The 144,179-nt window shown below is 48.9% G+C and overlaps 1 protein-coding gene and 1 long non-coding RNA gene across 2 annotated transcripts; one reads left to right on the forward strand and one right to left on the reverse strand.

The window, feature by feature from the left end:
* Nucleotides 1–26,645: 26,645 nt before the first annotated feature.
* Nucleotides 26,646–113,396, reverse strand: HS3ST2 (heparan sulfate-glucosamine 3-sulfotransferase 2). Its single transcript, XM_032843988.1, has 2 exons — nucleotides 112,538–113,396; nucleotides 26,646–27,544 (listed from the first exon to the last, which is right to left on the reverse strand). The coding sequence occupies exons 1-2, from the start codon at nucleotides 113,029–113,031 to the stop codon at nucleotides 26,926–26,928; spliced, it is 1,113 nt and encodes a 370-aa protein (XP_032699879.1). The 5' UTR covers nucleotides 113,032–113,396; the 3' UTR covers nucleotides 26,646–26,925.
* An 8,234-nt stretch (nucleotides 113,397–121,630) lies between these two features.
* Nucleotides 121,631–122,483, forward strand: LOC116859015. The gene is made up of 3 exons (XR_004381068.1): nucleotides 121,631–121,735; nucleotides 122,113–122,210; nucleotides 122,305–122,483. It is a non-coding gene; the product is annotated as an uncharacterized LOC116859015 (long non-coding RNA).
* Nucleotides 122,484–144,179: the final 21,696 nt, after the last annotated feature.

Below are 144,179 nucleotides of genomic sequence, written 5' to 3' on the forward strand. Positions count from 1 at the left end.
CCTCAGTTTCCCTAAATGAGGATGATCATAATTCACACAGTCATATGAGAAACAGGTGAGCTCATGACACAGAGCTGGCAGAGGGCACGTGCTTAAGGATTGGTGGCCTTGTTGACCTTGGGCAGATGTCTTAGAGGAAGTGGAGATCATGAAACGAGGTTGCTTTTCTAGAGAAAAGAATAATGGTGGAGGAAGAAAGATGATAGAGGTGCTGAGGGAAAGGGCCATTGGTTTAGCTCAGGATACTCAAGGATGCTTCCCAGCAGACGGAGAGTAGAAAATTATTGAAGACTCAAGAAAAGTGAGACAATAGGCAGGATCAAGCCTGGGAAAAACCCAGGCTGGTGTGAAATTCAGGGCTTGGGGACAAAAATTAGATCCAACCCATGAAGTGGGATGTTCTACAGAGGCAGTAGTGAGCCCGAGGACTAGAGTGCAAAGGTGTTCGGGGATCCTGAGGCAGAGAGGCAGAAGCTGAAGGGCCCCTTGGTCTCTGTAAGGGAGAGGACACTTGATGTGGGGTCTCCCACAGCCTGTGGGGTCAACAGTGCCGAGAGACCTATGGGATGATGCTGGGCAGAAATATTCTCTCCTTCCTTAGCTTTTTAAGAAACTGCCTTCTTCCCTGGTCCCCTAAAATTTCATTTAAAAAAAAAAACCTCACATAATTTCTAACCTGAGAAGCACAACTTCTTCTCCCTACCCCCCCCCCCTTTTTTTGCCTCAGGCTTCCTAGGAACCTTTTAAAAGCAGGCAGGCTGTAGCTCTGTCCCCAGGGTGCCTGTGAGGGAGGAGAATCTGGTCAGCTCCCCATCACTCAGCCCTTTGATGACTTGCCATTTGCCTTCTGTTTGAGAAAGGCCAGGAGGGTTAACCTGGCTTACAAGGCTCGTGGTGACCTGCTCTCGCTTCCCCGCCTGCCACACGCACCCCACCTCCCTTTCTCCCCAGAGGTGCTTCAGATTTTCCTATGTAGAAGGCGGGGCACCTGTCTCCAAGCCATACAAGCTTTCACAGTGGCATAAACACTTACAACAGTTTGCCTAAGACTGAGACCACCTCAGTTGTCCAGCTCCCAGAATGGAGAGGTTTTGGTGGGACCAAACTTAGAAGGCACACACTGGCTTCTCTCTCTATGCTGCAGCCCTACGGGACACTTGGCAGGGTTGCTCCAGTAACTAACCGATGAGGGAGGTTTTGGGCTGCGCTGGTGCTCTGCCCTGGGCCTCTGTCCATGCTGTTCCCTCTGCGTGGAACATGTTTCTCCTCCCTTCTTAATCTGCGTAATGTCTGCTCATCCTTCGGACTGTAACTGAATGGTCCCTGCTCCGGCAGCCTTCCTGGCTTCCCACCCCCTTCAACTCTGCATCTATCCTTGTTACAATTGCCTGCTTAAACGTCTGTCTCCTCCACTAGACTGTAGGAATGTTGTGTCCCTGGGCCCGCAGCCCAATTCCGTGCTCCTGGCACAGAGCAGAAATCAATACGTGTCTGCAGAATGACTCACCGAATGAGGGAATAAATGAATGAATTCAGTGGTGCCCCAAAAGAAATCGTGACCGACTCCAACGGCAGGTGGAGGTAGCCCGAGTGGGAAGGGCTCTCAGGAACCCACAGCAGGGAGAAGGAAGCAGCCTGGGATGCTGGTGTGGTTCCTTACTGCCCGAAGCTTTCCATCTTTGTGGCTGGTAAGCCATATTATACTTAACGCAGCTGCCTTTTGAGGCTGAAGTTGATGTAATTTTGGAATGCAGGTGAGGTCCTGAGTTGACAGCCAAGAAAGAAGTCTTAAGACGCCTTTGGTGACAGGACCCATGGGCAGAAAGAGCTTCAGCACCAGGGTTGTGAGGGGTGACTGATTATATACTCAGTTGAAGGAGGCAAGGAGAAGGGAGGTTTTCAAAAGCACTTTCCTATGCTAAAGAGGACCTACAAGATACTGGAGGCCTTGCCATTGTCAAGTTAAGGTTGTTTTTCCTTCTAGTAAATCTTTAACATTAAGATGGAAGTTTGCTTCTGGAAGTGAGGCTTATTGATAAGAATGTTTTTTCCCTTGTAAATCACTAAGTCATTTGTAAATAGAGTGAGACTCCCATCTTGCTGGACTGTTAACCACTTTTTTCCCCCTTCCCTTAGCTTTAGGGCAGCCAGAGGGCCTGGGGAATGTCACACAGATCCCACCTGGGAGTGCGGCAGGGGATTGCAGGATGTCAGCTTGGGCTCTGCTCTCAGCTTGCCTTCTGCTCCCTCATCAGAGTGATGGCTTTTATCAAAATATGGGTGCTGAGCGGTCACCCCATGATTAAACCAAGACCGTCGGCTTCGGAGCTGGACTTTGGGAGCTTAAATCCAGACTTTGCTACTTGATGGCTGTGAGATCTGGAGCAAGTCACTTGGGTTCCCCTGAGCGTCCGGCTTTTCCTCTGACAAACATGCTTTATGATAATAGCACCAAGGCCCTCGCCCTCGAGATGCTCAAAGTGGCAGAAGCGAATGGGATGGGAAGTTTAGAAGTTTAGGGATGATCAGTCTGAGAGGTGGGGGGCTCATAGGGTTTGGGGGCACTGGGCTCCCCTCCAGCTCACGCAGCAGTGTGGGGGCGGCCCTTGGGCAGGGCACACGGGCTCTGAACTCCTATAGCCTCTCCTGAAGGCTGGGAGGGGCAGCAGAGGTTCTGGGGTATCCAGGCCTACTAGGGGCTGGAAAGGAGGCTTGCGGCACGCGCCTCCCCTGCTGCCCTCTTCCTCTGGTGAAAGCAGCGCTGTGGCTTACAAAGTGGCCCTTTAAATGGTTTTTATAGTGGTGTAAAAGCGCCAGCAGGCGGCCCGGCCCCTCCTGTGACCTCGGAGCTGGTGGTAAATTGTCTCTTGGCAGAGGCGCCTGCGGGGGAGCCCCAGGATCAATAGCTAAGCCTGGGCTGTGGAGGGGCAAGCTGGGCGGTGCAGCTCTGGCCTAACTGCTCGCCCTGTGGCGGGGTGTCCAATTGGGGGGATGGGAGGATTGGACAGGCAGGGCTGAAGGCAAGCCACCGCGAGGCCCCGTCCTGCCTGGGAGTTTGGGATCCCTGGGTACTAGAAATCCTGGGGATCAGAGGGAGTGTGTTGGAGGGTGGGGCGGGCAGAGATGGCACTGGATCCTGGGTGTGAAGGGAGGCTCTAGCCCAAGCCCGTGCAGACCCCACTGTCCCCTTCCTGCTGGAGGGCCATGCAGGGGCTGGTGTCAAATTAGGAGACTCTCCTAATAAGATCGTGATTGCAAGCGTCAGGCAACAAGTCTAGGTATGTGATTTCACCTTTGCCTCTATGGCTTGGAGGAAATGACTTCACTTCCAATCTCTCTCCCTTGTCTGCAAAATGGTATGATAATGTAGCTTGGCAAACTGATGTGTTCTCACTGGTGTGGCCCCTACAGTTCCTGTCCAGTCTGCTGTGGTCTGAGTGCATGTGCTCCGCCCCACTCATCTGTTAAGTCTGCCAACAAACACAATGGTATTAGGAGGCGGGGCTTTGGGGAGGGGATGGGTCAGGAGGGAGGAGCCCTCTGGGATGGGATTAGTGCCCTCATGAAAGGCCCCAGAGCATCCCAGCCTGTGAGGACACAGAAAGAAGTAGGCTGTCTGTGAACCGGGAAGAGGGCTCCCACCAGATACCTGTGCCCTGATCGTAAACTTTCCAGCCCTCAGACAGAAACAAATTTCTGTTGTTTATAAGCTCCCCTCATTTATGGTATTTTTGTTACAGCAGCTGAAGGGATGAAGTCACAGTTTAATGGCCATGCAGACATGACTAATCGATGGCTGCCGCCTCCACCTAAGCATGGATAGCCTCAGCCTTTGCTCTAAGAGCCACTGAATCAGAGTTGGGCTGAGGATGAAACCTAGGGTCCATCCCTGACCTTGGACCTTGGCAGACCAAGGGCTTCAAGCTCTATCACAGTGATGCCCTCTTAGCCTTACCTAAGAGTGAATAACCCTGCACTTATTACCCATAAGCTTGTTCCAGCTTTCACTGCGCTAGAGAAGTTTATGTCAGCCAGGATGTTTATGCATAAATGTGCATAACTTCTCAGATGTTATTTAGAGGAAGACAGTGTACCTGAGGACATTTTATGTGCAGAATCTAAGGAGCCTCAGATACTTACTTAAATGGAAACTCTGGTTATCATTTGCCTGTTAGGACCTATCATGATGATGTTAGAGCTCATCAGGTCTTGAAAATTAAATGAGAAAATATACATAAGGTACTTGGCACCATACCTAGAACATGGCATTTGCTCAGTAAAAGTTAGCTAGCTCTGATACTAGGATACCAGGGACTGCAGCTCAGAGGGTGAGAGCGTGTGTCAGTGTTCAGTTAGGCTTAGTCTCTGCTGCATAAGCAGAAACTACTCTGCTTGATGAGGCCATGGCCATGCCTGACCCACAGCCCTTCCAATCCAGCTCTCCTACCCCCGTCCCCCCAACCCACACAGGCTTTTCTTGGGAGCCCAGCTAACGAATGACTCTGATGTGAATCCTTGTCTTGAGGCCCACTTATGGGGAACCCATTCTAGGACCACCACCACTACTCACTGATACAGGGACCAGTCAGATTCTAAACCAGTTCAACTGATCAGAGCTCAGTAGCAATCTTTTCCCTGCTGGTCATGCTCACATCAGTAGTAGCTAACATTCGTGCCAGCCACTACAATAGCTGCTTGACATACATGAACTGATTCCATCTTCACAGTAACTCTATGAAGTGGATACGCCTAATACTCACATTTGCAGGTGAAGAATCTGAGAACAAGAGAGGTCAAGTGATTTGCCCAAGGTCCCACATTTAGTAGTAGTAGAGCCTGAATTTAGACCTAGGCAGTTTGGTTCTAAGAGTTTGGGTCTTAATGGTACACTCTGCAGCCAATCACTACAAGGCACCCAGGAGAAGTCAGGCAGGGGATGTAAGGTAGGGGACTGGAATGTTCAGGATGGCTTCTTCATTCATGCATAGGTACCTGGGCGGGGATGGCTGAAAATCCGGATGCTGGCTGACACCCCGTCTCTCTGTCTCTCTGTCCCTCTTTCTCTTTTCACGTGACCTCTCCTTCTGGCTAGCCTGGGATTCCTCACAGCATGGAAGGTGTACGGTAATCTGACTTCTTACATGGGGGTTGGCTTCCACCCAAGTGTGCAGTCAGGGGCCGTTCTCCCTCGTAAAGGCTAGACCTAGAACTGGCACAGCATCACTTCCGCCAGATTCCATTGATCAAGTCAGTCACGGCCAGCCCAGCTGAAAAGGGAAGGGGAAAAGACCACATCTTTCTGCTGGAGGAGGGGCCAAGAATTTACTTTGCCACAGACTGTGATGAAGGAAGATATAAAGGTTTATTGTTAAGCTACTAGGATGTTGGGGATTGTTTGTTATAGCAGCTGGCTTATACTGACAGATACACCCTCCCATCACTCAAATGTAGGGGCTCCTTCTCTTCTTCCCTCCTGTAGAAAGGAATTCCTTCTACAAGGAGCATATAGTAAATGAAGCAAAATTAAGAGAGAATTGAAGACACTGTACAAGAGATAAGCTCTGGTTCTTTTTTTTTTTTTTAAGATTTTATTTATTTATTTAAAAGAGAGAGAGAGCTTGAGAGGGGAGAAGGTCAGAGGGAGAAGCAGACTCCCCATGGAGCTGGGAGCCTGATGTGGGACTCGATCCTGGGACTCCAGGATCATGACCTGAGCCGAAGGCAGTCACTCAACTAACTGAGCCACCCAGGCACCCCTAAGCTCTGGTTCTTATGAAGACCTTTTTCTGATCTTCCAACTCCTTTTTGCATGAAAGGAAAATAAGTTCAAGCAAGAGATATAGGGACTCATATTTGGTTCAAAGAAAGATTTTATTAAGGAAATTAAACTGCTAGTCGAAATGATCTATAGCTGGACGGGACTGTCTTGGAAGTATTGAGCTTCCCATCACTGAGAGGTGTTTGAGCTGAGGCTGGTGTCACTGAGATATTGGAGGAAGAATCCATTCATTGTTTCTTCCGTCTCCCAGATGAGTCATACCTAAACCCCATGAGATCCCAGTTTGGTGGAAAACTTTCCCACCCCAGAAGACCACCTGGTTAGGAATCTAAGCTCTACAACATACTGAGCAGGCAGCTAAGGAGAACGAATGTTCATCTTTCTAGAAAGTTCCAAGGCCAGGTAATAAGAAATTGGTCCCCAGCATTTGATAGGAGTAATGTATTTTATAAAAGTCTTTCATGGTCTACTGTAAATTTCTCTAGAATAGGAAGAATGCCTTAAACATGCTTTGTTCCTTCCTTCTGCCCTTCACCCCCAACATCCAGCACTTCAACATGACCTGCCATCCCTGTCTCCAAAGTATATCTGGCATGTGTCTGCTTCTTGCATCTCCCCTGCCTCCACCCTGGTGTAGGCCGCCATCATTTCCTTCCTGTAGTACTGTACCAAGCAGCAGACTGGCTTGGTCACATGCTCCTTTCTCCTCCCACAGTCCATTATGTACACTTAAGGCCAAGAGACCATTTTGACATGAACCATGTCCTCTCCTGACTAAAGCTCTGCGGTGGTTTCCCATGGTGCTTAGAATTCCTGCTATGACTAGAGGCTTTACAGGCTGGGACTTCTCATATCTCATTGACTTCATCTCCTACCCCGTTGTTTTCACAACTTAGGCTCGGCCACACTGGCTTTCTTCCGGTTATTCCCACACACCCACACAATCCCACTTGTTTCTCCCTCTGAACAGAATGCTATTCTCTCCCATCGTCTTATTGTCATCCTTATCCCGCTCAAGGTCACCTCATCAGGGGACCTTTCCTGATCAGCCTGTGTACGATAGAGACCCTTGGGGTGTCTAGGTGGCTCAATCATTTGGGCATCCAACTCTGCATTTCAGCTCAGGTCATGATCTCAGTGTTGTGGGATCAAGCCCTATTGGGATCTGCACTCAGCATGGAGTCTGCTTGAGAGTCTCTCTCTCTCTCTCTTTCTCTCTAGTCTCTGTCTCTCTCTATTCTGAGCTTCCACCTGCCTCCTCCCTGGACCACTTCACACACTCCTGCATGAACATCTGATCCAGCAAGGACCTGGTGGGCAAGTCAGTATCTTCGAGACTTGGTTAAAACACCGTCCACACTCTAAGTGTATTGTCGTGCTCCCAAAAGGACAGACTCTCTGGGTAGATGTAACATGTAGTCGAGAATTTCTTAAGTGCTGGCGTTCGGATAATATTGTGAGACAGGAGTTTGTATTTTCTCCCTTTTCCTTTCTCCCATGCAGGCAGGTGGCAGGCTTGGTGTTTGATTGTTTCGGGGGAGGAATGTGTCAGGGCTGAAGGCAGAAGTATCCCCCGAGATTTCTGTTGTTGTTGCTGAAAGCCTAAACATGTTGAGGATAGGTTTGTGGGAGGAGGCAGACTGTCTTGGAAGACTCAGAAAGGAGAGAGACTAAAAAAAAAAAAGAGAGAGAGATCCCCTGGGTTGGGGTAGGGGAGAAAGGCCAGTGGGGCCCCAGAGCAGTGGGAAATAATGGGTACATGATGCATCCATGGACATAGAGCGTAAGGACCTGCCACGTATCCCACGTCCCACCCTGGAGTGGAAGCAGCACAAGCAGACACAGATGGAACAATAGAACTCTCGGGGGTAACTGATGGCTGAAGATCCCGGGCCCCATGTCTTGGCATTAAAACCCTGGATTCTTGACAGCACGGTCTGCGCTGAGCTCAGGGGAGCCCTGGGAAACTGGGGTGGAGGTTCCTGCCAGCGCCACCAGACGTGGAATGGAGAAGTAGGCTGGTTACTGCAAAGAGAGAAAGGTGACCATTTGCACATGCCTGACTTCTGAGGGATTCATATCCGCTCCGTATTTATTATTGATGGGCTGAGAGAGCCGCACGAGAGAGGAAATCATCGGCGAGTGCAGTGACCGCGTTTCTGGGTCACTGAGGGGGTGGCTGAGTCTGTTCTTGGTTTCCAGTGTCACCTTGAGGAGTTCTAGAGCAGCTGCTTCCCCTGGGCTTCTGTGTTCACAGTTAAGGAAGTAATCCATGCCTAATGATGCCATAAGCACCATCACACCTTCTTTGTGTAAATAATGTCTGGTAAAATGAGGTGTGAGCCTGCTGTTGCAAAGAACACTCAGCTGTTAAACGCTTTCCTTTCCACTCCATTGGCTTTTCCCTATTTATAGCGACTCCAGCAGAGCATTTGTCATATTTGTTTCCTGTCAGCTGCTGGTTTCCTCATCTTTGTTCTGCAGCGAAACCCACAGGGACCTCCCCAGGACCACCCGGTCCCCGAGGCACCAGCCTCTGCTTGGGTCAGGTGTCACCAGAGAAAATGCAAGGTAAGGCCTCTTTTCACATTCCCTCTGGGCTTGGCCCAGAAACTTTTTTTCCAACAGAGGCAGTAACAGTTCCCTGACCTGGGTGTCGTTGCTGGCACAGAACCCTGCCGAGTGGAAGGGCATGTCCTGGGGCGGAATGCTGGCAACCCCGAGTGGGAAGAAGCATTTGTGTCTTGAAAAGAGGGTGTATGGGGAGGTACAGCTAACCTAAAGGACTCCAGTGACTCCTGAGGAGGATGGTGAAGCGCCAGTACTGAAAGCAACATTAATACTAATAGTAATACTGGTTGTTAATCTTTATTGAGCTGTTTGCTATGTACTGAGCACTGTCCTAAGAACTTAAATACATTCCCATTTAACCTCATCCCGGCCCCACGAGGAAGGTCTTAAGTAGGCGGTATTGATCAGAGGGGAATCCGCTTACAGGAGGAGATAAGATATTGCGGCTGGTGAGCAGAAGTAAAATGAATTATGTGGTACATTTCGGAGAAACCATAGAGGTCAACTCCAAGTTGTCTGGAGAAAGACAAAAAGCAAGGAACTAGGGCACGAGGAACTGTGGGATGTTTTTTGTTCTGTGACCCCCAGGAATGGATTTTAACCAAGTAGAATTTAGGTCTTGGTGAAGACTGAATCACATAGACACCACTTCTGGTTGCCCCGGTAATAGGACTCTCGCTTTGGGATAATAACACTATAATGAGAAAATGTAAATGAATAAGCCGCAATTAGAGAAAGAGCTGCATGTGGCCCAGTGAGTGCCACCTTGGGGAAGATAGACCACAGATGAGGGCAGGTGGGAAAGCATTTGTGCTAGATACAAAAGTCACCTGGAGAGAAGGGGGCATTGCATGTACCTCTGGTTTCCTCCCACGGACTTTGGTGGAAAATGGAAGGGACGGTAAATTATGCAGCTGCTTGTCTGCATTGGTTTCTTTTTTGTCCATTGGCTTTTCCTATTTATAGCTGCCTGGAGAAGTGTTTTCCTGGGTCGTCCTCATGGTGACCCATGGCTCTGTACTTGGCTTTGGATGCTGGGGTCATGCTGACCTGGGATCTGAGTGGACAGCACAGAGTCAGCTTTTGCCTCGGGTAGGCTCAGGGCCACACCACACAGTGATTCTGATGATCTGCTGTGTAGAATTTTCGTTCTGTCCTTACTACCAGAGGGTTGGCATGCCCCCGTGGAGTAATGGGTATTCGCCAAGGGGTCAGAAGTTCTGGCTACTGACGTTACAGTATAGTTGAGGAGACGGAGGCTCAGAAAGCCCAAGTAATACATGTACCAGAGCTGGGGTGAGAACCCACATGTTTCTGACTCCAGTCCAGGCACATCATTCCCTTCAGCTTCTTATGCCCCTTCTTGAACTTCAAGAGACCCAAGTGGGGCCAAGAGGATATAACGGATTGATGATTTAAAAAAATGGTAACAGTCCTTCCCCTCTCTGAATCCCTTTGCCTCGCAAGATGACCCTGAAGTTCCTCCTATCAAGAGGCACTTGACTCTGGAGACTGGGCTGGCCTGGTTATGCACGATGGACGTGATGGTGTGTCCGCCCTGAGACCAGGCCTCAGGGGGCTCACATAGGCTTCCATTCACCTCTTGGAACCCTATCATTGCCATGCGGAGTAGGGAGGCTGGCGTGCTGGAGGACAAGAAACCCCATGGAGCAGGGCTGAGGACTCCTGTTGACTGCACATGCAGAAGATCGGCCCATGATGGCCCAGAGCATCAGAACAGCTTGGCCAACCCAGGGGCTTGGGAGTCACCTAAGTGTTTCTGTTTGATACCCTCTAAGTTCTGCGATTGTTTGTTACATGGCCCTAATACTGTGGCTGTAGATAATGAACATGGAAGGCTGTGGAGACTCCATATGGAAGGATACCCAGTAGAATACTGGACAGCAGGATGGCCAACTAGATTCGGCGGGTCACAAGGGCTCTAGGCATCTAAAAGCCCACGCACTCAGATATGGATAGGAAAGAAGAGATCTCATGCAGTACCATCCTAAGGGACCCTGCCCTTGGAGGAAGAGAAAGGAAACCAAGATTCTACACCAGGAAGTCTGGGGTCACTGTTCCATTTTGTCCTCATAGCCACCCCCAAGGACGCCAACAGGGGAGAGGGGGCATGCTCAAGGTCACAAGGCTAGGAAGTGGCAGAGTGGGGATTCTTGTGTAAGCCCGATGAACCCCAAAGACCGCCGTCTTCTCCATCAATTCTGTCTTCGCCACTGAGTGACGGAGCACTATTTATTGATTATGCTGGGCCCTGCTCCCAGTTTGGGATTTCCTGGTTGAAGGAAAGATAGTCTCTGCCCTCAGAGAACTGGAAGTCTATGGGAAATAAGGTGTTTCGGTGCCATGAGTCAAGTCTATTCACAGTGTGGTTCCTTCCCAGTAGAGAAATGCTGGATCAGAGGGTTGTGGATTCAGGTAATGATGAATTCAGGATGGTTTCTGAGAATGCCTTGCCTTTGCCTCCCCACCTTATTCTTCATTCCGACATGGGCTTGGGATTTGGACCCTGGTTATGGATTTAAGACAAGGCTGAATGCAGGGCTATTATTTTACTGGGTTCAGGATTTGGCAGGGTTCCAGCATGGGTTATGGAGAAGGCTTTAGGGTTATACTTAGATTAGACTTTGGCTTATGTCCAAACTGCCCTGAGACTTGTTGGGTCCTTGCCTGCCTTTGAACTAAGTTTTGTGTTCCATCAAATTCTGTATTTGGCTTTGGACACTGAGGTCTTGGTTAAGCTGGGATCTTAAATGGATAAGGCAGCTGGCCCTTCTGCCTTATGGATACTTCCTTCCTTCTCTTGCTCAAACAGCCCCTAATATCTCATCTCCTGGGAGGCCTTCTTTGTCCTGCATTCATCATTTTCTGAATCCACAACCCTCTAACCCATACTTTCTTCCCTCACCCAGAAGTGGACATGTCAAGGCATGCTTTGGATGATTCCTTATTTCCTACTTCCCCAAACAACGATACCACTTCCCTGACACTTGCTATCGGTACATCCCCTGTTAATCTATGTCTCAGAATCCAGAGCAGGAGAACTCTAAGGACAGATTCTGACTATAAAATGCCAAGGCAGTCCCTTCCAAGAGCCTGCAGCCACTGGGTTGAAAGACCCAGGTACTCTCTGTGGTCACCTTCTGAATGGGCTGGGGCTGCCAGGCTAAGAGCTGAGCCAACCTGGGGACCTGGGATATTTTCTGGGCTGAGGTTTTTTTTGGGGGAAGGGGGTCTGAACAGAAAAGTTGTTGGTGCCCCAGGCCAGTGGGTGGCCGTCTACCTCTGCTCAGTAAAAATCCATTGGATCAGAAACAGGTTTGTGGGAGTAAAATTCAAGATTCTGGGCAGGAGAAGACAGTACTGACAAAGATGGGGTCACAGCTGGAAGCCGCACTGAGAGAAGATAGAGGAGCAAGGAGATGGGAAATTTAATAATCACATTAAAAAATTAAACACCAGGCCCCAGTAGTTGTCGCTTCCCATCCGCTGAGATTCACAACACTTGACATCCAATTATAATTGTGGGTTCCTATAAAACAGCCCATTAACTGCAACTATAAATTATTATTGCTTATGTGGAGTAGGCTGCTGGCTTAGTAGCTGATACTGAAGATTATGGAAATTATTAACAAGCAACAGTGTCTCTCTGAGTCCTCCTACTCTGCGCGAGATGTATGGAGCAGGAGAACGAAGACAGCTGCCTGCGAGCGTGGAAATGCGCGTTCCGCCACGGCATACAGCTGCCTTTGTATCTGATGGAGGGAGGGCTTTTTCCTCTGTGCTCCTCCAATTTCCATCTGGTCACCTTCCACAGCAAGGAGCTTACGTGGCTGTGCCTGAGGATCTAGAATACAAATAGATGCATGTCTGTACCGCCGCACCCCTGCACCCCCGTACCCCTGCACAACCCCCACTTACATGCGCATGCGCACACAGGTACGCGCGCACCTTGTGTTACTCCCGCCGCCAACTGCTGCATCTGTGAAAGAAGAAATCCAGGAAACACTTGCAAAAGCTCTTTAAGGGCCTATTCCATCCTTTGCTCAAGCCCCGAGTGAGCAATTCTGCTTTCTTCATTTCTCCTCCCTGGGCAGCACTCCCTCCCCGGAGGGGCGCGTGGAAGAGCCAGCGGCCAAGGATTCTTCCCACCCCTAGCAGTGCTGGAGTGAGCAGCTCTGTTGGGAGTTTGCCATCCCTCTGTCTGCGTCCTTTTACATCTTCTGGGAAGTCCCCTGACTTCCTGAGTGTTGGTAGTAGCTTTCCCTCTCTTTCAGGTTACTCAGGTTTTTGCTTTATATTATTGCAGTGGCGTTTGGGGAGAGAATAGAGGTAAACGTAGGCTAAATTCACTCTCTAGAAACCAGAAGCTGTCCACTGGATTTTGAAATTGGCTAAGTTTTTTGTTTGTTTGTTTGTTTGTTTGTTTTTTGTTTTTAAACAGCAAGAAGAGGGGCGCCTGGGTGGCTCAGTGGGTTAAGCCTCTGCCTTTGGCTCAGGTCATGATCTCAGGGTCCTGGAATCGAGCCCTGCATCCGGCTCTCTGCTCTGTGGGGAGTCTGCTTTCCCCTCTCTCTCTGCCCGCCTCTCTGCCTACTTGTGATTTCTCTCTGTCAAATAAATAAAATATAAATTAAAAAAAAACCCAGCAAGAAGAAGATGTAATATTAGTAACTGCTTTTTGCCAAACATTGCATGTATATAATCCCATTAATCTTGAGAATTCTATAGGATAGGGACTATCATTACCAGCCCTGTTTACAGATGAAGAAACTGAGACATCAGAGAGGTGTAGCTCACACAGCTGATACATGGCAGAGCCGAAATTCCAGCAGGGTCATCTAAATCCAAAGCCTGTCCTTTGATCCTAACCCATGCTGTCTTTGGGCTAAAAACAGTATTTCTTAATTACTGTCTTTTTATAAAATGTAGTGTCTTGTCACATCTCAAGAAAAGATGAAATAGGAATCATCATAAAAAGCTTTCTCATTTTTCCTGGCTTAGGTCTAACACAATCTTTATTTAAATTCCTGAATCTTCTCTTAGTGGCGCCCCACCCCCACCCACATCCTTGTGGCCCCTGCCCCTGTCATTTTTCTCTCCTTGGGCATCTTTGCAGAGGGAGAGCTGCCTGTCCAGTCCTGGGTTTTGAAAAAAATAGGTCTGTCAGAGAGCCTAGGGGTCCTTGTTCGATCCTTTTGTCTCAGACAAAAGGGAGATGGGGAAGCTTGTATTTTTGTAGTTATCTTTTGCTGGATTGGGGTTTTGGTTGCCTGCAATGAGTAGGAAGTGAGTTTCCGGGGGAGTCAGCATTGCAGGAGAGAAGTTTCCTGCCGGGCAAAGCAGTTTCCTTTCCGAGTTTATTTTGGCAGCCGAAGTTAGTAAGGCACTGCCCTCCCCTCTAAGTGCCCTCATTAGGAGCTCGCTGCAGAAATGCCTCCCCGTGGCTTGGCATGCTCTCTGGGGTACTCGCCAGGGCCAGCAGCTCCACGGGCCCATGCCTACTGTCCCATATCCTGCCTATGTCCCACGTCCCATGTCTCTCTACGCGGTGGATTCTTTGTGGAAAATAAGCAATAGGATTTCTGCCTGACAGGCTCCTCTGTTTGTCGAGGCTGATGAAAGTCTTTCTACCCTATACCACCTACCCTTTTTATTTATTTTTCTGTGACCATTTCAACTGGGATTTATGAAGGAGAGGAATTAAAAGCACACACTTACATAATTATAATAAAAATGCAAAGTTAGAATTGCCTTTTTAACAAGAAAGGGACTGAATGGATAAATACCCAAAGGTATGTCTGGCTAGTAGAATTATGGGTGATTTTTATCCTTTTCTTTGCAGTTCTTCTTATCTCCGTTGGCTATCTATTGCTTTTACTTAATACTTTTTTTTTGTCTTTTAATTTCAAAATTTCAAACATGTAGGGAATAATGTAGCAGACGTCCAGGTACCCCACCACAGATGTTTAACAAATGTTAGCATTTGCCCTATTGGTTGCAGATTTTTTTCTTTAAAGAGCATCTATTCCTTTTATAATTGAAGGTTTTAATACTCAGAGAAAGTTAATTCAGGGACTCTGTAAAGTCCTTCTGAACATAACTCATTTCTTGACAGTAAAACAGGAAGCTAACACTGTTAGCGGGAGGCAAGTAAGTAAACTGGCTGGCTGCCCAGGGACCCAAATCTGATTTGGGGGCGCTGCTCCCATTGCCACAGCCCTCAGGAGGGAGGCTGGGGGGTGGTGGTGGGGCCATGCACAGCCTGGCCCCTGGGAGCGAATTCCAGAGGCTAGTGACATCCACTCCCTGCCTCTCAGACCCTGAGAGCCTTGCTACTCAAAGTGGGGTCTACAGACTAGTAGGGTCCCTTTGCAGCTTCTTAATCTTTTTCGAGTGGGAGAAGAACATCTTTTAGTACTGTCTTTTTAAAGCAGCTTTATTAAAGTATAATTGTATACAAAACCCACAAACCCTGCTCATGTTCGATGTATACAGTTTGATGAGTTGGGACATGTGCATACACCCTTAATACCATCACCACAATCAAGATGACAGAGCCAACACCTCCCAAAGTTTCCTTGTGTCCCTTTGTGATTAAAATTAAATATAAATATATATATATATATATATATATATATATATACACGACTTAACATGAAATCTACACTCTTAACAACATCTTAAATACACAATGTTATCATTAACCATAGACACTACACAATATAACAGATCTCCAGAGCTTACTCACCCTGCATAACTCCAACTTTGTACTCATCCAACAACAACTGCCCATTTCCCCATCACCACCCCCTCAGCCCCACCCCCAGGCAGATTTTCAGAAACGCAGGGCTGTGTGTGCTTCTCGCTCATTAACACACATCAACGTGCATATGAATCATCCGGGAATCTTGATAAAATGCACATTTTGATCCTATGGAACTGGAGTGGGGCCTGAGAGTCTGCATTTCTGACAAGCTCCCAAAAAGCTGATGGTGCTGGTCTGCAAGAGGCATTCTGGGTAGCAGAGGTTTTTGCACTGTCCCAAGCTGAAGGAGGCCACTCTCGCTGTGTATGGCTGGAATCTGTTCTCGTTGCCCCAGTACAATGTTGTACTGGTTTTTATTTATTTATTTATTTATTTATTTATTTTTATTTATTTGACAGAGATCACAAGTAGGCAGAGAGGCAGGCAGAGAGAGAGGAGGAAGTAGGCTCCCCGCTGAGCAGAGAGCCCGATGTGGGGCTTGATCCCAGGACCCTGGGACCATGACCCGAGCCGAAGGCAGAGGCCTTAACCCACTGAGCCACCCAGGCGCCCCTTGTACTTGTTTTTAAAAAAAAAAATTTTTTTTTGTTACGTTAGTCACCATACAAGTTGTACTGGTTTTTAAATCTTTTGAATATCACCCTGCTCCTGGAGAGAACATTTGAACACTAAAATGCTTTAGACTTTGCTCTCAGTTTTGAATGCCCCAATTATTACAAATTATTATCATTAACTCTTTGCATAGAGTCCATCAGGGTAAACTCAAAGTAGAATCTATTCTAGCAAGAAAAAAAAAAGGATGAATTTCTATAACTTCCCAAATTATTGTCCATTTTTTATGTATTCCAAAGTGGGATGAATGTCTTGTTGCATGAGAGGATTTTAGGTAGTAGATTGATAATTTCTTTAAAATGTCAATTTTGTTGGGATTTGAGGGACAAAATAAGTTTTGGGGGTCCAACCTTGTTTTTTCCATGTGAATTCTGAATCAACTGAGAAAAAAGACAAAAACATAAGGTGGATGGGAGATTACAATGGCATCCTTATGATGATGAAGGCTAGACTCAAGCCTGGTTCCTTAGCCTCACTCATACCCTCCCACATCGCCCCCTAGCGGACACCTTGGGCAGCACACCTGAGGAAAGAGCAAGGAACAGACCTAATGGTGGCAGATTATTGCCTTATTCCAGTCCAGGCGTATAGAGAAGGAGAAGGAGACAAAAACTGGATTTTTTCTTTTTTTTGGTATATTAGCCCTGCCATTCAGGACATTTGGACCAATGACCATGCTCACCAACCAGGTACATTCTCGTCCCCTTTGTCTGGTCAGAGAAAAAATGTTCTATAGGATTCTAGGAATGTTTTGTGAAAATCCAGTCTTCTTAAAACCAGAGGAATGGGGGCAAAGACATTCCCTCATAGTGATAGTTACACTTTTGTGTTTTAATTAATTTGGGCTAATGGGACTGATTTTCCACATATAATAAAAATGTAAGGTTTCCTTTTAGCATAAAAGTAAGCAAGTGAAAAGGCGATGATTAAAACAAAGAGATGAAGGTAATGATAGCACAGGTGGTATGTGGGTATGTCCAAAATTGTAGAGATGGTGCTCAGATGGCGAAATGCTGGTTGAATTAGTATTCCTTGAAATCTCAATGTCACATTTTGTCTTTACAAACTGCAGATCAGGGTCACTTGTTCCAATGTTCTCCATGAGGGACAGGCAGCTTTAGTTCACTCATTTGGCCGTTGATCATGGTTTGATTCTGTTTCACTCAATAGAGAACATTTAGAACGAATAAACTAAGACCCTTGATATATTATTGGCCTTGATTTCATGTATATAAATCATTTATGGTTCAAGTCATATGATCTTAATAGTATCGATCCAAGGCTTTTAATTCCCTCTCTGTTTCTCTCTCTCATTTTTTTCTAAATTCACTAAGAGAATCAGAGTGGTAGGTAGGTTAGCAAGTTGTGTGTGTGTGTGTGTGTGTGTGTTTTAATGGCATACAATAAGACTGTCCTTCAACAATCTGACACAGTTTCTACATGAACTAGAAACATGTCCTCTTGTCCTGGCAAACAGGGAGACCAGTATCCTTTTATCCATTGGATGTCAAGGTTATATTCACAGGTGCCAGGAGACAGCATGAAACAGTCAACCCGGATAGCTAAATGGTGCCAGGTAGAATTAGCTAAATGTGAATTACGCCAAAAAGAAAACCTGCATTTGCCCTCCCCGCAAAAGTCTTGGTATTCAAATGGGAAACACTAAATTACCTACTCAAAAAAAGTTCATTCACTCAGTTACCTGGGGGCCATTTTGCTGCCGAATTTTCCAGAAAGGTTAATAGCTACACACTTGTACTCAAAATTGAAAGTAGTCTCCCAAATATGGTTTGTTATTGTTGTTGTTTTTGGTTTTTTTTAGATTTTATTTATTTATTTGACAGACAGAGATCACAAGCAGGCAGAGAGGCAGGCAGAGAGAGAGGAGGAAGCAGGCTTCCCGCTGAGCAGAGAGCCTGATGTGGGGCTCGATCCGAGGACCATGAGATCATGACCTGAGCTGAAGGAAGAGGCTTAACCCACTGAGCTACCCAGGCGCCCCCAAATATGTTTTTTTTAAAGATTTTATTTATTTATTTGAGAAAGAGAGACAGTGAGAGCATGAGAGGGGAGAAGGTCAGAGGGAGAAGCAGACTCCCTGTGGAGCTGGGAGCCGGATGCGGGACTCCATCCCGGGACTCCAGGATCATGACCTGAGCCGAAGGCAGTTGCTTAAACAACTGAGCCACCCAGGTGCCCCCAAATATGTTTATGTAAGGAATGGCAGCTCCCCCGACTAAAAAACTCCCCCAGAAAAGATAGAGTTGTCTTACATTTGAGTCCTTAGAAAGACTCCTTAGTAAAGGACTGTCTGTAAATTACTTACTTTTGAACTACGGCATATTGCTTGTACATCCTGAAGCAGACTCAGTGCCAATCTGGGATGTATACATAGGTTGCTGGATGGACTTAGTACCAGAGAAAGCAAACAAATTGAACACAGATTTAGTTATCATTCTTTGTGATATGAGTGAGCTCAAGGGCAAGCATCAGATGGAATCAAGCCAACAGAAGGTCACCTTACAGAATGAGATGTTAGGTGGTTATGTTAATGGAATCATGACATCGCCCCTTCCTGACCAATGACCCCAAAAGTCAACTGTCCTAATGTCCTGGGAATGGGTGTAGGGGACGGGGACTCTGGATGTCAGTTTGGTTTCCAGGGGTAGGCTTGGGTCAAATCCACACCCCTCTCTTGCCCTTTTTTGCCCCAGACAAAAACCAGGACTTATGCCCAATTTCCTCCTATTACCTCTGTTTCTCAGGTATTAATATCCTGGCCTTCGAGCATGCTAGCTTAAAGACGACACCTAGCTGTTCCTCATTCCCAGACCTGGCCATTTTTATGGATGTCAAGTATTTTCCAAAAGACAACTTACAGTTTAGTGCTACAGTGCCAAGCCTCTTCCTCATAAAAACAAGGAATTTACAGATTTGAAGTTCCAGATTTGAGCCCTGGCTGGGTGACCTTCGACAATTCGCTTTAAAACATTCCATGGGCCTCCATTTCATCCTTGGCAAATTGGCACTAAAAATCTTGGTTATTACAAAGAGAAAATGCTGTTAAGGATGTGAAACCAGCTTATACATCCTGTCATGGTTATTCAAAGGCAGGAGAAAGACTCAAGCCTTGCTTAATACCTTTGCTTCCCAAATACCTGGACTCCGCTGATTTATCTTTGTGTCTCTGTGTTACCCCACGTCCCCTTGCTCTGTCCCTGCCTAAGTGCTCTGAACAGCCACAGCCTCTGGAGAGACGCCTTGAAAGCCACGGTGAGGGGCCTAGCAGGGGCCCTGAGCCTGGGACCAGGCTTCTCTGGGTCACGTGGACTGCAGGGCCCATGCTGGGCTCTGATCCAGATGTGCGGCATGGAAGGAGGGGCCAGGCCAGGGGCTGAGGAGCAGCTAGGCAGAGCTCTCCGGGCGTCCTTCGCCCCGGGCCTGCAGAGGAACGGAGGCCTTCCTAGAAGCCCGCAGGCAGGACTAAAGGCTCATCAGCTTGTGGCGTGATGACAGCTCCCCCGCAGGGCTGAGCCCCCGCGGTCAGACCGGTTCCCGCAGACGGGCTCCAGGCCGAGGTGTGCTTGCTGGGTGGGCCGCGCCCACAAAGCAGGTGTCAGTCAGCCGTGATCCAATTAGTCATGTGTCGTCAACCACGTTCCAGTCAGACGGGGATCAGCGAGACACACGTCAGTCACACAGACCCCTCTCCAGTCCTTTGAGGCACACACAGGCCCATAGTGCGCGTTTCCACTAAACACTCTGCTGAGCCAGGAAGGGGCGCAAACCGTGCACCCCCAGCGGTGAGCAGGAGGGAGGATGAGGGAGGAATCAAGAAGCTGCTGGAAGGCCTTCTGTCCTCCCCTGCTCTTCTCGTGCCACTTTTCTTCCACGTTCTGGTCCCTTCCTCAGCAGTCTGAGTGTGTGTCCACGGGCGATGCAGGTGCCAAGGGGTGGGGGCACGGGAAGTAGACCGCCACTCACTCGGGGACTGGGTTCTGCAGTCACCGGGCCACGTGACAAAGGCAAAATCACCTTGAGAAAACCCCTCAATCCAACACCACCAGGCTTCCTTCCCATCACTGCTGTGGATTTCTGTTTGTTTACTCAAGCGAGACATCTGAGGAAGGAGTTGGCTTGCGCGTAGGGGCCACGGAGTATGAAAACAATAAGTAGCAGTGGACATTAGAGTCATGGTCGCAGAGCAGCAGGCTCACACTGTGACGGGGAAGTAGGACCGGAGGGGCACCCTCTCAGGGTCATCGTTGTCTATGTTCACGGAGCACAATGGCAGACGAAATTGCTCACCTATTCTCACGCTACTCCCCTTCTCTCGGTGTAGACTAGAATTGAATCGAATGCTTGTATGACGTGACTCCTTGCATCATCAGATGAAACACAGTCGGCCTTGCTGTGGAGGTGTCGGGAAGTAGGCTCGGCCCAGCGCCCAGAGCTCAGGGTCTATCCAGGCACCAGGTCCACACGTGCGTAACAGGACCCCAGGGCCTCGGACTCATTCTCTCAGATGTTTCCTGGCCAGGGAGGCAGGGGGATGAGAGATGAGCCACTGGGCTTGCACAGCTGGCTTTAGAATGGACTCCTGAGTGCCCGATAATGTAGCCTCCAGGGAGAGGGTACTTGAACTCCATAGCATGAAATGGCCTGGGGTGGGTGCCTTCCCACCAGGGAAACTGGCAAAGGATGCAAATCAGATGTCTCCTCCCCCTGCCACTCAGAGATCCAGTTTGGGGTTGAGGGTGGGGAGAAGGTGGTGCTGGGGGGCATGTGTCTTGAGAAGTCAGGTGGAGGTGATGGGAAGATGAATCAGAGATCGCAGACGGGGAGATAACTAGGAGGTTTCGGAGATGGTGGGGAAATATTGGGAAGCTAGGAGACAGCTTTTTCAAACAGCTGGGAGTTTCACTGTAACAGAGATTGTGAATTGTATCCACTCTCCCCCTTAGTATCAAAATCTTGGATTGTCAGGGAGGAGATGTATTCAGCTGAGAGACTACATTTTCTGACTTCCCTTTCAGCTAGAGATGGTGAATGAGATAGAAGTTATTGGTAGAATTTCTGGGCAATCTCCTCGAATAGGGTTGACTTGGTTAAGTAGTTTTTTTCTGACTTCTTTCTTTTCCTCCTCCTTCTAACTAGAACATAGATGCGGTGGCTGGTGCACCAGCATCCATCTTGGGTCTTGAAGACAAAACCAATGGACTAAGGATGATGTGGCAGAAAGAGAGGAGGAACCTAAGTCCTTGATAACAAAATGGAGCTACTGTCCTAGCTCTAGTCTGATCAGCTCCAGATTTCTTTAAATGACCTCTTTGAGTGAAGAAATCCCTAATTTGTTGAAGCAACTGTTGTCACTAAAAAGCAGTTTGGAGTATAATTCCTAAATGACATGTTCATATTTCCATTTCACATTAGAAAATGAAATAAACTTTGTCCTAAGCTTGTTTTGGGAGCTGAGGTATATAATCTTTCTTTCTTTTTTTTTTTTAATGATAAAAGTAATATGTCCCCCTTACTTACCAGGAAGTCAAGTTTATCCAGAGCCACGTTCATTGTCGAGTGGGAGGAGCCCCACTGGAGCACCTATTTACCCATCTGATTTGGTTCTTCAGATTTCCAGTGCTGGGCTCTGGGAGGCAGGGAGAGAGGACAAGGTCACAGATGTTCCCCATAGAAGGACTCTAAGTTAACTAGTGACATCTTGTCTCATCTTATCTGAGAAAAGACTGGATCTGCATTTCTCCTCTCAGTGTCTGGTAGACAGGTGTGAGTTACACTCTGAATTGGTTGAAAAAAAATGAGAGTAGCCATGGAACTAGGGTGGGGCAGGAGTGGGTACAATCCAGGGACCAGAATTTAGCCCGGTCCTCTGATTCCTTGGTCACAGGTTAGTCTGGGAGCTCCACGAGGGGAGCTGAGAGGAAGACTAACACAACTGTGTATCCTCCGTGCCTGGCTCGTCTGCCTAACGCGTTCAGTAAATTAGATGGAGTGAACGAAATCCCATCAATGATTCCTTGTTGCACACTTCATCTAGTAGGGTCTCCACCCAGTCTGAGGAGTGGTCCACATTATACCATTCTTGTTTCCGGAGATGTAACGTGATCATACCCATGGTATCTCATGGAAAAGCTGAACTTTATCTGAGAAGCCATGAGATTGGGCATAAGGGGAGAAGGAGCAGGAGGGAACTCCCTGCCCTTCTTTATAGTCTTTGTGGAACCCACCTTCAGTTCCTGCATTGGCTTCAATGGTTGAACTTGCTTCCTCTCTGAGGCATCTTTTGTGTGAACTGCTCCAGGACAGCATCCAGGCAGTAGCCCTCAAGGAGGTGGCACCCTCACATTCTAGCGATGGGAAACAGAAGCACAAGGAGCATAAAATAGCTTGTCTGAGTTCCCAGAGTAAGAGAGTAGTGAGCTACAGTTACAACTCAGGCTCCTTTTTTTTTTAAGTTTATTTTTTAAATTTAATCTTTATACCCAATGTGGGGCTCGAACCCATGACCAGAGATCAAGAGTACCATGCTCTTCTGACTGAGGCAGCTGGCCGCCCCGGGCAGCCCGTGCTCTTAACCGCCATACCTGCTGTCTTGCATATACTGCACTTTGAAGTCCGACTTGCTTTGAAGGGCCAAGATATGAAAAACACAATGCTGCCACACCAAAAGCACTCCGTAAATGTTGGCTCTCCCTACGCCTTACCCTCCTCTTGCAAACACTCAGTAAGTACTTGTTGAATAGTTTTGAGTGTTAATAAGTATGAGTGAGGATCCAGGAAAGAGACAGACACACACACGAGCACACGTGCCGGAGAGATGACACATCATGGGTGGGCAATCCCGAGGCACCGTGACACCAGCAGGGTTAGAGGAGCCCCTCAAAGATGGGCCAGCAGCCAGCAGAATCAAAAGCATCTTGGATGTCTCAGTGCTAATTCCAGGAGCATTCAGAGCTCGGGAATCCCAAGCTCGGGAGGAATGGTGGTCAGGGCTACCACACATGGTTGTGCCATCTGTGCCCTACACAAAGATGGCAGCTGGGGCTGGGGAGAGCAGGGGCTGAGAGGCAGTCCACGCTGCATTTGTTATATATACTGTGCACCTGAAAGGCTGTGTGCATCCCAAAGGGGCACCCTTTTCTCATTTATTGGCCAAGGGGAGTAACTTTTTCTAAATCTCACAAAGATGCTGTGTAAGTTAATAATGGCAATTAAGGTCCCCAGAGACGGAAGAAATCCAAGGCAGAAGATGGCACTCACGGGAGGTCAAGCAGTAGCCCAAAGGCTGGTGTTTAGGGACAGAGCCCCAGTAGTTCATTTACTCAGTTATTAAGTACCTACTGTATGCTGGACATTCTGCTGAAGAAGACGGATATGGACTGCACGTCCATGGAGCGTTACTGACCCACAGGGGAGACAGACATCAGACAAAGAAACAAATCTATAATGTCAGCTAGAGGTCAAGGTCATAATGGAAGGAAAACAGAATGAAAAGACTGACAGTGACAGAGGAGAAGGAAAGCAATTCTGGGTAGGCGTTTGAGTTGAGAATGCGGTGATGGGAAGGAGCCTGCCATGATATCTTGAAGATCAGCCCCTAGAGAGGAGTGAATGAACTGGTGTTGGGGTTCAGGGTAAGATCCAAATAATAGATAGCAAGTGGTTGGAACCAAAGAACGGCAACCTAGAAGGACTGAGTTCTACCCAAAGGGATGTGAGAGAGGAAGTAGTACTACTATCCTCGCACAAGCCTGGGGAGCCCCACTCACGACACGAGGAAGCCGTGAGGAGGAAGGATGTTGCAGCCTCATATGGAGGAGGCTCGTTCTGCCTGTGCCCCCTCTTCCCCCCCAAGAGACTGAATGTTCAAATGGACAACAGCCCGGCCAGACAGACAGCAGAACTCTGACCCACAGTTTCCGTAGCACAATGATCAGGACCTGTTCAACGCCTGCCAGGACTCGTATTCCGATATCCCCACTTCCACCTCAAGACCAACCAGAAAAAACCACATAGCTCTGCAAGCCAACTACATAGGAGGCCCCACTTGTGGTTCACCCGCCTCCAGCTTCCCCTGGCCAACAGCGTCCAGTCAGGGCAGACCTGAAGGCTTCCTGACACAGGTCCCTTTGCTTCGGCAAGCTCTGTGTCAGCAGGCTCTGTTCTCCCTTGGGAGGGTCTCGGATTTCTAGACCCTCTCTCTGCTGCAGAGTGGGGATGCAGATACGGGGTGAATCGTGAGCACCAGAGTGGAAGAAGCCTGGCGGACTGTGGAACTGCCATACACTCTGGACTGTTAGAAACACACGCACGCAGCCAGAGGAGGCCTTTTGGTCTCAGATCGAATGGTCAGACTTCATCTGTTTAAACTTTACTGATCTGGAACTGGTGCAAGTTTGCCTGGAGTGCCCTGGGCGAGAGGGTGTATTTGCACTGGATTAAAAATGAAGTTTGCCGATCAGATTCAAGTACACACCAGATTTCACTCATTTAAACTGGGATTTTTGAGGAACTTTAGCTTCTTTCACTTGCATACAAGGATTGATATGCTAATTACAATAGACTCTGATCTATTCAATAGTACTTAGAGTGCACTTAGACTGGGCAGCCTGGGAATGCTTAGAATGGAGAGGAATAAAGCCACTCTGAGACCCGCAAAATTCTGAACTCTTGTCACTTTTGACTGTGTGGACGCCCCCAGTCAGGATAAAAAGGAAATGCTACTCTTTCTTGGGTGTTTTGTATCCCCAATGTAAGTCTGTCTCTTTGGACAGCTCTGGCTGCCACGTGGCCCAGGATCACAGGATACCACTTCTGGGGGTGGGGGAGGGTCTTGTAAGGCCAGTTCACTAATGTCCACATACAACCGGTCCCTCTTCTTCTCGGTGGTGACAGCTCCTGCTGGCCTCCATGTCACTTCCCCTGTGCCCACAGGGGAGGCACAGAGGGGGCAGACTCCCAGGACTGGCTCCGTGGTACCATGGTCTCAGCTGATCTCCTGTGAGATGCCTGGCGCAGGAAGATGGGCCAAGACACAGAACTAAGGTCTTAAGCTTTTGTGTCCTCCTGTCTTCTAAGTCAGACTCTCATTTTCAGGAACCTTACACTGCGCCTGACCAAGCAAAGACCAAGTGGCCCCTGGAGGTTTGGCAATCCTTGGCTTACCGGTGAGTGCCGTGGAGCTACCTGGGAATCATGACCAGAAGTGTAGTTCCTTGGAACATTCCTGTCGGTGCCCCCAGGCCCCCAACACCTCTCCACCCATTCACACACTCATTCATCAGTCATTTTGTGTGTGCCTCCTGTAGGACAGCAGATGCAGTCTTGACTCTCGAGGAGCCGTGGTCTATGCTGAGACAGACATTGATACAAATAATGCTAATCTAGCGTGACAAAAACTGTAACTGAGATGTGTGCAAACAAGTGAATGCAGAAGAGTGAGCAGATAACTCAGCGTGGTTAGGGAAGGCTTCTCGAGTATCAAGCAGGTGATGCTGGAGTGGAATCTTACAGAAGCTTCCATTAGCTAGACACCTGGGGTGGGGGAAGAGGGTAGGGAGGGGAGGCAGTCCAGGCAGAAGCGGGAGGACTTAGAGGAGCTAAGAAAGGCCTGTTCTGTGAGGTTGGAACAGAGGACGAGGGAAGGAAGGATCCCAGAAACTGGGGCTGGGGTGGTCTTGGGCACCGTGCTGGAAGGTTTGGGCTTTATTCTGAGGTCACAGTACACACACCCAAAGCAGGGCTGTGAACGCCCATCCCAACAGGGGCCGGGCAGATGATGCCCATCAGTGAGGTGGGCCCGATGGGGCCCCAAAGACCCAGGAGCACAGGCTTCATCCAAAGGCGGCAACTGGGTGTTACCGTGCTAGAGTGCAGGCTCAGTGTCTCACGTTCCCATTAAAAAAAATAATAAATAAATCTGTATTTTTATATGAACACTCCCAAGTTTTAACTGTTGGACATTATTTCAAAACATCATGCTGGCCAAGCAGAAACAACTGATGTCCTATCAGTCCCTGGGCTTCTAGTTTGGCACTCCAGATACAAAGCTTAAGCAGAGAGCTGTCATAGTTAGACTCGTGTTTCAGAGCTGTCCCCACAGATCTCCACATGAGGTTTCTGCAGCAGCCTCTGCCAGCAAGAACCTCTTTTCCTCATCTTCAGCCCCTTGCTCCTTGCCCAAGTGGTTCTGCATCCCTCACTACCCTCTGGACTCCGCCCACCCTCGCTGCCCTTCCCGACCACGCCCACCCCTCAGGGCCCTCCCCGACCACGCCCATCCCACAGCTGTGGGCACCATCCTCAGCACTAACACCCCCCTCATCTTGCACAGGAGGAGCCAGATGAATGAGCCCTGCTCCGGGCCTGACATACAGTGAAGAGCCCAGCATTAAGGACACGAGAGAGCCATATTTATTTCACATGGACAAGCATGATTCCTTCGCATGCTGAACATGAAAGCTCGCGTGAGTCAAGTACCCGTAACAGCAGAATTAATGTGCTTTTGTCCACAGGGAGCAGGGAGGGTCACAAAGTGGTTTCCAAAGACCATGAACCTTCAAGCAGAGTTGAGACCACAGGCTTTGAAATCTCTGGTTTATTTCATCACCGAAGGGTCTGTCTGCTGGGAGTGACTGGGGGTGCTTCCGGCCCTGCAATGTCTCGATGAGCTGCTAAGGTCAGGAGGAAGACGACGGTCTCCTGTCCCACCACCCGGGGCAGCTGGGGAGAGTGAAGCTCAGAGGGGAGGTACATGCCACTAGGAATTAGCAAGTCAGCTCTGGGGCGGACAGTGACAGGGACAGACTGCTGTGTTCACAGCAACAGAACCATCACCACTTATAATATCTAGCGTCATCAGAAGATCCGTTCTTAAAGCCGTTTGCCAAGGCCTCGGAGGGGCTGAAGGGAAATGATTCAGAACTGGCTGGACAAGCCAGAAGTGGGTCAGCTCTGCCTAGACAGACTGGGGAGAGCTAGTGGCAAGGACCCCCTGGTCTCGTGGCCTTAGCTGGTCCTCCCAGTTCCAGGACGATGGAACCCGAGATGGGAAAGGGGGCTGGAGCCTGGGTTGGGTTTGCTCGGGGAAGAGGATCACAGGCTCGAGGGGCCAGCCTCACGGAAGAGACAAGCGGAAGAACCCTTACATCTTGGTGGCTCACTCCCACCTGAAGTCCTGTCCAACTGTTTCATAAAATTTAATATTATAAGGTCTATAAAATTCCCGGAGCTGGTCTATCACTTCTGGATCAATCTGTACATGAGTTCTGCCTTTCGATTTGCCCAGGCACCGAGGCAGGAGGCTCGATTCTGTTTTTCTCAAGCAAGGGAATCCTTTGGTCTTGTTGAAGTAGAAGTGCTTGTCCGTGATGAACCTCTTGATGCCCAGGAAGTCCTGGACGCGGCCCAGCTCGCCCGCCGGGTCGGTGATGAGCCGCTCGCCGCTGACGAAATGGATCTGGGCTAGCGGGAAGTACCGCAGCCAGCTCTCCAGGTGCAGCGCGTACATGCCGATGCGGATGGCGCTCCACGACTCGTCCACCTGGCCCAGCGTGCGGTTGCGGAAGGACAGGCCCTCGAAGGTGGGGATGTCCGGCTTCTTGGAGAGCGTCTGTGTGTAGTCCGAGATGGCCCGGGTCACCGGGTTCCGCACGACCACGATCAGCTTGGTGTCCCGGGACATGTTGAAGATGCGCCGGGGGGCCTCCTGCGTGACGAAGTAGCTGGGCGTCTTCTCCAGCGTGATCTGGCTCTCCAGCGTCCGCGGCATGAGGCTCCTGTGGGGCAGAAGCGGCACACTGTCAGACAGGGTCCCCCTGGGGAAGGGGAGCAGGGAGGTCGTTTCCCTACACCCAGCCCCCCAGGGAGGCCCCCCTCCTCGGTGACATCCGAGCTCCACCTGCATTCACGGGGGCGGGGGGGGGGGGGGGGGGGGGGTGTCCCAACTCATTCTCAGCCAGTACGATGACGCCCAGACTGTGCGTCCTGGGCTACATCCCCCCCCAGCGGTAGAACCCCGGGGAGGGACCCACTTCAACTCATGCTAGTTGCTTAAAACAATCTTTAACGGGTTTGCTTTAAGAGAGGAAACAACCTAAAAGTTCATCAGTATGGCTTAAATAAATGATGGACGAGCCAATGAACAGAAATAGGCATACCTGTTGTGTACAGAAAAGGAATGATTTCCAAGATACAGTGTTGAATGGAAAAAGGCAAGATACAGCACGTTCACCGAAAGGACACGTGACGGGTAAGAAAGGCGCTTCTGGGGAGGGGTCTTGAGGTGGGGGCAGAGTGAGGGGGTCGGGGATAAATGAGAATCACTTTTATTGGATAACCTTTTATGCTGCTTAAAATTGTTAATGTATTTGTTGATTACATATTCAAAAAATACAAAAGCAAGCCACTGAATATTCTTCTGGCAAAAGCTATTTCTCCAAACATATTAAGAAAATCCTTTTTTTTTTTTTTTTTTTTTTTTGCGGGGGATAGGGTGGGGGAGAAGGCTTGTTTTGTAGGAATAGCAAGTGTGTTAGAAACGAGTCCTGATGTCTTTCTCTGCTGCAACACATCGGAAATACATCCTTGGTGTAAGCCTGAAACAGCACGAACTCCAGGCCAGTCAGGACCTCAGCCACAAGCCAGGTAATGCAACCTTCTCCTTAGTTTCCTGGTTCTGCTGGAGACTTTAAGAGACAATGGTGGGAAGCTCTGAAGTCTCCTTCCCCGATGTGTCTCCTTCAGGCCTTGACGGAGGGGAAGATTCCTTGGCTCCCACTTGGTTCTTCTCTCTGAAGGTCACATTTTACACTTTAGACCACCCCAGGAATTTTTTTAAAATGCAGCTGTCCAGGGTCTATCCTAGACCAACCGATTAGAAATATATGGGGCGGGTACTTTTTTAAAAAGCTCCTCAGGTGGTTCCAATGCGGAGGCAGAGCTGAGAACCTCCCCTAGATCATGGTTTCCCCACTGCAACTCATCTACCCCCTAAGCATCCCTCTTCCCCTTCTCTGGAGCACTCCTGCCTCCTAGTCGCCGTCTTCCCAGATCCCATCATGCACTCCATCCAACAGCCCAGCTCCAGAGCTCTTGAACCAAAATCTCCACTTTCTCTTTCCTTTTAGCAACCCCTCCTCATCGCAATACGTTGGGTCTTGTCATTGGAACTGCCCTAATTCTGAAACGGTTCCCCCCTTAAATTCCACTCTAGGACTGTGGAGGGGCCAAATGGTGGCCCTCCAAAAGATATGTCCACTCAGAACCTACGACTGTGACCTTACTTGGAAAAAGGGTCTTTGCAGATCTAAAGTTGAAGATCTCAAGAGATGAACCCAGGCGGACCCTACTCCAATAAGCAGTGAGTAGCCTTATGGGGGGTTAGCGGGGGAGAAGCGACAGTGAAGGTGGCGATGTGAAGGTGAAGGCAGAGCGTCAGGTGACTGACGTACAAGCGAGAAATGCCAAGGACTGCTGGCTACCACCAGGGGTTAGTGGTTTTGTCCCCCCAGTTTGTGGTCATTTGTTATGGGAGCCCCCGGAAATGAATACAGACGATAACCTTCTTTCTTTCCACCTCCATTTAACACAGTCTCAAACTCCTTATACCCGAGCTTCAAATTCATCTATGAATCCCTTGACTTCACGTTCCTCCGTGCCTGCTCTGGACCCACAAACACCCACCACCGTAGCGCCACGGCCATAGTCATGAGCACCCTCCCCCTCATGCATTCCTTGTTTGAGGTGTTCTCCCCATCTCTAGCAATGCATGCTTCCCGTCCCCCGTCTCTTCCATTCTCTCCCTGGACTGACAGCAGCAGAGAGCACGACTTACCCTGACAGCTGGGTCCTGGATATCCTTATTAATTCTGGTTTCAGTGGAACTCTCAGACACTGCTCAGTAATGGTTGGTATTTGTCTTTCCAGAACCCCTTATGGTTCTTCCAAATAAGTGCTCCACATTCTCACCAGGAGCCCCCAACAATACCCCTGTTCCTCTGCCTCCGCACACATCAGCTCCTTCCTCCTTCCCCTCCTCCACCTCCGGACTGTTCTCTGCACCCATCCCGTGTCCCTCCCACTGGCCCTAATGACAAGGTGGGCTCACTGATCCGTCCACCTGTGTGCGCAGATCCCTTCCCCGGCACCTGCAAACCCACTGTGTACCTGACAGATGGACACAACTGCTATCCTGCTTCCAGGCTAGAGGTCTAGGATGGACCCCTGTGAGTTGAAAGTTTAATATTTATTAATACTGAGTAGGCCAATTATTTTTAAAAAATAGTATTATTAGCAATCACAAGTGTACATGAATAGAATTCCTTGGCTGGCTTTCCTCAGAAATGTGGCTATAGCATATTCTGACCCTGGCACACCCTGTAATTAGGCGCTGGCCTTTAGGACAAGAGCGGACGACATTATACCGAGGTGATGGTGTGCTGAAGGTTAAGGACTTTCTATGGGGTTACTGATAGAAAGGTTTTCTCCAACACAAAAGGTTGACTTGACAAGCTACTCAACAAAATTTCTTTGCAATACCCTTTATCACACTAACAAATACCCAAGAGAGAAATGTGTGGTACAGTCTCTTCCCAAGAGACTAAGGAGAGATACTTTTGCCAGGAGCACCAATGAACACCTTTCTGTTACCAGTTTAGGAGAATTCTGACCAATTCCAGTGATCTCCGGAGTACGCCATCATGCCCCGAGCTGTGCACTGAAGGCAAGCCCTGCCCTTCCCATTCCTAACTGGCATCTCAGCTGCAAAACCAAGTTACAGATACTGCGGAGACACTCACACCAGACGGCAAACAACCTCACGCAAGTGTCATCACGCCATGAGCCAAATGGCTCCTGTGCCCGGCGTGCTTTCTCCATCCCTTTCATACCTGCTTCTCCGTAGGTCATCGGGATAGACGGCTGGAGGCCGGTGATGACCATGGGTAAGGAGACCCCACATATTCCTCTTTGCTCTGGGCACGGGGAGGTGTGGGGTGTTGGGGGGGGCAACAGACTTTTCCTCGAGGCTTACTTTCCCTCTTCACATCATTGTTTACATTTTGCTTACCTGTTTCCAGCTGCTAATAGCTGAACTTTTCTCTCTCAGTTCTGGCCTCCTTTCCTTCCTAGGTTGCTCTGCACAAATTATTGGAAGAACCGTCTTACACCCCGCAGTCTGGACTCACGCACCTCCCATCTGTTAGCGTGACCTGCTCGGTGGCAATTTTCCCTACATCTGGCAACCGCCCCCAGATTTCTTGCGGAGGAACTCCCACTCCTGCTTTGGATAAAATCCTGGCAGGCCAAGGGGGTGGGTGCGTGACTGAAGCTAAGACAACCAGTGCCAACTGTGTCATGGAGACTGGAGACTGTGGGACTGAACCCTCCGGGCAGGCACAGGAGCCTGGAAGGGCCTCCGCACCGGCCTCTTCCACCAAGTCCCTCTGTCTGCATTCTCCTCTCCTCTTCTCTATTTATTTATTTTAGAAAGAGTGTGCATGGGGGGAGGGGCAGAGGAAGAGGGAGAGAGCATCTCAAGCAGATTCCACGCTGAGCGTGGAGCCCAAGGCAGGGCTTGATCTCATGACCCTGAGATCATGACCTGAGCAGAAACCAAGAGTCAGACCAGTTTACCCAACTAAGCCGCCTACATGACCTCATTCTTGTCCTTTCTGAGACCTGGTTCTTCCACTTTCCTTTGTCAGTCCCTACATGTCCTTCCAATAGAGTACTACTGGTTTAGTGAGCCTTGCTTTCTGTTGCTTATACCCCGAGAATCCAAATCTTATATTTTTACAACCTGGCTTCCTCGTTATTGAAGCCCTGCTCGCCCCTCTAGATTACCAGCTCCACGAGGACAGGGCAGGGAGCCTTCAGGCAGTAGATCTTCCCAATGGTCTGTGTCCCACTTCCCCTATGCACATGATCTCGCCAGATGACTTCAGTCGTCCCCCAGCCTTTACCCACCACCGAAGAGCCACGGACTCACAAGTCTGTAACAGCAGATCCAACTCGCTCGTGCTCTAGACCGGCGTGCTCAACCAGCTGTGGACTGGACGCCGGCTCTGACTCACTTCTCTCTTTCGCCCATCCTTGTAGATGGTGTCGCCATGAATCCACTCACAAAGCAGAAAACCCTCAGGGTCATTCCTGACTCCTCCTCGCGTCTAAGGTCTTTCATTCCGGTAAGTTCTCAAGGAGCCCCCTCCTCTCCCAGCGTGCTTGCACGGCCCCCGGCTTGTCATCTTTCTCCCTGCCCTCCATGCTTCCTCTCTCTCCTCCCTCTGTCTGTTCTGCATCCTGCGTCCGCCACAGAAACCTTTCTAAAGCGCATCCCGGCTTGTGAGGCATCAACTATTCTTTGGAATGAAGCCCATATTCCTTGACTCAAGGCTCTGCCTTACCTTTCCAGAATGAATCTTTTGCCACTTCCTGGCAACCGGACGCGCCTGTCATGCCGAACACAACATCCGCTCCCTGAACACATCCCGCTCCGACCTGTGTTTCGCTACTTGCTGAGTTCTTTGCTTTTGTTAAGACTCTGGATCGTCTTTCTTGTCTCTCTCACCCTGGAGAACGTTGACTCATCTTTCCACGTCCAAACCAGAAGTCACACCATCTGTGAACCTTTCTTACAATTTCAGGGCACGCGGCGCATCCCACTACCGGCACCCTCACTGCACCCGCATCCCTGCAGACCTCACGCGGGAGGCAGTCACGCAGCGCAGCACCGTTGGCCACGTGGGCAGGCTTCTCGCTCACTTTTGCCTGCCCAGCACAACACCCGGCGCTCCGCAGCTGCGCCACACACGGCTCAACGATCCAGTGTGAAAGGCAAGTACCTACTGACCGGTTACCTTGAGTCCTCAGAACCCAGTGTTCATTCATGAGGTCCAGCCTTTTCTTGGTGTTCTGGCCTTGGGCGGAGGAAGGTTTCAGCAGACCGTCCCGGGGAGGGAGCGGTCATGGCGCTGTTTTTACGATTTTTGTCACGGCTACAGGTGCGCAGGCTCACACGGAGGGAGGTCCAAGCTGGGCCTCAGCCAGACCTCCATATGGAAGAAGGAAAATGGGATGTAAGAAGGAGCACGACGTGTGACCCCTTCTGCCGACTGCACACACTCCTTCGCCCGAGGCTCCCGCGGTGTGGAGGGAGAACCGGGCCGTGGTGGGTCTGCGGTGTGACGGGGTGGGGGCGGGGGTCGTGCTGCCCCCTGAGACCACCTGCAGCACCTCCGGAGGTATTTAAATGGCCGGGCCCCACACCAGACTATTCAAATCGGGAACTCTGAAAGTGGGGCCTGGACTCCTGCAATTTTAAGGCTCCCCAGTCGACCCCAGGGCGTCCCAGGGCCAAGCACCCCTGCTGCAGCCGGCATGTTCCTTCACCCAACGCAGCCTTTATAGAGTCGTTCGGGAGCGTCAGCCGGGGTGAGCCTTAGAGGAAGAGACTCCACGCCCCGGCTCCGGACATGCTCATTCAGTGGGTTTGGAGAGCAGGAATCTCCATTTTTAACAAGCTCCCCCATGATTCTTACCATCAGAAAAATTGGGCAGAGCCACCTTAATCAGATGCCCCCATCAGGAACGTGCGCGCGCTCCCTCCTATCTGATGCACGTTCCTCGGCACGGCCGCGTCTCTGCCCATCCCCGCCTCCGGCCGCAGACGCCAAGTTCCAAGAGCACAGGGTTGGCGTCGGTCTTGCTCTCTAGTCTCGGCACCAAGGAGGACACCGGCTCTTCGCAGGGGAGCAGGAAACGTTTGCCGAAGGGAGAGACGCCGTCAGGGTTTTCATCTGGGAAGAGTGAGGAAGAAGCCATTCGTGTCACCGGACACGTGCGTCTCTTCCGTGCCCCAGCAGCCGGTACGCGACCTCCTGAGGACCCTACCACTAAAAGGAAACAAAATCTAAACACTCTCTTGCCAGCCGGAAGCTCTCCGGAGAGGACATTGTTCTAGCCGCGCGGTGGGGCCGAGGCCGCTCCCGGGGCCCCCCGACACTGTCCACACCGGGGACGTCCTCTGCGTGTCAGCACACGGGAGCCCGTCTGAGCCGGGCCTGAGGATGACCGGTAAGACTCTCTGGAAGGTTTCATTTTCTACGAAATCGATACACTCCACGTATGTGTTCTGGGAGGCCCAGCTGCCTGGGGGACTTTGGTGATTTATTAGTTCCTAACTGTGGTCTCCAGAGGGATAATTAAAAGAAGAGGAGGAAAAAGGCTTTATTGCAAGAAGCTGGTTCTTCCAACGAAAGCTGCTCACCCCGGCATGCCGAGCCAAGTGCAGGCCTGGCCCCTGAAGCCATGTATCCCCGCCTAGTTGAGAGGAGACGCGAGGACCCCTTCCTTCCAAGCCTACACCCCCGATTCCTTACACTCACAGGACCCCCACGAGCAACACGCGAAGTCCCAGCCTGAACTCCATGAACCGCTCCTCGCCGCACACAGGATAAGGCCTTGATGGCTTTATGTGGCTCTTCTTAATCTGGCCCATGGCCACCCCGGGTTCTGGCTAGACCGGACCATTCAGGGTTCTCCCGACAAGACTATATTTCAGGCTAAGGGGCCTTTCACAGGTAGTGAAGCCCTTGGTAGCTTGTCAGGCCGTACTTCAGCTCTTAGCTCATCATCACCTCCACCAGGGAGCCTTCCTTGCTCCCCCTCCCAGAAGAGGTAGGCATTTGCTACCCTTGTGATTCCGTGGTGCCCACTGCAGACAGAGCCCCCATTTTACATACTATCTGTGTCCATCAGAGCCCTAGAGTGTAAGGTCATGGGAGGTGGGGAATCAAACCTATCACACTGCTACATCAACAATGCTCGGCCTATGCCTGCTAGGCACTCATGTAGTCATTCATTAAACAAGCATTCATGAAGCACCTACTGTACGCCAGGGATACAAAGATAAGCAAGGTGTAGCCTCTGTCCACAGGAGTTAACAGTCTTGTGGAAACGGGGGGTGGGTCCCTTATTTCCCAGTGTGAGTGCCAGTACCTGAACCTGGCTTCCTACAAGGGCTGGGGGCTTCTTCCCTCTGGCCAGAGGGGCTAGGCCTGAACCCAGTTTCCCCCCATAGGTCATCAAGGAGCCAGGCAGCTGGCTTTCCCAGATAACTCCTGTGCCCAGCCTGCCTGGTGTCCCAGTACTGTGTTGATTCCCCCAGCTGGCAGGGCCGCTCTCAGCCCGCCACAGAAGGGAAGCCACTGGAAGTGTGGGGGCAGAGTCCCTTCCCTGGAGCGTAAACCCAGTCTGTCCAGGCCCTGGCATGTCCCGCGGGGCGAGGTCAGAAATCAGTTAACCCTGCACCTGCCTCTTCTTATGAGAGCCCCAGGGTGCAAGTTTACCCAGTAAAGCCTACTCCCTCTTCCAAACCTCATGCATTACGGAATTTGTCCCGGGTCCTGCCATGTCACAGAGAGAGACCAGAGAAGGACCCTCCTTATGTGATCCGCCCATACAGAGATGTTTGGGGGACAGTGAACTACTCCCGGGGCTGGTTGTGAGTGTGGGATCTGGAATCAAACCACAGAAATGGGCACCCAGCTTGTTTCCCTGAGCGTAATGTGCCCCAGGTTCACCCCACACTGTCAAAAGGGGCAGGATTTCCTTCTATTTTTTTTAACGGCTGAGAAACATCAGCCAGACACAGAAAGAAAGACAGATACCATACGATTTCACTTAAATGTCGAACTTCTAGAACCAGAGAGTAGAATGGCGGTTGCCAGAGGCGGGAGGGAGGGGCACTGAGGAGGTGTTAGTGAAAGGGTACAAACTTCCAGTTCGAAGATGAGTAAGTCCCCACGGTGACTCTGGCTAACAATCCTCCGTTGTGTACTTGAAATCTGCTGAGAGAACAGATCTGGAGTCTCCGCGCACGTGCGCGCGCACACACAGTAACTACGTGAGGTGACGGATAGGTTAATTAACTTGATTGTGGTTAATCATTTCACGACATATACACATATGAAATCATCATGTTCTAGATTTTTTTTTTTTTAAAGAAAGCGCCACAGGCGCAGCACGCATCCAACGTACACACGGTCTGCGAAGGGCTAAATGTGTATATCCTTCAAATTCATACTTTGAAGCCCTACCCGCTCCCTCACACCCATGTGACCATCTTTGGAGGCAGGGGCTGTGGGAGGCGATGAGGTCACGAGAGCCAAGTCCTCACAGATGGGCTTAGTGCTTTATAAGGAGAAAAAAAGCAAGAGAGAGATCTCCCCCACTCCCCCCACCGCCATGGGAACGATCTGGCAAGAAGGCGGCTGTCGGCAAACCAGGAAGAGAGCTCTCACCAGACACCAAATGGGCCGGCAATCGGATGTTGCACCTCCAGCCTCCAGAAGTGAGAGAAGTAAATGCCTGTTGTGGAAGCCCCCACACCCCTCCGTGGTAGTGCTGCGACAGCAGCCGGAGCCAACAGAGACGCGGTCCCCAATGCCCTGCACATAAGCTAGCGCCTGCTGTACACTGGCCGGGGCGGGGGGCTGCTCTGGGGGGCGAGCCGCCTCCCTCGGTCTCCCCATGAACTCCAGGAGGCCGCCACCCTCCCTCATTTCTGCTCACGGGCGGAGGAAACTGGGGCACTGAGAACGCACGTCATCGCCAAAGCAACGGCAAGTCACAGAATCTGGATTCAAGTGTGACTCTAGCACTAGAAGAAAACGTGAGAATGTAAAATTAATCTTGGCACGAGGACAGCCTTTCTAAGCATGAGACAAAAATCATGAAGGAAGAAACGGAGAAGTCGGACTCTGTGAAAAATGGCAGTCTCCGGCATGGAGGCAGAAGAGAACAACAGAAATAGAAAAGAAAGAAAATGACCCCCTTGGAAACATATTGGCAGCATGTGAGAAACGAAAGGATGACTTGTTTCAGAGTTCCTGCAAATCAGTAAGAAAAAGAGAACGAGCCGGTAGAAGGCAGGCACGCAGGCCATGAAAAAAGCGAACGGTGAAAGAGCTTGAATTGAAATAAATACATGAAAAAGATGCTCCAACTCTCGCAAAGTTAAAGAAATGCAAATTAAAACCATGATGAGAGGACATCCACCTTCAACACTGGAAAAATATATTTTCCAAAAATGCTAACCATTATTGCTGGCTACGGTGTCCTGAACTAAGCACTCTCCAGTGATCGGCAGGGCTGTCGATAGGGTGCAGCAGGACGGCAATGAGAAATTATCCCCCCAAATGGAAAGCACACGCTTTAATCAAGCCATTCCACTTCTGGGGACTTATTTGTCCAGGTGGGGGAAGACCTGTGTGCTGAGTGTCTGTCGCAGCATCTGGGTCAGAGAGGGGGAGGCCCGACCAGACTCCTGTTCCTCCTTCCAGAGTAGAGCTATTTCCAGAGGGCAGCTGCCCAGCCAAAGGGCCACACTTCCCAGCACCCACCGCGTCCACACGGGGCGTTGTGCCTGCGGCTTGCCACAGGGCGGGAAGTAGACTCTCAGTGTTACCCTCCAGCCAAGGTGCTGGCACAGTAGCGGTGACCTCCTCACAGTCCCTTCTGCCCACGGGCTAAATTCAGGGAACTCTGGAGGTTGCAGAAGGGCAGAACGAGACTGGATTTCTACCTTTCTCTTCCTGCACTCAGTGGCTTTTTCTTTGCCATAACTATGTATTCTCTGTAGTTAAAAAAAAAAACCAAAAACAAACAAAAAAAAAAACCTAGCTAATACAAAAAGGGATGGTAAAAAGTCTCCATTGAGAACTGTTTCGGAAGAAGATGGCCTGTCTGGAAGCGGTTTCGTGGAGTGAGGGGGAGGAAGCGTGTTTGGAGGAGCTGAGGTATGGGTGGAAAGCAAGGCATTGGGAGGCCCAGAATGTTCAGCTCCCCCTCTCCAGAAGCCTGGCTTGGAAAGGAGGGACGGTGACCGTGGGTGTCGGGTGAATGGTGTTTGCTGCTGCATGTACAGCTCACCAAGTTTCCAGGCAACTGGACCTCAGTCTCCCAGGCACCATGTGGCTAGCGTGGCCTGACCGTGGGGACAGTCAGGGCGCTTTGTGGGGGGTCACTCGAGGATCCCTCTTTCTCAGTCTGGGCTCAGCTCCTTCCCCACCTGAAGCCTACTCTCCCTTTTCCCTGGGAGTGGGCCCCTTCAATCAGTGCTTTTCATACTTGAATGTGCCTCTGAACCTCCTGAGGGGTGGGGGTGGGGGGGTCTTGCTGGAATGCAGACTCTGACCGGGGAAGTCTAGGGAGGGGGCCTGAGACTCTGCATCTCCGACCAGCTCTGCAGCAAGGCTGACCTGCGGGGCACGGACCACCGCTGCAGTAGCAAGGTCTCACAGGGTCCTGGTGATCGCTGCCCAAACCGCAGACTCAGCGAATGTTCACTGCACTCGGTGGAATTAGCTATTTTTTTTTTTAATTTTGTTAGTTTTATTGAGATGTAACGGACTTATTAGTTTCAAGCGTGCAATGTGATTCACTATATGTATAGATCACAAAATGATCCCAATACGTCTACTTAACCCCCATCACTACACAGTGACATTTTCTTCTCCCGATGAGAACGTCTAAGACCTAGTCTCTTAGCAACTTTCAAACACACCACGTGATGAACCGCGGTCACCCTTCTACAGAGTCTGAGGACTTCTGATTTTTAAGAAGCTAATCTTCCGTCCCTTCTCCCTCTCCTGCCACGGTCCTGCCTATGTCCTTTTCTCCCCCAAGTTCTTGAAATAAAGCTCAGCGGCCCCACTTGCTCTCCTCACATGCATCCCCAACTTGTCCCATCTGCCACCCACCCCGTCACCCCGCGAAGCGGCGCTCTCTGAGGACACCGTCAAACAGCAATCCCAGTTCTGTCCTGGTCTTGTCACACTTCCCCAAGGCAGCAGAAGCGCCCACTCCCTACTTCGTGAGAAATGTGTCTTTTCTTGGCTCTGGGAACATCTTTTGGTCTTCTTCTCTGCACATATTTACATGATTTTCCCTCCACTTACCGCTTCCCTCCTCGTGTCTCAGTTCATGACCCCACCAGCTCCCACATCTAATCCGTGAGCAAGTCCAACTGGTAACCTCCCACCCAGTGCTCACAAGCGGGCACAGCGTCCTCGTCCACGGTCAGAGCTGCAGGGAGCAGCCCAGCGCTTTTCTGGAGCGAGGCACTGGCTTCTAGTATCCGTGCCAAGCCAGCTCGCTCTCGTGTGACCCTCCCCAGGGTCCTTGCCTCCAGGAAGCAAGACAGAACCTGGGGGCCACCAAGTGGGCCCAAGGCTATCAGCGATGATATCAAGGGGTGACTTAGGGGATCTTCACCCCCTTACAGTCCCCCAAAGACAATCTCTGTGAAAGGAGAGAGAGGAAGGGCAGACAGGCAAGGCCAGAGCACCTCTGAAGGACCAGCAAAGCCGGCAGACTGGCTCCCCTACCAATGCCCAACTGCCAACACAAGGGGCCTGGGCACAGCAGGCAAGGCCCAACGCCTTCCAAGCCGCCCTCTGCACGGCCACCCGTTCAGACCTTTTCCACCCTCTGCCAATAAGCAAAGCCTGCTCTTCGTTGCCCATCCGCTGCCACGCTCACATCATACTCCAGAGAGAACCAAAGAAGCCGTTTGGAGGGACTGTCCTCACCATCCCGCTGCCAAACACACAAGCTTTTCCACAGTGACCAACCCCAGGTGGAGGCTGCAGATGTCAGCCCAAGGGCCTTCTGAAGCCAGTGTCCCCATCTCCACCTCTCAGTGTTCCCATTTCCACCTCCCAGTGTTCCCCCGCCTGCAGTGTCCATGGAGGCGCCTCCCTCCACCTGTGCCCAGACCCATTCAAAGGACCTGTCAGGCCCTCCCAGTTCTGAATGCTCCCTGGGCATCTGCAAACCCCCCAGCCAATGAGCGGGTGAGTCAGTGAGTTTATCTTATTATTACTATTTTTTTAACACCAAGCTTTACAATCTCACATTCCGGAGTCCCTGGGGCTACTAAGTTTTGCAGGGAGGAGCTGCAAGCCTGCCCCACTTCCTGCAGCATCACAGTGCCCCCTAGTGGGAGGTGATCCAACTGCAGCTGTGGGCACGAACCCACTCCAGGGAGACATTAGCCCCAGACAGGAGTCCCTTCCATCCTGCCTCCCGCACACGCAAGTGTACCAGGGCACATTAAGCCCCACGGTTGCAAAGGGTTAGCGGGGGCTGGGAAAGCCGTACATAGGGCTCCTGGGAAGTCCACTGCTCACGTATCATCCAGGCCTCTGCTGTGATCCACGCCACATGTATGATTATTGGGTCATTAATACTTCTGCAGGGTCCAAGGCCTGCGCTAACTGTACAAACCTGGATTCTTGTCCGGGCGATGGTGTAGACGGTCCAGCTCTGCATTTCAGATCTGGAAAGCGTTCAGGATGCCCCTGCACCATGAGCTAGCAGACGCTCTTGAATCCCCCAGTCCTACCCTTTCCTGTCTCCAGGCCTTTGCTCTTCTTCCTGCCTGGGACACGTTCTCTGGCCTTCCCATGGCTCAGTCCTTTTCTCCTCCAATCTCTATTTACCTGTCACTACTCTCAGATATCACTCTCTACACCCTGTGGTTTATTTCCTGAAAAGCTCTAAGCAGGATCTGTCATCATCTTGCTTATCTGGTTGTACATCTAATGCCTCTCCCCGCGGTCTCCCCTCACCTCATCAGGAAAGGATGGTGTCGTCCCTGCTGACTGTGGTTCTTTGGTCCTCGTCCCTGTGCCATCCCGTTATAGGCAGCCAAAACCAATGACTCATGCGGGCTCGAATGGAGAACGTGGGAAGGATCAGCGTCCAGATCGAGAAGACCTGAGCTCCCTGAGGAAACCCAGCAGGCCAAGCTCCCCTACAGCCAGGGCTTCCCCAAGTGCAGTCACAGCTCTTCCATCACATGTGAGTGACTCTTGGACGGAGCTTACATTTGTTACAGTTATGTGTTTATTTTAATATATTTTAGGAAACTGAAACTAGGACATCACCTTCACTTCACAGATTTCATTGCTGAGGGTGAGGCCTAACCACATGGCAAACGCAGAGCATGGTGAGCGTTCAGTAGATAAGAGTACGGATGGCACATGAATACAGAAGAACAGCGAGAGATCCTTTGATGATTGAAGTCTGGGAGAGCCTCTGGCTCAAAGCAATGCCGGCCGGGCCAAAGGGAATCCAAGCCAGGGTGATGTGGACCTACACTCATCCGACAAACAATTATTAAGTGCCTACTGTTTGCTAGCCATTGTGCTAGGCACAGAGGCATGGCTCCAAATAAAATGGATGTAGCATGAAGCCTCTAGTCTGGCGGAAGAGACGACAGACAAATCAATGGAGAACTCCAATGTGCGGTGAAAGAAAAGGAGAGCGAGCATAATGAGGGAACGGCATGGCCAGAGAAACCCAGAGGGGACATCTCAGAAGGTCAAGAGGTGGGTATAGGCTTGGGTGAAAAGACCAAGGAAGACAGGAAAAGACAACAGGATAAGAAAAAACCGCGTATGGAAGAGGTAAGATGGTATTGCAGAGGAGCTACAAATGTAGCAGCAGAGGACACTGGTAGCAGGAAAAAGCAGAACTACTGATACAGAAAATTAAAATCGGAACACACCTGAGTCTGATCTTGGGCTTCTCAAGGAAGGGTCTACAAGATTGAACTGGTGAGGGAGGAGGAATCATGGAAGACAGAATTGTCATAGGCAATGCACGTCTGCAATGTTACTGAGGAGGAAATCTGAAATAGGACAGAGTGATGGGCCAAGATTTCATTAAAGAGGTACTTATGAAGATAAAAGATGGTTATGGGGACAGATCAAAGGCCAGCTTAGTCCTAACGAAATAAAACCCACATCCAGGAATCCATCTATCCTCCATCCACCCATCCATCCACCCATGCACCCATCATCTATCTATACAAACACATATCATTGAATTCTATAAATGCAGACCAGGACTTTGCAGCACCAAAGCTAGAAAAACAGAGATTATCATCTATAGAGTTTTGCAGGAAAAAAAGAATTGTGACTTTCAGTACAGAGCCAATTTGCTTGTGAAGGCAAAAGAAAAGCATTACAAGATGTGCAACAGCTTTAAAAGCATTCCACCTCTCTCTCCAAAAAGTTCCCTGAAAATGAAAGCAATGACCTGCCCGATGGTGAGAAAGAATCCGAGAATGAGGAAGTTGTGCATGAAAGGGCCATGACTGGGATCAAACCAGTGGGAAGTCCAGATTACCCACAAACTCTGCTTCTAATGTCATGATTTTCCTTTCAGAAATTCAAAAAATTAATCAACAATAAAGTTAAAAAATTAGTAATTTGATCAATCAACCCCAACATCCCAGATTCAATCAACGAAGAAGTTGGTGACAGAGGAAGGAGGGGAGGGTGGCAGGGTGTGAAAATGTGTGAGTCTCTCTCCCAAAGGACACTGCCTCCTCATTTGCTCTATGGGAGCAGAGTGTAACGAACAATTAAAAACAGGACATGTACCTTCCAAAACACTGGAAAATAAGAAAAGAAAATGCAGTTTGTATAACAAAGGATACAGGAAAGGAAAGCCGGGGTGGGGGGGTGAAACAGCCAAAACTGTAGAGCCAGAGGCCAGAAGTGTATGAGTAGGAATGACTGTGGAAATATTAAAAATTACTGAAAACAGGTGAAACACCTAATTTTTAAAAACGACAACAAAGATTTCTCATTCTAAAGTAAAACCTAGTCATTTTTGTGTTTACAAGACTACCCCAGGACACAAGGACAGGAATATTTTATATGAAAATGGAGAGGTTCAGATACATTAGGATTCATGATATTAATACCAGAAAAAGACGAATCCAAGGCAAAGACACTGAATGAGACAAAGTGGATCATTTAGTATCAGTAAAGGGCCCAAGTCACAGCAGGACTTCATCTGACACGGTGGCTCAAACACAGTGCTCATCTCCACTCCCTCTCGGTTACCACTAAATTGACAGTGAATGGATAAAAAAATATAAAGTCAACACATTAAGAGAAAGGGTAAGGAGTCGCTGGCAGACAATGAAGAGAGACATATTTTTGGAAGAAGGGAGGCTGATGTGTGAGCGTGTTGGAAGAGAGAGCCAAAACCTAAGTGGCTTGGGGAGGGGCGAGGTCACTAATGAGAAGAAAGTGGATTCTTGCTACAGAATTTTCTGGAATTGGAGCCACCAGGGAGCCTGGTGGGGCAAGAGGCACAAGTGAACATATAGTCAGGGCCCAAGATCTCTAGAAGCAACAGCTACGCAGCAAAGCTTGCCCGCAACCCCACAGCCCTACCCAGGCCACTGCTCTGCTCCTGTCAGGGTCAGGGGAGGGGCACGTTATGGTCCACACCTGCTGAGCCGGGCGGCTCCTCGACACCCTCACGGCGGAGTGGGCCCAGACGCCTGCCAGAACACTGACAGGCAGGCCCACCTAGGTCAGGCTGACAAGCAGAAGCTCCCTGACCAGTCAAGATTTCGAGCATTATCTACCAAAAGCATAATTTATTAAAAGAAAAGCTGTCACATCCCATTGAGATCCATTATCATTACATTTAATACAAAATCATAATTCAGCGCAGAAATAGGTCAGAAGAAAAAAAATGATCATCTCAACAGATTCCGGAAAGGCACTTAGTAAATTCAACATCCACTACTAATCAAGAAAAAAATAATCTTAAGAAACCAGGAAGGCTGCCTCTTTAACATTAAAAAAAAAAAAAAGAACATCTATCTCAAACCCACAGGCACCAGCACACTGAAGGATGAAGAAATACCAATGGTTAACATTTACCGAGAGCCATGGGGCATACTTTCCCATGTACTATCTCATTTAAACCCCATCACCCTCTCGCCAGGTAGGTATTTGTATTAGCCTGATTATTCACGTAAAGAAATTTGACGCAGAGACACAACCCGCCCAAGGACCCAAGGTAACCGATCGGTGAAGCCAGGCTATAAACCCAAGCATTTTTGACTCGAGTGACTTCATGCTCATAACCCACAGGCTCCGAGTCTCATTAAAGTTAGGCAAGACAAAGATGCCTCCTGACACAATTAATATTTAATACTGTTCTATAATTTATAGACAGTTCAATTAAACCTTTAATAAATGGAGAGATGGGAAGTCATAACGTTAGAAAGACATCCATTCTTCTCAGATTAATCTATAAATCAAATGTAGTAGCAATCTAAATCCCAAGACGATTTGGAAAATCGAATTTGACATTACAATTACGAAGTTTCTTTTGGATGAATAAATTAAAGATAAGAGCTAATGCATCGTGCTTGAAGGAAGAATCACAGGCAGGAAACTACAATGTTACCCAATATATACTGTGAAGCTGTAGTAATTAAAACAGTGTGGTTCTGGCTTGGGAACAGGCAAATGCATGGGCAGAATCTGAAATCAGAAAGAAGCACAACTATGTGAAAAGCGCACGGTAAAGTGGGCACGTTAAGTCAGCTGGGAAATTACGGCTCATTGGGACTTTGTTGGGGACAATTAGCAAATCATGGGGAGGGGGGAACGGAATCAAGTTTCTTCATTCACCCCTACACCTATGTGAATTCAAAATGAATGAAGTAATTCAAAGTGAAAAAGAAAACAGTGGAGTAAGGGGTTAAAATATCAGTAAATATGTATATATTCTTGAGAACTGCGGAGGCTTTATACTCATAATACCAAAGGAAGAAAGCAAAGAAAAAGATTTTAATAAAAGCACATAAAAATTCTCAAGTTTTGGGTGACCAAAAAAAAAAAAAATCACCATAAGGGGAAATAAAATGCAGAGGAACAAATTGTGCTCTGTATATAATAGATAAATACTTAATATCTGTAATAAATAGAGTTTTACAGATCAGTAAGGAAAATACCCCACCAGAAAATGGAGGAAAAGACAAACACAATTCCCAAAGACATAAAGTTGGAAAGGTATTAAAACTCATCAGGTATCAAAGAAACACAAATTAAATCCAAAGAAGACAGCATTCTGACCTATGACAAAATCGAGAATTACTTAGCGTTATCCGCGGTACACGGAAACCTGCTAGGTTTCGCGTGTAAGTTTAAAGTTTATGGAAGTCAATCTTCAGAAGTTCTTGTGTTGAAATGTGAAGACACTTGCAGATACTTGTATTTTTTTTGTAAAGATTTTATTTATTTATTTGACAGACAGAAATCACAAGTAGGCAGAGAGAGAGGAGGAAGCAGTCTCCCCGCTGAGCAGAGAATCCGATGCGGGGCTCGATCCCAGGACCCTGGGATCATGACCTGAGCCGAAGACAGAGGCTTTAACCCACTTAGCCACCCAGGTGCCCCCAGATACTTGTATTTTAAGGATATGCAACAACCGTTTAAATTGGTAAAAGATAATACTAGAAACAACCTAAATGTCTATGCATTTAATGAACTGCTATGCTGTGATTACAGATAATGTTTCGGAAAATAAGACATGGAGAAAGTGCTGGTTTTCAACTGGTAGGAAAAAAAAAAGTCAGAAACCACTACATGCACATGATAGCTGGTCTCCAGGCGTGCAAGTGTGTTACGTGGATGTCAGAAGGAAGGACACAGCTACCCTGCGATATTCTGGTATCCTTGACCTCTCCCAACCGTGGGTATAAACAGACAACCTGCCGTTCCTGATATTTTCCCTGAAAGGTGTGTGCAACGGCCTGCTCTTTGCTCGATATTCACACAAAACCCTTCTGCACTTGGCTCCCAAAGCATTTACAAATTTTATTTATTTTTTTGGAAGATTTTATTTATTTGACAGAGAGAGAGAGAGATCACGAGCTGGCAGAGAGGCAGGCAGAGAGAGAGGGAGAAGCAGGCTCCCCGCTGAGCAGAGAGCCCGATGCAGGACTCGATCCCAGGACCCTGGGACCATGACTGGAGCTGAAGGCAGAGGCTCAACCCACTGAGTCACCCAGGCGCCCTGCATTTACACATTTTAAATAGGAAAATTCAGTACAGAGAAATAGTCCATTTTAGCCAAATGACCTATAACAGAAACTTCAAAAAGAAAAGAATGTGTAGATGCATCGAATACACTGGATGACACACAAATGTATGAGGCTGGGCCTCCAGGAAAGAAAACCAGAGGACTAAGAGCCGGGAGGAAACTCATTTTCCATGACTTACCCTTTTTGCAGGCTTTGACTTTTTTTTTTTTTTTTTTTTGGTCAAATGCACTTTTTTTTCTTTTCTTTTTTTTTTTAGAGAGAGAAAGTGCACACTTGCAAGCAGGAGGGGCAGAGCAAGAGGGAGATAGAGAATCCTCAGCAGATCACACGCCCAATGTGGGGCTCGATCCCATGACCCTGAGATCATGACCTGAGACGACATCAAGAGTTGGACACTTGACTGACTGAGCCACGCAGGTGCCCCTCAAGTGCATTTTTTCCCCCCAAATGAAGGGTGCAGAAGAGGAAAGATAAAGGATTTAGAGCCAGGCATGTTTAAGTCTGAATCCCTGTTTTGCCACTCCTTCATGTGTAGCATCAGGCAAGTCACTAACCTCTCTCTGAGCCTCAGTTTCCCCATTAAAGGGGGAGAAAAGAGAAGTTAGTCTGCAGGACTGCGGGGAGGATTGATGATGTCTGGAAATTTCCCAGTCTGGTGGCTGGTGCGTAGTAGGTGCTTGTTGGTTGTAGTTCTTATGATTAATCCTGTACCTGCCTGAGACTGTCGGGAGAGCCGGAGCAGAATCTAATTATCCGTGTTGGAACAAAGCCAGGATACCTGAGTCTTGCAAAACACGCTGTTGAATGTTCAATCAAGATATGTAAGTACACATAGCCACAGAACATAGCCAGTGCTTTCCCCCAGGGCTCGGGAAGTAAAATGCATTTTACCATGGCACATCTGCTCGTTTTTTAAAATTCCACAACTAATTAACCAGAATCCTCATCAGCAATCTCCTTGTGGATTAACTAAACATGTCAGCAAACCCTGGCCCTTCTCTGTTAAATACAAGCAATTTCTTCTACCCACTAGCGCCTCCAGCAAGATGCTGAATGCCTGGGAAGTTGAACAGAAAGCAAAATCCAACTTTTACTTAACGTACTGGAAGGAATTTCTCATGCCGGAGGTCAGTGTGATAGCTCTTGAAAATGAGGAAGGCACACATACTTAGCAGTTAAACCCCACAGGCTCTGCAGTCAGTCTAATATGATTTCTAATTGATCACCCCCTCAACTGAAAAGTCACTGGTAAGTTACTTGATTCTCTGGAAGCCTCATTCTTCTTATCTGTGAAATGGGGCCAATGATGGTGCTTTACCCCATAGGATTATTCTAACAGTTAAGGGTCAAGATGGATAAGAATTAAGTGTATACTTTACATCAGTGGTGCTCAGCAAGGCCTCAAAACACACAGACCTATGTGCTTTTTGTAAGAAGATCCAAAGGGAGGATAATGTCCTCATGAGTGCAATGGAGAAAAGGATGTATGATGTACATACAACTTTGTGTAGAGAGATGCGGGACGTACATAGCTGCGCTCTCTTTAAGGAACCCTATAAATGGCCAGAAAAAAGAGTTGCAAAGAACCACCACATTGTCCTCTGCTTATACATGATTTGCTTATTAAGTACCTCCAAGACAAAAAGTAAGGAAAACTGTTTAAAGGTATGATTCCATTATAATCAAAGCAATTTCCTAAAACTAATGTAATAGTCTGTGTCCACTACATTTCAACAGAAAACAAAAACACAAACATTTCAATGGTTTTGAGGCGCAAAAAAATACAGCAATGCTCCTTTAGGAAGAAATTCCCTTTAGAAAACCCCAAAGTCTGATTATTATTGTGATTATCAAATGGGATTTCTCATATATCAACACTATTCAAGGGATGGGCTGTCATATAAATGTGATTAATTATTTAACTCTACACACTTATTTGAAAAGTAATTTTCTAATTAGTTAAGGAGGTCAAAGGAGAGATATCAGAGGCTTTTTTTCCTCTTTCTGATTGTACAGGATTGTCTTGAGGGAGACAAGGGTTTTTCCTTATAGTACCAAGAATCTTGAAATGGAAGAGGGGAGCCACTATTTAACAGCTACACCTTCAAATCAAACCTAAAAATAGCCATTGCTCCAAAGGCAGTTCTTTGTTCTATTTTTTTAAAGAAATATTTTTGTCAAAAGTCCATTATTTTCCAACTGAGAGCCTTTCCCCTAAGGTTAGGTACAAGACAAGGATCTCCACTTTCACCAGGTCTCTCCAGCACAGCCCAGGAAATCCTAGCCACAGCAATCAGACAACAAAAAGAAATAAAAGGTATCCAAATCAGTAAGGGAGGATAAAACTTTTACCATTTGCAGAGGACACGATACTATACAGAGAAAACCCGAAAGACTCCACCAAAAAAAAACAGCTAGAGCTGATAAACGAATTTAGTAAAGTCACAGGCTACAAAATCAATCTACGGACATCTGTTGCATTTCTGTACACCAATACTGAAGCAGGAGAAAGAGAAATAAACAATCCCATTTACAATTGCACTAAAAATAATAACATACCTATGAACAGACCCAACCAAGAAGTGAAAGACCTGAATGATGAAAACAAAAAAAATGCTGATGAAAGAAACTGAAGAGGACACAAAGGAACGGAAAGACATCCCTTCCATGCTCATGGACTGGAAGAACAAATATCGTTAAAATGTCTACACTACCCAAAGCAATCTACACAATTCATGCAGTCCCTATCAAAATACCAACAGCGTTTTTCACAGAACTAGAACAAAAGATCCTAAAATGTGTGCGGAACCACAAAAGACCCTGAAGAGCCAAAGTCATGTTGAAAAAGCAAACCGAAGCTGGAGGCATCATAATTCCAGACTTCAAGTTATACCACAAATCTACAGTAATCAAAACAGCATGGTACTGGCACAAAAACAGACACCTGGATCAACAGAATAGAACAGAAAACCCAGGAATAACCCCGGAATTATACGGTCAATTAACCTTCAACAAAGCAGGAAAGAATATACAATGGGAAGGAGACAGTGTCTTCAACAAACAGTGCTGGGAAAACTGGGTGGGGACACGGAGAAGAATGAAACTGACCACTTTCTTACACCGTACGCAAAAATATACTCAAAACGGATCAAAGACCGTTTCATGTGAGACATGAAACCATAAAAATCCTAGAAGAGCACACAGGCAGTAGTTTCTCTGACATTGACTCTAGCAACATTTTTCTAGGTATGTCTCCTGAGGCAAAGGGAAATAAAAGCAAAAATAAACTATTGGGACTACATTAAAACAAAAAGTGTCTGTACAGCAAAGGTAACAGTCAACAAAACTAAAAAGCAACCTACTGAATGGGAGAGGATATTTGCAAATGACGTATCTGATAAAGGGTAGTATCCAAAATATATGAAGAAATGGTACAGGGGCACCTGGGTGGCTCAGTCAATTAAGTGTCTGACTCTTGTTCAGCTCAGGTCAGGATCTCAGTAAGATGGAGCCCCACGTTGGGGTCCGCACTGGGTGTTGAACCGGCTTAAGATTCTCTCTCTCTCTGCCCCGCCCCTCATGTTAAAACAAACAAACAAACAAAAAAAGATACAACTCAACACCCAAACAACAATCCAATTAAAAATGGGCAGAAGATGGGGTGCCTGGGTGGCTCAGTTGGTTAAGCCTCTGCCTTTGGCTCAGGTCGTGATCCCAGGGTCCTGGGATCGAGCCCTGCATTAGGCTCTCTACTCAGCGGGAGCCTGCTTCTCCCTCTCCCTCTGCTTCTCCCCCTGCTTGTGCTCTCTGGCTCTCTACCTCTCTGTCAAATAAATTAAAACCTTTTAAAAAAATAAAATAAAAATGGGCAGAAGATATGAATAGACATTTCTTCAAAGAAGACATAACAGATGACCAAGAGACACATGAAAAGATGCTTATCAGCCCTTATCATCAGGGACATGCAAATCAAAACCACAATGAAGTATCACCTCACACCTGTCAGAATGACTAGAATCAAAAACTAAAGAAACAGGCAGGGTTGGCGAGGATGTAGAGAAAAAAGAACCGTCTTGCACTGTTGCTGGGAACGCAAACTGGTGCAGCCACTATGGAAGACGGCATGAAGGTGCCTCAAAAAGTTAAAAATAGAACCACCCTCCTATCCGGCAACTGCACTCCTGGGTATCTACTGCCCCCCAATGCAAAAACACTAACTCAAGGGGCACACGCTCCCCATGTTTACAGCGGCATAGTTACAACAGTCATGTTATGGAAGCAGCCCGGTGTCAATCAGAAGATGAATGGATACAGAAGACGTGTTACATATAAACAAAGGAATACGATTCAGCCATAAAAAGAATAAAATCTTGCCATTTGCAGCAACACGGATGGAGCTAGAGTATAATACGAAGTGAAATCAGAGACAAAGACCACATGATTTCACTCATACATGGAATTTGAGAAACAAAACAAATGAGCGAAGGAAAAAGAGAGACAAACCAAGAAACAGATTTTTCCACCCAAGAAACAGACTCTTAACTACAGAGAACAAGAGGATGGTGACCAGAGGGGAGGTGGGTGGGGGGACGGGTGAAACAGACAAAGGGGATTAAGGAAGGCACTTGCTGGCGCAAGCCGGGGTGACCTGTGGATGTGCTGAATCACGACGACACTGGAATGAAAAATAAACACGTAATTTTTTAAAAGTCCGTTATTTCCCAGGAAAAGGTTATAGGCAATTCCCAAACGCCAGGTCTTAACCCCACCTCCTTAGTTATGGTTAAACATGCACACACACAACCCCAAAATAAACCCCGCAAAACCCCCACAAAAAAACAAAAGACCTACTGAATGTGTAAAGCATGATCCCAAGGAGAATGTTTCAATGGCGTAAGCACTCGGGCCTGGGTGGCCGCCCAGTGTCTCCCACTGTGAGGTCAAGGCACACGGAGCAAGCCACGATAGCTCTCAGACTCAGTTTCCACACGTAAGAAATGGAGAAAGTTGTGTACTTCTGAGATGCATAGTTTTATGTGTCAGTTTGCCTGGGGTGTGGGAGGCCCAACTAGTTGGTTAAACAGTATTTCTGGGGGTGTCTGTGAGGGTGCTTCTGGAGGAGGTTAGCATTTGAACACAGAGTAAATCCTGAGTAAAGAGACCCACACCATCTGATCTGGAATAAAAAAAAGAAAGCAAAGGAAGGGTCAATTCTGGAATAAAAAGGCAAAGGAAGGGTCAATTTGTTTTCTGCTCCTGAGCTGAGAGGTCCAGCTTTTCCTGCCTCCCGACCTTGGGGCTCCGGGTCCTCAGGCCTTCAGGCTTGGACTGAATTTATCACCAGCTTCCCTGGTTCTCCATTTTGCAGACAGCAGATTGTGGAACTTGTCAGCCTCCATCACCGCGTGAGCCAATTCCTATAATAAATCTCCTCTTATATATAATCTATATATATCCTATTGGTTCTGTTTCTCTGGAGAACCCTAACAAATACAATTTCTTACAAGGCTTCTGTGAGGATTAAATAAAATGTATATAAAATGTTAGTGCAGTGCTCCTGCATGCAGACGATGTAATAATGTTCTGCTCAGCCTCCCTTCCTACTTGTTATCATTGTAACTGTGTTTGATTTCGGTTGCAGATTTATCACCCAAATTTCTAAGTCAGAACCTTTCATTGTTCTCTACGCTTCCTCCTTTGTCTGTTTTCAGAAATGCACGTGTGCACGTATGTGCGTTTCCAGGTTTTTCTATTCGTGTTACTGTTATTTGTATTTTGTGACCATTTCGTATTTGTATATTGTCTTTGTGTTGTATGTCGGGTAGACACATCTATGTGTTTCTAGAGTGTAAAGGAAGACGGGTCGATCTCCATTTCCAGGATGCAATGGTCATTATAGTTTCAACTCCTTCCTTCAACAGTCACTGAGAAGCCGGATTGGCGGTGGGGTGGGGGGGGGGGGGGGCGCCAGGCGCTGTCCTTGGTGCTGAGAGCAAACACCCGGCCTGAAGGAAGAAAGGCTCGCAATCTGGCGGGGAAGACAAACAGCTACAGAAGGAGGAGAAATGCCGAAGGTGAACACGCGCTTAATGTGCAGTGAGGGCAAGTAAAGGGAGGACGCGTAACTCTACTCCAGAAAGTACAAGAGTCCGAAGACTTCTCATGGAGCAGATGTGGAACTTGAGAAGTAGGAATGTGCCCAATGGGCAAGGGGAGGGAAAGCATCCAGTGCAAGCAGGGCGTGTGAGCAGGCATGCGGCGTTCTAGGGCAAGAGAGCTCAGGGTGGCAAGAATGAAACGGGAGGGGGCCCCTGGGTGGCTCAGTGGGTTAAAGCCTCTGCCTTTGGCTCAGGTCATGATCCCAGGGTCCTGGGATCGAGCCCCATGTCAGGCTCTCTGCTCCATGGGGAGCCTGCTTCCCCTTCTCGCTCTGCCTGCCCCTCTGCCTACTTGTGATCTCTGTCAAATAAATAAATAAAATCTTAAAAAAAGAAAAAAGAAGGAAACGGGAGTATGATGCAGCAGGTGGAAGTCAGGGGGAAAATTCAGGTGGGGGCCAAACACAGGTGTGCCTTTCAGGGCATCCTTTGGAGTCTGACCTCTACATGGTAGTTGACAGGTAGCCATTGTAGAAGTGACAGCACGACTGTGCCACGATCAGATTCACGCTTTAGAATGGGGCCAGACAGACGACATATATGAGAAGCCCAACGAGCTGGTTTTTGGGGAAGTGGAGAGCCTGTGTCCCACCTTAATAAGGCAGCTACTCCTCAGTGGCAGGAACTGCTGCTCTACAGGCTTCAGGGGTGCGGACATGTGAGCTTCATGTGAACAGCTCAGTATTTAGATGCTGACATCTAATGACTTTTAGAAAACCATCATGTAGACCAAAAAAATAATATGCAGAGCGTGGTGATGGTTCAAGACATCCAAAACGCTCAAGACGCCTTGATGGCCCAAGACGTCCCCTGATGGCAGTGTGGATGGGGGAGACGATGGAAGGAAGGAGGCATGTGTGCAGGCTTCATACAGCAGGAATGATGAAGGCTTGAAGTCACCGTGTGGTCGGAGAGGGAGCATGAGGTGTGTGTGTGGAAAGTCGAGTCTAGGTGGCTCTGACTTTTGACTCAAAGGGCAAAGGGAGGAAAACGGACACTCGCCAAGGTAGGGAATATGAGAGGATCAAGAGGGTAAGGGGCAGGCGGAGGGGCTTATCAGCTCAGGCTTTGGATGACAGAGTTTCGGATAAAGAGATCATTTACAGTCGGCACCGGGAAACCCAAGCCAAGAGAGCAGAGGTGATCTGGAAGGTTGGCCCTGAGGGGTGCAGCCTGGAGGAGCTCCTCCAGAAACAGATTGAATGATGAGAGAACCATGGGAAGCACAAGAGCTTGATGGGCCGGCACAGGAAGGCGATCCGGGCAGAGGACTGAGAAAAGAGGAGAACCAGGAACACGTGACTGCCGGTTGCCCCCTAAAGCCTATTACCCCTGCGCCCTCAGGACTAGAGCCTCTGGTTTCAGCTGCATGTGGGCCCGCAAAGGTCAAGACTATACTTCACAGCCTCCCTTGCAGCTCAGTGTGGCTGCTGTGTCTAAACAAGCCAGATGCGAGCAGATGGGACGTGTGTCCACACCGCACCCCCACACACATGCCTGCACCTTGCTTCCTGCTGAGCCACTCTGGACCACGGGGGTAAGAACGATACTCCAAGAGTAGAGGCCCAACAAGCAGAAAGGGTGCAGGTCCCTGGTTGGGGCTGGGGAACAGAGCCTCATGGTGCTGGTCCTGGAGTCTCCCCACACCGATAAGTAAGAGATGCATAAACTTCCGTTTTGGTCCAGCCAGTCAGTGTTAATCTGGCTCTGTCCATAATTTAACTGACCCTCTGGTGAAGTGGAAGCCAAAGGATAATAGTTTCCAAAAGGAGCAAGATGGTCAGTCATGTCTAATGCTATAAACAAGCCAAAGAAGTTCTTGAAAAAGTAGCCCTTGGGGGCGCCTGGGTGGCTCGCTCATTAAGCCTCTGTCTTCGGCTCAGGTCATGATCCCAGGGTCTCGGGACTGAGCCCTGCATCAGGCTCCCTGCTCGGCGAGAAGCCTGCTTCTCCCTCTTCTACTCCCCCGCTTGTGTTCCCTCTCTTGCTGTGTATCTCTGTCAAATAAATAAATTTTTTAAAAATTTTTAATAAAAAAAGAAAAGAAAAAGTAGCCCTTTTGTTTATGAGATCATGGGTGGTCTCAGCAAGAAAGGAGTGTAAGGGCATGGGTCCGCTGGTCAGTTCTAAATGAGAAAGACGACCCGTGACGGTGTTAGGGAGTGTCTGGGTTCGATGTCCACCCCCAGAAAGCGTCATGGAGACAAGGATCTGAGTGCAAGAAAGGTGACACTGAATGCAATAAGGTGATATGAACTTACCGGAAGGTGATATAAGGAGACACCAGAGAACAGGAGAAGGAGGGGAGGACAGAAAGGCCAACAACAGAAGCGTTATCAAGCCAGCTGCGACCGTGGGCAACTGCAGTGCGATCCTGCTGGGAGCTCTGGGAGACGGTAGGGAACACACCCCAGAGCCGTCCCAATGGAAGAACAAGAACAAGAACGCTAGAGCATCTATCCACCGAGCCTCCGTCTGTTGTTGATGGAGTGAGGTCTCCAGGGCTGGAACCCGCCAGCATTATGACCGCCCTCTTGAGGCCATACTTGCCTCTGCCGAACCTCAGCCCAGTGTGTGCGGGCGGTGACCAGACAGGGGCTTCTCCCAGCGCACACACCAGGGAACCAGGTGGGCGGGAGACGGGGGAACTGGGAGGGATCAAGATCAGCAGCTGAAGGACGGACGGCAAAGGTGCGGCAGAGGACTTTCAGCAATGGGGAAGTTCTGAAATGACCCTGGGAGCTGGGTGTGGGGGGCCAGCAGGCGCGCACCAAAATGAATGCTCAGAAATGCCAGGGCCTCTGATGAAGACTGTGACTCAGAATCCCAGAGTGGAATCAATGATCACACCAGCAGCTTTACAATGGGAGTTTACGAAATGGCACAGAAGAGGGGGGCAAAGGTCTCCTTGCGTTCTTCAGTTTGTTTTGTTTTTAAATTCATGAAAACAGAAGCCACTTTGCACCAGGCCCACTACGCTTCATGCTGTGCGAGAGCTTTCCTGCCCAAGGGTGCCCGGCCAGCAGGGAGGAGGGGGTGGGGGGGCGGAAATCCAGGCTCCATCTGGTTCCCCTCACTGCGATCCACCAGATGCAGCCGGGCTCACCAGGAGTGGGGCCTCTGTCTCTACTACAGGAGGCTGGCACCGGCCCTGGACCACTTACAAAGGGACCCGATCCACCAAGGTCAGGGCCGAACGGAGATCTCTAAAGGTGGGTCATCAAGGCCCCATGTCAACAGTGATGCGAGCACCCCCTTACCTCCCTGCATCCCTCCCCAAGTTATACTTGCCAAGAAAGATTTTCTGCCTATTAGTATCGGAGAGAGCAAAGAAAAGCTATATTTCAGTTTGTTTATTGCTCTAAAGCATCTGTTACTTTGCTATGTTTTGCAGGGAAACCTGGCATCTCATACTCATAAACCGGCTGCTTTGGGTTTAATTGTGCAGCTAACTTGAGCTATCAGATGGGATCTGTGGTGGCCTAGAAAGGTTTTTGAGAGAGAAGCAAATGAGCCTCGAGGGTTCCTTTGTTTAGAAGATAATCTACGTGCTAACTGTACCCCTGAAAAGAACGCACAGTCAGCTCTGTCTCGGGGTGCAAGGGAGCCTGCGCCCCCACGAGTCACGAGAAGGCAGCTGAAATCTCTGACTCCCAGCCTTTTGGTGTCCCGTGACTGGCGACTGCGCCAGCCCTTCTGCGTCGCTCCCTAGATCTCGCCTGTCCCTGACTCACCACGGCGGGGCAGGTGCCGCTCCTCCAGGGAAAGGCCCCACTGTATCCCCAGTAGAAGAGCACCTCTGGTAAAAACCCAGGACCAAAAGGAATCCACAGGGACACACAGTGAGGCCACTCTAGTCGGAAGTGAGGGCAAGAGCCCCAGGTTCTAACACTCCCTTCTTCCTGGGGTTTTCCTTGCTTCTGTCAACTCCCCCTCCAGGGCCTTTGCAGAGGTTCTCCCGCATCCAAAGCTTCAGGGAACGAGGTGAGAAGAGTTTCCAAGTTCACAAAACCTTCAGTGGCAGGGGCAGAAATGGGGGCTCGGGTGGTGGTGGTGTTTTGCGTGAAGAGCGAGAAACCCGAGGGTTTAGACTAAGCTGAAGATGTCTCCAGCAGCAAGGAATGACCGTCAAGGCCAGTGTCTCCATGGCATCGGACGCTCCCTAACATTTCACAGGGGGTAACACAGATAGCAGGTTTCTTCCTCTCCGTTTTGCAGGTGGAACACTAAGGCTGGAGGAGGTACTGAGGTCATCCAGCTTGGAGGTGACGGAGGTCTGACCCCTCTCTGACCGAGCCAAAGCCTGTCCTGGAGGGTGAGACTGTGGGGCCCCTCCTCAGGATCCAGGGAGAAGATCTGAAAGGGACTCTCCTTCTGTTACGGAGTCCTGTGCCCAGGGCCACGGAGAATCCTGCCAAAACCTGCATCCTCTTGGGAAAGCACAGTGAATGAAGCTTCCGCTCTTCCTTCTGTCTTGGCAGGAGCTCCGATCTGAGTCAGACGGACCGGAGTCTGACGCTCAGCTCAAGCACTTTCTAGTGGGGCCTTAGGCACATGATTCAGCTTCTCCGTTCCTTGGGTTTCTTTTACAGAAGACAGAGATGATAACAGTAACACTCTGTAGGGTTGTTGCTAGGATTAAATGAGATAGTATGGTGAGAGAAATCAGATCGTGTGAAGTCCCTAGAAGGTCCTGAGACACAACAAGCACTCTCTAAGTGTCAGATGTCTGAAGCCACTGTTAGGTGGTCAAGGGTGGCTCAGCTTCTTTCTTGATCCTGTTTCTCCGTGTCTGTGACTGGCCTAGAATTGGGGGTCCTTGTCCCACCTGAGGCAGGACCCACCTGTTCTGGTTTCCAGAGGCCAGACTGGAACCCTCTGGCTTTTCTCTCCAAGACCCAGAAGAGAGCGAGGCAGTTGTAGGTCCTCTCTGTGGCCAGCTGGGTGGATGCCCCAATTTCTCCTGCAGGATGGCCCCTAAGTCAGGGTTAAGGAGGGACGGGTAGTTGCAGAATGCCTAGCTTTGATCTTGGGTTCAAGATGCACTCTGCAGGGCGCCTGGGTGGCTCAGTGGGTTAGAGCCTCTGCTTTCAGCTCGGGTCAAGATCCCGGGGTCCTGGGATTGAGCCCCGCATCGGGCTCTCTGCTCAGCAGGGGTCTGCTTTCCCCTCTCTGCCTACTTGTCATATCTGTCAAATGAATGGATAAAATCTTTTAAAAAAAATGCACTCTGCAATCTAGCTTGAGCAGAACACAAGTAGAAATTACATTTTCAATTCCACTAAATTTAGTTGAGAACCGGAAGTGGGGAGGGGAGTGATTAACCTCAAATCTCAACAGAAAGGACATTCAACGACCATCTACTGTTTTATCCTCAAGCCAAAAACAACAGCAAAGGTCCAGTCTGGTGGTTATTCCAACCACTGCAGCGACTTTCTAAAACAGCTCACTACCCCCCCCCTTTTTTTTTTGGATAACGGTACTTGTGATTCCTTGAACTTGGCATCCATCTTCCTAACACAGCGGGCCTTCCACGAAACACACTTCTATCACAGAACTCTTGTTTGAGCAAAATTCCTCTTATTCCCTCAACTCCTGCCCAATGGACCAGTTGTTCTGTTGTGTGCATGCGTGCATGCGTGCGTGTGTGTGTGTGTGTGTGTGTGTGTGTCTTCTGGCCTCTCCAATCTATCTGGCTTACTCTGAAGGGTGTGAAACCCTTTGATCGGCTAGGCTAATGTTCACAGCAGCACTTTCCTGATATACTGAGGCTGAGAAATGTTCTCCAGCTTTTTTTTTTTTTTTTAAGATTTCATTTATTTATTTGAGAGACAGCGAGAGAGCAGGGAAAGGAGCAGAGGGAGAGGGAGAAGCAGGCTCCCTGCTGAGCCCAGAGACCGACACAGGGCTCGAACCCGTGATCCCAAGACTATGACCTGAGCCGAAACCAAGAGTCAAACACTTAACTGACTGAGCACCCAGGCGCCCCTCTGAGTGTCTCTACTATCATTTCCTTTCACCCCATGACTCTCAGAGAAGGAAGCGCCAACGGTCAATGTGGCCGGGAGCTGGCATCTGTTGGCAGTTTATAATAATCTGCAAGCGTCACACAATGATCCAAATTTGCCCCAAAGGGAGCATATGGTTAGCAGGGATGTTGCTATGACCTGGGAATCTGAACGCAGCTAAGTTCACCTGCCCCACTGATCCCCAAGACTCTCTTTGGAAATCCCCACATATGCTGCTTTTTGTTTTTGTTTTTTTTTGTTTGTTTTTGTTTGAAAGCGAAGTAAGAAATAAAGATGTTCATGAGGAATTTCTCAATTATATGATTTTGGCAAGTTTTCTTAAACATCAACAGCCATGGGAAACAATAAGGGCCAAGTCCCATGTGTCCCTGGTGCCGGAGCCTCCCAGCCGCCACTTTGCAACCTGGGTCACTGGCATTTTCTTCCTCTCTAGAGAGAGAAAGTGAAAGAGAGCTCACGAGCAGGGGGGAGGAGAAGAAGGACAGGGGGAGAGGGGGAGAGAGAGAGAGAGAGAGAGAGAGAGAGAGAGACTCTCAAGCAGGCTCCATGCTGAGCGCAGAGCCCAATGCAAGGCTTGACCTCACGACCCTGAGATCATGACCCGAGCTGAAACCAACAGTCAGATGCTCAGACAACTGAGCTATCCAGGCGCCCCAACATTTTCTTCCTTTCTTTTACCAGATGTCGGAAAGACCCATGAAACACCAGTAACCTGAGAGAATGCTGGGGTCAGAGAAGCAGGCAAACCACCCACAGTTCCTGCCATGAGGTCTTGCAAAGAACTAGACTAAGCGAAGAACGTAGGGCACAAGTCTCTGAGATGCTACAAAGTGTCTCCTCCAGCTTTCCAAGATCACCGGAAAGCTTTCTGTCCTCATTTTGGTGACAAGTTAGGATTGTGCCGAGGCAGTCACCCATCCCTACAGAAACCTTATTCCTGCTCCAGTCAAAAAAGCTCACCTTTCCCTCGTTTCCTTCGCTTCTCTCCCCCTCACAGGGCTGGACATGCATTTTCTGGTATGTTCTTTGGGGGCCGGTGACCAAGGGGAGATGGGGAAACAGGGAGCGGGAGAGACCGTGCAGGGGCAGGACCTGAGAGCAGCCCCCAGAGCTCGCCGTGTTTGTGAGGGTTCCAGCACACCTCCGGACGGCACCAACGTCTGCACGTCCGACCACAAGGCAGGCCTCCCTGTGCAGCAGGGAAGGAAGGGGACCCTGGCAAGGTCCCAGAACGGTCAGGGGCGGGCACGCTGATCCTCCCACCAGCCTACAAGGTGCGCAGCTACTATGATTCCTATTCTGCAGACGAGTGAAGTGAGCCGAGGGAGGTCCCAAGATCACAGAATCCTCAGACGGCAGAGCGGGGTTCTGAACGGAGGTCTATCCCTTAGTGCAAGTGACGGAGACTCCACCCAAACTAGCACCAACAACAAGGGGATTTACGGCCACACATTCTCTGATGGCAGGTGATCCGTCTGGATCCAGGGGTCCAAATAGGTTATCCCCATATGTGGGTCTGTCCCCATCACTTGGCTCTGCTGTCCTTGGTATAGTGGCTTCGCTTTGCAAACCACTCCCCAGTGTGACCGGCAGAGATGGGCGCTGGCACAGCTGGAGATCCCAGAGGAAAAGGGCCCACACACCGTCCCTTAGGGAGGGGCTGACTGGCCCGGTTGGAGTCACACGCCATCCCTGCAAATCTCAGCGGCCACAGAAGGAAAGTCCCCGACTGGCCAGCCTGGGTCGTGTGCCCCCACCCCCTGGTAGCTGGGGCGCAGCCTTCTCTACTCATCAGCCAGGACTGCATGGCACAGAGCAAGTTCTCCACAGGAAAACCCCTGGGGTGGGCATCCAGCCACCTGCCAGCACGGCAGAGGGGACTCGGCCCCCACCCATGCCCACCACCTGCCTTCAGTCGCCCGAGGGCGAGGCCAGACACGCAGGACGCCCAGCAAGAACACATTCCACAAGTGGACCTCTATTACCTCCCGCCCTGGGAGCTCAGTAACACCTGAAGGGACAGAAGGACAGTTCCTGGACACAATGGTCCAGGCCTGTAGGGTGCTGGGCCTCGAAAGCTCCGGGGGTGGTCCACAAGATGCCAAAATTCCATAGATTCTGCCGGAATCCCAGGCTGGGTTTTGCTCAGAAAGCAGAGACTGGGTTTGGGGCTGTCTAGACACAGACGCTGGGTTGGTAATGACATAGTACTAATGTTCCACGTGTGGCCGGAGCCCAGACAGTCTGTTTAGATGGTCTTGACAATGGCTGGTGAGGGCAGGTGCTCAGCTTGTGAAGATGGAGTACAAAATGGCTGACTGAATTTTTCACTAACTGCCCCCCCCACCCCCCACTGCCCAAGGTTGTTGTAGGGATATACAGATGGGGCTTTGGGGAAATGCCAGGAAACTGAACCCTCCCCCTTACTTCAGTGAATTCATCTCCAACCACTTGCCCTCTCCCTCTCTCCCTCCATTCCAGCCTCATGGGCTATTTTGCAGCTGAACACACCAGGCTCACTCCTACCACAGGGCCTTAGCACATGATGTTCTCTATGCACAGAAGGCTTCCCCTCAGATATCCAAGCCTCCCTCTCCTTCAAGTTTGTATTCAAATGTACCTTCTCAGGAAAGACACCCCTGACCACCTTATCTAGAAGTGTAACACTCCTCCCTCTGTGCTCCTTATCTCATTTCTTGTTTTACTTTTCTCTGCATCACTTGCTACCTTCTAATTACTCCACAATTTACTTGTCTCTGTTGTCTGAGTCACACTGTGCCGCTGCTTAATATCCCTCATCCGTTCCCCAAGGCTTACGGGTCTCCCACTGGGTGGGCTAATTTGGGGGGTCCTGGGGCTCACCATCAATTAACACTGAGTCACAGACCAAAAAGGCTATTCCCCTTCCAACCTCTCCTGCTTAGCCAAGGACAAAGTCACAGTTTGGCATCAGCATGTCTCTAACACCTGTTATTCTGCATTTTTAACAAAGAGAGAGCATGTCTCAGGCTCCGAGCCCATGGCTGGCAACAAGGTCTACTCAGACGTGAATAACACCATTTTGTTTCTGTTGTATCTACTTCTTTGACAAAAGATACTGGTTTTCCCTTCACCACAGCAAGAGAGAGTTTACTCGCCAAATAATTTAAATAGAAAATCCAAATGCCTGACACCAAGAAAAATCAACAAGGGGCTCCATGAACGACAGAAGTTTAAGAAATCGTCATGCACACAACCAGTTCTGAAAATCCTCATACGGTGCCCTCGGCCCATCGAGATCTGGTACTTGCTTCGATCCCGCCGGTACCCTCCTTCATGAACACTCGACTCTGGAAATTCGGGAGGATTGAAGATTCCCCTGGGCACGCTTCCCACACCCCTGCCCAGCAGGCACGTCCTGACATTGTTCTCCAAGCGAACTCCTGCTCCTGCTTCAGAGCTTGGCGTCACCTCCTCCGAGAAGCCCTTCAACTATCCCTCCGTGCACAACAGAGGCTGGCTGTCCTCTGCCCTCTCCGCTGTGCACCTCGCTGACCCCACACTGTTGCACGGCATTGTCTCACGACCCCTCCTCTCCTGCCCACCAGGCCCAGCACAGAGCCTGGCACAGACCAGACACCCAATAAACGCTAAGGGAGAGAGACACCATCTCACGGACCCTGTGCAGGACAAGCTGCCAGCCTGCTGCTTCGGGGTCAGGGACAGATCTGGGACGCGATCCAAGCTGAAACCCACCGGCACCATCCTCAGGGTAAGCTGTGACTGTAGGACACACACTTGGAGTTTCAGATCCCCTCCCCGTGCTGGGACTCTCTCTGGCTGTCACAAAGGGACAATCACTCTCTTTTGTGCACTGTCACCTGGCCCACCGTGAGTGTTAGAAGGGACCTTCATTTCCTTGCCACGACAGCCATGTGGAAAGAGACTCCTGGTCTCTCCCCCCCACCCTCATGTTGCTCCTCACGGTAACTTAACTAGTTGGCCAGTTTGGGGGACGATCCCAAGGACATGGTGGCCAGCACCCCTTCCCGGCCCCCCCACACCTAGGGCACCACCCGCTCCTCGGGGCCATCAGTGCTGAGGGGCAGCCGGTGGGGGACACCTGCAGACCCTCCACTATGCTGGGGCCCAGATGAGGAAGTCTAACTTGGCAGGACGAACGACTAGCAGGCTCTCCTGACCCCACTGCCCAGCCACCTCCCCGAGCAACAGGGCTGACATTTCGATCACCTGTTGTCTGACTCTTGACTCCACTGGTCTGAACATGGGGAGGGAAGCGAGGAAAGCAGTCTTACGTACTGCCCTCCCCGTCCTCACCCCCAACCTTCAACAGCTGTCAAGTCTTGGAAGTCTACGGAGGCCAGAGGTCCCAGGTGCAGCGGAGGACCTGGGCCAGAGCTGCCCCCCAGGGGAGTTGGTCGTCAGCACCCAATGGCGGCTCCAGGGTCCCGGCCCCTTCAGAGAGACGTGGGTTGGTGAGAACCGCACCACGGCAAGAGTTCACCCTTTCTAGGTTCACTCATTCCCCCTTCCTGCTTTCATCCTTCCCAGCTTCTCCCCGATCTCTCCTGGCAACCTCAGGTGCTCTCCCTGACATCCCGCTGGAGGGCTTCGGGGCGTCCGAGTCCGACAGGCAGGCTCGGGCTCGAGCGTCACCCCCTCCCTTCCTGCTGGCTGAGCTGGCACGAGTGACCTCCTCTCCTGCTGTCTCGGCTCCCCTGTCTTTCAAACGGCACCACCAATAACACCAGCCCCACCGGGCGCGCACTCGCCATGGTGCCCGGCACACAGCAAAGGCCGTTCAGCGTCGGCTGCCGTTGGGACTGGCCCTCATGAGGGCACGTTTCCGCGGCCTTGGCCTCCAAGCCCTGTGCGGTTTGTGATTTGGTATCGACAGTTGTGCTCTGGCTGCCCCTAAGTGTCCTGCGCCCCATCACCCAGCTTTGGGAGAGGTCACACATGGGGACACGTCTAATGCTGCCTCCGGGCAGGGCAGAAGAATAGGAAGGCCCCAGGCTGCACAGATCCTGGCCAAGTTCTTGCCCAGGAAACCCCAAGGAGTGTCCTCTGAGGACCTCGGGGACTCAGAACACAGCCCCCTCGGGGACCTGGCTTAGGGACGTAGAGCGCAAAGATCTGAGGAGAACCAGGAGATCTGCCACCGGTCCAGCCTCTTGGGCCTGCGGGGACAATGGGTCCCAGTACTCGTCCTGACTGTCCCAGGTTCTGGCCCCTGCAGCCGCCTCTGCTTGTTCTCAGCAAGGACGTTTGCAGTCCATCACGCCTTTTCCCAGACAGCATATGGCCTTGGTGGCAGCTGGCGTGCGGGAGGCCCAGACTCCCAGCCGCACGGGCTCGCGGCCTGAGCTATTCTAAGTCAGGCCACACCGGGCCGCAAGGGCTGGGGGACTGGACGCAGCATCTCCAGGGACATGCTCGGGCAGAGCACCAGCCCGGCGTGAAGGCTGGTCGGGGCAGCAGCTGAGGCCCAGAGAACCTGGACGCGGGACCCTGGGGAACAGCATGTGCTTTCTGGGTTTTCCACTTAATACAAGTGGAGGGAGTCATTTTCCAGCTCGACTTAGAGTCAAGGTTGGGTCAACTGTGCAAAACCAAGGACAAGAATTCGCTTCTTGTGTTAACGTCCTTTGGGAGAACCCTCTCACGGTGCCTCCAAACACGACCACAGGACTTCCCACCGTCAGAGGACACCGGCAAAGGCGACGCGTGCCAAAGCTCTCGTGCCCCGGGGCCAGCCCTTCTTGCCACTCCTGGAACCCCACGGTCACCACAGAGCGTGCCTGGGCTAACCGGCTGGAGGGTGGGGGACCACCGGCAGAGGGGGGCCCCCCTCGTCTCAGATGTCCTGGGCCGAGCCCCACACACCAGCCAGCCCCGGTCAGCGGACCCCGCCAAGCATGGGCTCAGAACCGCCCAGGGGAGCTCAGGCCAACGCACCGACCTGCAGGGCTGCCCGACTCCATCGGCGGCTGCTCTGAGGGCCTGAGCTCCGAGCTCGTCCGGCAAAAGCACACGGATTCTACGTTGTCAGAGATCGCAGCGGTGTACCTGTTCAGAACGTCCCCGAGTGGTCATCTGTCAAATCTAAAGACCAAAGGGAGGGATTAGGCATTCAAAATGACCCGCACCAGGAACGGAAAGCCACCTCAGGCCTCTCCCTTTCTTCCAGTCTGTTTTAGGTCACCGGAAAGTTCTAGTTGGCTTTAACCAGGGAAAATGGTCCCAGAAGCTCAACATTTAAACAAAGTAAAACTTAATGAACATTTAAGAGTCTGCTCTGTGCCAGGCGATGAACCTGGTGTTGATTTTTTTTTTTTTTAAGATTTTACTTATTCATTTGACAGAGAGCCAGAGCACAAGCAGGGGGAGCAGCAGCCAGAGGGAGAAGCAGGCTCCCCGCTGAGCAGGGAGCCCAACGTGGAGCTCGATCCCAGGATCCCCGGATCATGACCTGAGCCGAAGGCAGATGCTTAACCGACTGCGCCCCCCAGGCGCTCCTGAACCTGGTATTTTAAACATCCCCTTCTCAGTTTCGTCGTCCCCCCACCTCCCTGTAATAGCCCGTGGCACAGAGCCTGCTGTCCGGGAGTGGAGGGGTGGGGGGCGGAGGGGCCAGCCTCTGAAACGCCCTCCACTGACTCCGCGTTCTCACAGCAGCACAGGCCCTCCGTCCCGTGGACTCCTGCTCACCGCCGCTCACAGGCCAGATCCTTTCCTGAACGCTTTTTGTGAACAGAATAACCCTAACTCGGAACCCTAACCCTCTAGCGTGGGGACTTGTGTGGTCCTCACCTTACAGACGGTGGATCGAGGCCGGGAGAGGGCAGGAGATCCGGGTGGGGTCACCAGAGCAGCACTTGCCACCATGGGGCCTTCTGCCTCAGGCCCATTTTAGCGAGAACTTTTAACAGAAGAGACTGGACGTCTGGAAGTGACTGTAGAAAGAGCTCCTTCTCCTCAGCCTGTTGTGGGGCCCCAGGCAGGGAAGGAGATTGTCTGAAAAGTCTGTGTTTTGGATTCTTTGAGATGAAGTTTGGGAGAATCTAGAGCTCTGGGGTCCACCGCTACCCTTCCTGCCCCCTCAGCAGAGCAGCCGAGTAACCTGTCGGGGCGCCTGATGGGGCAGCGCAGGGAACAGGTGAGTGGGACAGGCTGGGGGGGGGGGGCGGCGGCTGCCCACCTCACCCAGACAGGAAAGCCTCTCTCTCTGCCTGCGTGTCAGAAAGCAGAAGTAAGTCCCCGAGCGCACCCAATCTCATCAGAAAGCAAAAATACGGGTCCACCACTGCCCTATTTCCCCATTTTCCAAGACAAGCCAGAAATGAAATATTTCTGTGCTTTTTTAAATTGGCACCCAGTGGGGGAAAAAAAATTATTTTTTCCTCAAAATACCATGTGAGCCAAACAAAACATCTCGGGGCCAAATATGGCCCAAGAGCAGCATTTGCTACATTTGGTCTAGAAGATAAAATTCAGGGTAAATGACAATAAAAATCAGAATGAGTTTAAGGGGGAACTTATCTCCTGGAAAATAAGTCTGGAAGAATCATCTTTAGGGTCGATATGAGAAGTGAAGGGTGGATTATTAAATAGTCTCTCGCGAGGGTTTATCTCCAGGGCCTGCCACTTGACATCCTAATACTCAGCTGACAAATCACACAGCTGTCCCACTTCTGTGTAGAGAGCGGATTTACAAGCCAAGTTCTGAAATTGTCATCTCAGAGTGTCTGCGTGTGGCTGGCTCTCCAGGACCTCCGGTAACCAGATCTTGGTTCCAGCAGCAGCACGAGCCCTCATCCGTCGTCCTCCCCCCTTGCCCCCGGCAGCCTAGGCCAGGCCTGCACACGCCTGGTCAGTTCCTCTCCGGGCTGCCCCGGGGCCTGCGTCCTCCCAGAGGAGCCGCCCCGGGCCCAGACAAGCAGTTCTGCTCCCGTGCCCACATCGGAGTCCCAGCCACACTGGGGCTCTAGCCCTCGAGGTGTCACCAAGACTGGCTGCTCTCAGCGTAGGAGCCTGGTTAAGCTCTCCTGGGATGTTGCCTCCAGATTCCAGGCCCCTGCGAGGAGATGCTGGACCAGGTCCCTTCATTCATCACATATTTATGGAGCATCGACATATGCGAGGCACTGCTCCAGAGCCCAGGAGACCGAGCGAAAGAGACAGAAATCCTTGCCTTCACGGGGCTTGTGCTGTTATGGGGAGACGGGCGGTAAAAAGGCAAATAAAATAGGCAGGTTGTGGGATGATCCCAAGTGCCAAGGAGAAGAAATAAAGCAGGAACAGGGAGATGAAGGGTCAGGGAGGTTAAAATCTACAAAGGGCATTCAAGGAAGGCTGTGCTCAGAAGTGGGGTTTGAGCAGAGACTTGAAGGCGGGGGAGGGAGGGGGGCAGGCGGCCCCAGGAGGAGCGAGCGTTCCCGGCGGGGCCGACCCAGGTGCGCGGTCCCGGACGTGCCACGAGCCAGACTCAGGGAGGACACCCGTGTTCCCGGAACAGGATGGGCAAGGAGAGGAGACGAGCGAGACTGAGTGGAAGAGACGGAGGTCATCGAAGGTCATCGAAAGACGTGGATGTTGACTCTGAAGGAAACAGAGAAGTGGAGGAGAGACCTGATCCGACTCCTGTTTTAGCAGCTGTCACGTGGCTGCGGTGCTGGGGACAGACGGGAGGAAGGGGCAGAAGCAAGGATGGGGAGGCTGTTGACAGTCACTCGTGAAAGAGGACAGTGGCGGGTCTGAAAGTGGGCGAGGAGCAATCAGATTGTGGGGACATCCAAATCCCCAAAGCCTCCCACCACAGCTTACTGGGCACTGCTGGGCGGAAGTCGGGGGAGGGGTGGATTCCTGGAAATGCTGTTTCGGGTCTGGTATATACCTGGGTGGGGGCCGGGGGTCGGCTTAGGCAGGTCCTCCCAGGGACCGGACCATGCTCGGCAGGCAGACAGCCAGAGTTGAAATTCCACAGGAAACCCAGAGCCCTCAGCAAGCTTTCAAACTGCCCCTGAGCCTGAAGAACGGCCTTACCCTCCGCTAACGTGAGAATTTAAGACGGTGTTTGTAGAACACTTCAGAGCAAGTCCTCGATAAATACGTTAGCTGCTTTTTGTCCAATTTTCTGAAAGCACTGGTGACCCAGATAAGATGGAGACTCCAAGGCTTTTGCCTTCAACTTAAGCTGCACCACGGCGGATGACAAAAGATGTTCCCTTGGCCCAAGTTAAAAGCAGGTTGGGGGCACCCGGGGTGGCGCGGTAGGTTAGGCGTCCGACTCTCGGTTTCGGCTCAGAGGTCACATCTGAGCGCGGAGTTTGCTTGAGATTCTTTCCCTGTCCCTCCCCCTCGGTCCCTGCCCCCTGCTCATGCTCTCTCTAAAGAAATCTTTTTAAAAAATCACAAAAATAAATAAAAGCAGGCTGAAGATTCGTGGGGTGCCGTCCAGTCCCACTCTATCATCTCGAATCAGGAAAGCGAGTCTCGGGTGAGCTGAGGAGTTTGCAGTAACCCACACAAGTCCACAGAGCTAGAAAGTGGCAGAGCCGGGCTTGACTCCAGGGCTGGGTGGTCCTAAGGCCACATCGTTACAATACCAGGTTGCCTCCCGAATGGGATAGAAGACTTCTGTTCCAAGATTCGTCCAGCAGGGCCCGGTCAGGAGGCCTCTAACAGGAGGCAGGGTCCGAACCCGTTGCCTTGGAGGGCTCGCTTTACAGAGACCCCCTTCTCTGGCTTCACGGGGCTTCCTCCTGTTCTCCGAACCACAGAAATCCTAGCGGCCGGTGTCCCTGGTGAATACTTGTGAGGAAAATGCTAATTTCACTGCAGGTCCCACTGTTGTTGAGATGATCACGCACGGGTCCATCAAAAATCCTCGAGGGATGGCACTTACAAGACTCCCCTGGTAAAGTCTACTGGTGGAACCTCTTAAAACTGCTGCTTCATTAATGGGCCATCTTCATACTTGTTAATGTCTAATTACTGACACTAATGGGTCCATGTATTTTAAAAATGAAATTATGGGTCTTATTCAATTAGGAATTGCTGAATAAATCTGGCCGGGGACACAAAGGACTAGCGGTGAAGCAGGCGCCCCCAGCTCCGGAGACCGGAGGATGCTGTGGCAGCAAAATTCACTCCAAAAAGAAACAAATCAATGCTGGGATTTGTAAGCCGGAGCCCGGCTGAGGATGAATTCATGTGTAGATTAACAGCAGTCCTGGGTCAGGCCTGGGCTCAGAAATGGATCTGAAACTTAACTGCTACCAACTTTAAAATATTTCCTGACTCGGCATTCTCTGGCTGATTTACATGGAAATAACATTGGATAAGCAGAAAGGGGGATTACATGGGTGTAATCCCACCAAGCAGAGATAAACACTATTAACAGTGTGGTGTATATTTATTCAGATTGTTTTATGAATCTCTTTGGGTGATTTTGTGCACGCAGAGTATTTTCAAAAAGCAAACAGAACTGCACTAAATGAAAGTGGTTTTCTGTAACTTTTTAAAAAACGTGTTCATACACACCGGATAATATTCCTTGTTAAAGTTCGCGTTCATGGACCTTGTCTCCGTAAACAGTTGTGCAGTATTCTGTGACAACCCCCTAGGCTGGGTATTTGTTTTAAACATCCTTGAGGGGAATAAGCATCTACTCTTTCTTTTCCTGACACTCTCCTAAACATAGAATTTCTGGGTGTGACTCAATGGCTAAGGTCTTTCAACAAATGGCCAAATTTCCTTCTAGTACGGTTACACCAAAGGACATTCAAAACAGCACTGCAAGAGGAAAGGGCTCCTGTTTCCCAACTTCGCAGGTGGAAAAAATGCTATCGTTATTTTACTTCATTCTCCTCATAACTACGGAATCGAGCATTTTCCTTTCATTTGTAAATTGCCCATCTGACTTCCTGCTTTTACACATTATGTGCTGTGGACACCATTACCCACGTTACCTTCTGCTTTGCCTTGACGATTTCTTTTTTAGTGTAAAAATGTCTTTATGTTTTTATGTAGTCCAATTTCATAGCCTTTTCCTTTACATTTTCCGACTCGGGTGTCAAGCTTTGAAATTTTCCACCATTCCATAACTATAAAGCGGTTTTATTTTTAAATCGAGATCTGTAATCACGTTGAGACATTTTGATACACGTGAAGGAAGATCTATCTTCCAAATGGCTAGCCAGTTGTCCCAGCACCGTTTGTTGAAAAAAATCTTTCCCACAGATTCAAATGCCACCTTATCGTATGTTAAATTCAAAATTTTTAATGGATTTTCCCTTCTATTCCACTGATCTTTCTTTTATAGCAATACTATTCTTTTAATTATTACAAACTTATATTTTATTATTGTTATTTTTTTTAAGCAGGCTCCATGCCCAGTGTGGGGCTTGAACTCACGACCCTGAGATCAAGAATTGCATGCTCTACCGATGAGCCAGCCAGGCACTCCAACAAACTTCTATTTTAATATCATCATCTTATTCCCCATGTTCACAATTTTCTCCAGTGTTCTCACTGATCTCCAGATGAGACTTACAAGTCAAGGTTAAAAAAAAAGTGAAGATTTTCCCCTTCATTGTAGTTTCCATTTATTGAATAAAAGGACTAGATTAAGGAGAACTGACACCCAGGTACATGTCATGCCGTCCACTTACTCAGGCCCTCTGTTTACATCATCCAGTAAGTTCTATAGTTTTCTTCATATAGGTCCTTCCTGTGTATTTATTTAAGTATTTAACACTTTTGTTTCTGTTGTAAACAACCTCCCCCCATAACAATACATACCATATTACTGAATGGGTTGCTCTGTGTGTGTATGTGTGTGTGCACGCATGTGTCCCCTTTGCCAAACTTTACTCAGCTCTCTTCTTTTTTTTTTTTTTAAGATTTTATTTATTTATTTGACAGAGGGAGATACAACCAGAGAGGGAACACAAGCAGCGGGAGTGGGAGAGGGAGAAGCAGGCTTCCCGCCAAGCAGGGAGCCCAACGTGGGACTTGATCCCAGGACCCTGGGACCATCATCTGAGCTGAAGGCAGACACTTAACGACCGAACCATCCAGGCACCCCAGCTCTCTTACTCTTCTAACAAACTACCAGCTGGTTCTTTTTGGTTTTGTGGACACAAAATACCATCATCCTCTAATTCCTGGGGGGGGGGGGTGTCTTCTTTTCAAGATTTGTGTTTGTTTTCCCTTTTTTCTTTTCTTATTGCATTGGCGATTCCATCCAGAACAACACTAAGGTACCACAGTCTTCACCGTGTTGTTCTGGGCTTTAAATGGCATGTAGGCAGACAGTCAAATAAATAAAGAAGTATATCCTTCAGTCCTAACTCAGTATTTTGTTTTCAGACATGACCACGGACTTCCAGCAATGCCTAACTTAAAGCCACCCAATTCTACTTTTTTCATTCCTTTGACCCACTGTCGTGCCTTGGCAGTGTTGGCAGTCATTCTGATGACAGGCCACTAGCATTCTTGGAATACTAGTTGGCTACAACACAGTCCCCCTAAATTCTCTAGCTACGTATTTCTTTTTGCTAATGTAGCCAAATACTATCTATTCCTGTATCATTCAGGTTTTCTGTGTCTGTATTCAGAGTCTGGTATCAGGGTAATCCAGTTACTTGCTAGTAAGAAAAACAGGGAGGTATGTTTTTCATACATATGTCTGAAACAGCACAAATAATCTGGTTCCCTGAAGATCTGACTGAATTCATACATCAGATATTTTTGGTTCAGCAGCTTTTTGCGGACACTATTTTCAAACACCCCCATGGTTATCAGTGTATTTTCAGTTTTTCTATATCTTCTTGAGTCAATTATTTTCCCCCTAGGAAACCATCTGCTTAAATGACATCTTCCCTAATAAGAGCAATATATATTTTAAAAAATCTGTTTTGTCTAACATTGTGCATTTGAGGTTTGGTTTTGTTTTCTCCCTTGATGGTGGAGCTCTGGAGAGGTACATCCAGGGATCTATTCTGCTTTTAAAAAAGTAGCGCTTGAGGGCACCTTGGTGGCACAGCTGGTTGGGCGTCCAACTCTTGGTTTTGGCTCAGGTTGTGGTCATAGGGTCGTGAGATCAAGCCCCATGTCGGGCTCTGCGCTCAGCGTGGAGTCTAAGTTTCTCTCTCCGTCTCCCCCTCCTGCTTGTGCAGTTGCTCTCTTGCTCTCTCTCTCTCTAAAATAAATAAATCTTTTAAAAAAAATTTTTTTTTTAATTTTAAAAAAAGCAGCTTGGGGTTATTTATTTACTAGAGCGTCTTGGGGGCCATGCTCCTGGAAAAAGTAGTAAGCGTGTGATTCCTATGTACTCAGTCACTACCACAGACACCCTCTGGGCCCACAGCTCTCGTTCTGCCAGCGGCCTCCTCTCCCCCAGGCCTGGCCCCCTTGGCCATATCTGGACTGAGCAGCTGCCCCGCCCTGATCTGGACCGGACCAGCCACGGAGGTTTGGCTCAGGCTCCGGCCACGGAGCGAGCCGTCTCTCTGAAGAACCGGGACCTGAGAAGTGCGAATCAGAGATGGTCGCTCCTGTCTGTTGTTCACCCAAATAGGCAACTGCTGCTTTGGTTCCTGCCTCCAGTTCTTTATGAGGTCCTGCCCTGTTTCCTGTACTTGGTTCCATGAAATATCACTGTAATTGTACAAGAAATCCCCTTTTCTGCTTTACCTGATTTGAACCCGGGCCTTCCCTTTGCCCTCCCCTTAGGTAAGATCTTCAGACAGCTTAGCAAAACCCTGCTCTTTTTCGTCTGAATGGACCAGTCTGGTCTTAGCCCAGAAGCCCCAGTTCCTCTGCACAGGGACCCCAGTGACGGCACGTGCCCCAGGCTCTGCCTCGATCTCCCGGAAGCCCCTGGAAAGGGACCACGTGCTCCCTCCGGGACCTGGGAGTCATGAACTTCTCTATCCCGATCTCTCTCGTGGTCTTCTGTGGAACCTCCTCACCATCTGGCCCCTGGGCTCCACGTCACAAATGCCAATTTAGGGACGTCTTAACATGCGGCCACATGCGCCCCACAATCGGGGCCTTTGAGATGGAGTGAGCAACGCTGCCCGGCCCCACTCGGGAAGGAACAGCGGGGCCCAGCTATGGGCACTGGGCAGTAGGGCCGGGGACAGAAGAGGGTGGCCAGTCCTTGCCACCAAGCTTCCTGCGTGGCCTGGACCCCTACAGGTTGTGGGAGAAATAAAACACAAACTAACACAAAAGGGCTTAAGTGGGCAGAGACTTTCTGCCACCAAACGTTAAGACTAAGACGCAGACCCCGCTCGGCCCCGGGGGCTCGGATGACGTCCTCAGAGCTCGGGCTCTCTCTGCTCCTCTCAGCTCTGACTCCCTCAGTGTTTAGTCCACGCGGCAGGACAAGGCCTCCTACGGGCTCCACAGCCGCACTGGAACAATGCAGTCACCCTCGTGACTCCAGCAGGAAGAGTCCTGCGGCAGGCGCTGTGGCTCAGCTTGGGACCGCACACCGGCTGCTGCAACCCGGGGGACAGATGGTCTGGGATGTGTGAGATCTGGAGGCAGACAGGATGGCAGAGGTGCGGACGGCACGCCCGGGCCTGACAGACAGCCGGACGCTGGCGCAGAGGTCTTGAGGTTGCAGTCAGAGGGATGGGCGGGTGATGTACTACAGAAGGCTTGGCCACCCCCGCCTTCATCCGGAGGCTCAGAAAGGTGTGTGTCTGTGTTTACATGTGTGTGTTTTGACCCCACATGGAGCTGTTTCCTGTTAAGTTCAAGTTCACGGGAGCAGGAAGCCTGTGCAGAGGGAATTCGGATACACCGGCACTGGCGGGTGTGCTGAACTTCGTACGGGGCCGCCCACGCGCACCGTCACTCTGTCCCACGGCATCTTAAAGGCACCACGATCTGCGCTCCCTGCTTCTATCAGGTTGGTAGGGAAAGTCATCAAACCTAACTAATTAGGGACACTAATTAGGGAGTACAGAAGCAAACGCTGTCATTTTAGCCATGGCCATTTTAAAAATTTCACTCAAGTTTTCCTTGGCATCTAGTAGTTTCCAAGCTGTGCTAGGTGCTAAGGATGCCTGCCGTGAACAAACCAGGCCCGGCGCCCGCTCTGCTGGGCTGCCCTCCACCTTCCTATGGGAGACATTCCAAGACTTTGTCTCCAGCCCACCTTCCTTTCTGCTTGGCCGTCAACCAGGCTCAACGTCTCTGGAAAAACCAGAGCCATCAGCCATGCTTCGCGACCCCTGGGCCTGGTTCTCCTGCCGGCCTCCTGAGAACGATCTGACCCCCGAGGAGAGCCGTGGAGGCCCCAGAAAGTGTCCGAGTGCTCCAAGTCTAAATGATCCAGCAGTCCAGGGTTGGAAAGTTCAAATGCTACACAAGCAGCATGTAAAGGGAACGCGGGAGGTGGGCAACGTTCAAGACAATGGATGCCCAACGCCGGGATTGCAAGAACGCCGGTGCCTGGTTAGTTTGCCTGTAAAACCCTGTGGGAGGCCAATCAAGCCACTTCAGCAAATCCACAGGCTCCATCCAGCTCCACGATCTGCCAGCCTGAAACCTCTGCTGTTGATTCTCTTCAAAGGAACGGAGGAGAAGACCCCCTCGTGAGCAAGACACCCCCACCCGCCCGCCGCCTTCGGATCCCGAAACAAGAATGCCTAATTGGCCTGTTGGGTCTGTTCATTCATGCCCGCCTTCTACAAATGCTCACTGAGCCCCCACGGAGCGCAGGCTGCTGTGCGAGGTGGGAAGGCCACGGTGGCAAAGGACGCCCCACTGTTGCCAAGCTCCGGCTCTGTAGTGGGGGCCGGCGGGGAAGCGGTGAAAACCAGACAAGTAGGAGAAATGTGTCAGCAAGAAATTCCATGGGATGGGGGAGGCCACTCTGGATAGGAAAGGTCCCTCTGATGGGAGGCGCTGGGCTCAGCTTTGAAGATGACCGGGGGTGCAGGGCACTCGAGGAAACAAGGGTGAAGCCCGGAGGCAGGAGAGCGGTTCTGCGGCTTCAAGAAATAGAGAGGAGGCTGGAGTGGGGCAAGGGAAGTGGGGCGCAGGGGGATAGGCTGCGGGAGTCAAGATCTGAGAGGCCAAGGCAAGGGGTTTGTATTGCATTATTTTAAATTCCACTGACTCCTGGAAGGAAGGTCCCCACTCCCTCCCCCAGCTCTGGACTAAAATGTAATTAGCAGTCAGATGATGGCAGAGCTGCCCACACACGGGAGCCGACTAAGGCCCTGAGGCCACCCTGTCCCCTTGCCTCCCCTCCACCCCCGAGATGGCCGGAGCAGAGCCCAGCCTCCAGCGTCTCTGAAACAATAGCCACCCGCCTAGCAGGTACGGAGTCTGCGCAGTTTGCACCAGCAGCTGCCCGGGTTCGGCTCCGTCCAGCCGCCGCAGGACACAGGCAGAGACCCGGAGGCGGCTGGTGCCTGCGGAGGCCAAACAAGGAGCTGACATGGTCAAACCCTGTGATGAGACTGGCTGTTTCATCCGTTCCCTCCACAAATTATTGGGAACCTACAATGTACCAGAAATGGTTGTACGAGGTCGGGATGATAGCCCTGAACACAAAAGCCAATTCCTGCCAGGAGGGGGAGGGAACGTCCCTCCCCCTAGAGCAAATCAGACAGCATAAAGGGATGGGTGCTAGGAAGGGAAAAAAAAAAGCCCAGGAGCGGCATGGGGAATTCCGGCATGTGCGGGAGGAGAGGTTGCAATTTTCAACAGAGCCATCAGGGAGAATCTCACTCCCACCAAAGCAGAGATTCGAGCATCTCAGGGGAGCAGGACCTGTGGCTGTCCCAGGGGAGAGGAGTCCAGCCAAAAGCAAGGGCCGAGGTTTTGTGGCCGGGTGTGCCTGACGTGCTTGGGGAAGACGATGTGCTAGACATCGGGATGGAAGGGGGTAGGTGGAGCTGGGAACTCCGGTCCCACAGCCTCCTTGTCCCACTCACCACCTGCCCGAAAGCTACTTTTCTGTCAGGTCCCACCTACTGCTGGAGAGTAAGATTTTAGGTTGACTTCAGCTATAGACTGTTTGAATTTTCCATCGAGATGGGCAGTGGGGATTTTGATTCTGGCAGAGGAAGACCACCCTGGCCCGCTCTGGCTCCCGGCCAAGACAGGAAGGCGAGTGTGCAGGGTTCTTGACCCAAGCCCAGAAAGGAGAGAAGCAAGTCTGGCATGTGCTACGCCGAACAGGAGAATGAGTAGTTATAATTCAGTTACATTTTTAGCTTAATTTAGCTAACTACATTTTTAGTTACATTTATTTAGTTAATAACAGAGCATATAGTAAATGCAGTTTTCTGGACTTCTGCAAATCTGTGAGTCCCCAATCTCTCTTCCAAAATTATTTGAGGCAGTTTGCATTGTTTGCAAGTAAGAACAATTGCAAAATATTTCACACCTGTCTCTAATGTGAAGGCTCAGCTCTCTCCAACACAATGGCACAGCTAACACTGCCTGGGAAACTTGGGAGCGGGACACAGGGTCAGAAAACAAGAACTGTGTGGTTTTATCATATTTCTGATCAGCAAGACTTTGAGTTTTCTTTATTATATTGGTGGTGCCGTTTGCAATCCATACAGCAAACTCGTGAACGTTATCCCAGAGAAGGCCAACGAGGGAGGCATTTCCCTCCTTTTTCAATAGAGAAATAGACTCAGAGAGATAAAGGGACTTGTCTAAGGTCACACAGTACGAAGCAGGGACTTGAACCTGGGCTGACTGCACATTTCATTCTCCTGCTGATTGGGTTTCCTCACTAAACTGACTGCCTCCCCAGAATAGCTCACTCCTCCGAAAGAAAAAAACGGGTTCCAAAATAGGTCTTCCTAGAGTTATATCCGTAATAATACAGTAATCTAATTACCCCATACTTCATGATTTGGGAATATAAAACATCTCGGTTGTCTCAGCAGCTGCATCTTCTGCATTAAAGGCCACTGCCATCCACACCACAAATGTGTGTTTGCACATCTGCCTCCACAGCCCGTGAGCTGCTCACGAGGGCCAAGGTGTGTGTGATCCTTTGCCTCCCGTGTCTAGCACTGCGCCCTGCACGTTGAATGAGCAGCAAGAGAAAAGCCATCCTACTTGACGGTCCCTTCCATCTCTCCTTCAGCTCCCTCCAAGGCTCCCAGTGCCTTATTAATTATGGATGGGAATGGAGATTCTGAAACAGAAGCCGATGTGGGTATAATCACACCCTGTGTTTGCATGATCATAAGTAGATTATTAAAAATGGATAAGGCAGCCATAATTGGGCTCCAGCCTACCAGAAATCTTAGAGGAAGCAGATGGAGCATTTGGGCATTTTCTGTGCTTTAATCTAAACCAGCAGAAAAAAAAAAAATTGATTGGAAGATTGTCTTTCACATTCCATTATTGATGGGCGGGCTGTCATTGGCGAATGGGTCACTGTAAGAGCCCTCCGCAGCACAGAATCAGAGACATGGGGATTTTATTTAGAGAGAGTTAAACTTTGTTCTATTTGTCAGAGTCTTTGGAGAGTTTGGGCATTTGGCCAAAGTTGTAAGTGAATTTCTCCCCAAACACATTTCTCTTTCATTTTGAAATGGGCCTGGAAAGGAAATGATATTAACGCGTTTTCAACTGTTTATGCTTTAAAATCATCTCAAATACTCATCAAGAGGCTTTGGTGGGAATAACAAGGGGGAGCTTTCTTAAAGGGAAATCATCTGGCGTAACAAACGTGCAGAAAGATGCACGAGGGGTCTTGGGAAGCAATGAGAGTTCCTATTTTCTCGTGGAAATTAAGATTGTGAAACACCATGGTTAACAAGTAAATATGTGCATATGATCAAGGAAAACCATTTATTATCGAGTGCTTATACCATCTTGGGCGTGGAGCCCAGTGCAGGGCTTGAACCCATGACTCTGAGATCAAGACCTGAGCTAAGACCAAGAGTCAGACACTCACTTGACTGACTGCGCCGCCCAGGCGCCCCGAGCACTTACGCCATCTGAGGAAGCAAGTATTATCATGTCCACTTTATAGAAGAGAAAATAAAGGTTCGAGGTCAAGAGACAAAGGTGAATTCTGAACCCAGCCCTGTCTGAACCACATCACACCATCATCCACACTTGGTGTACATATGGGAGTCATTACAATTAATACTATTTCATCCCTAGGCTTGGCATGAGGAAATACTATATAAAGTCATGGGTGGGAGCCCAAACAATCTTACTTTTAAACAACCAGGTGTGAGGGGCGCCTGGGTGGCTCAGGCGGTTAAGCATCCGCCTTCTGCTCAGGCCATGATCTTGGGGTCCCGGGCTCCCTGCTCAGTGGGGAGTCTGCTTCTCCCTCAGCCTGTCCCCCACTCTGCTTCTACTCGCTTGCTCTCTCTCAAATAAATAAAATCTTAAAAAAATAATGAACATGCAGGTGTTATTTAGCCTCTCTGAACCTCCCCTTCTTTACTGATAAGATGGGGGTGTCAGTCATAGATATCTGGGGTTTACTGTAAGGCTTAAATGACAGAGTGTATCTAAAAGAGCCGGGATGGGCCTCATATATGTCGTTACACGTAAGCACTGAAGAAAGGGTTACTGACATTATGTAGCATTGTTGAAATGTTGCTATGCTTACAGCTGAATGATCCTCTCAGGCATCAGATCTGACAGGTGGGAAAGCTTTCGGAAATTACTCAGCCCTGCTCCCTCCTAGAAAGGCCCAGCAAAAGAGACAGGACGTGCCCAAGCAGAAACAATTCAAGCTTGTTGCTTCCTGGGTGCACTGAAGTAACTCAGCTCGGTGAGGTATCGGCTGCCATATGGAAGCAGACAAGGGCCTCTCCTGCTCTTCCGGAGCCTGCTCTACCAGCCCCAGAAGGGACCTCCTACCACTCTCTGCCACCAGGAATACTACGAGGTAAGGGGTGGGGGAGGCATGGTTTCTTAGTGAAAGTATATGCTTTGGGGCTAAGCAGTGGGGCACAGGAGAAGAATCATCCTATATTAGCAATAAGATTTCTATTTCTGGGAAATGACACAAGAGTGAGGAGTTACCTACTTAAACATGCATAAGCAAGCTAAAGAAATGCATCAGGCCTGGCGGCTCAGGAAAAGGAAGTGCAGCTTACAAAAAGAACCATTGAGTAACAGCACCTTAAGAGGCCTGCTCTTTGATACCAGCCTCTAAGGCACCTTTATGCAGTTGGCAAAAGACGCACCATCTGATACTTCCATCTGTCGGAAAACTAAAAGTGATACAAATCTAGAATGTCTATGATGTAACTTGGTCTTCCTGAGATGTGGCATGGTTGTATAGTGCACAACCTGCCCAACTGTACAGAGCAACCCTGCTGAGTCTGTTCACCACTTGTTACTCTATAGATACAGAGCAGTTTTACAGAATTAAGTGGACAAGTCTTCTATAATGGATATCTATTATTTGTGGCACTACCATCCATTCATCCTTCTTATAGTAATGGTACCCCAACATTTCTTTTTAGGATTTGGATGTGGCAGATTCCAATCCCTGCTTGAGAAGTGGACACATAATCCGTGCCTAAACCAGGCAGCATATCCCACCCCCTAGATGTGACAAGTAGTTCAAACACGAGTACGTGACCCAATCAGAGCCAATGAGTCAACAAGTGAACTTTTCCTGAAAATGCTGGAAGAACAGAAAATATTCCTCCTGTATTTGGAATTGTGAGGATATAAGGGCTGAAGCTATAGTGGGCAACATGCCACCATAAGGAACCTGAGAATGAAGGGAAGAGAGACAGACAGACACCTGGTGCATTGTTTCGGATACCCCTGAACCCAGCCATACCCGAAGCCACAATGACTCCTGAACGTTTCAGTTAAATGAAACAATAAATTCTCTTTTGCTTAAGCCAGTCTGGGTTTGTTTTTATGTCATTCACGCACAAAAGAGTCCTGAATGTCACAAAACCCTCACTGAGAGGACTCTGGACACCTGGGGCGTTTGAAACGTGTCACGGTACCCGCATCAAATGCGGAGTCACAGTCCCATGCTGGGACGGTGTGCGGCCTTATCTTCCTTTTCCTTCCCCCAGGATGTTCAATCCCTGAATGTGCACAAACTTCCAGATCAGGATCCATGGGGAGGGGGAGGGGAGGACTAGAAGAACCCACTCGCCCTTTTGTGGGAGGAAGTAAAAGACCTGAATGGAACTGTCATCAACTAAAAATAATGACAAGAGGGTGCCTGGCTGGCTCAGTCAGTGGAGCGTGGGACTCCTGACCTTGGTGAGGTGAGTTCGAGCCCCACCGTGGGCATAGAGCTTGCTAATAAAATTTAAAAATTAAAAAAAAACTTAAAAGGAGAAAACCGGTGAAGCCTACGAGAACTGTTTGTGTCATGAAATGGGCAGGGGAAAAAATGCTTTTAAAAATGATTTTTCTGCAGGAAATAGAAATGAATTCCAACAGCCTTTATTTCATACTTGCAATAAAAGCAAAGAAAATGCAGACATCTTGAATCAAAAACATAGATGAGATTTTTTTAAAAAAGGAATGAAAATGATTATGGTTTCGAGGCAGAAAGGAATTAAACTGTTTAAACAATGCATTTGGTCCAGTAATAGCTAAATTAGCAATGCAGAAAAGCAATTCCCTGGCGAAAAAGCCAAGCTTGAGAAAGTTCACCAGGATTCAGAGGCGACCACAGTGTAGGAGGGGAGAAGCTTGCAGATAGGCAATGTGACATCCCACGCAGGAAACATGTCTCTATATACTTAAATGTAGCAGGGGCAGTATTCGATACAAGAAACAAAGTTTCCTGAATTACAGGAAAAAAAACAAAGCTTGCTTCAGAAGAGTGCAAATCGTATTGGGGGAAAAAAGAAAATTCACAAAGACACCAAAGCCTAGACGTGCATCCTGGTACAGTTTTAACTTCGAGGAAAAGAACTGGACAGATACTCCGGGGGAGAGCTCACCGACAGAGGGAAAGAGTCAGCCTGGCCTCAGACTTCACCTCTGCGGCACCAGGCAGAAGGCAACGTCCAGTTTTGAGGGTTCTGGAAGCCTGCGAGCCCAGGACGCGACACACCAGCCAGGCTGCTGACCCCGTGTGCAGCGACAGGACCGTCTCTCCGTTACAGAAGGCCCAGAATGTTCGCTATTCCCATTCCACACTCCCGAACTCAGACTCCAGCCAGCCATCAGCTGATCCAAAACACAATTCGGAGAGCACATGTGTCTGGGCGCATCAGCGAAAAGTTGGATGAAACGGATGTTTTTCTAGGCAAGGATAAGTCACCCAAACTGACTCACGAGGAGTCAGCCTGTCTAGACCAGTGAAACCGCCAGGCATCTTGCTCCAGCAGCCGGCCAGCCTCCGAGGATGCCTGGTCTCCACGGGTTTGTACCGGCCGTGGCTGCTGGCGCTGGGAGATGCCGTCCACGGAGCTGCTCTGCGCATGGCAGCCTTCCAGTCTGGGAGGCAGCCCAACCACCGTGCTGTCGGCTGCCTTAGGGACCTCCACCTACTGGTGGCCCTCCCCGCCCCCCCCAACCCCAGGACGGGGAACGCGAGGCTGCCCTCCCTGGTACCTTCAGACCAACCTCACTGCTACCAGTGAAGCGGAAATGCCTTCAAGTTTCTACCAAACAGGTAAAGCTATTCCTAGAAAAGTATCCCAAACCAGTGCAGAATTTTCTCCTGTTGGGTTGACTATTCTCATGGGAGGACAGGGATGGTGGGGGGACAGGGAGGGCTTTGGTGCCTGCCTTCTCCACAAGCCCTGAATTCTTTTTCCCACTGATGGCCTCCTGAAATAGCAGCGGCAGAAGTTTTTACTGAATTGTTTCTCTCCCTTGTGGAGGAAGCTACTGAGAGTCCTTTGAGCACACGGACAGAGAAGCCAGACACAAATGAGCAAACGCTATAGGACGTGTTGTAGGGTTTGGGCTCTGTGAAGTCCTGAGAACAGACAAAATTAATCTTGGGTGATGAAGACAGAACAGTGATTAACTCGGGGTGGTGGGGGGTGACGCCTGGAAAGGAGCACAAAGGAATTTTCGGAGGTGATGGAATGTTCCAGATCTTGATCTGAGTCATGGCTACACAGATGGATACAGATGTAAAAACTGATCCAACCATACCGTTGGGTTTGGTGCATTTAACTGTATGCAAATTATATCTCAGTTTAAAAAAAAAAAATCCTTCAAAGTGGGTGGAAAAGGTAAGCTGATATAAAATGGAATTGCTTGTTTGGTAGGTGAAAGAAAAAAAAGGCTTCTGTAATTTCTTATGGGCAGATTAGTCAGAACCCGATCCTCTTCTCAGTTTGGGAACCAAACTACATAAAAAGGTCCTAGGGGATGGGAGGATTTTATAAAGGACCAAAGGAATGATTTTCATCTTTTCTGAGAAAATACAAAATGAATTAGGCTCCTCTGAGACTCGAGTCACCACTGAACACTGAGTCGTCAGGGCTGGAGGGGCCAGCCTGAAATGATGAGAGGAAAGGCTGAGCTTTCCTCCAGGAGAAAACAAGCAGTAATAACCAGCTGGAGAAAATTCTTCAGACAAATTGAATGTGACAGAGAGGGGAAGGGCCAGGCCTGGCGAGGCAGAGAGTCATTAAGGATTTTAGGAGGCAAGGACGAGGGTGATGTGAGGCTTGAGGGAGGGATCATAAGGGCCTAGGGTGGTGCCTTCCTTCCCGAGGGGGTGTCTGGGAACTAGTGAGAACACAAGCTGGTGCGCTCGGCCGCCCTTGACTGGAGGAAACGACTGGGGACCGGCGCCGGTGAGATGGTGAAGTTTAGCAGGAAGGAGCCATCTGGGAACTTGGGTTATAAAACGTGGTTCCCTCGTCCACCATTTTATCTGCCACTTATTACCCACTAATGCTGCATTAACCAGCCCCTCAATCTCAGGTTTTTGGGGTTTTTTTGGCAGCGAGAGAGGAGGAAGCAGGCTCCCTGCTGAGCAGAGAGCCCAATGCGGGTCTCAATCCCAGGACCCTGGTATCGTGACCTGAGCTGAAGGCAAAGGCTTTAACCCACTGAGCCAGCCAGGCACCCCTCAATCTCAGGTTTTAAATAACAATTAGTTTTGCTCATCCAGCCCCAGGTTTCTCAACCTCAGCACTGCGGGTGGTTTGGGCCAGGTAATTCTCTGTCACCGGGGGCTGTCCTGCACACAGCAGGATGTTTGGCAGCATTCCTGACTGTGGAGTCCCACTCGATGCTTAGGACACCCTCCTCCTAGTTGTGACAATCAAAAACATCGCCAGATGTCGTTAAATATCCCCTACTGGGCTAACTCGCTTTCAGCTAAGAACCACTGCTCCAGGCCGAGCTAGGGCTGGGCTCCGGGCCAGGTCCGGGCAAGCGCCCTGCGTCTCCCGTCCTAGGACCAGCTGGCCAGCTGGTTCTTGCAGCGACTGCAGAAGTGCAAGGGAGCAAGTCCGAGGACGGGAGCATGTTACAAGTCTCTGACCACGTGATATTGGTGCAAACAGCGCTTTGAGCAAAGCGTGTCCCGTGACCAAGGCCAACACTGACCGGTAAGGGAGCGTACTCGGCCACAAAGGAGGGGTGAGGCACGGGAATATTTGTGAATCATCCAAACCACCCCGCCGTCAACACCGTCACTGGCTTAAGACGGTATTAGTCCAGGAAGTTCTTTAGCTTCTGTCTTAAGTTATCCTAGAGGACACGGAAGGCGTGGGACACAGCCAGCAGAGAGGGGGAGAACTCCCGTGAGTGGGGAGAATCCAGGAGAATCGGGGAGCCTGCTCCCTCAGGAGGACGACCTCCCATCTGTGCTCTTATACCCGCGTACAGTGGCTGGACCAGTCCAAGGAGGAGACAGCCGGGCTGCCGCAGAGAACAAAAAAATGGACCCGGAGCCGGAAGACCTGACTTCTAGTCCTTGCTTTGCCATTTCCTACCTGTGCTGGATCTCGGGCCTGTCTCTGGACTCCACGACAACTTCAGTTTCCTCGTCTATGACATGGGGCTACGTTCGTTTCTACCCAATAAAGCGGGGTGGGGGGGGATTAAAGGACATGAGGCCCATAAAATGCACGTGGCTGACTGTCTGCAAGATGCCTCCAGCATCCCTTCCCTCCCCATACACACGGGCTGCTCCTCCCGCAAGAGCCAGGCCCCTAGTTTCCCTGCCCTCGAATCTAGACTGGCCTCAGGGACTGGCTTGCCTAGGAGAACATGGCACGAGGGAGGTTCTGGGACTTGGGAGACCACGGTCAGGAGAAGTCCTGCAGCTTCTGCGTGGACCTCCTGCAATGCTGGCTCTCAAGAAGCTTCTCCTTGGAGCCCGGCTGCCCTGCTGCACCGTGGGGAGAGGCCGTGTGTGCACACTCCGGTCAGCAGCCCCTCTGAACCTGCAGCTGACCACCAGCCCCACCTGCCAGCCGTGTCTCTGCGCCACTGTGGACGTCCATCTCCGCAGAACCTTCAGATGATCGCAGCACCAATGGACATTCACCACCACTGTATGCAGGATACAGTTCAGGAACGGCCTGGCAGAGCCCCGCCTGCCCCCAGGGAAGCAGGAGCAGGGATAATGAACCCCAGGTGTAAGTGACCACGGAAGGCTGTTTGTTACACAGCCACGGTAACCAGAACAGCATCAGGCTGTAATGAAGCACCATTTGAGGGCTCTATCATCAAAGGCACCCATGGGGAGCAGCGCACACACTCAGCTCTACCAGTTATCACACTGCACAACTGTGCTTTGCACCGCTCTGTAGACATGGTCTCTCACTCTGATAATACAGCATCCTACGTTTGCTACGGGGGGAACCACCCTGTCACTGCATGTGTTCTGGGAGGGGGTTTCCACATGGAGCTGCCCATTTTAGCAAATAAAAATACAGCCTATCCAGTCCAATTCAGATAAACAATAAATTTTTTAGTCTAAGTATGTCCCCTGTGATATTTGGGACTTCCTTATACCAAAGATTATTTTTTGTTGTTTATCTGAAATTCAGATTCAACTGGGGAGGCTGTGTTTTATTTTATGGGAGCAACTGTATTCCTATACCCAGCTCCAGGAGTGGGGATGACCTACACTAAGCTGAGAGAGTACACTGCATTGCCCTAGCCATGGCAATCATGTCAGTCTGGCTCTGTTACTTAATCCAGAGCTGTGAGAGAGGGACTCTCAAGATTTGTGTGGGAACTATTTGAGGGGAACTATTCATGGGAACTATTTGAGGGGACCCTGTCTCTCCTGCTGAACTGGGCATGTGATGATATAAAGATCAGAACTAGCAGAGCCTGCATAGAAAGAGAGAACCCAGAGGGAGCGGATCCAAGCGACAGAGCATTATCTGGATCAAGCCTTTCCTGAAGCTGCCCCCAGGCAGACACGTTAAGAGCCAGTACACACTATGGAGCATGTTCCCTTTCGACATCTGCGGTGACCTTGGGAGCACATATCTAGAAGAAGCCTCAATGAGCTTGGTCCCTGCATGACCATGATGAGTAGAGGTCCCCTGCGGATCCTGAAGGTCACTGGCACCAGGAAGAAACAAACCTCTCCTGGGCTAAGCCACGGACGCACCAGGGCTGTGTGTTAACTTCAGCACAGCCGAGCCTACTCTGTCTACACGGACTGAGCCCGAGAACTAGACGATACGACGGGTGCTTTCCCGCAGACAGAAGACAAGCTATAGTACTTCCGTGTGGCAACATTTCAGTAAAAGGTTTTTTCCTCTTTCATTTACGCTGTGAGTCTCTGGGTGGGCTGGCTGATCTTAAAGAGATGGAGGACTAGACTATTTTAAAGAGGTGAGTGTGTGTGTCTGCGCGCTCCTGCTGGCAGCGGCGAGGGAGCGCGGGTGGACGATTGAGAACCGGGCGGGGAGTGAAAATCTTGGCTATACCTGCTATTCTGGGCACCCGGCATGCTTCTCAGCCCTCGGGGTGTTTCAATGCACCGTGCTGAACTTCAGGCCCGTTTCCTAGATGAGAAAAACAAGGCAAAGACAGAAGCAGCAACGCCCGCCCCAGTCGCACGGTTTCGTGGTCCAAAATCGGCGGGGTTTAAAACGTTCAACGTGTGAAAGCTTTTACAGATCCTCAGGTTGAATGCAAGATTTTAGAAAGCAGCCGGATAATTTTACAGCGAATATAACCTGCTGCTAGGATGAATGCAATCAATCTAAAGGCCTCAGAAAATCACCACCGTCCACAGGAGAGTGTCAGGATTTCCACGGTCTGTGGCAGGCATCGGGGTAATCGCCCACCCCTGCGTCAAGTTCTGGTCTCTCTAACAGACGGCAGAGAACAAAAGGGAGGGGGACGTCCACCCAAATGCACACGGTCCTCCTCTCCCAGCCCCGCGGGGAGCGAGGAGTCACAGAGTCCCCGGACCGAATGCGGGGACACAGAGCTGGGGAGGGGTACGGTGGAGGCGTGTGTGCACTCCACAACCGTGCTCAGAAGCAAGTCGGATGCTCTCAAAACAAAACCCAAAAAAACACTGTGCAGAAGTTCTCTTTTAGCTGGACCCAAAGCCACCATCTTTCATTCCACTCTACCTCGAGTATCAGTTCCTTTCTGTCTACAAATTCCTGACAGGACCCCTATCCTGTGTGGATGCCCTCAGGAGACATAATCAAGAAATGACACTTTACTGATTTACCAAGTCTCTGCTCTATGCTCTGTACTGGAAAAAGCAGTTCACACTTCCCACCGAGCCCTGGAAACAAAACCCTGAGGTCCTTGTTCTCCAAATGAGGAAACCGAGGCTCAGAAAGAGGACGTGACCTTGCTCAAGGTCAGACGGTCCATGGAGGAGGACCGCCGGACCCCCGGATCCATCGACTCTGGGCCACATCTTGTTGCAGCCGTGTAACAAAGAGTAAGACACAAATGCTGCATTGAAAGAGCTTATCAAGAGAGTGGGGGTGTGGGGAGATGCATAAAATAAGAATTATAGGACTCCAGAAAACACGCGAGGCTGGCCTGATCAGGCAAGAATTCAAGGAGAAAATGAGACTCCCAACTGAACAAATGCTCATTTCGTTCTTCTTCATCTTCTTCTTCTTTTTTTTTTTTTTTAAAACATCGTGTGTTGAGAGTTAATCATACTCCTTGCTCTATAGCTTATCATTGCTGTTGGTCTGTGCGTGGTGCCTTTCTTACCTATACGTTAAAAATGTATTCACCTCCGTTCTCATTCTCCTCTGCCATAGGCAATCCATTCTCCTATATTTAATGTGTATCTTTTTGCTTGAGTGTGTTCTTGCAAAATGTATATTGTTTTGCATGTGGGTTTTTAAAAATTTACATAAATGGTATTGGGCTGAAAATCCCATTCCCTTTCCTGCATTTGTCACTCAGCGCCGTCCTTTTAAGGACTATCTGTGTTGCTCTGTGCTCATCTATTCTGAGTCGAGGCACCGCAGGGGACTCCAAATATGGAGATTTGCCCCAGATTTGCCCCCCAACTTTCCCAGGCCAGACAGTGCAATGGTGGCCGCCTCCCACCACTGTCCTCACACCTCTGTGACTCGCTTTATACATGTCTCTGATGCAGCGCTGCAAGAGCGACTTTAGGCTATCTGTCCAGCAGTGGAACTCTGGAGCTGGAGAGGTTTCATCTGGCAGTAATGCAGGACTGCTGTTCAGAGTTACACCTGTCTGCCTTCCCACCAGTGGTCCAGGAAAGGCCTCATATCCCTGTGTTCGCACCAACACGCAGCAGGATTCTAATTTTTGTTAGTCTAATAGGTGTGAAATGACATCTCGAATTGTTTTAATTTTGGTATCTCCAGTGACAAATGAGTTCATAGAACGTGTACAGATTTTTTAAAACTGCCTACCATGCGCTTGGCACTGTGGGGGGGTAGGACACCAGTACATGACCCGGATCTCACTAAGCTAAAATGAGGGTATGGGGTAAGGTCAGGCAAGTAACAAGGGAGGTCGTAAAGGCGGGAGGATAGAAAGGGCTTGCAGTGAGATCTACTGGGGACACCACCATCTAAAGCCAAAAATAATGTATTAGCAGGTGTTGACTGGTCCTCTTGCCTCAATGTGGTAACCAGTCTAAAGGACTCACTCACGTCTGTCCATCCTGGAGTAGTATCACACCAAAACGGTCTTTTGTTAATGAGAAGAAAACTCAGTTTCAAAAGACTGGGATTTTACCAATTTGTTTTAACACAAAAGCCACCTCTTCACTGTTCTGCTAAGTTTCTTATAAAGCAAATGTGGCCACAATTAAAGAGACACCATGACGGCCCATGGCAAAATGGTCCAAGCCAACGTGAACTGTGCTATCAAATGCCAGATCAAATATTACAATATCAAATGCATGGGTGAGTTCACAGAAAAGAAAGGGGAATCCTTGGATGCCACAGATGAAGAGAACATGGATGGTCAGAGAGTGTCACAGCAGCCCAGAGAGATAACAGACCACACAAAGGCTTTAGTTGAGGGGCTGTTACCTCTCAACTAAATGTTGAGAAGGACCCTAAGCTCATGTGAGATGATCTAGAACTGAGACCCTTGTGTAAAGCCAGGAATCTTTGAGGGGCTGCCATTGTTGGGATGGACACTAGAGAAAGTCTTCCCACTGGCCCGGCAGAAGCGCCTGGAACAGGGTCTTGACTCAGGGCTCAGGGTGGAAAACCTCAGTCTCAAGAAACCAAAACCCTGAAGTTGTGTTTAGGACACAAGAATTCCAAAGCAAAAAATTAACACAAGAGTTTGTCCCAGTGCGGTAGGAGCAGAAACACTCAGCAAAGCCACTCAGCAGAAACACATCCACAGCCAGGACACATGGAACTCACAGGGGAAAAACTACCCTGGCAAAGATGAGCTTACAATTTAAAAATTACAAAACATGCCAGGAAGTAAAGCAATTTATTTTTTTAAAGATTTTATTTATTTATTTGACAGAGAGAGATCACAAGTAGGCAGAGAGGCAGGCAGAGAGCGAGAGAGGGAGAAGCAGGCTCCCCACCAAGCAGAGAACCTGATGTGGGACTCGATTCCAGGACCCTGAGATCACGACCTGAGCCAAATGCAGAGGCTCAACCTACTGAGCCACCCAGGCGCCCCTATTTTTGTTGAAGATTTTATTGTATTATTTATTGGAGAGTGAGAGAGTGAGCATGAGTAGGGGGTGTGGGAAAGGGAAAGAGAAAGGGGGAAGTAGACTTTCCGCTGAGCAGGGACCCAATGCAGGGCTTGATCCCAGGACCCCAGGATCGTGACTTAAGCAACTGAGTCACCCAGGCACCCCAGCAATTTTTGAAAAATTTTTTTAGTTACTCATTTTAGAGGGAGACAGAAAGCAAGCAAGTGCATAAGCAGCAAGGAGGGGCAAAGGGAGAGGGAGAAGCCTGATGCGGGGCTCGCTCCCAGGACCCTGGGATCACAACCTGAGCGAAAGGCAGAGGCTTAACTGACGGAGCCACCCAGGCGCCCTGATAATAAAGTGATGTAAAAGAAACTGTATTTTCTTAAGTTGAGGTGAAACCTCAATTAAAAATAAATAGAAAGCTTTGGGAAGGTGCAAAATAGGACAAAAAAATAAATAAATCTTTAATCTGAGAGATTTAAAGAAAAAAAGAACAGAAATGAAAAAAGAGCGTACTATGGCAGCAGGGGCGGTGCGGGGAACCCAGGCAAATGCAAGTTTTGGCCAAAATTCTGGCCTTTCCAAATTGAGCCTCTTTCTTGTTAAAAGTAGATACTCTCAAACAAATGAAAAATACAAAGGAAATTTTCTATAGTTCAACCCGGAGAGCCTAAAGGAAGGAAAACAGGAAAATGTGAAGAGCGAGGGAGCATTCACTAGCAGGTACAACACATGTATAACAGGAGGTCCTCAAAGGAGGAGGAAGAGAATGTGGAAGCAGAAACACTCAGAGACATGATGGCAGAGAATTTTCCAGAACCAACAAAATGGCACTAAACACTCCGATTTAGGAAGCAAAATGTGTCCTGACCAAGAGAAAATGAAACCTAGTCCATACTAAGGTACAATGTAAAGCAATTACAGAACACCCAAGGAAGAGCAAAAGCAACCAGAGATGGCTGACGTGTTGCCTCCAGAAGAATGATAAGTAGGTTCAGAGATTTCTCAACGACAGTAAGGAATCTCAGAAGATACTAGAATTATACCTTCCCAGGATTTGCGGGAGAATAACCACCAACTTAAAATTCTGCTATTAATCAGGAGTGACAGCAACATAAAGACATTTTCAGGGGGAAAAAAAGACACTGGCAGAATATTTACTGGTGACAAGACGCTACAGGGCATACTTGGGTAGAAACCAATTCAAGGGGCGCCTGGGTGGCTCCGTGGGTTAAGCAGCTGTCTTCGGCTCAGGTCATGATCTCAGGATCCTGGGATCGAGCCCCGCATCGGGCTCTCTGCTCAGCGGGGAGCCTGCTTCCCCCCCACCCCATGTGCCTCTCTGCCTACTTGTGATCTCTGTCAAATAAATAAATAAAATCTTTAAAAAAAAAAAAAGAAAGAAGGCAATTCAACTCAGAAGGAGGAGATGGAAAAATAAGTGATGTGAGCCAAGGAATTAGGAAAGTTCTATATAAATCTAAACAGCTCTCTACTCTCTTTCAAAAAGGCAGGAGTAGAAATCACAGGATCTGGGCTGTATCTGAAATCCTACATGGTACACGGTTGTGGACGTGGGGTGGTGACAGCAGTGAGTAGGCGAGGTTCCTGGATCATTTAGGAAGAAGGTACAATCCTGATACATTCTGAGATGGTTACGGTAAAATCGCAAAGATGAGCAGAAGAGACGACTCCCAGAGTCGTGGAAGGAGAGGAGATGGAGAGGCTCTCGAGCCGGCTTGCGGCTTGGAGCTGTACCCCTGGAGAGTTCCGTCCCCTGCTCCAGAGCCACGGACGTTTCCCCTGACAGCGTGAGGCGGGTCACAGAGGGGAACACAAACTATGTCACCAACCCTAGCACGCGGCTGGATGTCAATCCCGCTACCTGTCCGCGCAGCCGGCTGCTGACCTTCACCTCTTTGATACGCCATCAAGGGATTCCTATTTTACAAAAACAGGCGGCAGCTCTGAAAATAATGAAGTTTCTGTGCCAAGCAAACATGCAGGCTGGGCTGGAGGTGACCTTTACCTCCCTGATGCACGTGCAAGGGAAACGATGCGGCATGAATTCCACTTAGGGAGTCTGGGAGAAATCCTGTGCTCTTTGACACAAGGCCACCCTCCTTGGGCAAAGCTCCCCATGGAATCGGATTCCATCCACTTCTACTTGCCTAGTCAGGGGCCCGTCGCCATCAAGACCAGAAGTCAGAATTGACTGGATGTCAAAGAGGACACACGCGCGGCCCTGTAATTCAGCTTCCCTGCCCGCAAACAACATTGGCAGTGCTGGCACGGGAGCTGCCCTTCGAGCGAACTTGAAGGCTGCTCTTGGTCTCATTTTGCACAATTTGGGGGGGGTCCCCCGAAAATGACCATGTACATGAGAAAGCGGAGGTCGAGAAAACAGAGCTCTCTGCAAAGACGACACTCCTGTCGCATGCATCTGAAGGAAATCAATTTCCATTGCAAGAAGATGAATCCTTTGCAAACTGTTGCGGGTACATATTTATAAATAAGAGGGGGATGGGAATATCGCTTTCAGCACATTTCAGAGAAATTTATGAGCAAAATGGAGCCAGAAGCATCTGAGGCATTAATTTTAACTAGCAGGAGTGGCGGGTGGCGGGGGGGCATATCTGATCTTTGGGTGCAAGAGAGAAAAACTGTATATCATCCAAAAAAACACAAACCAGCATTTACTGTGCTGCCTTGAGTGGAAGAAAAAGAGTAAAGTCACGGCTACCTGGGAAAGGAGATTCCCCCTAACAAACCGGAGTTACCTACGCAGCTGCTTTTGTGCCAGAAAGAAAGCAACGTGAGGTGCGCTGCTCGAAGGTATGATTTCGTGTGTCAACTGTGATTGACGGGCCATTCAAAATTATAACTATTCTGAAGCCACAGGCAGAAAGGAACACTGATGTGCTCCTCCTTCACTACCCGCGCTTTTGTTCTTTTCAAGAGCTCCTTCCAGATTTCCCCGAGAAGCTTTTCACTCTTCCGTGCCTCTGCAGCTGGGAGCCGCAGGGGCGCGTGTGCTCTGGGTGGGCGCCGGGAGCTGTGCTCAGTCCTGCCCTGCCCAGGGGACGATGGACACACACACACACACTCGTTCTTTCGATGGTTACCAATGTCGCTAGCTTCCAGGCTCTTTGCTAGGCACAGACGACAGAGCCAGTGACGCGGCGGTGCCCCACTGCACGGCCGTGAAGGTGCGAGCGGATAGCTCGTGCAGTGGGGCAGGGCGTTCTGGGGGGTTGCCAAGGGCAGCGCGGGAGGGGGGGCACTGGAACCCTCACAGCTCAGTGCACACATGGGGCGACAGTGTCGGCTGGCGTCAGGATGGTGAGATGGGGGGCTGGGGGTTCAGGGCTGGGCAGGGAAGAGCAGCGCCCGGCTGGGCTGGGCAGTCCTGGGCTTGTGCGGTAAAACCAGCTCATCAGCGTCACACCCGTGGGTCCTACGGTAATGACACCATGGCAGGGTTTCCCAGGGAGGGCATCCCAGGACCCCTCTCCCTCTGCAAACAGCTACAGGGCACGCATCCACCGACACCCTAACTGCCCACCCTACCACCTGCAAGGGGGAAGAACGGGCGTTTCAGGGGCTGCCTGTCTCCACAAGCCATCGTCCCCCAAAAAACTGCCTCCCCCTCTCTCAGTCACATTCCTGCCCTTCGTTATGACCCGTGGCCTTTCATAAACGTGGCTCTAGGAGCTTCTGCCGCTGGGCTTCAGCGGCCGTGGACACCTAATCGATAGCTTCTCATAACGATTTTCCCCCCAGCGAGGACTCTGAAGCCAGCTCCGCAGCTACAAGCACACCTGGAATGAACCACACAAGGACGTCAGAGCAGCCAAACAGGCAATTTACCGGTTCTGATTTCTGCGGGCTCGCTCTGCGGCTGCTGCAGGAGAGAGAGGCGTCCGCCAACTGTCAAAAATGCCTCTCTGATCCCATGTTGCCGATGCTGCGTCTGAAGGGTGGTTTGCTGGGGACGCCTTCCAGAGGAATCCGAAACACATCGTTCAAAATCCGGACTGTGGATCGTTGTATCCGGAGTCCCAAAATGTGTGACAAATTTTTTGCTCAGAGAGATCCTCGAGTTGGAAGAATCCTTAAGGTGATTTTCTCCAAATTTAGTCAATCATATGAACCTTCCACAACTCTGGCCATATTCTTGCACTTGTGTTTACTTCATGTTTCTCTTTAAAATCTAGTCACTTCCTTCTTTCTTTCTTTTTTTTTTTTTTTTTTTTTTTTTGTTTCGTTAGTCTTTTTTTTTTGGGTTTTTTTTTTTTTTTTTTTCCTAAAACGTTGTTAGAGCCACAAATAAAAAACCGGTATCTCTTGCCACAAACAGGAGGCAATTGTAAAAACAAATACGGAGAAGACTTAGTTCTACCCAGGTAGCATCACATCAGAGACAGGTTACACGCCTGTGAACGCCAAGCTGAGACTTTCTCTTTGATATAATCAGGAGAAGGCAATGAAAACTGACAACAAAGTCACGTGCTCACGAGGTGTTTTCACGTATAATGCGAGCGCGTGTCATCCCAGATCACCTTGAGGGTCACCCCAGACCACCCGGTTCATGACATGTTCCCCTCTCAGGACACCCAAGTCCAGTCTAACTCTGTAATTCTATAAAAGAAAACACAGACAAGAAAGAACACTCAAGTCATTTGCCGGAGGGCAAAGGCAAGTCCACGAACTTACTGAACGTGGAACACAGGTTTCTTATTTTCTGGACACTACTGTTGGACTGAGATTCCCTCCCTCGTGGCACAGGACCCTGAGCACCACTTAAGATGGTTCCTCAGATTTCCCCAGCAGGGCTGAGCTCCAGTCACCGTACTGTCGACCAGCCCTTCCTCTTCCCTGTACCCCCTCCCTCCGCACTGATTCTGCTTTTGGCCATCACTGCCTAAGTAAACTGTCTGCACTCACGTTCTTGTCCAAACTCAGACATATGGGAAGGTCAAGAGGGCCAAGCTCATGGACTCTGGATCAGGTGCTGGATAGAAACTCCAGACAGAAGAGGGCAATTCCTGTCTCACTCAGCGAGGGACACTTTCCTGCAGAGACAGTGTGCACAAAGCCCAGGGATGTAACAGAAGGAAGAAGAGAGAGGCCGTCCATCGGCAAAAGAACCAGACTGAAAATCTGCACTCCAGTGGGAAACACCACAACGAGATCCAGAATTTCCAGGAGGCAAAAGACGGCGACGATGCTAGTTTTGGGTAAAACACCTTCTTGTATCTTCAACATCCCCCCACCCTACCCTCCTGGTCCTTTCCGTTAATGACAGAAATAGGAGATGTCTGTGTTCTCACTGGGACCTAGGGATGCGCTTAAATCACACGCCAGGAGTGCCAAGAATTTTTTTTTTTTTTTTTACAGGATGTAATTAAGATGAGACCACAGTAACCAAAACATGAAAACAACCCAACTTTCCACTGACAGGCGAATGGATAAGGAAGATGTTGTACGTATACATGACGGAAGACGATTCGGCCACAGCAAAGAGGGAAATGGGTCACCTGTCCACGGCCCCAGAGAGGAGGGAAAGATCACCAGGTACATGGAAGGTTAAGGCAGTTCAAACACTTGGTACAAGGAAGGACAGCACATGTTATCACAATAGACTTGTGGCAAGAAACGGAAGTAAGGTCAGAAAATTGCCAGCTGCATTCTCAACTCAAGAAAACATTTCATCTATGTGCATCCATGGAGAGGGAGTAATCCAGGGGAGTAACAGCTGCAAAATAACCAGCAGTAATGGGAAAAGGAAAAGCCGAGACTAGAGCTGGAACCCCAGGTGCCACGTGTCAAAATATGGGTCGGAGAACAGAACAGGTGAAGAGAAACCGCAGTCAGAGGCAAAGGAAGAAAGTCCCAGAAGAGGTGAGAACCCGAGAGGGTAACGCTGAAAAACTGATGAAGATTATTTTCTAATTTTTTTTTTAAGATTTTATTAACTTATTTGACAGACAGAGATCACAAGTAGGCAGAGAGGCAGGCAGAGAGAGAGGAGGAAGCAGGCTCCCCGCTGAGCAGAGAGCCCGATGCAGAGCTGGATCCCAGGACCCCGAGGTCATGACCCGAGCTGAAGGCAGAGGCTTTAACCCACTGAGCCACCCAGGTGCCCCAATTTTTTTTCTCATTCTTAAAAAAGATTTTATTTATTTATTTGAGAGAGAATGAGCAGGTGAGCACAAGCATGGGTGGGGAGAGTAAATGCAGAGGGAGAAGCTCCACTTAGCAGGAGCCTGACCCGAGGCTCGATCCCGGGACCCTGAGAGCATGACCTGAGCTGAAGGCAGACGCTTAACCGACTGAGCCACCCAGGTGCCCCTGAATAAGAATTTAATGGGGAATCGGACTAATAGGTAAGTGGGTGCTACTGATCAGAAGTGCTATTTAGTGGAGAGGTAAAGTCAGGAGCCAAACCTGAACATATCCTGATAAAATGTTTTAATTCAAACAACAGAGAAAAATTATATAAGCATCCAGGCAGGGGAAAAATGAAATTGTCTGTAGAGGGGGAAAAAAATGAATACAGCTGACACCAAACTTCTCCTCTGCCATATACACAGAAACACACATACAGACACACACAAACACGGCACACAAACCACACACACCCTAAGATAACAGGACCACATCTTCAGAGGTGTTTTCGAAAAGATGTTGTCCTCAAATTTTTAATTCAGCCAGATTATCGCTCATGCATGAGAAAAGCAGAGTCTCTGAATTTGCAAAGGGCTCAAATTAAAATGCTAACTGAAAAGAAAATTTTTTTTCTTCCTAAGAGTTTGTCCACTGGTTGAAAGATAAATAAAAATGAACAACTAAAGAAAAAAAAAAGAAAAAAAAATGAACAACTAAAGAAAGGTATTAATTATGGAGAAAGGAAGGTGAGGCTTGGTAAACAGAGACTTCCGCTGTTACTACGGTTTTGAAGCTGAAGGACAACATCAAATGTCACATCTGAAGCAAAAGACACATCACAGGAGACGGTTTAGTAACGATCACTTAGCAGCAGAGTCCCGTGTAACAGCGGCTGTGGCTGCCCGTTCTCTGTGGCTCCTGGGGGTGACCTTCCCTCAGTTCTCAGCTAAGACTGTGGCTTTTAGCTGTGCTGCCTTGTCTAACTCTTCCCGTACCAACACTTTCTCCAGCATGTCCACGATTTACCAGCAGATGAGAGTCTGGGGAAAACGCTGTGCTGAAAATTAGCTTGAAAATGGTTTTCAAGATCATGCTAAGAAAATACCTCTAAGATACACTGAGTGCTTTATGAGAACTAAATATTAGAGTCTGTCTACCTCTTTCACAGCATCGTGAAGATGCTTAAGTACTTCGGGGTTTTTTAAAAATCTGCGGTTACATGCTCTTTCTCATTCCTAATTTTGCGTATGTTAGCTTTCTTTCTTTCCTTTTTTCTTGATTAGATACCATTGGTGTTTGCTGATTTTACTGATCTTTCAAAGAATCAGTCCTTGGGTTTATTATTATTTTTTTTTAATCACTGTTACTGCTTTCCTAGATTCATCTTCTGTTTTTATCTTCCCAAGGGACCCCTTCTTTATGTCTGTTTCATCCTTTGGCTCACTTTTGGGGCGGAATCCTTAGTTCATCTTTTTCATGTCCTAAAGAAGCCAAGTTGCTTCAGTATTCAGTTTGGGCTACATTTTACTGGTTTCCACAAATATTGTACACATTATCATTACTTCTGACACACTGCACACCTGTATAACTTCTGAAATTCTTCATTTACCTGAGCCATGGAGAGGTGCAATTTTAACTCCCAAAGTTAGCCTTTCTGTGATTTATAAGACGTGCGATATAAACATATTATTTGGTAATATGGAGGGACACAGAAGTCTGAGAGAGCCTGAGGAAGCACAATTAGTTGTTCTGCTGCATGGGAATCAGAATGTTGGGAGTTAGGCAGTGGGGTGCACTTTTGGTGTTAAGTCTTATATTATTTAGCGATTATTTAGCGTCTTATATTATTTAGCAATTATTTAGCGACGCAGGCATTATTTCGATAAACATTAAAATCACAAAAGCAAGTGGAATAAAACACAGGGCAACCATAACATGGACAGTGTTGGGGTGGGGGCGGGGAGTCTGGGAGTCCTCGATTACTTTTGCTAAGGCTTTGTTTGGTCAGATATAAGGGCAACCGTTAAAAGCAGAGAACTAGTTTGTTGTATGACTTCCACTCCAGTAGAGGGGAGAAAAGAAAGCTCCACTGATCGAACAGCAGAGTTGGGGGTGGGGGGAGGGTGGATGAGGAAAAGGAACAAAGTAAATACTAGAGAAAAGTCCAAACTGGTTGATAATCAGAACACACATAAATATGCAAACGCTCTTAATGAAAGACGATCATCAGACTGCAGAAAAATAGAGAAGCCAAATTCTGTTCACCCAGAAACACATCTGGAATGAGATGACACTAAAGCATGAAGTGAACCCAGAATGAGCATCCGGAACCCCTCACCAGCTCTTTCAAAAAGAGAAAAGAAAAATCTCCAGAGGCAAAAACAATAGCTAAAATTTTCAGAAAATAAGTACAAACGGGCAGCAGACATGTTTAAACTGCGATCAAAATTTTTCAAATTAAAGGGAGATCATTTTCATGGGTTAGATTGGCAAAGATCACATCGGTCATTGATAATCAGCACTGACACGGTTATGATGGGAAAAGCCCTTTCCGGCTCTGCCAGTGAAGTAGAGGTGCCTCTACTTGTTACAGGGGTGGAGGACGGGAGGGCAGTTTCTATCAAAAACTTTACTTTTCTCTTTTAAGTGTGCTTATTCTCAAACCCAGAAATTCTTCTATAAGAGACTGATAATCAGGGAAAAGAAAATGGGCAAGAGACTTGCTGCTGACATTTTTATTTTTAAATAATATTTTTAACATTTTTAAATATTTTTAAATTTAAATTTAATTTTTAAATTTTAAATTAAAAAATATTTTTATTGTATTTTATTTATTTATTTATTTGTCAGAGAGAGAGAGAGAGAACACAAGCAGGCAGAGTGGCAGGCAGAGGCAGAGAGAGAAGCAGGCTCCCCACTGAGTAAGGAGCCCGATGTGGGACTCGATCCCAGGACCCTGGGATCATGACCTGAGCTGAAGGCAGCGGCTTAACCCACTGAGCCACCCAGGCATCCCTAAAAATATATTTTTAAATAATAAAATGTGGGGACAACCTACATGACAATAAGAGATGTGATGAAATATATAATGGTCTAACTGAAGGCATTTAAAATGATTCAGTAGATCCAGGCGTATTGGGAGGGGAGGATATCCATGTCATACCGTTAAACAAAATCACAAGTTAAAAAATGATGTAAAATAATATACTTGTATGCACAGAATGATACAGATCTGTCTAGAAGGGTAGAAATCGGAATGCTAACAGTGGTTCCAACGGAAAGTACCATTTGGGGGAGGGGGGGTTTTTAACCCTTTTTTCAGTTTCCTTATTTTGCCACAATGTGCAGTTCTATTTTAGTTTTTTTTTAAAGATTTTATTTAGTTATTTGACAGAGATCACAAGTAGGCAGAGAGGCAGGCAGAGAGAGAGGGGGGAAGCAGGCTCCCCACTGAGCAGAGAGCCCGATGCAGGGCTCGATCCCAGGACCCTGGGATTATGACCTGAGCCCAAGGCAGAGGCTTAACCCACTGAGCCACCGAGGCGCCCCTTAGTTTTTCAAAGAATATATCCACATCGCTCAAAGAAACACAAAAGCTGTGTAGTGACACTCTCCCTCCCACCCCATCACCATCCACCTCGTTTCTCCTGGGTATCCTTTCAAAATTTACGTACGCCTCAGTAAGAAAATTCGGATGTGTATCATCCCCCCTCCGTTTCACACAAAGTGTGTGTTTTTCACCTTGCTCTTTTCTCCCCTGAACAACAGATCCTGAGAATGTCCCACGTCAGGTGTGTATGCGCCCACTCTGCTGAATTCACCGCCTGGCTATTATCTTTGCGTGTGTGTTTTCTTACTTCTTTACTTACAGATGAATTCTAATCCGAAGAGCCCAGGTATCTGGATGCCGGGGACGTTGAGGACGGTGACCGACGTCAGACACCTTGATGTGTGGTATGATCGTGGTGTTTAAACTAGGTCACTATGATTTACTGACGCGGAGTGTACAAGCGCCCAGACAGACCAGCAACCACGGAAAACAGGCAACATCAAGAAACATAAATGGTCCTTCCCCGGGGGCCGGGCGTGCGCATGCCCCCTGCTCCCCCGCGGGCGCACGCACAGACCACCCTTCGCCTCCTCCCTGTCGCTGCGTTCACCCACTCCCCGAGCGTGCCCCCTCCTGCCCCGGGCCGCCCTCCTTCTCCAGCTGTTCCGGCTCCAGACTTCTCGCAGCCGCTTCTGCGAATCCGATCACCATCCACCCGCGGGCAACGCGCACGCTTCCGCCTCCAGCCCTGGGAGCTCTGGTACAACCACCCAGGGAGCGTCTCTGCCGCCGAAGAAACCCATTCATACCGAGCCCAGGAGAAAGTGGGCTTTGGGGCAGGATGGAGGGGAGCCCGGTGGCTTTCGCGGCTGCCCTCTGTCGTGCGCATCTTCTCTGTGTCCAACTTCAGACACCACGGGAAGAGAGAACAGGACTGGGCGCGCATCTCCGGCTGTGGCTGGGAAGTCAAGTCCTGTGGGGCTTCTGGGGCTCTGGGAAGCATGGTTCCTCACCAAGTACTGGGAAGAGGGAACTGTGGGCACCTCCAGTCCACGGTGCTCTTCCCCAGCTCTGGGGGTGCTCTGGCTGGAGAGATGCACTTGAGAGCTGTTTGTCCCTGCTGGGTTGGTGGGGGGTGGAGGGTGAGGGGAGCAAGGGGATGCCTCTAGCTTAGTCCTTGGGCTGTCCGGTGGTCAGGTCAGACACCCTGTCAATACACTGCGAATGGTTCTGTATGAGGGGAACCCGTGGATTCTTCTTCCAACTGTGGTTTATGACCCATTTCCCCCCAGGCTGCATCTCCTCCAACTGTCCCCCAGCTCCCAGTCAGATCTGCTATCCACCAGCCGGCACTCTGATTACAAGAGGCATTTCCCACTGCTGCTTCCCACAGTCCTGACATCAGCGCCTTGTAGGGAAGCCTGGCTAGACATCTGTGCTGGCCACGGTGGCCCTAAGACCTCAGTGGAAACTTCCCAACCTTTCCATCAGATCCAAGCATCCTTCAGGACTGGAGCCTGGGATGGGGAGGACTGATTCTAATTTGTGATCAGGAGAGAAGTGAGGAAGGCTGGTGAACTCCGGATACATAGGAGCTGGGTTGTTCTTTGGTTATTAGGATTTGGGGCATAGGATGCCCATCAGTGGCAGAGTTCTACAATCCTGGATTTTTTTTTAGTCAAAAAAATTTTTTTAATCTTGGAAAGTATTACACAGTGAAATAGACTTTTGACTGGTGCTTGGCTCTGTGAACTTAACACCTGTACAGATTCATGTGACCTCCACCACAACCAGGATACAGGATGGCCCCATCACCCCAAAAAATAAATCCCCTTATCTGCTTCTTTATAATAATACCCTCCCCCTGCCCTAAACCCTGGCCACCACTGATTTGTTCTCCATCACTGTCGTTTTGTCTGTTTGAGAGTATCATATAAATGGAATCATACAGTACATAACCTTTCTTTCACTCGGCATAATGCCTTTGACATTCATCCAAGTCACAGTTTTTTTTTAAGGAGCAACAGATAAAGGTTTTACGTAGGTCATTGAAATTGGAATTGGAAAGCAACTTTGGGTTAGCCCTCAGGTAATAGAGTAGAGTGATGGCACTGGAGCTTACCAAACCCGGAGTCCAGACAAAATTATACAAAACCGATCCAGGGGGGAAAAGAAAAATCTAAAAATACAGCAGAGCTGGATCTTTTCCTCCAGTTCTTTGCGTCTCCATTTGCTTTTCCCATGATGCCCCATCAATTTGCAATTAAAATTGGAATCACAGTTTTTGAAACCACCCAGACTTTGTAATGTCAGCCAGTCCCTCCCAAGCTGTTGATGGACCATGACAAGCAAGTATGATAAAATAATACAGCGACATCAAAGCAAGATGCATCTAAGTGGGTTGGCTGGTGTGTCCCCGAGTGTACACACACTTTGGTGATGTGTACCACCGGCTGAGAAAGAAAAATGGAGGTGGCCCATGGACACGACTTGAAATGCCACCTAATCACATCCCCAGAAAATAATGACCTTTCCTTTTTCTTTCTGTTCAAATCTTGCGATTACATGATGGAGAGAGTCTTAGGTGCTAAAACATTGTTAATGCCTCTCTAATGGGTTTCTTTCCCTCTCTCCCCTCATCAGAAAGAACGAGACTGCGTCACGTGGAGTATGGGCTGGAACTACAGTGCGCTGTTTGGTGACCATGGACTGCGTTTATGACAATTTTCTACTCCGAGTTAGTGGGGATTCGCAATAGGAGGTGACGTGAAGTTTCATGTTTAAGTAAATATGTTAAAGCAAAAGTTAGGAGTGGACTTTGAGGTCATGCGAAGTCAATGAAGTATCTGTAGACACATCCAAGGGTCAATCATGAAGACAGCCCCCGAGTGACTGAAGGTCCCAATGTGACATCAGATTTCAGAGAGAACCGTGAGAACCCAATGCCTGAGGAGGCTTGCAGACAAGATTAGCCCCCAGGCACCACAAAGCCAGCCCTTCCACCAATGGTTCAAGCACCCAGGCCCTCCGTACTGACCATGCCACCAATCCCAACGGACCTCCCTTCCCATCAAAGCTTCGCGTGGCTTGAAAGGGAACCGTGTCATCTCTGACACAGCTGGTCCCCCTCGCAGGCAGCTTCCTTCTCGGCTCCGCTCCATCATGATCTCTCCCCCCAGCCTCCTCTGCGGCCCTTGTCCCGGTGTTTCCCTGTCATTCTGAAGGTGCCAACTCCTGACCAAGGCTGAAAAACAATTCTTCTAGACGGACCCTTATGTCCGCCCCTTGCCCATCCCTCAGCCTCTCCTTGTTAGCAAGACCCACTCTCCAGGGTGGACTTCTGTCTACACCAGACTACTGAGTCAGAGAGGCAGTCACCTTCTGTGCAAGCAAGGTCATCTCTAAAGCATGGACTGCTGAGCTGCTCTATCCTATCCAGCTATAGAGGCCAAAAGAAGGATGCAGAAGGACGGAGAGCCCGGAGCGGTTTGGAATGGCACACGCGCTGGGGGCAGTGGCCAAGCAGTCTGGGGGGCAGGGATGGCGTCACCAGCTCCACATCCTCCAGGGACCCCAAGGGCACCCATGGGAATGACGGCAAGGAGCACTGGGGATTAAGGGCTCCCTCCCTGGGGGCCAGCTCCAGAACCACACAGGCTCCTCCAACGTAGGTCATCCTGGTTCTAGATTCTTCTCCTCCCTATTGGCCCAACCGAGAAGACTCCAGCTTTCCTCACCCTGACAAAAGTCCACGTCGTGTCTCTTGCCCTCCAGGCAGGTCCATCAGCTTAGTGATGGTCATATGTCCTCCAAGCACAATCCAGGAAGGGGGAATCACAACAGGGATAAAATCTAACGCGTACTTAAGACATTGAGTCACTACCACAGCCTGGGAGGTAGGAGCACCCGCCGTCGCCATCACACACAGGAGAAAGCAAGGCTTAGGACAGCTGTGACTTACCCACAGTGAACACAGACCGAAGGCGGGACTGGCAAACAGCAGGGCCTGTTTCGACGACCCAGCCCATCAAAGTCATGAAGGGACAGTTACAGGTAACATTCAGCTCCCCAACGTGTTCTACAGAAATTGCGAATCAGTAAGACAATTATAAACTGAGATTCGCTTTTTAAAAAAGATGCCATTATTTCAAGCTTTGTTCTAAAAAGGAAAAAACCTAGAAGATCTGGCAATAAATCTGTTGAGATTAACTGGTAGGTGTCCCCCCTAAATGGGACGAGCGCCCTCTCTACCTGGGCCTTGTCCTTATTGTTCCTTCTCGTCACTGTCCCATAGCCAACTTCATTCGTTCACACCCATGTCTAGAGACACCCTGGAGGGTGCTGATCTGTGACGGCATCATTGTTCCAAACTGCTCCTCTGCGAGATGCAAGGTCTGGGCAGCGTGGTCACTGCCCCTGTCACCGCTCGAAGCTCTCCTTGCTTTTCACATCTCCCTGGGCGTCAGCCACCCGGATAAGGTAGAGGTGCTCAGAGGTTCATGTTTGAGAGATGACCTTGCTGGCACACTTGTCATTTGAATGATGTCCAAATTTGACTGCCTATACAACAGCTTTGACACAAGAACCTCCCAGAGTCATTTATGCCCATATCCCCCTCTTTCTCCTCGGCAAGATAGAATAATTGAATTAAGTCAACTTTTTTCTCTCCCGGAGAAATGATGGACACACGGCGATCCGGGCAAGGTGCTCCAGGATTTCTGGCTACGGGAGAGGTCTGTGCCAGAGAAAATACCGGGGCGTGGGGGGTGGGGCGACTTCTGGTAGGGATTTTGCCACCACAAAGCTATGCAATGACTTAACTCATTTTTCACAGAATTAATAATTCAGATCCCCCATGGTTTCGGCCAGAAGTGGCCATAAACTGCAGAGAGTTTAACCAACCACTTCTGAAAATGGGGATTGATCCTGGGAAATGCTGCCTCCACTTTCAGCCCTCTCGCCTGAGCAAAATGAAAGCTGTTAGGTGATTTTCTATCTTCATTAAAACCATCAAAGCAGAAACACTGCGAAGAGGCTACCAAGGCATAAAACATTCCCCCATGCTCAGGTAGCTCTGCAGAAGCTGGGGAGATTCGGATCCCGAAGATCCTGCAGGAAGGCTCTACAGTACTCAGTTCTGTTTGAAAGGACCCACACACACAACCCCCCTAAAGCTAGCGATGCCAGAGAGGCCACTACCTTGCCATGCATGCTGATGAGGCTGGAATGAGAAACGGGGACAGACGGACGGACACACACACACACACCCCTGGAGTGGCAAGTACTTCTTCTGGGCTGGGACAAAGGTAATTCAACCTTCAAAGGATCTCAAGAGGTTACTTAAGAATGCTGCATTTGCAAAAAGGCCTCAAAGACCTCTAGAAAGAGGGACTGTGCCATGTCCCACCTATCTGGGCGTGACCCTGCAGCCCCCAAGTCACAGTAGAACATGACTTTCCTGTCTTTGGTTAGTTCTATCTATCTACAGATAGACCCTTGGCCAGTCAAGTTGCAGGCTGTCACAGGAAGCCTGTGAGGGTCAAACCCCAGGTTGTCACAAGACAGCAAGCCCTTCCTGGTGGCTGTCAGCAGCAAGCAGCACCACCACCGTCCTCATTCCACTGCAGGCTTCCCTGATGCCGACCTCATGCCTTGCCACGGCAAAACCCCTCAGCATGTCCTGCCTGTGTGTCTTTGCACCGCACCCAGCATCCGACACAGATGTCTCTGAGTAGGTGACATCTGAGCTGGAACCCACAAGATGAGAAGCAGCCAGATCTAGCGTACGGCAAAAGCCAAGCCCCTACAGCTGAGGCATCAGCTCCCCCTTGGGCCTCTCTAACCCACGCTGGGTGGGGACCCCTCCTGCGTGATCCCACAGTGATCGCACAGTCCCTCTGCTAGTCTCGCTCCTGGACTTGTGTGCCCTTCAGCTCTTTAAAGGAGAGATCCGAGTTCTCATCTTTGCTTTTTCAGGGCTTGGCACAGCGCCTGGTACGTAGTCTGTGGTCAATAAATGTGTGCAGGACTGAAATCACAGCATGAGTATATTCAGAAACACCCTTAACCTCCCCGCCCCCAACTTCAGACACTCCCTTTGAAAAATCCCCTCTGCCCTCTGAGACCCAAGTAACATACTGCCTCCTCCGGGAAGCCTTCCAAAATTCTCCCAGTTGGATTTCATCTCCTTTCTGTGCTGCTATAGCTCTGCTTGGGTCTCCACATGGTATCTCTCACCATCTGATTTTCCATAAGCATCTCGTAACCACATCAAACCGCAAAGAGCCTAGCAGTGGGACCCATGCCCGATTTGTCTCTAGGCCCTCGGAACCTAGCTCAGTACAGATTGGATGAAAAAAAAAATCAATGACTAAAATGACGGGTAGCCCCTGTTGGACACCTTGCACATGCCAGAAATCTGAGCACTCGTGTGGAGTCCTTACAGCAAGCTTAACGAGGTGCGGCAACGTGACTCGTCCTGACGTGCAGATGGAACCGAGGCACAGAGAAGCCGCTGCTGGTCGGTGGGTGCACACCTGGCAGGTGGTAGAAGTGAGAGCCCAACCTGTTCATTCTGGTTCCAGAGCCGAGTTTTTAATCATGGCCGGAACTGCCTGCTCGGGGGTTCTCTGCCTCCTTACCCCCCTTTTGAGGTCATCTCACCCACGCCCTTTGAATCCTGGCTCTTCTCCCTCCTTCCAATGAGATGCTTCCTCTCATCCCCCCAGAGGAGCACTGCTCCCCCAAGAGCCACAGCTGCACTGCCTGCTGCATCTCTCTGCCAGCCTCCAGGAGGATGCGGGACTTCCTCACCCAGCTGTGAGCACCCAGACCCGTGGGGGTTGTTGGGGGGGGGTGGCTGAGTCTGCAGAAAGCCACCCTTTCATCAGCGCTGACAGCGACTGGCCCCACTAAAGGCAAGCTCGAGAGCCCTGCTGTCACAGACACCCTTACCATCACTGCTGCTGGATATGGTTCTATCCAGGAACAGTAAGTCCCAGGGACAATTTTCCCCTATAGAGCTCCCACTACAGAGCTGAGAAGGCCTAAGTGTCACTTTATCCTGCCACTAGGCTGAAGTCTCACATCATGCATCCCAGAGTGAAAGGGACTTTGCATCCTGAAAATTTAAAAAGACACCCTGTCTCGCATGAGCCTCAAAAAAAAAAAAAAAAAGAAAAGAAAAGAAAAAAAGGCTTAAACCCCATTCCCATAAATTACCATAAACTGCCAAGTCCCTGGTGGAAACAACTTTATGTGTGACTTTTGCAACACCGAAGCCTGTAGGTGTGTATGTAACAGCCTGCGTCGATCTGATAATCGGGGGGAAGAATGCGGTTATTATACCCTTGGGAACCGTGAAGCAACCAATGGCAACTTTGAGAGGGTTTGGGATGTCCCCCTCCCCACCTCCTAATATCTGCTATACCTTTTATTCTGGGAACACTGTTCTTCTGAAGGCTAGACTCCCTTGTAAATATTGCAAGTCAAAATACTTCTGGAATGCTCTTATTTGTTCCAAGTTTTCCTTTGGCTTGTCTCTTCCAATCATTAACACATCAAAGGAATCTGAAAGCTGGGAACCTGGCAGGATTTACTTAGGGTGGATTTCCTGCAAATTTTAGCAGCGCTTTCCCCCCGCCCCATGGGACTGGGACGTCGTCGGCTGGATGGCCCATCTCCATAATCCGGAGTACTCCACAGACCTACTAAACATCACCAGGTAGTTATGAATTATTTATGAAGTATCACGGACTATTTCTCACAGAGCGAAAACTTGTTATTTTTTACATTTTGATTCTCCTCCTTCCCTTCTCCCACATCAAGAAGAAAGGAAGGGCTCATGCAGAAATTAAGATTTTTTTAACTAGCTCCTACTAGTATCCTCTAGTACCTTCAGACAAAGACAGGGCAGGCCACAGACTTGGAGCATTCTACCCACCGCCCGAGGAAGCAGGTCCCAGGCTTGGGACATTCCATCCACCTGAGAAACCAGACTTCGATTACGATTGTTTTGTTTTCAAACTATTCCGATGTTTCCCTCCTAATGATGGCACGTGAGAATGGTTTTCCACGTAGGGTGGTTTTGAAATCAAGTTGTTTTTTTTAAAACACGCATTTTCACTCTATCTGCCTATCCCGTGTTGGGTTTACAAACGCACGTCTCTAGAAGGACACACCGAAGTGGGTGCCTGTGATGGCTCGGGGAGGAGGAATCACGCACGCAGCCCAGAAACGGGGGTGGGGAGGAGGGGAATAATTTTCCCGGGACATCCCTTCGGAGTTTGCATTATGTTTCCAAAATATTTGCACTGAGGGAAAAAAACAAAACAAACAAAAAAAACCAAGCCCAAATCTTTATGAAAAAATTACAGCCTGTAAATGTGCTAACTTAAATAAAAATATTAAGGATATAAATAGTAGAGGCCATGCCAGTGTTTGGCAAATACTGTGAAGGTGGTACAGGAATTCCTGAAGCTTGGAAAACGCAGCCCTCAGAATGGGGGAGAGACGCTGCCTCCTCGGAAGACAGCAGGGAGAGGTCCCCGGCCTCCACCCGAGCAGACACCCCAGGTTTCTTCCTCGTGGGAGCTAAGGGCCATGGGCACGGAGCCTTTGATTCCAAAGTTTGGGAAGACACCCCCAGTGGGCTTGCACCTGGGAAACCACATGTCACTCAAGCCCCAGATAACCCGGTCAGCACCCCTGGCCTGGGTCCCTCGGAAGAACATGCCAGTAACCCCCCTTTGCCCCTCTCCCTCTGCCATAACCTTGCTGAGGAAGCCCCCCATGAGCGCGGCACTGGGCCAACAGCCCAGCTGTGCGGCTGGACAGGCAGCGGTTACGTCTGAAATGCTAAGTTACTTCCACTCACTAGTGGCTTTTACCCACCTCGTCAAGCTGCCCATGGACTACAGACACCGCAGCCCACGAGGAGAACAAAGTGGCAGCGAGGGCTGGCCCCCCGCAGCCTGGCACGGAGCCTGGCGCACGGTAGGCGTCTGACAAATACAGGCTTTGCCCGCCCCAGGGTCAGCTCCAGAGGAGAGAGGGAGACCTGTGGAGTGGGATCGGCCGTGACCTCTCTGACCCCTGCAGCCTGACTCCACCGGCCACGTGCCCATCTCCCGCCCCTCCCCCACCCCGGCTGCCGGGCCCTCCGTGTGCAGACGGTGTCCCCTCCGAGTCCTCCCAGGGACCCCGATCAACAAAGAGCCGTGTGCTTCCACCCCCTCCCACCCCCTCGGCGCGCCGGCATCCAGGGCTGACTCACAGAGGTCTAAGCAAAGGCAAGAACGCGGCTCTCCAGGCCCACGCGGCAGGCGCACGGGCTCGTTAGCAAGCGGGCGGGCAGCAGCACCTGTTGGGTACCGACCGTGCCCCGAGCCTGTCAGGGACTCTCAGGATGTGCCTCCGCATATCTGGGTGGCCCAGCAGCCCGCGAAGAATGTGCCCACCGCAACCTCTTGTTACCACCTTGTGGGAATCGGGCTGCACTTTCTCGCATGTCAGAAGGGACGTTTCCCGGGGGATGGCATGGGTGACACAGATCTAAAATGGGCACAGCTCCCTGACCCTCCGAAGAGGCCCCTGCCGGCCACACAGACAGCAAGCTGGGGGCTCCCTCCTGGGCTGGGCATTTGCCACCTAGCGTCAGGCTCTTGATGCGGGGGGCTGTCCAGTGGGCCCCCACAACAGACAGCACCTCTGTGGGAGACAGTTTCCACCCAACCCGGAAGCATCACCTCACCGTGTCTAAGACACCATCAACTGTCAGATACCCTCATTTCAGTGATGTTAAAATGGGGGGAGCAGATGTGCTCTTAGAATCTTTAATAAGTGGTATTTTCACATCCAGAATAACCTTAACAGTGTGGCACTGAAAAGCACCAAGGCTGTCAGGGTCTCCCCCCCGGAACAATCACACACCAGAGGCTGTGGGGACAGCCTGTGCCAGGGCGCGCTCCCCCACCGTCCCTGGGAACTCCAGCGGGGAGGGAAGCTGGCTCTTCAAAACACATCTCTGAGCCGTGACCGTCGTGCTTGCCCCCGATGAATGTTCCTCGGTGCCTGACAACCGGACACGTGCTAGAGCTAACTATGCCATCTCTGGCCCGCTGCCAGCTGACAGCGAGCAGGTAAAGGACGGGGGATTTATGGACTCCATGATTCCCTTGCATCAGCATGGATGACATCCTCCTGGACGGAGGCAGGAAAACTCCAAAAACCTGTGTCTGCACGGACGTTGTAATCGTGCGTGCAAGGGCACACATGTGGGGTGGGCGCACACCTGACGGGCACCGAGCAGCCCATGTCATGTGTTGCTCAGCTGGTTAAAGATAGTGGAGCCGGGGACGCCTGGGTGGCTCAGTTGGTTAAGCAGCTGCCTTCGGCTCAGGTCATGATCCCAGCATCCTGGGATCGAGTCCCACATCGGGCTCCTTGCTCATCAGGGAGCCTGCTTCTCCCTCTGCCTCTTCCTGCCATTCTGTCTGCCTGTGCTCGCTCGCTCTCCCTCTCTCTCTCAGACAAATAAATAAATAAAATCTTTAAAAAAAAAAAAAAAGACGGTGGAGCCTTCTGCCTTTGGTCTTATTTCTTTCTAAAGTTTGGCTTTGCTATTAGAATCTCAACTCTTGATCGAGAGGAGCCGGAAGCAGTGACAGACCATATTCTCGGCTTTGGATTCCCTGTCCTACTTAGACGGTTGCGTCTGGGTGGGGGGGTGTGCATTGTGTCGTCTCTGCCTTACACCCTCCCCAGCACCACTGACGCTGAACAAATAGCCTGAGATGTGACGTCTAAGGCTTACACAGGCTCATCTATCAAAATGCTGTCACCAGGCCCAGAGTCAATGACTGGGTCTCAGCTTGCTCGTGGTGGCATTCTGATGCGTTTCAGAGAAGGTTCAGTTCCTCCTGACACCCCGCCCTCACCCCCTGGCCATCCCGGAAAACTAGCAAAATCCGGAACACTTCCGACGACACTCAGCTCCCCCTAAGACTCGAAAAACTACTGGACGATGCACTGTGTGTATCTCCTGACCAAAGAGTCATTCTGCCTCACACCCATCCGTCGCTCCACGAGGGCGTCCCGCATAGGACCTCAGATGGGGAGCAACCTCTTCGCATGCTCTGTCTCACTCGAGTTTGAGACTGTAAAGCAGGTGGGACGTCAGTTCCGTTTTCAAGGTGAGCAAACGGACACCCAGAAATGTGAAGTGACATTTCATCGACGCAGGAGGAAGCAAGGGGGACGGGGGCTGGGGGAGAGAGATAGAAGACCAAAAAATTTTTTTAAAAAGCAAATGAAAGCACAGCTGGAACTGGAACTTAAGACTCGGGACCCTGCTTCGTCTATCACGGAACCACTTTTCCAGCAGTTCGTCAATCCCTCAGCCCCGTCTGGTAACAGCGGCAGGGCTGGAGACCCCCAACTTTCAGTACTATGGGCAATCCCGAAGCGTCGATAGGGAAGCACTAGTAGCCACAGGCAATAGTGATCTTTACACACCACGGACTTTCCCAGGGCATTTGCCCACAAGGGGTTTCATTCATTCTGCAAAACCACCTTCTGCGATGTGGCTGCCGGCCCCATTCTAGGAGGAAGCCGAGATGCAGGGGCACCACGGTGGCCCGATCCCGCAGCGTCTGGAGGCCCTCCCCTGTTCCCTCGTCAGCCTGCTGTCGTTTTGCCTACCTGTCCAAGCCTCCAGCCGACGCCATCCCGTAGGCTCGGCTGCCACCATGGGGAGGAAATTGGGAGAGGGGAACCAGGCCAGATGCGCAGGGGATGAAACTCAGAGAAACTTCTAAGGTTTCTTAGGGCTGGCTCTCCGAGGGCGGCACGAACTGGGCTGGTTCCCAAGAGGGGCTCGGGGTCCACACAAGGCAGGCACAGATTCTGCCACCTGGTCTCTCTGGCTGTATCACTCCACCTTCAGGCTCCAGGCGTCACCTCTCCACTCAGCTCCACAGAAAGCAGGCTTTCCTTCGGGCTGGGACTGAAGTTGGATTTTCCCACTGTCCCTCTGTAGTGGGGCCTTGGGACCCAGGAAGTTGCCCCCCGGGGGCTTGGCCGTGGGCAGATTATAATGCGATCCATGCCCTACTACTGTGCCATGCTGAAGCCCACCTCTGGAAAAGTCTGCCAGGGCTCTTTGGCCATGTCTACCTGGTGGGCACCGGCCCTACAGTGGCCAGCTGTGCAGAGTGGGAGTCAGAGCACTGGGCTGGAAACGCACAAGCGACCGTTCACGTGCGCACACACACGAAAACGTGTGGATTTCGGTGGGATACTGCATGCCGGTGACTTCTGGCTTACCAATTTGCTTTGCAACCCCCTTTCAGGCGCTCTCCGTTTTGGGGGCTGCAGTTTTCACACCTGTAAAATGATGGGCCATGGGCAGAAAAGAGGAGCATCCTATCACCTGCTGTCCAAACTCACAGAATTTGGGGATAAAGTGAGAATGTGGGTTTTAAAGGATCCCAGGAATCCCTGTCACTTCTGCAAATTAATGCATATTTCTTGACTAGTAATAAAGGATAAAGCACAAACAGAGAAATGTTCTGGGAAGTCTGAAAACAGCACCCAGATGGGGCAGTATTACCTAGAAATGGCAATCCACAACCAAACCCCCAGACTCTGAGGGTGTGGGTCTGCAACAGAGAGAAACGCAAACCACACAGCCCTTTCCTGAGCTGTACACTCCCGGCTCTCCTGGGGAAGTGGTGGGATGGGGCAGTCTGCGCCAGACCTCTGGGCTCATCGTTCTAGAAATACAAAGGCTGAGAGGGAGGGTAACTCAGACCCTGGGAAGTGGGGTGGAGGAGAGAAGTAGAGCTGTCAGTGTGCTTAATGTTAAATAAAACCTACCAAGACTCAGCTGAGAATTTTAGCAGAATCCAAATGTGCTATAAAAAATTAAAAAAAAAAGGCACGGCTCCCATCTCTAAGGTTCACAGCTAAGCTGGCTTAGAATCACACATGCCAAGGTTAAAAATAAAAAGCAGCCATCCCTGAATGACACGGGCTCTGGGAAGGAAGGCTGGGGTAAGTTGTTTGCTGGTGAACCCAGGAGAGGGAAGTGCAGAAGCTGGGTGTGGGGTACCGGTGTTTATTGGAAGACACAATATCTAAAAGCCAGATGCTCAAAATTTTGCTATTTTGCACTTAAAAGGCACTTTGTAGTGGCAAAGGGTTTCATAATAATCTTCAGATTTTCCATAGAGGAAAGCCTACTGTGCATAAGAGCGTGACCACAGCTGACCCACACAGGGTTCTGCTGCTCCACGCATTTGCCTCCCTCACCCTGAGGTCTGGCTCTGAAGCCGTCCTCACACACCTCGTACACCCAGGTAGGATGCCTGTGGGTCAGAGCGTGGAAAGCACCAGACCTGTGTCACTCTATTCCATTAAGCCAACATAGCGGTGTCGGGACCACCAACAGACCGGGGATCCCCTGCTGGGCTCCACGGGAGACGGTGTGTGTCCGCCTCCTGAGGACAGTGTCTGTCCCATCCCTTGGCCCCATAACCACAAACACCGCAAGTCAGGCCTATCGGCCCCGCTACCCCCTTGCAAATACAGGTCCCCTTAGATGAGCCCAGTGGGGTCCCCCTTCTAACGAAGTTTTCATTTGTCCAATATGCTTATGACTTCTACTCCCTAGAGGGCTTATTTTTATAAACATTTTAAAAAATTAGCTCTAGTTCCTGTGTCAGCTACCATGTTATTCCTCCCCAGCTGTATGACTACGCAGACATTTCAGATGGTCTTCAAGGGGTCAGGTGATGATGGGAATTCTGTGACCCATGTGGTATGGGGAGTCCCTACATTACACCACCCTGGGGGATGCCCTGATTCAGCCCACATTTGGGCCAGTCTTACACCATGGCACCATGCAGGGATTGGGAGCCGATGGGCACTGAACAGGAAAGGCAGTCACCTTCCAGAAGCTTCAGGCGATCCCTACACACCACTAGCCTTGGTGACTGTCATCCCTGGCAGGGCAACAGAGGACTGGACAGTCTCTGACTGGCTCTCCCCAGGATCCAGCCAACCCTTATCTGAGGTGCCCACCAGTATCCCAAATTCCACACCCTGGCTGCTGGTTTGGAAGTACCACCCAGGGACAGGTGTCTTTTTCACACTCTGAAGGCACTTGAGAAAGACCTCGGAAAGCAGTTAAGGGCAGGGACAGTTTTCCTGCCCATTACGATGGATGAGAAAATCGAGGCTCAAAGAGATCCAAATACTTGCTCAAGCTAAGTCACAGAGCATGACTGAAATCCAAGGTTCCCCTCCACCACTCAAGACCAATAACTCAGGGTCAGAGCGACTGGGTGCTCCCAGAGGAGGCACAGCGGCGAACACCGGGAGCTGGGAATGAACCTCCAGAAGGGACCTTCCTCATCCCCACACCTCTCCTTGGGCCTCTCCACCCAAGCGCGGGGCCCTGCCACAAGGGGGCCCTACTGTGACCTTCCCTGCTCAGGGTCCTTCAGATGCCTGTTAAGATCGGCAAAGGTCAGGAGAGGGCCCCCTTCCCCGGGCGCCCTGCTCCACCCGTGACTGCACAAGGAGGCAGCCCACCGGCTCGCCCCGAGGCTTCGGTTAGAGATCCCCCTTCCCTTCCGGCGCCTCCAAAAACAACTGTCCTTTGCCGTTCGGGAACGCGCCGTGGTCTACACCATCCCTGGGAAGTTCTGAGTAAATCCCGCTGGAGTCCCCCCCCCCCCCACGTGTCAGCCTGAACCCACACAGCGAACCGGATTAAGGAGAAGACACAGGAGGAGGCCCTAAGGATGAACCCGACTGGGCACCCGACGCGCCCGCTCCTTACCTGTACCAGTCGAGCCCGCGGCCGTAGTTCCTGTCGAAGAAGTGTGGCTCCGTGCCCAGGGCCCGCACGTCCGGATGCACGCGGATGAACTCCAGCACGGCCCGCGTGCCCCCCTTCTTCACGCCCACGATGAGGGCTTGGGGCAGTCGCTTGGTGCCCATCCTGGCCGAGCCCGAGTGGTTGGCAGCCGGGAGGCGAGGACCAGACGCGGCGGCGGCGGCGGCGGCGGGCGCGCTGGGAGCGCCGGGCGCGCTGGGCGTGGGCCCCGGGGGATCGCAGGGGCGGGACTTCGGGAGAAGTTTCTGGCCGCCCGCGCCGGGGCCGCGCAGGCAGCGAGGCGCGCCGATGAGGCGGCTCTGGCCCAGGTCGTCGCAGCAGCACAGGAGGCTGTAGCACAGGTAAGTGCAGGAGAGCGAAAGCGTGAAAGCGAAGAGCAGCCTGCGCGCCCTCCGCGGCTGAGCTGGCCCCGCGCGGCCCAGGACCCTATAGGCCATGGCTCCATGGGCCCGCGCCGGGGGTCATGGTTTCCGGGGGGCGCCGGCGGCGGAGCTGCTGTGGCCCTGCGGCCGCCTAGAGGGCTGGCGCGGCGCTGCCCCGGCCCCGCGGGTCGAGCGTGGGGGGCGCCGTCTTCTCCGGGCGCTGCCCGCCGGGGCGCGCACCATGCCCGGGGATCCCGGGGGCGGCGGCTCCTCGGGGCACAGGCGGCTGCGCGTCCCACATCTCCGCGTCCCGGGCCACGGGGCTCCGGACGGCGTTCCTTGGGTCTCACGTGCGCGGGCTTCGGAGTGCGCCCAACGCCCGAAGCTCCATGCCCGGCCCTTGGAGCGCGGCGCCCCGAACGCTCCGCGGCGGCGCGGCCGCGCGGACCGGACGGTGGCGCTGGCGCGGGCCCCGCTCGGGCTCCTCGAGAAATGCCGAGCCGCGCGCGCTGCCGGCTCTATTTAAGGAGTCGCCTGACGTCAGCCGCGCGGGTCCCCCGAGCCCGCGCCCCGCCCTGGGACCTGGCCCGCCCCCTGCGCCCCCAGTCTCCTGCCCCTCCCAGGGACTCGCTACCGCGGGCCCTCCCCGCGCTGGCCGCTCCCTGAACCGGCTTGGGCTGACGAGACATTTACTCCTTCGGGGGGCTGAACGCCCCCACCACCCCCAAGGCTGGGAACCCCGGTCCAGGTTGCGCCAACATCCAGACCCGGGCTCAGACGCAAGCACTCTACACTGATACACGCTCCCACCACACTGACACACACGTACGCACACACACAGGTACACACGTACCCTGACCAGGACACACCCCCTCACCCCACATGGGCGTGGAAACACGACAGGAACCCACCCCTGTCCCCCTCATCCCCATCTCACCACACACACAGCCTGGAATCGGACATCGTGCCGTGTGCGAACACACGCGCGGGACTGGGACACACGCTCTAGACGGGGATGGGTGGAGGAGCCGAGCGTGAGTGAGATTCCGTGACTATTCACGGAGCTCCCTAGACCCCCGCGCGCTGACTCATACGCAGGCGGCTCGCTCTGTCTCACACCCGTGAAGAATGCGCCCCCACCCCACTGTCACCCCACCGTTCCCGGGACGTGTCGGGAGAGTGAGCCCCAAAGGAGCGGACTCCGCGCGGGGCTGGTTCCTCTCTTAGCGGCCGCCCCCTAGCGGCGGACTGCTCCCAGGGGAGCTGTTCTGGGGTCCCACAGCGTCCCTAAGATCCAGAGTGCTGCAGATTTCACCCAGGGACGCGAGGAGGAAACAGAGGGGAGGACTGATCCAGGAACAATTCCACGTGGGGTTCGAATGATTCCCAAGTAATTGCCCACAGGGTCCATGCCCAGACCCGGCATGTGTGACCAAACCCAGTGCTGCCCTGAGTGGCCACCTTAGTGGATCAGAGCAGACCTAAAGGACGGTGCCCAGGAACGCAGCTGTCACCCCACAGCAATGCCAAATCCCCGTGCCTGGACGTTCACCAAGTGCTACCCCCGCAGAATGTCTGAGTGACCATCTCCTCTACCCTCTCCTCCCACAAACTAATAAACAACCTTCTTCAGGGAATGGCCTGATCAGGCTCTGTGGACCTTAGCCCAAGCCAGAGAATATTCTGTCCCCAAACCAGGCCCATCCTAGAATCCTTAGGCCAATCCTTCTATTACAGATCACAACTACCAACTTTGTTTCAAGCCCTCCCATGTTAACTCATTTAACAAGCCTAGGAGCTTGTTACCATTATCCTCACATCACCTCCCTTTCTTAATAATAACAATTATTGGGTGGTTGTCCGGTGCCGGTAACGTGTGTATCACTTGACATGTTCTACCTCCTTAGTCTTTGGAGATAGGTACTCATTTATAATTCCTAATTTACAGACAGTGCGATAAAGGCTTAATGAACACATAGTAGGGCTAGAGTTAACCTGACTCCAGGATTCAAGCTCTTAAATGACAGTGCTTTACAATTCCCTCTCTTTTTTTGATCATTCCTAAAAGCATTCCATCCTAGGCTCCTCTCCCAGGCGTAAACTAACATCTGTATTACCTCCAAAACCTGACAGCTGGGACCCAATGAGGACTTCCAGGTGTAGGGTGCAAAGTTCACCAGGAGGTTCACCTTCCTTCGGGAAACTCTGCCTCTAGTAATGCCACCTCTGAGTCCATTATCTTTAACTTGTAGCTACATCACACTGCTGACATCTCAAACTCACAGCCAAGTTCCGTCTCTAAGGGTCTCTTACAAGTGCTGCTGATTAAGGCATGTCTAACCCCATACTGTGCTTGTACAGTGGGCTTTTTTGGACCCAACATGTAGGTCCTTATGTAGCTGACCTGATTAAATTTTATCTTGTCTCATCAGCTCACTGCTCCAGTTTTTAACAAATGGCTACTTGAATCTTGAATCACAGTGCAGCCTTCAGTTATTCAAAAAGAAAACATAGAAAGGTTGAATTGCAGCAACCTGACCCTTGATTCCTGGTGTACCTTGGGCAAGTGGGTTGACCTTTCTGAGCCTTGGTTTGCTCAGCTGTAAAATGGGGAGCTAGGATTAACTAGGAAAACCTCCTGGGGTTCCATTATTCAAGGCTTGAACCACACTGCTGGCATTATGTCATCTCCGGGTTTGGTTACAATTTCATTAATTCTTCAATCACATTTTTAATAATAATGTCAAAACAAATACGCTGGAAGGAGCTCTAAGATACACCTTTGACAGTTTTTCACATTGTGAACCTGTTATTTCTGCACTTCGTTGTTAGAATTACAAGGTTAAATGTGGATTAATTCACTCTGACAAGAACTTTTTCTTGCAAAAAAAAAATGAGTGTAGTTTTTTCTCATCATTCTCTACTTGGCTCAATTTAAAAATTATTTTTATCCTTGAATTCATAATCTGTGAAATGCCTGGGTATTCCAACCCATCAGAGCCAGGCAGACTTGCCTCTTCGGTTTTCCAACCAGAGTAGTGACCGTGATTTCAGTGGAGTTTTTCAGGAGTGAGACAAGCAGACATGTCTGCTCCTCATCCCCCACCCCTCTCTTTTTTCCAGAAGTACGGTGATTCTTCTTTGAGAGCATCGGGGAGGATTAGGCACAGACTGGGACTGGAATCCTTCAAAACTCAGATATAGTCCTAAGATCTGGCTGCTTTTCTGGGTCTTCTCTATTCCTCTCTGGACCTTGTTTTATTTTCTTCTCACTCCTGTCTGCCTTTTTGCCCCCTTTTTTTATAAACCAGGAAGGGCTACTGAGTTGTGAGCAACAGAAGCTAACTTTGGGCTAATAGAAGCAGAAAGAGGGATTTGGAATAGCTCACACAGAAAAAGAACTTAGCAGTCGCTCACAGAATGAAGGTGGGGGAACAGGGCACATACACAGGACAGCAATCACAGGACACAGATCCTCCTTTTGCCTTCCTTTCTGAGTCTTCGTTTGCTCGTTTGCATGAGCATTCTCTTGAATCCTCCCTTCCACTCTTATAACCTGCATTTAAGACCTTGAATTTGGGGGCACCTGGGTGGCTCAGTGGGTTAAAGCCTCTGCCTTCAGCTCAGGTCATGATCCCAGGACCCTGGGATTGAGCCCCGCATGGGGCTCTCTGCTCCACGGAGAGCCTGCTTCCTCCTCTCTCTCTCTGCCTGCCTCTCTGCCAACCTGTGATCTCTGTCTGTTAAATAAATAAATAAAATCTTTTAAAAAATTAAAAAAAAAAAAAGACCTTGAATTTGAAATTATTAAACAAGGAAATTTTCTTTCCCCTAAGTCTTTGGACCCAATCAAGCCTTATTCAGCCCTAAGTTTCCATGCTGTTCCCGCTAGAGCCTAGTTTTGTGTGAGAAAGTGTGAGAAAATGTTCCAAACAGGGTGGTTCCTAAGAGACCAAGAACCGTGAAATGGACTCCCACGGTCTTGCAGGTTGCATGAGGTGCAGAGTTCACATCTGAGCTGGAGGGTGTGCATGAATATTCTACCTTTAGGAACAGACTGGGAGTGAGGATGAGAGGTTTTCCGCGTGCTCCATTCTCTGGCTGAAGTCAGAGAGCGAAAATTCAAGGGACCAGATGCTGCCTACAGAAGGGAACCAAATCTGAAAGGCCAGGAACCATGGCTGAGTACCTTGTAAGTTTCAAACCTTCTGTCATCTCCATGTGAGTGTACTTGTGCCGTCAGCAGCATTCATCATCAACGTAATAGCCACGAAGTATTGAGCATTTATTTATTCAGCACCAGGCCCTGGGCTCAGCATTCAGATGCAGTACCTCATTTAATCCTCACAACAGGCCAATGAGATAGGGCTTATTAGTATTCCTATCTTATAAATGTGGAAGCCATCTCAAGGAGATTGATTTTTCCCTTGTTCTCCCAGGTGCTGTCGGCTGGAGAAGGGGACAACCAGTGGGGGTGGGGGAAGCCTGAATGGGGCACCTGGGCGGCTCAGTTGGTTAAGTGTCTCACTCTTGATTTTTGGCTCAGGTCATGATCTCAGGGTCATGAGATCCAGCCCCGAGTCGGGCTCCACGGTCAGCAAGGAGTCTGCTTGAGATTCCCTCTCTCCCTCAGCACCCACCCCCGCACGCACACTCTCCCGCCCCCCCCAAAATCAATCAAACTTAAAAAAAAAAAAAAGGCCCAAATAGGGAGGCTGATGATCAGTTTCACCCACAGCCTTCCCTTGGGTCAGAACTGCCTCGTGCCCCACCTCCCATCCTGCATTATGTAAACCCACACAATCTTCTGCTCGCCATATCTTACCATCTTGCGTTCTTAATGTGACGGTAAACTCCTTGGGGGCCAGGGACTAAATGGCTAGTTCCCGATCAGCCTGGTACTTAGAACCTGGGCTGCATATTCATGCTGGGACTCCCCCTGGATTCCCGATCTCCTTTCTCCTCCTTGATGGACCATGGACCACTAACTATTACCCTGTTAGGGGTAGGCTTCCAAGAAAGAACGAATATTTCATTTCAAAATTGACCCAAAGCGGATTATTTATAATGTCAGGGAAGACATTAACCTTGTAGCAGAGCTGACGCAGAGTACCTGGGGATATTCCCTCTCATCTTCTTGTCTTTAACTAAATGGAAGCAGATGAGAATATCACTGTTGGTGACGCCCCCCCCATCCTACCCATTTCTGAAATGCAGATCTTAGTGGTATAAGAAGAGTACCTAGCTGCGGAGAACAACTTGAGGAGATATATTTGGTGGCTTGTATTGAGTTTTCCGTTTCCTTCAACATTATTATTATAGATTATATTATCCTGAATGTAGAAACAAATGAAAATTCTGAGAAGCAAAAAGAAAAAAGTCCCCCATATAAAAATACTCAGAAATTACTATCACTAATGTTTTTTTATATCCTTCCAATTATACATGTGTTTGTTAGTTTATGGATCAGCCCATATCTGCTGTTTTGTAAAACGCTTTTTTACTTGACAATATTGTGAATCTATTTCATATCATTAACTACAGACCAATGTAGGTCTAGTCCTTTCAGAAAGAGAAAATACCTTGCTTGCTTTCTAAGGATGGGGTAAGCTGGCAGCTACCATGAATGGAGAGAACTTAACACATTTGTGAACTAATTCAACATGTAAGTAAGCAGAGGGAAAGGGAAAGACTGAGTCCCAGTAATAGTGTTTGACTCCTTGGATCCAGCTTTGCTTGAAGCTGGCTCTTCAAGAGACAGTAAGGCATAGTGGCCAGGAGTGCAGTGTCTGGAAACAGGCTGCCTGAGTTCAAATCCTGGGTCCGCTAGTGAGATTAAACAAGATTATAAATGTAATGCACTTAGAACAGAGCCTGCTAATAGTAAGCTCTTGGTAAACATGAGCCATTATTATACTGCAAACTTTTCAATTACATCCATCCATAAATTCTCTTTTTCACTTCTTTTGGTTGATAAAGATATGTACTTTTCAATTAGCTCTGCATCTTTCAACCTACTTCAATTTTATCAACAATAAAATAAAGTCAGGGGCGCCTGGGTGGCTCAGTGGGTTAAAGCCTCTGCCTTCGGCTCAGGTCATGATCTCAGGGTCCTGAGATCGAGCCCCGCATCAGGCTCTCTGCTCAGCGGGGAGCCTGCTTCCCTTCCTGTCTCTCTACCTGGCCCTCCGCCTATTTGTGATCTCTTTCTGTCAAATAAATAAATAAAATATTTAAAAATAAATAAATAAAGTCAACCTGTGTTCTCAGTAATCGCCCAAGATCCCTCCTGCTTTGGATCCATCCAACTTATCTTCCTGATAGTTCAGATGCTTCTAGGGAAGTAACCACATATCCATTTGGACCTAGTTTCTGGCAAGTGTGCCGTAAATGCTTGTTAGATAAACAGGTAACACCCCTGAAGACCCCTGCACCTGGAGGACAATGACTTTAGCATGAGGACATGGGATAACTTATCTTAAAGGACTGGATTTTCTATTCATTGATCACCACCCCCCTCATGCCCCTTCTGCACAGATAAACATGATCTGTAGTTACTTTTTGCTTAAACCATGTACTCCTTTGACCCTCTCTCACTGCGCTATATTTTCTATATTTAAAATCAACTCTGCCCACTCAGTGCCCAATACCTATACCCACACAGCTGAAAACAGCAAATGCACAAGCACGATGACTAGTCCCACTTAAAATTCATCATTTCTAATCTCAAGTGGACCCTTCACATTTCCTGGCAATCATGCTACATTCCCCTTGTCCAGTCATTCTCGGTTCTCCAATGTAAGTGTTTGGTTCCTTTTCTCCTCTTCTTCTCAACAGCTCCTCCCCATCCTGATCATCTGATGGCCTTGCTTCCTCCATACTTCACTGGTCCCTCCATCTGTACACCCTATCCAGTCTGCTCCTGTCTGCTCAAGGACATGACTCCAGCCAGCATTCCCTTTATCTCCCTCGTCATCAGTGCCTCCTCTCCACAGGGTCCTTCCTATCAGTGTATCAGTATATTGGTATCTCTTCCATCTTCAAAAGAAGAGAGGCAAGCAACCCTGTCTTGACCTCCCCTTCCCCTCCAACTGGAGCACCATTTTTATCCCTCTCTGTACTCAGCATCTCAAGGGTGATCTCTCCTCACTGCTTCCCCTATCTCCCCATCCCCTCACCCTGAGCCCATCCCAGTCAGACTTATGCGCCCACCTCCCCTTTGAAACTGTTCTTCTGGAGGTCACCAGTGACATCCATCGTATGAAGCCAACTCTTCATCTTAGTGGCACAGCACGTGGCACAGCTGACCCTCTTTCCTTCCCAAAACTCTGGTCACCAGGATTGGAAGATGCCACATCCTTCTGGTGTTTTTCCCACTTTTCTGCTTCTCTTGTTTCCTTTGATGGCCTATTTTTACCTCCCTGACCTCTCACTTGGAGTACCCCAGGCACTTGTTCTTGAACATTATCTCTTTTCTGTCAACACTCCCTCCCTTAGTGACATCAGAGGTCTCCTGTGTGTATCCCATCGTATACTACTGTATCTCACATTTGTAGCTCCTTTCCCTGGAATGTCTTCTGGCTAACAGCATCTCCACCTAACCATGTCATGTAAACAGAACTCTTACTAGTTCCCTAAAACCTGCTGTCACTGTAATTTTGGTCATCGAAGTAAATGGCAATTCTCATCTTCCATTTGCTCAAGCCAAGAATAATCTAGAGTTAGGGGTGCCTGGGTGGCTCAGTCAATTAAGCATCTGCCTTCAGCTCAGGGTCCTGGGATTGAGTCCCACATCAGGATCCCTGCTCAGCAAAGAGTCTGATTCTCCCTCTCCCCTTCCCCTTGTTGTGATATCGATCTCTCTCTCTCTCTCTCTCTCTCTCTCAAATAAATAAATAAATAATTTTAGGGGCACCTGGTTGGCTCAGTTGGTTAAGCATTTGCCTTCAGCCCAAGTCATAACCCCAGGATCCTGGGGTCAAGCCCCACATCAGGCTCCCCGCTCAGCAGGGAGCCTGCTTCTCCCTCTCCCGTTCCCCCTGCTTGTGCACTCTCTGCACAAAAAAAGAAATTTTTTTTAAAAGAATTATCTAGGGTTAACCTTGACCTCTTTCTGTCATACCCCACATCTGATTTGTGAGCGAATCCTGTTGTCCACACCCCACCCCAAGACCATATACTGAATATGACTGCCTCTCACCACCTCCACTGCTAATATCCTGGCAGGCTTCGAATTTGTTCGAGTGGCTTGGAGGCTGAAGTGGGCGTTCCTGTGGCCTCAACAGCACAGAACTCATGAGTGTAGCAGATGCTCCACCTCTTAAGACACCTCTGGGGCCTAGAGGATCCTATGGTAGTGGGAGTGTGACCGCCTGGCTTGCCACTAGGCGGGTGTGGCTGTGGTCCCCGAGGCTGCAGACGGTTGCAGATGCTCCAGAACCCACAGCCATGTAGCAGTCATGGGCTCTGCTAACATTTTCCCTTTTGCTTCCCCAGCCTGCGTGGGGGTGGCTCCTGACCTTATTTTGCAGTAATTCCATCCTTCCCTTTTGGTGCCATCTACCCTGTCAGTACTTTCAGAACCAATCTCCTGTATTAAATCATTTCAGTTTGACATACCTAGAGTGTTTCCCTTTTCCTGACCAGACACTGATGGATCTAGCCCCCACCCGTTGATCTTCTCAACGACGAGAGGGATCCTTCTGTTGAAAGCCCTCTGTGGCTTCTCAGCTCATCCAGAGAGAGGATCCACCCCAGGGGCCAAAGAATTGTCAACGTGGTAAGAACTGTTGGGAGATAGTAAGCCCAAACTAAAACAGCCAACTGCCCGGACTGTTCCCCTCCACCCCACACCCCTGCCTCCCCGCTATTCTCAAGCAATGAGGAATCTTAGAATTGACCTCATTCCAAAATGAGAAATAATTAGAAGACACTGGCAGGAATAAGAGGGTGATTTTAACCTCTCCCCTTGGTTCATACCAGCACACCTCTCCTTTTTCTGCACACCGTGAGATCTCCGTGCCTGGAGCTCATCTGAGTCATGTTTCCTATAGAATAAGCGACTACAGAGTGGGCAGCACACACTCCCAATGGTGTGCATGACAGGCAATAGGGGGCCGGCTGCTCAGCCCGGCACCTTTCCCCTGCTTCCTGCAGCACCGGATGCCTCCGACTACCAAGCTTTTGGCGATCCTCTCCAGCAGTGCTTCCTGTTTCCAGTGTTCGGTTGAAGTTTCTCGGCTCTGCGGTGCCAGGTACCTCTCCCGGTATTTTACTGTAATTTCTCATTAGCTGTTGTGTCCTCTCCCTTTGTCCTTGTAGATTAATACCTTGATTTCATTCTTTTAGACGCAGTGGTATTGTAAGCAATGCAATCTGTGCGACAGAGGGGTTCTGAAAGAACCTTGAACTTCTCCCAACACGAAGCACTCAGGTGGTGGCTCCTGAGCTAATCTCTGTGTGCCAAAGCGGCTGCCCTGGCAAGTCTGAGTCTTCAGCTCTGACAACTCTCACATGTGGACCCTGCAGGCAGCGATCGGCAGGCAAGTGAACAGTTTGAGAAGGTCAGCTGGTGGGTAGGTGGGAAACCTAATTAATTTGTACCATACAGGTAGTACACAAATCATTCCTTTTGTATGAAGGTGGGATGGCGGCGCCAAAGGTAAGGGGCCCTTTGGCCACCCCCCAGCAATTTTTCTTCTCTCCCCAGAAGTTCTTAACATTGCACAGCTTACATAGTATATCTTTAGTCTTTCTTCTGTGCTTTCGTGTCTAGAAAACTAGGAAAACCCGGCCGAGTTTATTAGGGGTTTGGAGGGGAGAGTACAGGAATGATGAGGCCATCCCACACCGTGCTTTTTTCGCTCATGGTAATGCCTGTAGATTTATCTCGACCTCTGCAAAATATTTCATCAAATATATGAGGCCTCCAGTTGCTTACAATTTATATTATTTACGTATCATGGTTGATTTAGCCATTTCCCTGTTAACAGGCATTTACCTTTGTACCACTGTGATTAAACGTGGCTGTCTGTAACCGAGAAAGCCAAAGTAGCAGCAGTTTGACTAGGATATTCTCTGTCTCATTTATAGGAAGTCTAGAAGGTGGTGGTCTGGGCCAGCCTGGTGGCTTCTAGCTCTTGGTAACCCTGACTCTGTCCCACTACTTGTGGTTGAAGTTGAGTGCTGCAGTCGTCGAGAGCACCTGCTCTCTCCCGGGTCCGCCAGGAGGGAGGAGAAGAAGGTGTTCCTCCTGCCTCGCGAGATTTCCCAGAAATCCCACACGAATGCATGTTCACTTCTCATTGGCTGGCATCTAGTCACGTGGCCGCTCGGAGCTGCAAGGGAAGCACTCTCCTTCTGGGTGGGTGGGAATGTGAACAGGTTATGATTTGAAGGGATTCTGGGTCCAGAGCTGGAAGGGGATGTGGGAGTTAATCTCTGGCATTGACTTTGACTCTTCAGGTGTTGATCACAGGACAGTTTGGGGTGGGGTGGGGAGAGGGAGAAGGTTAAAGTGGCCTGGGCAGCGGGAGTCAAGGACCCTTGCGGGACGTGAGGTGGAGGCTGTCTGCCAACCGAATGGGAAACAGTTCAGTATCTCAGTTAACTGGTAGAGCCCGCCTGTGTGTACCCTTACCGTGTGCCCGTGCTGCTGTTTCTCTGAGTACGTCCACAAGGTTATAGGATGTGTGCTTTCAATTTGGGTAGCTCTTCCCAAGTCAGCTCCGCTGATCGTACCCTCCCAGCAACTCCCTCGCAAGCTCATCGACTCTACATATTAAGAGATTGTTTTAAAAGTAACCTTGCCAATCAGACAGTAGAAAAATGGTATCTAATTGTTGTTTTTATATACATTGCCCTGATAATCACTGTCAGTAAGACTCTTTTTATATGTTCCTGGGCCATTTAGGATACCTTGTCTATAAACTGACTGTTCGTGGAGTTTGCCAATTTTCCCAGAATTTATTTTTGTATATAATCTGAGGTAGCACTGTAATGTTTTCCAGTTACATAAGCACATGTCTGAAATCAATACCTGAATAGTCCTCTCTTCTCTCGCAGATACAAAATACTGTGTTTCCTGGGGCGCCTGGGTGGCTCAGTAGGTTGAGTATGCGACTCTTGATGTCGGCTCAGGGTCATGAGATCCAACTTGGCCTTGGGCTCTGCACTCAGCAAGGGGTCTGCTGGATTATCTCTCCCTCTGCTCAAACATGTGCGTGCTCTCTCTCAATTAAATAAATACTGTTCCCCCGGGCGCCTGGGCGGCTCAGTGGGTTGGGGCCTCTGCCCTCCGTTCAGGTCATGATCTCAGGATCCTGGGATCGAGCCCTGCATCGGCTCTCTGCTCAGCAGGGAGCCTGCTTCCTCCTCTGTCTCTGCTTGCCTCTCTGCCTACTTGTGATCTCTGTCTGTCAAATAAATAAATAAAATCTTTAAAAAAAATACTGTTTCCCATGTGTGGATTCTTTCTTTGCTTCCATAGATTTGTCAGTATTTGCAAACAATATTGTCTTAATATGCATTAATTTTGTAATAATTTTAGAGGAGTTTCTAAAATACTATTCAAGAATCAAAGAATAGATAGAATGTTTTTGAAAATAAAAATAAGAATGATACACAGTTGACCCTTGAATACAGGGGTTAGGGGTACAAGCCCCCACGCAGTTGAAAATACATGTGTAACTTCTGACTGCCCCAAAACTTAACAATAGTCTATTGTTGACAGGAAGCCTTACCAATAAGATAAATACTGAACACATATTTTGTAAGTTATATGTATTCTAAACTGTATTCTTAGAATTAAGTAAGCTAGAGAAAAGAGAATGCTAATAAGAAAATCCTAAGGAAGAGTACATTCACAGTACTGGGCCTTATTCATAAAAAAAAATCCACCTATAAGTGGACCTACATAGCTCAAACCCATGTTATTCAAGGGTCAACAGTACTTTTTGCAAGATCTTAAAGTAAACGATAAAGTGACAGTATTAAAACAGGATGGTCTTAGCTCAAGACAGTACAAACAGAATGATCGGCAGGGCAAAAGAGAAAGTTCACAACTGGGCCCTTATGTCCAGTATGTGATGGAGATGCCATTTGGGTGTTGATATTAAGGCCATTTCTTTGCCAAAAGAAATTCCAGATGAATCAAAGTATTTAGTGTTGGAAATTAGGTCATAAAGTAATTATAAGAACAATTTAAAATAAAAAGGAACTTGAGAACCTAAAAGTAGTGGAAGATACCATAGAGGATGAGACTAGGAAATTTAGCATACATACATAATTTATACTTCTATATCTAAAAGTCTCAAAATTAAACATATCAAGAAAAAATACTGGCAATTGTACATGACATACAATTCAAACTGTAATAAATATACCATCAATATACCATATATTAATAACCATCAATACTGTCATATATAAAGTCTTTAAAAATCAGCAACAAATGACCACCACAATGGAAAAATGGTCAAAGCACATGAAGAGACACTTCAAAAAAGAAATACAAATGATAATATACAAACAGAATTAATGAACATTAAAGAAGTACAAAGTAAAATAATATTAAACAATTTATTACCAAGTTGGCCAATAATTTTTGAATTATTGAAACTTTAGGAAGTATCCTTACCTTTTTAATCAGAGTAAGAATCTATCCCAAGAAAACAGATTATGGATCCATACAGAGATTTGCACATAAGGTGGCTGGTTCATTAGAGCTTTATTAAAATAAAATTAGACGCAATCTTAAAACTGCATCCATTGGTTTTTGCTTAAATGAATTACAGTCTCCTGCTCTTTCAATGCCAATTCTGTGTCTCCACCCCAATTCAGAATGTACTAGGAAGAGGTAGGAGATCACAGATTAGAGAACGAACAAGATTGGCATCCCCCATATGTGTCTGAACTTGGCCCCTTAATGATCTAGCCTGTTGGCTCTCAGCTGGGCTGCATATGAGAATCAGCTGGGGTGCTTTTAAAGAATGGCTTAGATTCAGCCCCACTGACTGGTCCTGGGTGAGGTCTAGGCCTGGTATTATTTTTAAAGCTCCCTAGGTGATTCTGGTGTGCAGCCAGGGTCAAGAACCATTGCTAACCAGGACTCCCTTTAAGTTGATTAATTACATAGGCTATTGACCAAAGCGGGAACTAACGGCCTCCAGAAGCCCCAGGGAAGCCAAACTATTGCTTGTGCCTGGCTGATCGCAAGTGGGCAGCGGCCAACCTCATGCCCCAAGAGATGGGCCTCCCTGGCCTTGCTACAGCCTGTCCAGCCAAGTGTCTGTTAGATTTAATACCACCAAAGAGGTCACGGGTGACCTTGACAAGCACAGCTTACCGGCAAGGGATTCTTGACTGTTCTGTGACAAACTGCCATAACAAAGCTACACACCAGTTCGTGTTTCCATTTTTAGCCTCTTTATTACCTCCATCTGTTGATGGAGATGAGGCAGCAAGCACACGGAGTGTGAGCTGCAGTGTTCTCTGGTACTGTATAAATAAGGACCGCCAGACTCCTACAGCCTCCCACTTAGGGTGGGGGCCAGTGCTTCCTCTGTGGGTCCCTCCTTCTGTCCCTTCCTCTCCACCTCTCTGACACGTTTGCAGTTTACACTCCATTTCACACAAACAACTTTCTCGCACTTCCCTGCTTATCCAGTGATGGCTTGAGGCTTAGCTGCAGACCTTGAAAATCCTTCTTTATTTTCATCAGCGACTGCCTCTTCCCTAATGCACCCCCCCAGCCCTATCTCTGCCCGAACCACCCCAACCCCTGTCTAATGATACTGCAAGCTCCAATGACCATTGCTCATTTTAGATTAACATACAGAGGAGGGGATGTATTAGTATCTAGAATCTCCCCCCTTCTGTGTGAATAAAAAGAGGAAAGATGTGGATCGTATTTATTGGGGTTCTTTAATTTTGTGTGTGTCCTGTCCTCACATTCCTTAGAGAGAGACAGCAGGGAATTGGGCATGTTCTAGGGTAGAGTACCTTGAATTTTAGTCATTTACATGGCACCTCCATGGCCTTAACTGTGTACAAACAATAGGATTACTTTTATAACATTTCTTTAAATCATCCCCTCCTTTCATACTTAGATATTTTGAAAGTGAGTCTGAGTAGTCTTTCCTAGTGTGGATGTATCCATTTCTTTAATCATTCACCTAAGGAAGGACATTTGGGTTTTCCAGTTTTGCCAATTTCAAATAGAGCTGCTGTGAACATTCCCGTATTTCAGGCGGACATACGTTTTTCACTTCTCTGGGATAAACGCCCAAGAGCTGAAATGCTGGATCCAATGGTGGTTGCGTCTTGACTTTCTAAGAAACTGCCAAACTGTTTCTAGGCTAGCCTCCTCTCCTCTGCTCTGTGAGTGAGCCAGTTACTCTGCATTCTTACCAGCATTTGGTGTTGTCACGATTTTTTTTTTTTATTTTAGCCATTCTGCTAAGTAACTCATGGTCCCTTATTGTGGTTTTTTATTTGTGTCTTCCTGATCACTAATCACATTGAACATCTTTCCATGGGCTTATTTTCCATCTGCATATCCTTTTGGGGGAAAAGTCTTCTCATGTCTTTGGCCCATTCTCTAATTTTTTGTTTGTTTACTGCGGAGTCTTGAGAGATCCTTATATATTCTAAATACTAATCTTTTGTTGAATGTGTGGTTTGCACATCTTGCTGCCTGAGTCCCATCCCCACCCACTGTCCCCAGTCTGCAGCTTGAATTTTTGTCCTTTTCACAGGTCCTTTGCAACACAGAAGTTTGTAGTCAATGAGGTCAAATTCATGAATCTTTCTTTCCTTTTACAGACTGCTTTTGGCATCCAATCTCAGAGCTTTTTGGTTCTAGATCAAAAAGGTTTTCTCTCATGTCTTTTTTTTTTCCTAAAGGTTTATAGGTTTACATTTTTATGCTGATGATCCGTTTTTAGTTAATTTTTGTATAAAATATGAGGCTCAGGTCAAGATTCAGATTTTCCCCAGGTTTGATATATAAGTATTAATACAAATACATGTTGTTATGAAAATGAGTTGCATATCTTACATCCTGTTCTATAACCATTTTCTCCCAGAGCTCTGTAGTGTATTTATTTTAATCTGTACGGTAGTTTCTAATGGCCATATAATAAGTCATTGCACTGATGTATCATGCTTTATTAAAGCAGACATATTTTAAAGCCTTCTTACACTGTTCTAATACCCATTTAATGGAATTCTTTCTAGCTTGAAGCAGTCAGTGTCAGTATCTGTTGCTTGAAGCTAAAAATTCACGCAAGCATGTAAGCGGCTTTCTGAGAGGTTATTTAAGCAAACATCACGTGTCAGATGTGTCAGGAAATGTGCTAGAACCTTGAAACAGTTCTTTCCTTAAATCCCTTCAGGCCTCGGGGTCAGGACTGAATCGGAGAATCTTGCAGCTTCAAGCTTACCTTCATCTTTGTGGGTGCTAAAATACTCCCCTACCCATGGTGGTCATGTCCTTTAGGTTTCCAGTGTGTATCTGAAGGCTGACATAGATTTTTTTTTTTCTTTTTTTTTTTTAAGGACCCGAGTCACTGCCAAGGTTGAGGTCGGAGCTTTGGAGATCATGCACCTTGCTGGGTGGTTCTTCCCTGGGAAGATTTTCAACTTGTACCTGCTCAGCCTTTACCTGACCTTTCTAGATCATACTCTTCTGGGATGGGACTTGGACCTGTGCGCTTGGGGGAAACCCGTCGGGTGATTCTCTTTCGCACTCAGAGTGAAGAACCCCTGCTGCGGTCCAGTCTCCCTCCCTTTCAAGTATTCCAAAGTAGGGATTTCTTCTTAAAAGTTCTCTTCATTGACCACCACAAGAAACATGGAGTTCTCTCCTGAAGCAGCCCATTCAGGGATTCACATTCCTTTGACAGTAGAGCGTTTTCTCTACTGGGTTTGTGTGTATTTGTCTTAGAACCTCCACCCACAGATTATTGTTTCACGATAAAGTTGTGCTTCCTGCGCTTGACTTGAAACTTGACCTTGAAACCATTTGCGGGAGCTGTGAGAAATGGTGCTGCCTGAGTCCCACCCCCAGAGAGTCTGTTGTACTGGTCTGGGGTGCAGCGTGAGTACGGGGGAGCGGTGGGGGACTTGTAAAACTCCCCAGGTGAACTAAATGCCAAGGCAAAGTTAAGAACCTGTGGATGAAACGCACGAGGGGTCAAAATGCAAACACGTACCGTGGCTAGACAGGCATTGAAGTGAGGACTGTGGTGAGCTAGAGAGCTCTAGATTCTTGCAGAAGGGACCTCAGCTCCAGGAAACTGTTGCCGTGCAGGAAGGTGAGCCCACTATCGTCAAATGTAGGGATTTTTTTTTTTTTTTTTTTTAAGGAAGGGCTGGAATTCCAGATCTTTATGTGAAATCTCAGGATCCTTAAACATTAGCCAGTGGTATGAAAATACCCATAAGCCTGATCCAGCCGTGGGGCTTGGACCTCCGCTCTACAACACTGCAGTACAGGAGTGCCTTCTGTGGTTTCCCAAGCTCGGCACAGTCAACGTTTTGGGCTAGATAATTCTTTGCTCTCCGGGTGGGCCTGTGCACCACAGGACGTTTGGAAGCATTCCTGGTCTGTGCTTAACCAGATACCAGGAGCCACCTGCCTCCTCCCACTGATGACAATCAACGTCTCTCTCTCTCTCCTGAGGGGCAGGAGTGCCCCTGAGAACCATTTCCCTGAAACAATGCTGGTTGATTGCCTCCAGTGATGAGGAACTCACTCTGGAAGCCACCCACTGTTGTTTTGACAGGTCTAAGATAAGGAAGTTGTTTCTTCTTCTCAGTAGAATTTACCCCGGCCATAACCTGCATCCCTGAGTGACAGTGCCATTTTCCAATACCGCACAAAACTTTACCTCCTGCGTCCCCCTGCCAGGTCTTCAGTCCTACTTGCTAAGTTCCCAGATTTGTTTCCTGCTCCTCAACAAGGCGCCTTTTCCAGACCGTTTGCCCTCTGCCGAACGGCCTCCAGGCTTTTGATGGCCCTCATAAAGTGCGGTGCTAACTTGAACACAGCGTTCCAGGGGCGGCCTGACCAGCGAGGCCAGCGCAGGGGCTATTTCCTGCCTTACTCTGAACATTCTGCTTCTATTAATGCACCTTTGGGTCGCATTAGTTGTTTTTTTGGCAACCACATCCCACTGTTGACTCAGACTGAGCCTGTGGTCAATTAAAACCCATAACTCTCGCTCATGCTGCTCTAAGGACAGTTTTATTCCATCCTGTACTGCTGCGTGTGTGCGTGTGTGTGTGTGTGCACACGCACGTGTGTGCACGTACGCACACAATATGCACTTTAACCTAATTTTAGCATAGGGCACTTCCTGTTGTTGAATTTCGTCTCCTTGGTCTCAGTGTATCATTCTAGTATACTAAATATTTTGAATCCATATTCCTTCTGTTAGGCCCAATTTTCTGTCATTCACAGGTTATTAGCCTGGCAGCCCTCCTGGGTCCTCACTGAAGTCATTGAGACAGCTTTCCTCCCCCCATGACACCATCTCAGTACAATTTCCGTATCCCACCCTTCTGTCTGCATTCTTGACATTTATCCACGGGATTTCGGGAGAAAATTTATCCCATTAAAATTGAGAAACGCTATTATTCAGCCTTTAAAAGAAAAGAGATTCTGTCACACGGCCACAGGGATGAACCTTGAAGACGTCGCACTAGATGGAGGGAAGCCAGTCACAGAAAGACAAATATCGTGTGATTCCTCACAGAATCGGAGAGCGGTCAAATTCACAGAGACAGAACACAGAATGCTGACTGCCAGGGGCTGGGTCAAGCGGGGGCCCTTGAGGGATTCTTTCAAGGGTACCACTTCAATCTGGGAAGAAGAGAAAGTTCTGGAAGGGGATGGTGGTGATGGCTGCCTGGCAAGGTGAATGTACTTAATGCCACGGACATGTACACTGAGGGGGTTAAAACTGTAAATTTTATGTTGTATATATTTTACAATACAAAAAAAATTTTTTAAAGCTACATTATCTAGTAAAAAAAAAATATTGATCTACAACCTGTCCAGAGTTTCCTACACCTGAGGAATATTTTGTGGGGCTTCCAGAAGAGAAGGCAAGGTCCTGTAAGCTGTTTGGAGTATTCAACAGGAAGCAGGAAAATCCCAGAGTACGGCTGCGTTGGACTTGCTGGCGGCAGGGGAGCTGTGGCCCTTAGGTTCCACCTCAGGTAGAGGAGATGCTTGGAGACAATAAACCATTAGTTCCACCATCATCAGAAGATACTCCACCTGACCTACCTGGTGAAGGAAGTCACTTGTGTGCTCACGCACGCACACACACACACGCACACACACATCCAAGCACGGGGGTGTTCACCCTGCCCGTGGCCCTTCCAGGAAGGTCCCAGATGAGGAGAGACTCCTCTACTCACCTTTCATCAGACTGCACTGTAAACTGGGGGAAATATGCCCAGAACTTGGATGGGTAACCTGATTGCCAAGCTTGTGGGGAGAGAGGGGGGGTAGAAAAAGACCCATGAAATGAAGTGGTGGGTTGGGTGGACAATTACCTTGGGTCTGGGGACTCGATCTCATTTAATGAAGCAAGACTCTCTTTACCTCCCTCTGTTGTTCTTTAAATTTCATTTTTAACGGTTTCTTATTTCAAACCTAAAGACCATTTTCTCTGTGGGAAACAGAGTAAGACCTGAGTTCTACTTTTCATCTGTCATCTGTTGGCACCATCCTGTCATTTATCTGCTTGCTTCAAATGTGCCCCCAAATCAATTTTTCTCATCCTTCACATTTTTGCAAACCTTAGCTCTTTTTTCCCCACAGCCTCCCTGAAACCATTCTTGTCCACGCTTAACGACTTTTGTATTCATCTTTGGTTTTGTGCCTGTCTTTCCATTTTTATGGACTGATCATTTTAAGATCAGGACTTGCCAGAGAATTCCCTGTGAGAACACACTATTTTCTTCAGGGCTTTACTCCCCCGCCCATATAGGAATTATATAGAAAATTATCAAACATCCTTTTATAGGAGTTCCATGGATCCTGCTTTGCATTTTTGGCCATAGGACTCTGGCCTATGAAAATGTCTAAGTCCATGGGGAAGGTATGTGCTATGGTGAGTGCTGTGAAGTGTGTAAACCTGGCGATTCACAGACCTGTACCCCTGGGGTTAATAATACATTATATGTTTATAAAAAAATTTAAAAATTTTAAAAAATTGATTGTGGTGATACTTGCATTAACTGTGAATATATTAAAACTCATTTAATTGGTCACCTGGGTGGCTCAGTGGGTTAAGCCTCTGCCTTCAGCTCAGGTCATCATCTCAGGGTCCTGGGATTGAATCCTGCATCGGGCTCTCTGCTTGGCAGGGTGCCTGCTTCCTCCTCTCTCTCTGCCTGCCTCTCTGCCTACTTGTCATCTCTCTCTGTCAAATGAATAAATAAAAAATATTTTTAAAAAACCCATTTAATTGTACACGTTGAAAGAATAAATTGTATATGAATAAAACTCTCAATAAAGCTGTTAAAAAAAAAAGAGAAAATGTCTAAGTCCAGTAACTCATTTGAGCTTCACAGCCTCCCTGTGAACTAGGCAGGACAGATATTAATATCCCCCCCAGCCCAGCTAAGGCAGATGAATCTTAGGGAGGTCACATGAGGTTATAATTGAGACAAATTTCCAGATTAGTTGACTCTGAGTCATCAGAAACAACACACAGCAAGTCTTGCCTGGGCACCTACCATGGGCTGAGAACTGTTCCAGACTGTGGGGATAGAGAGGCAAAAAATAAAACAAGGGTCTGATGGGACTTGCATTCTGGTGGAGAAGAACAAACTGTAAACAAGTAAACAGAGAGAGTATGCCAGGTCGTGATAAGAAGAGGAAGGATGTTGTTTTATATTAGATCAGGGGATATATTTGAAGGACATGAGGGAAATGAGGGAGTCATGTGGATACGTGGGGAAAGAGGGAAAGAGTATTTCAGACAGGAGGAAGAGCCAGTGCAAAGGCCCTGAGGTTGGAATGTGTTTGGAGTGTTGAGCAACATTAAGGAAGTTAATGTGGCTGGAACAACCGTGAGTGAAAGAGAGTAGCAAGATATCACACTAGAGGGTCCAAATCATGCAGGATTTTATGGGTTATTTCTTTGGTTTTTTACTCTAAGGCATAGGGAAAGCCACTGGATTTCCTGGAGAGTTGGACTTGGCGTGTTAGAGTACAAGAGGAGTCAGTGATAGCTCAAGGTTTTAGAATTTGACAATTAAAAGTTTGGAGGTGCCATTAATTGGAATAGGAAGGATTGTGGAGGAAGCCGGGGTGGGTGGGGAGAAGTGGAGATTGAGCTCAGCGTGGACACACCACGTACTGGAATAAGGAAGTTCAAAGGAGGAACAAGTGGGGGTGGGGGCAGAGGAGGCTGAGGATATAGAGGCATTTACTGATCACAGGGCAGGAGTTCTAGAGGATCCATGGAAAGGTTTGAGAGAATGCTGCAGGAGATGCAGAGAAGGGTGAGGCTGAGAACATGATTCCAGACTTACAGACCCATGTGCTTCCTTGGCCACAGCATGTGGAGGTCTTAGTCTCTCAAACTGAACAGGTTCAAAGCCAGTTCACTGATCTGCAGCCTCAAATGTGTGCCTCCGCCCAATCAGTAAATGGCACCCATCTTCCCAACGCATGCACCTGAAACCTGGAACCTTCTTCTGTCCTCCCCCTCTCCACCCCACCGCCAGTGCGATCTATCAGCAAGCTCCCTTATGTCATCCTCCTACAAGAGAGACCCTATACCCAGCTACTTCTCTTCCCCACCATCAAGTGCCAGACCAGCCCCACATCACTTCTTGCCTGGTGTAGGCAAAGCCCTCCTCATTCCTGTGCCCACCCCGCCCTTGGCCTGCTAGTCTGTTCATCACACAGCAGGCTAGAGAGTCATCTTAAAAAACAAACAAACAAACAAACAAACAAAAACATCCATCAAATCACATCACTCCTTTGCTTAAAACTCTTAGGGGGGAAAAAAGTCGGGCTCTTACCTGCAAGTTTAAGTTCTGCTTCTTTCTACTTGGAGATCTTTGCAACACCGTTCCCTCCGCCAGGATCTGACGTGCTTTTGTGTTGTCTTCATACATGGATACCAATGTGGAATCCTGAGTTAGAGCCTTCTTTCCTCCAAGCCATACAGGCACCATGGGGTCTAGGGCGGCATTTATTGCTGAAGTGGAAAAGCCCGAGCCACCTCTTTTACATACATTATTTTGTTATTCTTTTGTGTTTGTGGCTTTTTTAAGACTTATTTTAGAGGGAGCTAGAAAGTGTTAGTGGGGGAGGGGCAGAGGGCAAGGGAAAGAGGGAATCCCAAGCAGACTCTACGCTGAGCACGGAACTTGGCGTCGGGCTTGATCCCAGGACCCTGAGGCGATGGCCTGAGCTGAAATCAAGAGTTGGACGTTTAACTGACTGAGTCAGCCCCTTGTGTTTTGTGTTTGAAGATGATTATTTCCCTGCTTGATGCTTACACCATGGTTTCTTTACTTTCAAAACGTAAGAGACATTTTTAGATTGTGTCTATGCGGGTCTCCTCCCGTTAATGTTTTCTTTTCCCTGAGAAAAATAATGAAGTTTTTCATTTAAGAACAGGAAATCTTTGCTTATTAGGTCTTTTTCATAATTCTACAGTTGCCACGCTCCTATTTCCTTGCCCTCTTTTATATTTGATTTCTGCTAGCTGTGGCTTTTCCAGTGCTAAGGAAGAATATGTAAATCCCGTGAATCGAAACTCTTGACCAGACCACTGGTGGCCTCCCACCACAATCACGGGACTCCTTTTGAGCGTCTGGCCTGACTTCCCTTTTGGGTCGTTGTAACAGGATCACCAAAATCTCCATTCATGCGGCACCTATGAGAAGAGCATGCAACTCTTGATCTTGGGGTCACGGGCTCAAGCCCCGTGTTGGGTGTAGAGATTAAAAATAAATAAACTTTAAAAAATGTCAATTCAATAAATAAAATCTTTAAAAAAAAATGTCAATTCAGAGATACTTTTGGCCCCCTCCTCAAGAAGCAGAGAAGCCAGTGGAAACAGCAAATAAGATTAGAGGCAATATTCTGGCCTTGATGTCTTTGTCAGGTTCTGAGTAGAATAGATCAAAGTTTGTCTTTATTTCCACAGCCAAAAAAAAAAAAAAAAAAAAAGGCCTCAGGCCAAAAGATGTCACTGCTAATTCAATTTTTCTTCTTCTAATGTGTATGTCACTCAGCACCTTTTGATTTCGTGGCCATTCACCAGCCACCGTATTTTCTAATCCTGTTAGAACTGAACTTCATGGCCTGCTGCTTTGGTCTCATAGAGGCACACATGAGACCCTACGGACTGCCTCTCTGTCCAGCAGGGACTCTAGTTATGAAGTTTGGGATTACGGGTATCCTATAAAAGCCTCATAGAGAAAAACAGCCATTCACTAAAGTCTTTTCCCAAATACCTACTTTTTCCCTTTCCTTTTTTTTTTTTTAATGAACAAAACTAATAATTTGGGGTGACAGAAGTGATACTTCAGGTTTTTTCATTGCAAAAGTTAATTCCACAGGACAGAACCAGGGTTCATTCCACAATGCCCCCAAATTCAGGCAGAGTCACGGTTGAAATAGTACAGAGCCTTTTGAGGTCGGCGAAAAAAAAAAATCATTAAACATACAAAGCTTCCAGAATTTGTAATCCAAATCTATAAACAGATTTCCATATACTGATGTAGAGAAAACACAATTATCATTCATCGCGGGTGTGTTATTGTCAGAGCATCTGAGCCGCAGCCGGTCCAGCAGCCTGAACTCGGGCTTCTGATCCCACGCCCCAGCTAGAGCCCAAACTGATGGGGACGTGAGACAGACACTGAATAATTCAGGCCCCCAGTCACCACCACCCCCAACCAACTCCCTCTCTGTGTGTATTATTCTCCGTGGATCTGGATGGTTTTGTGCACATCTATGGGTTTGAATCAGGAAATTACCTCTATTGATTTTGTCGGAGTGTGTGATATAAATTTACATTGCCTCCCTGACCCCAAGCTAAATGCCAGCCAGGGTCCCCTTCCAAACAGCCAAGTACATGGGCCATTCAGCTGGCCCTGTGGTTTGAGAGCCTGTGCAGGGGTGGGGAAGCCAGGCTCTGAAGGTACTTTCATTGTGGTCATTTTCATTTTTAGGTTTTTATTTGTGGAACTGTTTCAAACACAGGGTAAATAACAGATAGCTATATACCCAGAACCCAAATTGTGCAGTTTGTTCACATTTTCCCCAGATTTGCCCCCAAATATTTATTTGTTTATATGTAGAATGTCAGAGCTAAAACAGAAGACACCCTCTTCCCCGCGCATGCGCGCCCCGCCCGGTCTCCAGACCCCTCTCCTCAGGTGGAGACCCGGCCAGCCCCAGCGGCTGTGCGTCCTTTCCGTGACCATTTCAGTATTTTGATACCGGAAAAATCAACACCGTGCTCTCCTTCTCGTCAACATGAGGGTTCTGAGATTTCTCCACATTGAAAAATGGAGATCTAGGTTATTTTAACTGTAGGATCATATTCCACTAAGTAGATAAATAGGACTTTTTTTTTTTTTTTAAACTAGACTTTCGGCTATTTTCAATTTTCACTATTGCCAACCACCCTACCACGAATACTCATCTCGACCCCCCACTGTGGGGACAAACGTGAGGCTTTCTTTATGGCAGGGTCTCTTGGATTCTTTTCTTTACCACGAACCCCAGAAAGCATACACTGACATTGCCACCAACACACGCACAATTTTTACAAAGTCAACACCTAATCTTAATATGGGTAACGCACCTTGATAGCCTCTGCTTCCTCCTCGTTTGCTCGGAAGGCTGCTTAGGATCTTTCTGATGCCACGACCCCCTCATGGGTGGCGGCCAGGCCATGCCGTGCGCTCAGAGACGGCGGACTTGGAGGGTGTGCGGGTTAGTTTGTCTAGCTGCGGACAAGCCTCCCAGACCTTGGGAGGTGGCAGCCTTGACACCGCCAACCCGACGCCGTGGGGGAGGTTCCCACCACCTCGTATCAGTCCCGATGCTTGTCCTTGCCAGACTTGTCCCAACATCTCTGCCATACTGATAGGTGTACCAGAATCTCATTACTTCAATTTGTATTTCCCCCATTTCTACTGAACTGGGCGCTGTTCGCTTCCATGTGAATTTTTAGAATCAGCATCTGCATGTTTTCATGGGATGTGGTTTTTTTTATTACTGCTTATGTCTAAATATGTTCTAGTTTCCATCAGATTTCTTCTTTGGCCTGTGAATTGTTTAAAAGTATAATCACTTCCCTAGGGCGCCTGGGTGGCTGTCCCATATGCAGTCAACTCTTGATTTATATTAGATCAGGGGATATATTTGAAGGACATGAGGGAAATGATCTCAGGGTGGTGGGATCCAGCGTCAGTCAGGAGAGGGTCTGACTGCTTTTCTGCCATCTGCTTCAAGTTTCTTGCATCAGCAAGGAAGGTCGTCTAACGCATTGAATCTTTAGCATTTTTGAGACTTGCTTTGTAGATCTGGAAACTTCTTTTTATATTCTAATTTTTAGTTTCCATATCCCAAACATGTTCATTAGACCAAGTTTATGAATCGTGATATTCAAAACTTCAATATCCTTATTTTTCATTTCCTTTGTGCATCAGTTTCTACAAAATGTTGATTGTACATTTATCAGATTCTTCTTGTCATCCTGTCATATTTGCTTTATCTGACGCCGTTTTGTTAGTTGAACACAGCTTTCAGTATTTGTATTTTTTTTCTTAAGATTTTATTTATTTATTGGACAGACAAAAATCGCAAGTAGGCAGAGAAGCAGGCAGAGAGAGAGGAGGAAGCAGGCTCCCCGCTGAGCAGAGAGCCCGATGCGGGGCTCGATCCCAGGACCCTGGGATCATGACCTGAGCCGAAGGCAGAGGCTTTAACCCACTGAGCCACCCAGGCGCCCCCAGTATTTGTATTTTACTGGTGAATTCTCCCTGTAGTAATTACACCATGGTCATTTTTATCCCTAATTATGTTTTGTCATCTTAAATCATATTTTATCTGATGCCACTCTTTGATACGCCAGCCTTCTTCTGGTCAGCCATTCACCTGGGATATCTTCTTCAATCCCATTACCTACAAAATTATTTTTTTAGGTTTATCTCTAATAAGTTGCATATACATACCTTCTTTATCTAATCCCAGAATACCCGTGTGTTAACTGTTGACAGCAATCCATTCCTATCTATTGTGATTGCACATTTGTATTTATTTTGACTTTATGTTGTGAATTTATTTGATGTTATGTATTTCATCGTGTTTATATTTCCTATTTTTGTACTGAATGAATGAAGTGTTCTTTCCTCTCTACTATTTTGGAGGTTATGCATTCTACTTCTATTCTTCTAGCAGTTTCCCTTCAGTTTCTAGTAGGCATACTTTGTCTCCCTAGTTGTTCCCCAACACTAAGCAGCCCCTAGGAGAATAGCTTTCACTGCTTTCCTTTCATTACACTCATTTTTGTTAACTGGTTATTTTGTTTCTACCTCCTCCAGTATCAGTTACTAGTTTTTTTTTTTTTTTTTTTTAAGATTTTTTATTTATTTATTTGACAGACAGAGATCACAAGTAGGCAGAGAGGCAAGCAGAGACAGAGGCAGAAGCAGGCTCCCCGCTGAGCAGAGAGCCCGATGTGGGGCTTGATCCCAGGACCCTAGGATCATGACCTGAGCCAAAGGCAGAGGCTTTAACCCACTGAGCCACCCAGGCGCCCCTCAGTTACTGTTTCTTAAGAGAAATGGTTGTTTAGTTAGTGACAGATGGCAGCAGGGTGTCTGCTAAATAATGCTTCTGGCACCCTTTCTGTGGTCAGTTTCCTTTTTTCAGAATGCATCCGTGGAGCATTAACCTTCCCCGACCTTTTCTGTCTAGATTTTTTTTTATGACCTTTGTTGTTGATGTTTAAACTTAGTACAGAATTCTAGTCTGACAGTTTTCATCAGCAGGGGTTTAAAGGGACTCTTCCATTGTTTTGGGCTTCTCTTACAGCTATCAACCTGTGTTTCCTTTGCAGATAATTGCACGGTTTTTAGTATTTTCATTTTCTTTGTTATATTTTAGTTTCAGGTTGATGGCTCCCTATGTATCCATACCCTGTTCGGAACTCAGTGTGCTTCCTGCATTCTGAAAATTCTCAGTGAATACTGCCCGTTTCCCATTCTCTGTATTCTTTCCCGGTAGAACGCTCCTCATACCTGTTCTCCCTGTCTTTTATCCTTCTTGCCCATCTCATCTTCCGTGACCCTTAAATTCGGGCTGATGTTCTCAGCTCTATCTTTAATTTCGTAATTCTCTTTCCAGTGGTGTTTAATCTGCTAACACATTTATTGAGGCTTTCTTTTCTGTGCCCATGTTTGGTTTGGTTTTGTTTTTCATAAGCAGACATCCTATTTGCTTCTCTTTTCAAAGCTGCTGGTTGTTCTTTTCGTATTATCTTATTCCTTAAGGATGATTTCTACTTTTTATCTCTTTACAAATCTGAAACAAGCTTTTTCATATTGTCATCCTGTTCCCTAAAGTTCCTGAGGAGGCTCATTTAACTGTTTGTGGTGTCTACTGACTCTTCCTCACGGTTGACCATTTCTTCTATGGTTGTACTATTCTAATGATAGCTAAGTTCTAATGGGGACAGTTCATACCGTGGGAGTCCCATGGAACCTAGGGTTATGGTAATGGTATTGTAGAGTACTTTTGCTTTTGTGTCTGCAGGGAACCTTGGGGGGGGTCTCACTAGTTTAGAACACATTTATAACGTGAACTCATCACTTTCAGAAATCTGGCACTTACCAGTAGCCTAAGTTTGATTTTCAGCATCACCATAAAGTGCAGACCTGGCATCTTAGCTTCTCATGAGTGAGTTGGTTTTGTTAATTTTCTAACCCAGGCCCTGGGTAGTAAGAGATTCCCTGTTTGCTTCCCTTGGCTGATGGACACAGTTTTTCTTTCTTTCTTTTTTTTTTTTTTTTACCTTTGATACAATTTTATTTATTTTTTTTTAATTTTTTATAAACATATATTTATTTTTTCCCCAGGGGTACAGGTCTGTGAATCTCCAGGTTTACACACTTCACAGCACCCACCATAGCACATACCCTACCCAATGTCCATAACCCCACCCCCCCTCTCCCAACCCCCCTCCCCCCAGCAACCCTCAGTTTGTTTTGTGAGATTAAGAGTCACTTATGGTTTGTCTCCCTCCCAATCCCAACTTGTTTCAATTTACTCTTCTCCTACCCCATTAACCCCCCATGTTGCATCTCCTCTCCCTCATATCAGGGAGATCATATGATAGTTGTCTTTCTCTGATTGACTTATTTCGCTAAGCATGATACCCTCTAGTTCCATCCACATTGTCGCAAATGGCAAGATTTCATTTCTTTTGATGGCTGCATAGTATTCCATTGTGTATATATACCACATCTTCTTTATCCATTCGTCTGTTGATGGACATCTAGGTTCTTTCCATAGTTTGGCTATTGTAGACATTGCTGCTATAAACATTCGGGTGCACGTGCCCCTTCGGATCACTACGTTTGTATCTTTAGGGTAAATACCCAGCAGTGCAATTGCTGGGTCATAGGGTAGTTCTATTTTCAACATTTTGAGGAACCTCCATGCTGTTTTCCAGAGTGGTTGCACCAGCTTGCATTCCCACCAACAGTGTAGGAGGGTTCCCTTTTCTCCGCATCCTCGCCAGCATCTGTCATTTCCGGACTTGTTAATTTTAGCCATTCTGACTGGTGTGAGGTGGTATCTCATTGTGGTTTTGATTTGTATTTCCCTGATGCCGAGTGATATGGAGCACTTTTTCATGTGGACACAGTTTTTCTAAATCCCTTTTATTGAGGCCAGAACCCTCCAAGGGTTCTAGCTTTAGTTTACTTAGACATCAATTCTCAATCCCCCCCACCACCACCACCCTGGGAGGGACAGTAACTAGAGCAACCCAAACTGATAGGTAAGGGTTGAGCTTTCCATGACCAGTGACGCTGACTCGCCATAACACAGGCCACTGTCTCCACATTCCCCAAGGTCAGTTCTTTCTCTCTTGGTTGTAGATGTACATTTCAAATTTCAAACTCAGATACTCAATAAAGATGCCTCTTTTTTTCCCAGCATAATTTCATTATCCAACCGCATTCTCTCTATCCCTCTGATTTGTGGAAAAAGTTAACTTTGGTCCTTCTTAGGGTCAGTCACCTCCATGTTTTGCATCCGAAGACTGGCTATATTTGATTCTGTTATCCGTCTACACAGATGGCCACTGATGCATCCATTGTCCCTATCTGCATGGCTTCTTTGTGTCCACTCCCTTTCTGTGTCTTTGTAATGCTCACAGAGAGTCTTTAGGGAGGCTTCCCATGGGCCCACCTATCTGGAAGCACCACAAAGCTTTCCGTCTCCAAGGTCGGTCACCTGTCCCCATGGTGCTGCCGGAGGGTAAGGCTCATCTCTGTTACCCAGGGACTCAGAGGTGCTGTCTTGTTCCCTGTCTCCTTCCCTCTCCTTCCATCCATCTCTCTCCCTTTCTCTGCCCCAGCCCCACACTGCTCATTCCTTCTCTCCTCCTCCAGTCTAGCAGATCCTAATTCTAGTGGAATAAATCTTGCCATTTTTTCAAGCCAGCACTCTGTGTTCTTGGATCCCTTTTCCTTAAAGCCTTAGGCTTTGGAAGGAAAAGACCAAAAGGAAACCCTCTTTTCTGATTTCCACTCCACTACAAATGCCCCATGAGGAAGAGGGTGTCTCAGAGACTGCTCCCTACTTGAATACAGGGAAGGAAATAGGAATATAGAGAAGAAGGGAAATTTGTGGGAAGAGAAAAATAAAAACATTAATACTTCATAATATTTTCTTAGAACGATAGTTAAGATTTTTTTGGTTTTGGAATCTGACATACTTGATTTCAAATCTTGGTCACACCACTGCTAGTAATGTGATTTGGTGCTACTTCTGTAATACCTCCTGACATGTGCTTCCTCATTTTTGTTAGGGGATAGTAAGACCACTTACCCTGTAGGTTTGTTGTGAGCAATAAATGAGATAGTAGATTAAGTATTTATTTCACTACCTAGCACATGGCAATTTAATTAATGACTTATTAATTAATTAGCTTAATTTAAAAACTACTAATGACTTAGTAGTTACTCTTATGAACACGTAGCTGTTGTTAGGATTCACTTTCTACTTAGAGCTAGATCATCTGGGATGAGTTATTTAAGCTCGGTTCCCTTGCGTGTCCTGAGTATCAAGGGACGCCATTTTGAATGAAAGGATCTACAAACCTAGAGCCACCAGGACCCTCTAGGCACCCAGCTCCTGGTGGTGACTGCTAGGGCCTCATACTTGCAGGTTTCTGAAGTCAGCTGGAGCCCCCCCACATGGAGATGCTCCCGAGATTACAATGTTCCTCTCCAGAGTCACCTGCAGCCAACTGACTGGTGTGGAGGGTATAAAAGTTGGCCCCCTTGCTACCAGACAGTACTGACTCTGTGGAGAATTCACTCTCTAGAACTCTTTCCAGGCCTGAACTGAGGCACCAAAATCCACCACATCTTTGTCCAGCTTCTTACTCTGCTTCATCCCGCCTCTCTTGCTTTTTCACACGTTCCTTCCTGAGAGTAGTCTCATCATTTGCAAAAGAAGGTCCCTCTCAGGTTGTGCCTCTAGGAACCCCACTAAAACAGAGCCCGAATTCACAGTAAGGCTGAGAACACAAATATTTCGACACCAAGGATAAAAGTCTTAACTTCTCCATTATACTGTCTTCTCTGAATTAAAAGTTATCTTAGAGATAAATGCACCAATGCCTAATATGATGAAGTGATGGCTTATTTATTCATTTATTCAAAAAGTATTACCAAACACTTACTACTTATCGAACAATGTTGTAGACCCTGGAAAGTACGCAAGAAGTTTAAGTATGTAAAAAAAAAAAAAATCCAGGATTTTATAATGACATTAATAGTAACTGTTTATTGACAATCTATTACATGCTGAAATACTTTATATATCTAATACCCAGCACAACACTGCAAAGCTGGCATTACTTTTGCCAACTTTTGTCATAAGGCAATGAAGATCCAGAAAGGTCAAGTGACTTGTCCAAGGTCATGCAGCTAGCAGGTGGTTGAGAGAGGATTCATACAGAGGTCTCTCCACGACATACACTCTTCACTGCCTGCTTTGCTGACCAGAATTTCAGTTATCTGCTTAACCGTCTACACGCCCCCCCCCCCCCCGCTAGACTTGAGTTAATGGCAAGACAAGATTTTTCCACTTTAATATCCCAGACCTGGGGAAATGCTTGACATCACAGGCATCCAGAAGTGCCTGTGGAATCAATAAATGGGGATGGATGGGCAGGACTTGGGAGTAATCTGTTTCCAGAACCGATGCCACGCCCCCTCCTTCCTGCAGGACTCCCATCCACTTCCAGTAAGAGGAGACACAATCTAGCTTTTAGCAGTCGTTTTAGTTTAATTGAGCATCTGCTATGGGCCTGTTTCTGGGGCCTGTCCATTCCCAGCTAACAGTCAAACTTGGCTGAGGCCGATGCAGCTCATGAGTGGAGCCCTGGGCCAAGCACGCTGAGAACCATTAAGGACAAAAGCAACTGGGGGCAACAGAGTAGCCAGTTAAAGGCAAGTAAGATCACGCAAAGTTCTGGGCATACCCTGATGTTTAGAAAGAGACTGCACGCCCAGGTATGGCCATTTATCAGGAAATGTCAAGTGGAGAAAGGTTCTGTGAAGCAAGCAGACGGCTTTTCCAAAGGTCAGACAAGATAGCATCTGACACAAGCTTCTGTTAGCTGATTTGCCAGCCCCTTATCACTGATTAACATTATCACTTATCCCTGAGCAATATTAATTGCTCAAAGCCCTAGTTCTGTGTCTCTCCTGCAGGATGCTTCTCCTGGCCACCGGCGACTGGGTCATGGGCAGACACTTAACTCAAGCTGGCCCAGTCGTTTTTCTGTCTCCCGAGAAACTGAACTGATGGCCCCAGAGTCCCAGAGCTGGAAGGTGTGTCGGACGGTCCCGGCAGAGGCGCAGAGGGATGGCTGACCGAGTCCTGTCTGGTCCTGGGGTCCCCAGGGCCCTGCTGGTCCCCGCAG

The sequence above is a fragment of the Lontra canadensis genome, unplaced genomic scaffold (genome assembly GCF_010015895.1).
Source record: "Lontra canadensis isolate GAN:19392208 unplaced genomic scaffold, GSC_riverotter_1.0 scaffold146, whole genome shotgun sequence".
Lineage (NCBI taxonomy): Eukaryota > Metazoa > Chordata > Mammalia > Carnivora > Mustelidae > Lontra > Lontra canadensis.

Coding starts and splice junctions, on each gene's coding strand:
- HS3ST2 (XM_032843988.1), bottom strand. CDS start 113,031: ATGGCCTATAGGGTCCTGGGCCGCGCGGGGCCAGCTCAGCCGCGGAGG. Junction 27,545..112,537: donor CGCGGGCTCGACTGGTACAG/GTAAGGAGCGGG, acceptor TCTGCCCCACAG/GAGCCTCATGCCGCGGACGC.